This window comes from Triturus cristatus, chromosome 3_2 (assembly GCF_964204655.1).
Source record: "Triturus cristatus chromosome 3_2, aTriCri1.1, whole genome shotgun sequence".
In the NCBI taxonomy this organism is placed as follows: Eukaryota; Metazoa; Chordata; class Amphibia; order Caudata; family Salamandridae; genus Triturus; species Triturus cristatus.
In genome coordinates, this window is record NC_140584.1 from 301,073,199 (window position 1) to 301,217,377 (window position 144,179).

Here is a 144,179-nt window from a genome sequence, read left to right on the forward strand (position 1 = left end):
AAATGATACCAATTAGGGACTGGGTATTTGGTGATTGGCATGACTCCTCCTGGAGGCTGGAATTGGGTGCTCATGAAAACAGAGGAACTCTGGGCCTGTTATTTGGGTGGGCAGTCTGCTAGTTCACTGCCACAATTACACAGCCTCCACTTTTGTGTTGGCAAGCGGCCATGATCCATATTAAGTAGCTAGGTAAACTTACGGCACTAAATTGAAACAAATGACTCAGCTGCCCGGGTTCCGCACATGGGATCTAATTGGCATCTCCAGACTGCAGCACTACCAGAATAATTCCACTCAAGGCAAAACTCATGCTTGGTACTATAGGCTGTTGGGACATTTCAAGGCTTTATAGATCCCTCCTCCTCAACACAACTGATCCATTGCGGTGTGTGAGAGCGAGAAGTTTGAGAGATAAATTACGAGGAGTGGTTGGAAGCCAAAATGGCAGCCCAGGTACTGACCATACCCTCCAATTTAAGACTGGTCCATTTTAATTTGATTTTTATTAACAGTTTGATGTCATGCCAAACAAGGCAAGCCAAACAGTTCATATACACGCATAACACAGCATATACATAACACTTAAAAAGAAGCTCTAGTCATCATAAAACATATACATTTACACTAAAGGGATCTACTGCTAGCGAATCCTACCCACCCCCATGAAAAATATTTGAAATCAACAAGTACTAGTTTTTACCGGCTATCTGATCAATATTTAAAAACACTAACATCTCTCCTACTTCCTGTCCAAGCTAGAACACTCTCTCTATCTTAGACCCATTTTCGTAAAAGATATTTCATTAATCATATTTCTAAACAAGGTAAACATTGTCATTGTACAAAATGTAATTCACTAGGGAGCACAATTGAGCGGTAGTATTACAACACTGCAGTTATTTGTATACACATAACAATTAACACTGTGCAAGGTACAAGTTCTTTTGCACAAAATGAAGCGACGGTAATGCAAAATACAATTATAATTATACCGTTTTTTTATACCATACGTGAATGGACAAAGTGGACATTGAGGTGGTACGTACAGAGTAAACAATCATCATTGTGCACACTGCAATTTCATTTGTACAAAATAGAGCAACAGGAGTGCAGAATACAGTTATAATTATACTAAGTTCTATTGGGCAAGGTAGGCATTAACTTTGTACAAAATACCCTCTTTTATTAGGGATAGAACTGTAACAGGACGACATACAATACTTGCATTTGTGCAAAAGAGCAATTAAAACTCTTGGACCTAAGTGCACCCCTTCCATATCACTAATGCGGCAGACCACTCTGATCAATTAACTGTTAGTCAACAACAGTCAAGAATTTCCCTACCGAATAACACAAGAATATATCACATCTTAAAATGAATGTCATTAAATCATTTGTACAGCGGACCTGTGTCCTTCGGAAAGCCGGGAGCAGCAATTTTCTTCTTTTAGCTTCTAAACATGAGCAGTGTAGGTGCAGAGAGGTTAATGGTGCATGTTGGCAAAAGGGATACTTTACTATATTTGACCCTGTCTGTCTTACCAGCTTCCAGCGTATAAAGGCTGGAACCTGCCCCAGCCTCACCTTTAAAGCCCACCTCCTTACACAAGCACTTTTTATAACCCGCAGGTGAGGCTGAATGTGCACCCCATATCTTGATTCCTGTAAATGATACAACATATCTCTTTTACACACATCTTTTAGGTCAGTCCTCCTAGAGCCCTCTTTTACTAAAAGCTTTAGTGTTTGCTTCTGCTGTGCTACAGACAGCTCTTGATATTCAAACCCTACTGAAAGACTGGTCCAGATGTTTTACTTCCATAGAAGTTATTATAGCCCGGAGTGGATTTGGAGAATGGGTAGCGCCCCAAATGCAACATTTATGCACAGTAGCAACCCAGAAGAGACCTTCAACCATAGGATCTGGGCATTCCCTCTTATCATTAAATACTAGCAAACTGTACCTAAAACTTTAGCAGGTAAGCTCTTTACTCCCATTGACCTGGACCCCAAGGTGGCTTTACTGGGGATTATGGGGGGGTTGGATTGATTTTCACAGTCAGAGGGGGGGGTGACTGCGGAGGGCCACGCCTCCGGCTAGTCAGGTGACCGCAGCTCTCCACACCCGCCCTGTAATGGTGGACATCGTTCGAGTGCGTTAATGGCGTTTCTCCTTCTCCTGCTCCGGCGTCAGCTTCTTGTTCCTCAGTGCGGCGCCTCGGCGCCTTAGTGCCTCGGTGAGACCCGCGGAGTGTGGGGATGGTGAGGCGGGGCTGGTATGTCCGGGAGGAGCAAGGCGCTGCATCGGTAGAAAGTGAGTAACGGGAGTCTCTGGCAAATAGAGGCGTTTTTTGAAAAAAATGCTAGGGACTCGCTGCTTTCATTGCTAAAATCTCTACGGCCTTGAAGAGAAAGGAGAAAACAGAAAGGATTATTGTTACTTTTAAAATCAGCCCCTCTCCATCACATTAACTTTTTCAAGCCCAGTAGAAGAGAAGGTCTCGTGGATGGTATAGCAAGGGGGGAAAAAAGAGAAAGTTGGAGTAAGAGCTATTGAAAATAGCAGAAAAACTGTTCTTGTCGAATCTGTCCAAGCAGAGTCCAGTAAAGACAAAAAAGAGAAGAATGGGTAAACCTCTTAAAAATATCAGCGGGATGGCTAAAATTGACAACGTGGTCCGTCAAAAAATTAAAACTCGTCTGGCTCAGGTAAAGGAAGCAAAACAAGCTGCTCGCCTGGCCCGTAAAGGGGATGAGCTTGTGTCCACTCCGGTCTTAGACAGCACCTTTGAGAGCTCTGAAGAGGAGCTGGCCTTTTCAACGTCCTTAAAAACCAAGGAGCCTCATGTGGAAGACGATCCAGGGGTGGCTCGTGAACCCGATAGAGTGGACACAGATGGTCCCAACGATAAAATAAACTCTTCTAGACAGTTCCCGTTATTTTTTTAAAAAGCAACTCTACCACCTCTGGATTCCAGCTCTAGCCCACCTACAAGGATTATAACAGCTAAAGCGGGTAGAGGCCAGGCAATAGGACCACTCGAAAGTATGCCCCCAGGACAGGAGACACTTCCTCGGAATCACTCAACGGAAGGGGGCAAAAATCCGGAGTCGACCCAAGTTCAAGGCCAAGATCTAAATCAGAATATGAGCAGGGGCCATGAGATATTAATTCCGGTAGCTGCTGAGATACTGGATACAGGTTCATCAATCTCACTAGCCTTACTGTCTCATAATTCTATAGGGTCTGAAAGTCCACCTGAAGTACCAGCACAAGAGGAGATCATAACAGTAGTCACACCTATGATAGCGCTGCCGAGATTATTATACTTTTTCCGTACTCTACCGGTTTGGATCCCGATCACCTTTTTTAAGACGCTTCGGACTTTGCTGACAGGATTTATATGGGGAACTGGGAGGCGGCGGGTGGCCCTGTCCACTCTGATGAGGCAGAGGGAGGAGGGGGGACTGGCAGTCCCGGACTTCGAATGGTACTATCTGGCGGCGCAGCTGCAGTGGCTGACGCAGGCCGTGGCGCGTGAGTTTCGGGGCCCAGAGGGCCCGCGGGGTAGGGTCATTCCGCGGCATGTGCTGTCATTTATTGTGCTTCGGCAGAGCCTCCGGCTGGATCTGCTTACCCTCGAGGAGCGTACACTCCGCTTGTGCTGGATTCGGAGTCAGAAGCGAGTAGGCTTCGTAGCCCCGTATGCCCCGGAGATTCCACTGGGCATGTGTACGGCCCACCCTCATGGCGGGGATTGGTCGGCGTTGGCTGGTTGGGAAGAGCGGGGGGTCCACATGCTTGGGGATTTATACAGGGATGGCGTATTGTTGCCATTCCAGGAATTGCAAGGGGCGTATGATTTACCGAGGGGGGATTATCTTCTGCACACCGCCTTGGTGACGGCGATCCAGAAACAGTGGAAGATGGGGCTTTCGGAGCCCCCGGTTTCTTTGGGGTGTCAGTATGTCACTATGGCGGCGGGTACGTTCAAGGCTATCACTTGTCTATACAGGCGGCTGTCTACGGAGAAGTTGTCGCCTATGGATGCCCTGAGGGGTAAATGGGAAGGGGATCTGGGTAAGCCCATTCCTGAGACGACGTGGGCGCAGCTAGTGCGGGGGGCCTGGAAGGGCACGCGCAATGCCAGATTCCAACTGGTCCAATTTTAAACTCTACACAGGGCTTACTTAACTCCGGTCAAAATCCTGCAGTACTTCGGAGGCTCCCAATCGCTGTGTCCTCGGTTTGAGTGGAAGGCGCTGATTTTGGTCATATGTTTTGGTCTTGTGTGGGACTGGGCTCTTATTGGGCAGATGTGGTGGCGTGTCTGAATCAAGTGACGGAGCGAGAGCTGGAGGCGGAGATGGGGACTTGCCTGTTGTTGTGGTTTCCGCACAACCCCAATACCAAAATTACAAGCAAGTTTTACGATCTAGGATTGATAATGGCGAAGAGGGAGCTCACTATGCATTGGAAGGCTAGATCTGGGCCGAGCTTTCGGAGATGGAAGGCGAGCTTCTTGTCCTGGGTGGGAAGCGAAGGGACGCTGCGCCTGCAGTTGGCCAGACGCGCGTCTAATGATAAAGCACTGGAGGCGGCACGGGTGTGGGGAGCCCTGGTGGAAGGGCTTAGATCCTGGGAGGAGTTGAATGAGGAGGATAGGGATCCTGTGGACAGGGATAGGAGTGTGGAACCCGGGGTGGGGCCCTCTGAGACGCCTGGGGAGACCGCACTGAATAGGGCCACTTAGGTACACCTGTGGAGGACTCAGCGTTTGCATAATGTATTGGAAACTGCCGAATAGTCGTGGTTGGCGGCTGGGGTCTGGATGGGTGGTGGGGGGGGGGGGTCTCCGGTCTCTTGAGAACAGTGGACGTGCTCTTTCGATTGCCTTGGGCTCGGATTTCTCGGACCCCGGGTCCCTCCCAGCAGAAGTGAAGGAGGGGTTGACGCGGGCACACTGGCAGGGGGGGGTGGGGGTAGAGAGGGTGGAGGGTTGGGGCCTTAGGGAGGAAACGTGGGTAGTACGGATTTCTTCTGGCATGTACATTGAGGGATGAGTCTTTTATATGTTGTTGGTTTTGATGTGCTGACGGACAAATTTAATAAAAATATTTTTTTTTAAACTAAAAAAAACAGTAGTCACACCTCTCGAGCCCATTATTTCTCAGCTTAAGTCCATCATAAGCCCGGATAAAAGGGAGACAAGTGACGTAAAGCAACTTGACATTAAGGACCTTCTCAATCTCATTTTGGATGAAATTCGTGAGATGAAGAGGGCCCAGAAAATTGAAACTGCTACCTTGCATCAACGTTTAGGGAAAATTGAAGAGGTGATGCAGGGTTTCCCTATTAGACTCCAGGAGGCAGAAGCTAGAGTTTCGCTGTTGGAGGACCAGATATTTATTTTGACTAAAGATATGAAAGCAGCCATAATTAAAGAGAAACATCTAGAAAGCAAGATTGAGGATCTTGAAAGTCATTCCCGGAGGTCCAATTTGCGGATAGTCGGAGTTCCCGAGGGAATTGAAAAGTCCCAACCACTGCAATGGGTGGACTCCTTTATCAAACAGACTGTTCTTCCTGAGTTCGAAGGAGACCTCACAATTACAAGGGCACACCGTGTACCAGCACAACCCTTCCCGAACTTCTCAATTCCACGAACAATTTTGGTAAATTTTACGGACTTCCGAATCAAAGAAAGAATAATTTCAAGAGCAATTCAGCAGAGGCAGTTTTCAGTGAACGCAACCACTAAATGTCGTATCTATTCTGACATGAGTGCCTCTGCTTCCCGCAAAAGAAAAGAATTCGTTAAACTCTTGCAACTCTTTAAAATTTATGGTGCCCAAGCATCTATTGCCCAGCAGTCCAAACTTAAAGTTCTCGTCAAGGGCAAGTTTTTTTTGTTTTCAGACCCGGATGAAGCCCAGGCATTATTAAAGGAAATTTCAAAGGGGGACTAAGTCTAATAGGAGTTTTCATGTAAAAACTTTGGGCTAGTTTGATCTTTACAAATAATTCTCAACCTTCAGGTTCTTAGTTAATTCACTTATGCAGGGGTGGGGTGGGGCTGCGGGCCACGAAGGGTGTAAGGTCAAGACACCCTAGGGTGTTGTAGGGTGGGTAGTAATGTGGTTAGCGCGGCTGGTAAGGGATACTCCACATTCTAGGGAGGGGGTCCACGTTCTGAGGGGTTGGAGGGGTTGGGGGGGCGAGGGTTCACGCATGGTAAAGGGGGGAAAAACAGAGCAAGTGCAAAAGGTTTTTTGAATAAGGTTACTATAAGAATATATATTAAAAGGCAAGGCAAAAAATGGATCACAAATAGATGGATAGATGGATGGGGAATTGAATAGATGCAAGATTCTATCAGCCAATGTAAATGGCATATTGAATAAAAAGAAATATGGTGCTTTAATTAGATGGCTAACTTCGTTAAACCCTCAAATACTTTTCCTCCAAGAAACTCATCTTAAGTCTAACTCCCCCAAGTTATTTATACCCAGAATTTTCTCGAAAGTATTTTTTGCATCTTCGGGTTCAGCTACGAGGGGTGTTGCAATTTATCTTTCAAATAAGCTTCCTTGGGAGGTTGTAGAAGTTCATAGGGATCTGCAGGGGAGATGGATATGGGTAGCAGCAAAGCTATATGGGAAAAGGCTTAATTTAATCAACTATTATGGCCCGATAATAGATGAAGAGGCTCCGTTAATCCAAATATATACCTTATTATCTGGCGCCTCGGGGCAGATGATACTTGGTGGAGATTTTAATTTTATATTGGATCCGAGAAAAGACACGACAAATAAACAGAGGAGACAATTAAAACCGAATACTAAAAAAGCTCTGGAAACTATTATTAAGGGATTCCAATTGGTAGATGGTTGGAGGAAAAGGAATGCGGAGAAGGAATTTTTTACTTTTTATTCACATCGCTTTCAAACCGCATCCAGAATCGACTTCTTCCTTAGCTCCAGGTCCCTTCAGATTTTAGAAGTAGGTATAGGATGCAACCCCTTTTCAGATCATGCCTATATTAATCTTGAGATTAAAATCAAGGGAGAGAATAAGGAACGGCCCAGGTGGCAGCTAGATCGTCTCCTACTGCAAAATGAGGAATGGGTAAAGGATTTTAGGGTCTGGATTGGGGAATACTTCCGGATTAACGAAAATACCGCTACCCCCTTTTCTGTCTGGGGAGGGTTTAAAACGACAGCTCAGGTTTTAATAATAGCTTTTACTACTGCTCAGCATAAGGTTCGAAGGAACAAGATAGCTCAATTACAGATAGAACTGGATCAGGAGTATGCCCTCCAACTTCAGTCTCTACCAAATAAATATGATCAGGCAAAAACGGCTTTGAAAGGTCTTTTTATCGTTGAAGAGGTATGTAATTCTCAATTATTTCAACAGAGGGTCTACGAGGAGAGTCAATTAATTGGCAAACTCCTGGCAAATTCCACGAGGAAGAAACAGGAATCTGCCTCAATAATAAAAATATCGGATCCCTCTACTGGATTAGAAGTAGTTGATAGCAGCAATATTTCCCAACTCTTTTTGGATCATTATGCCCGGTTATACTCCACTGAATATGTAATACAGGAAAACTCGATCAAAGAGTATTTTTCAACTTTGAATCTCCCTCAACTATCTTCGGAGCGGGCCCATAATTTAGAAAGAGAAGTTGAGGCAGGGGAAATTTTAGCGGCTATTAAATCAACTGCGGGTGCTAAAGCTTGTGGGCAAGATGGCTTCCCAATTGAGTTTTTTAAAGTTTTTTCAAGGGAATTACTTGTTCCTTTGAGAAATCTGTTTAACTTTATTAGAGAAGGGGGCCAAGTCCCGGGCGATTTTAAAGAGGCGATTATTGTTTCATTCGTTAAAAAAGATAAGAATCCCGATGATATGAATTCGTATCGGCCCATAAGTCTTTTAAATTCTGATTATAAACTATTAATGAAGGTTTGGGCTGAGCGTTTGTTACCTGTTGCTCAGGAAGTAATTCATAGGGATCAAACTGGTTTTATTGCGGGTAGATCAATGGCAGCCATTACCCAATTTTTAATACAGGGTTTAGATTATATCAATACAAATCGTATCCCTGCAAGCATTGTAATGGTCGATGCAGAAAAAGCATTCGACCTTGTAAATTGGAAAACTTTATTCATTACTTTGGCTCAATTTTGTTTCCCTTTAAATGTAGTAAGGATGTTAAACAATATTTATCAGGACGCTACAGCCAAGCTCGTAATAAATGCCAGCTGCGCAGGAATAATAAAAATTAGGCGCGGAACGAGACAAGGCTGTCCGCTTTCTCCTTTACTTTTTACCTTTTTTATTGAACCCTTGGTTTTAAAAATTCGAAATAATGCCGCTATCCATCCCCCAATTTCTGATATGCCTAAACTTAAATTATTTGTCGACGACATTATTTTATACTTGGCCCCAAATAGGATTAATTTCGAGGAGGTTTTGGGAGAATTTTCTCCGTTTGAAAGAATAGGCGGTTATAAAATTAACGCAAATAAAACAGAAGTTCTTGCCATGAACGCTGATATCGATGCATTTCCCTGCTCTTTGAAATTACAAGCGTTAAGAACTGACCCTATAAGATACCTTGGGATATATGTTTCCTCACAGTTTTCTCAACTATTTGAGTTAAATTATTTAAGAATGAAGACTAAAATAAGTAAATTATTGGAGCAATGGCCATTGCTCCCATTATCAATAGTAGGGCGAGTATCATTAATTAAAATGTCTATATTACCCCTATTGATTTTTTTATTTTCCAATGTTCCAATTAAAATTAATCAGGTATTTTTTAGAGAAATGGATACGCTTTTTAGACAATTTATTTGGGAGAAGAAAGCCCCCAGAGTTAAATTGAATACTTTACAATTGTCTATAGATTCGGGGGGGCTTGCGCTCCCACATATAAGATTATACTATGAAGCTGCCCTTCTTGATTTAGTATCCGGGCTGTTAGGATCTAGCTCTTGTAGAGATACTTTTTTTATCGATAGAATACTGCTAGAAATTGGTTCGTCCACTCCAGTGTTTTTAAAAACTGCTAAACTTCCTAAGAAAACTCGACATAAAACTTTAAAAGACTTCCTTTTTAGACTTCAAGCTGTCTCTAAGGAAATGAATCTGACGGGCTTTCAGTATCTGCACATAAGAGAATGTGCCAGCCTCGGTTTTCAGATACAAGCGAGCCATATCAATGTCTGGGAGAATTCTGGGTTAACCGAATTGAGACATTTCATAGTACAGAATAGTCTGATTTCCTGGCAGGAAATATTGGCCAGGATAGGGACCCATCGGAAACCGGCCTTTTTCGAATATCTGCGGTTAGTCTCCTGGTTTAGAAGCACCGGTGGTATAATTGAATCCCCTAATCATTTGGCAGTGGCCAAATTACGAGGAATAGGCAACTGGTTTAAGTTGCTACATAAAACGAAATATCCTTTGGTGATTCAGAATCATTTGGAAAAAATAAAACGGGAGACTGACTGCAGATTATCCGAAAGGGAGTGGGAGTGGATCAGCCACTTAGGAGGAAGAGCACTGCGTGCTGCCAATTATAAGAGGATGGCCTTTTTATCAAGGTGGCTGGCTTATCTAACACCTTCTACTCTAAGTAAAAGGTTTCCAGAGGTGGAAGATAAGTGCTTTCGGTGTTATAAACCTGGGCAAGGTGGCTGGCACCATATTTTTTTTGTAGGTCCCGGTCTCAGGTCTTTCTGGGAAGCCGTTTTTTCAGATATGGAGCGCACAATCGGAAATAGAATCCCGGTTGAAGCTGAGGCTGTCCTATTTGGCTATTCTAAGGGAGGGATACAACAGTCTACACCAGAAAGAGTTTTTATATTTATTGCAAGTGCGGTTGCACGCTCATTAATCTTGCAAAATTGGAGATCTACAGAAGCCCCCTCGCATCTGAAATGGATTAACAAAATGAAAAGGGTAAAAAAATTTGAGGAGGCCTACGCTAGGAGGGTAGGAGCTGTAAAAAAGTTTGAGCGAAACTGGAAGTTTTTTGAAGTGTTGGAGAAGACTCAATAGTAAATGAAATATTGGAAGTAATATACCTAGAAGTCTTCTCCCTACATGGTCTCTGTATGGAAGTGAACCTCCTTTCTGATTGATTTTTGTCAAGAATGCACTAGCACTTTATAGACATTACATTTCAAATACTGGAAGTGGTGAATTGTTTCGAAGTATGTTTTTTATCGATGTTTGTATGCTAATGAATTCCCTTTGTCTCAACATTACTGTGATTATTTAAGCCTTGCATTTGCACTTTAGTGGTTTTGAGTACTTGTATTTGTTTAGATTTTTGATCTTAAAATATGTGGTCAAGGCTGTTTTGCACATGGCACATTGCACTTTTGATTAGTGCTTTTTTTCTTCTTATACTATTGCACTTTAATGCCATAATATCTATGATATGATTGTAAAATGTATTCTGTAATGTATTTCGAACCTCTTGTTCTGCTCAATAAAAAAAAAATAATAATAAAAAAAAGATTTTCACAGTCGGAGGTTGCTAGCCGGTACAGAAGATTTATGGTGTCCAAGAGAGCCATTGACCAATATTGGAGAAACACAGCACCCCCACTATTGAAAGTGTGAGCCCGAGGCATAAACTATTGTAATGTGACAGTAAAGGAAATCTATAAGTGGAGTGTGTAAGAAATCAAACATCAGAGGATAAAAGGCCTGTGGATTTCTCTACATCCAATTATTGATGAGTGAGCTGCTCCTTTTTACTTTCTTCATAAGTGTTTTTATATTGTTATTTGTGCAAACGTTGATACTATTGTAATTGCATTTCTATAGCGCTTACTATCTCTGATGAGGCGTTGAAGCGCATTTTCGGTTAGTAGCACGCTACTCCAGAACCTTAAAGGATTAGTGGTGAATTAGTATAGAGAAATATGAATTTAATTTGAGTGGTGGACATGTTAGTCTGTGATTTAGATTGAAAAGGATAGTGGAGGGATAGACTGTACAATATTTCTTTCTGCTTTACCCAGTACCATTGTTTGGTTGTATTGTGGTTTTATGTTGTCTACCACATTAATAAACATATGTGTAAAACAATAGCTTACCTGGTCTTTAGTTCTTGCCAGTGTATTGTCCTCTTTCTCCCCGTAGAAGTTTAGCCTCATCAGGATGTAAGGCCAAACCTCTCCCTGTGGTCCCACTCCTTTCACGCCATCTTTTAGCCTGACAAATGACCTCTGCTGTCCAGGTGGCATTTCAAGTCCCCAAGTGAAGCAAATCTGGGGTAACACCCCGAATCTGCTCCTCCATTGTTGTTGAAATGCACATGGTGACTAGAAGTAAGAGAGCAGCAAGCCTTGTGCCAGGGAGCATACCTCCCCACTCATTTCGTTTTCCAAATAAATATACTTGATGCCTCGATGCTACTGCCCCATCTGCCTTCTGGGGTGGGGGGCAGAGAGGCTGTGGAAATTTGCAGGGGTGGGGGCATTAGCATGCCCATCTCAAGGAGCACCCGCCCCTAAATAAAATAAGAAAAATAATCCTTGGCATCTAGTGGGATTTCTCCCCCTCTGAGGGCAGATCTGGGGTTTTTGCCCCCATCTGCCTCCCAGGAGGGTCAGAAAGACTGTGGAATATTGCGGGGGTGGGGGCATTGGCATGCCCATCTTGGGCAGCCCCCACCCCTAAATGAGATATAAAAAATAATCCCTGGCATCTACTGGGCGTTCTGCCCCGGGGGGGGGGGGCAGAAAGACTGATTTCCCCCAATTTATTTTGGCTGGAGCAAAGGCCTTTGCCCAAGGGGCCACTCCCCCCTCCCTGGTGTCCTGTGGGGGGATCCCTGCTTGGGGGATCTCCCTCCTGGGTTGATCCCCAAGCAGGTTTTCTCCCATTTCTAATGATACCTCTTCCTTCTTTCTACGTGCTTGGGGGCCTGAGATAGCCCCCTGAGCACGTCGAAAGTGAAACTGAAATGAGCCTGATCGGCTCAGTTTCAGTTTTGGCTTCTCTGCAATGACGTCAGCACGACGTGCGCGCTAATCGTCATTGCAGAGAAACCAGAGATACAGCCTCGGTAGCTGGGGAAGCCCTTCCCCAGTTCCCGAGGCTGGTGGGGGGGAAAGGAAATCCCTCTTGTGCCCGCATCAGAGGGTTTCCAGTGCTATGGCTTCAGACGCGCTGGAGCTGTCCGACGCACATGGTCAGTTTAGCATCCAACTGCTCCCGCGCGTCCGACGCACAGAAAGGGTTAAACTATTGTCTAGTGGACGTGTTAGGTACCTGATCCGTGTGTTCGGGTGTTCTGCTGCAGAGCAGTTCCTTCTCTCTGCATCTCAAGACATATCTCTTTAGTTTTGCTGTGTTGCATCTTCTTAAGCTTGGCCTTCTAGCCTCTTTAAGTATGACCATTGATGTCTTTGGAAGAGCCAGATATCCAAACTCTATGTTCACCGGACCAGGGCTGCTAGACTACGGCTATTCGGCGCTGGATGGTGAGCCTTGCCTCCCTGAATGGAGAGCAGGTCGTGAGTCACTGGCAATCTGTTTATTTTCTGCTGCGCCATTTCCTCATGGAAATGAAACTCAGCACAAGAGGGAAGTAGTTTTTTCAAGACACTACCCAACCTTATACACACTTAGGTAGGATTTGACCAGCAATTTAACCTGGATTCAGTATAGCTTATCCTTGTGCACAGACTAAAAACCATTATTCCACTCTTAATTAGTACTCACACCTAGGATTTCAAGGAATTTCAAGGGATTCATAGACTTTGTAGGAGAGTAGGATCTGCACTTATGTTGCCCCCACTTTTTTTCTGATGTATACACTGGTTTCTGACTATAGTCTGGCTGGCTCCCCAGTCTCACTGATCTCTCTAAAACAACTTGGTATGCATATTAGATGCACTAGTGATTGGATACGGTGGTACCTTATGAGCCCCTAGTATATAGTACCTTAGGTACCTAGGTCATTGGTACTTCACAGGCCTACCAGGGGCTGCAGCATGTATTATGCCAGCCCTGGGAAGCATTCACAATCTGACACCACAGGCCTGCTACTGCAGCCTGTGTGAGGTAGTGTTAGCACTCCTCACTGAGGTATAGGTTCCTATATCTCACCATACACACACATATAAACCTATCAGTCACCCCTCTAGCAGGCCCTAACAATCCTGAGGGCAGGGTGCTTGGTTTACTATGTGAGGGGGTGCTTCTGCCTGAGCAGGACCCCTCTGCAGCTGGCAGAGTCTATTCTCTGCTGCTGTTTGTGGATGCGGTTAAACCATATACTCTTAATTGCATTATAACCTTGCTGTAAATGCTAACTTTGGAATGACTGCATCAAAACATGTCGTGTTTGGTGTCAAACAACTTGGAATCATACCCCCACACCAGTACCTGGTGTGGGAGTATGATCCCACCCTTCTAGAGGGGACGACATGTACCCACTGTACTAAACGGTAGAAATCTTCTAGAGCCCTGGCATCACAAAATGGATGCCACCAGCACAGACACCGGGCTGCCCTCCTGCTGCTGACCGAAACTCGCAGTGGAGGAAGCCCAACAAAGGGTATCCTGTCACAGGGAGGTGTTACCACCTCCCAGACAGGATTTAGTGTATTGGAGCTGGGTGGGTGCACTCCTAGAGTGCTTTGAAGTCCTGCACTGGGGGAGCAGTAGGCTCCTCTGTGCATATGCCAGCTCAAACCGGTTCAGGGGCTACCTGCCCCTGCTCTGGCGCGAAACTTGACAAAGGGAAGTGGGTGTAACCACCCACTACCCTGACCCTCCTAGAGGAGTGGTCATAGAGCTAGTCCCTCCCCTATCTTCACTATAAGATACAAAGCATTGCCAATGCAATTCAGATTACACCTGGACGACGCTCTACAAAGAAGAATCCTGGCCCTTCGACGTTCCACTATCTCTGGAAGACTGAAGAATCTCCCTTGGAGTCAAGGAGTGACTCCCCTGCCTGGCAGGCACCAGTAACTTTGATCAACGGCTGCAAACTTCACCGCTCCCGCCGGAGTCCGAAGTCCCTGTGTCCCCTGAAGCAGATTTCCTGACCTCTCGGCAGCCATTTTGAGTCCCCAGCGAAGCTGTGGCATCTGGACCCCATGAGTGACGAGGAACAGCAATACCAGGGAACCGTGCACTGATTTCGAGTGCAAACCCTAAACAACCTTCTGCAAACTTGTGCTTTGGACCATCTGTAGTCCAAGGCCCTAGCAGGTCTGGTACCAAAAATCAGCGGCCTACGCCGTCCCGAGTGACCGTGGGCTCCTGTGGAACTTTTCCTGCAAAGGCGTCTTCGCGGTTGCTTGCCCGTTGGCTAGCGACTCACCCGAAGACTTTCTCATTGACTTCAAGGGCTGTCCTGGTTGCTCCGGGCCTGCCCTCACTTACCCTCGCTGGGTAAGTCCATCAGACCTTGCTGGTCTGCATCATCTTCAATCTTCACTCCACATGAGACTTGCAGTTGCCAAGGTTTGTTGGCTCCAATCCGGTTGCCGACACCGTCATCAGCTGCAGACTTCACAGGACCCTCCGAATCCAGCTGCTGGTCATCGTCGATCTCTCCTGGACCTCGTGAGCGAAGACACAAATCGCCATCGACGACCTGAAGCGACGCGACATCAGTGGTCATCCATCCTGCTGGCCACCGGTCACTGGCAAGTGACTTTGAACTCTGTCCCCTCAATTTTCAGGTCCTCTTCAACTTCAATCCATCTTCGGATTCCAGCGGACACCTCTCCAGACGTCACAAGCAGCAAGTCTTCAGTGATCTCCATTGAAAACAGCATTGCGACCCGACACCAAAAGACACCTTTGCACCCAGCTTCCGTGGGTGAGGTAACTCGTGCACTCCGGTGCCCAAGTGTGTGTTGGCCCTCGAAATACTTACCCTGTAAGTGGCTTGCTTGTTGACTTCTCCGAAGTGCCCTAAAACTTTACATTACAAACCGCGACTTGTGCCATTGAAACCAATAGGAAACCCGCGGCTGTGTTTAGACACTGCACGCGTCTCCCGTGGGCTGATTACTTACCTGCTAACACTGCAGAAGTGAAGCCCCAGCGATTCCCAAGGCCCTAGGCCTTTTCATTTTGCAAGTCGAGTTTGTTAAACCGTTTTCTTAGTATATGGTCTGGTACGCCCCTAGGGCTACAGCCATATTTGTGCTTAATTTATTGAGAAGTGTTGACATTTGAATGTGTATCTGGGTTCAAATCTCATAAAGAGATTAGTAGAGTGTATCTGAGAATAAATACATATATATTTGATATATATACCCGTGTGGTGTCCTTTTCATTTGGTAATTCAAGAGATTATAAGGTAAAACAAGCTGCTTTACATTCCTCAGAGACTTAGCCTGAAGGCTGCTCTCCACAGCTACCACTAGGATAGCTTTCTTTAAAAGGTTGTCTTAAACCTATCTACCATAAGAGGAGAATTGGACTGGTGCAAGATGGCCACTATAACTAGTGACCAGCATATGCCAGGCCAACTTCTCACAGACTTTAAAAACATTGGCGCCACCTTTAAACTTTCATTATACCTTGCTGCATCATCATCATCGATATTTAATAATCAATATTCAATATTCAATACTTTACTGTTTAAGTTAATAAGAACCATAACAATATCATGATAGAAAAGAGGTTCGACAATTTAACAAACATTTTAAATGTTTAAAAGACATGTAACAATTGTTTTCTAAAAGCAAAGAACAGAATCCTTATCATATAAACGATTTAAAAACGAAGCATGATTCTGTATCATAAAAAATTGTCGACAGAATTGGTATTTCATCAAATGTTAGCATTAAAAGCCTTTATATAGCGGTTTAGAATTTAAGTAGGGTTGGCTGGACATTACTAGACTGGCAGTATTTGTTTCCTTCGGCCATTTGATCTTTTCATAAAGTAATAAAAATGTCATCAGCTTACAGGTCAATTGAGGGTCTGTTGCACCAAGTCCTTTGATGATGGCCGATCTGCAAGTTCGAATACTGCTATTGTTAAAAGCTTTTTTTAGTAGCAAGACTCGGATAGATTTTAAGAAGGGGCAGACACTGATGAGGTGAATGAAAGTTTGCCATTCTGCACCACATAAGCTACATATTTTGGAGCCTTTATACTTCCATGTCGGTTGATCAGCCAAACTCGATAATAACCCAAATCTAATCGCCATTAGCTTTTGTTTCAGATGAGATGAATATGTTGTACTTAGGTATTCCGCCAGCTGTATTTATGTATAGGATTGAAGAACCATCCAAGCATGGGACCATTTGGCTAATGTGCGTTTATCTTCTAATAATGAGTGAAGCTTGGCCGCTTTGTTTGTCACTCTGCGAAAGACTTGGAAGGAGGGGTTCTGAGCCCAGAGTTCTTTTGTATTGGTTTCCTTCAGTGCAGTTTTCAGGAATTTGCCGTAACTTGAACTTGGATCTTCTTCCTGGGCTCGCCACAGGGCATCATGTAAAATATTGGATCGGTTCTGACAAAGTTTGTACCAGGTTTTATTTGCGGCATATTTTCTCCCTGTCTCCTGTTTGATAAGACCGAATTCCAATCGGACCTGAGCCGGGGATGAGGTAGACTAAAGACTTTTTTATACGTCTTAGTTTGCAGCGAGTCTAGAAGTTTTGCATCCTTGCCATTTAACGCTATGCTCGCTTAAGTTACTGTTGGTAATAGTTTTGCGGCCATCACTGCTATTAGCGGCCTAAAAGATGGCCAATATAATTTTTTTGCAAGAGCACAGAATGCATAAATAAGGCCATTTCCTTTTTTTCCAGGTATTGTTTTTGAAATTGGAAATTCAGTCGATTGTCTATGTATACCCCCAGGTATTTATAAGTACTAACTATTCCTAGGCTTGTTTCTCCCAGCTTGAGTGGATATTGATGTTGCGGGCGATTCGAAATTGACATAGTTTTTGTTTATCTGAAGTTGATTTCCAGAGCGTTAGCCTTGGCGAACATTAATAGTTCATTAAGTGCTCTTTGTAGGCCAACTCTGGTTAAGCTAAGCAGGACTATGTCATCTGCATACGAGAGATGCGTTATGGGAAGTGTACCCAGGCGCGGAGGATGTGAATTGACCTGGTCCAATCGTGGTGAGAGATCCGCCATAGATAGATTAAATACATGGCGGGCTAATACGCAGCCTTGTTTTAATCGAATCTCTGTTTGTATTTTGCTGGACAATTTTGTACCGTTTGCTATTTTCACACGGACCCACGTGCACGTGTACAATTGTATTATGGGTCATAGTATTGTTTCCGGGAGACCCAATTTATGTAATTTACTCCATAACAGACCACAATTTACACAGTCGAACGCAGCTTTAAAATCTATAAAACATAGTTGTAGTTTTATTTGAAGGCGTTTGCACTTATCCACTATTGTGGCCAGGCCTAAAATCGCATAATTGATTTTGGGCGCTTGAATTTAATAGTTTGTTGGTGAAGATGGGCCACTTCACTGCTAAAATGCTACCTGGAGTGATCTTTGTTTCTCATGTTTTTTTTGCTATCATTGTTAGTTCTGGAAGTGTTTCTGCTGACCATCGAATATGTTTCAGATTAGTTGTAATCAGATGGCCCGTCTCAATGGGGGCTGGCCGATGATTTGGGAAGCTTGTTTCCAATTCAAGTACCTGATATAAATGGTCACTTCGGGTTGAGTACTTGATAATGTATTTCCCCACAAGGGCCAGCAATGGAAGCATTAAGATTGTATAGTTTAATATTGACTGGGTATGTGCACCCTAGTAAGTCCATCGCGGAGGCATTTCCTCTTTTGCTCTGCCATATAATACTCGCAAGCCAAGGTGTTCCAAGGGTAAAACCAGCTTTTGCCCATTCAAATCATGTTGTTTTGCTGTCGTGGATGATTGTGGAGGAACTGACCAGAGCTCATTAGCTGCTGCTAATTGCTCATCTTCATCCGGTATATAAATTAAGTACGAGTTAAAATCGCAAGTTATTATTATCTCCTCAGCTGGATTCTCAAATCTGATTGAAGTGATTATCGACAGCAGTTTTTCACACTGACTCTTTTTTTCTCGCATTCAGGTGCAAGTAGACATTAATTAGTATGACTGTTGTTGTCGGGTACTTGAACCATCGGTCCATTTTGATTACTGTGGATCTGATGTCATCCTAGGTAGCTGTTGAGTTTTAATGTTTAGTGCCGTTGATATATATACTGTGAGGCCACCCTTTGGTCTTCCATATTTGTGTGTTCTTGTTGCCGTTACATGATGGTGTGTGTAAATCGCCCCTTCCTTGCGCTCCGTCAGCCAAGTCTCTAGGAGTGCGATAATCTCATAGCTCTCCCAGTGTGTCGGAATAGTGTTGTCTTGTATTTCTCTTTTTGCACCAGCAATATTTCAGGATAAGAGCTTTAAGCAATTATTATTGGTGCTTCTTCTCTGTGTAGCAAGTCATTCTGTTTTCGGACCATTTAGAGCTGAGGCCATCCAGTTCTGATTATTGGTATCTTGCTGTGACATTTGTCTGTTCCTTATTTTTTCGGCATTATGTAATACTGAGTACACTGGGATGTTGTGTTCGTCTATACTAGGTCTACTAGGTGCCTCTAGTAAAGGTGAAGGATAACGTGGCTTCAATGGTCTTGCCATTGTAATACCCGAACCTTCGAACTGTTTTCTGGCATTCATGATTGAAGACACTATTTCATCGTTTTTCCCGGTCCAGAGGGTTTTTTCCGTCTGGCTATTTTCTTCTTGGGGAATGAATTTGATTGACAACAGATCTGTGGTGGTAAGATGCTTTAGAGTAGGAATTTCGTGATGCTTTAGAGTAGGAATATTTAATAATCATCAACAGACCATAATATGCCACATACTGTGCATGACACAAAACCGAAAACATAATTCCATAACTCAAGACAGATGCAATTACCAAAATACACAAACACCTTGTTTTATCACAGCTGCTAGGTTAACCACAATACCACAAAGTCACAGCGCAAGACATACCACCCTATTAATACTCACCAATCTAAAGTTCTGAACTGCACCACCAGATCATCTTCAACCACTGCTTCACTATGTAGGACTCTCCAACTTGAGGCAGGGGTGTGGAATTTTCCAAATAATCTAGTTGTCCAAGGGACAAAATGCCACTGAGATCTACATGTCCTGTAAAATCCACTTGTCCCACCTACCCCCGTTCCACATCAAACCTAAGGGCTCCGGCTGACAGAGAAACATTAATATATTTTTGCTTTATTAAAATCAGTAAACCATTGAATGCTGTGCAATATTAATGCTAAAGGAAAACTTGTCAAGCGATATTATCGCGTCCCTGCCCCCCTGCGCCCCCTCCCCTTAACCCTGACGGCAATTCTTTTATTTCTATTCCCCTTTTTTTCCATTTTTTTTGCTGTGTATTTATTCCCACAAAATGCGTACATTTCAAACCATGCGTAATGTACTAATTTACCGTCACCCTTGGCTGTGTATTTATTCCGACAAAATACGTACATTTCAAACCACACGTAATGTACTAATTTACTGTCACCCTTGTAAAAACGTATGGGTGGGATATAAAAGGTGTCAGCCAGCGTCCCTCCTGCCATTTCCCCCTCACTTTTGCAGCTGGCCAGACGTGAGCCCTACGTTCCTTGCGAATTGGTAAGTTGTATCGAAAAAGAAACAGCAAAGTTGGGAGCTTCCTTTAATAATAAGAATCGTTTTTTCGCCAAATGTACCCTCTTTGCAACATTAATCAATTGTGTAATGTATATTTGTCGGTGTGTTTACGCAGTTATGGGCTGAAAGTTAATAGCTCACTATTCAATATTAGGACTTTAAGTTATAAATTGCAAGTCACCAACGGATGCCTCTTTTGAAAGCATTAATCTGCAGATCTGTTCCCATCCTATGCACTCTGTAATCGACTTCGTACATGTTCTTTCCAGCAGGCATATTAACCCTCTGCACTAACTTCACCGAGGTCACAACCTCAACTATACAAAACCCGGATCTTTTCGCCAAATGTACCCTCTTTGCAACATTAATCAATTTTGTAATGTATATTTGTCGGTGTGTTTATGCAGTTCTGGGCAGAAAGTTAATAGTTCACTATTCTATATTAGGGCTTTAAGTTATAAATTGCAAGTCACCAACCGATGTCTCTTTTGAAAGCATAATCTGCAGATCTGTTTCCATCCTATGCACTCTGTAATCGACTTCGTACATGTTCTTTGCAGCAGGCATATTAACCCTCTGCACTAACTTCACCGAGGTCACAACCTCAACTATACAAAACACGGATCTCTTTCCAGGATGGTAATTCATCACACAAGTTTCCTACACATTTCTGTGAGGCCTGGTAATTGCCGGCGGAAAGAAATGCTGCAGCAGGTGCTTCAAAAGCTTTTAGTGCTGGCTGCGCCGTGTGCGACAATGTTTTTTTGCCCATAAGCCAAAGGAGTGAAAGTGTAGGAGTCACATGTCACCCATACTGGTAGGGAGTAGTTTAAGAGTGCTTGGTGTGGAGAAGCACAAACGCAGAGTCGAAAAAGAAACAGCAAAGTTGGGAGCTTCCTTTAATAATAAGAATCGTCTTTTCGCCAAATGTACCCTCTTTGCAACATTAATCAATTTTGTAATGTATATTTGTCGGTGTGTTTATGCAGTTCTGGGCTGAAAGTTAATAGTTCACTATCCTATATTAGGACTTTAAGTTATAAATTGCAAGTCACCAACGGATGTCTCTTTTGAAAGCATTAATCTGCAGATCTGTTTCCATCTGCGGTATGAAGGCTCCGGACCCGCGATGTTAGACCCGCGTTGCGATGGCAGCGCGTGAATCTCAATTCGTTGTAATGGGTGTTTCCCCCATGAAGCGGTGGTAGTGCAGCGCGCCTGCTTTCGATACGCTTTTTTGACGTCCTCATCTGAGGCGCCGAGGCGGGCCAGGCCTAGGCTTTTGTACTAATTAATCTACCCACGCACGGTTGCTAAAAATATAAATAAAAGAAAATCGCAGCACCTCCGTCACAATATCACACAATTCAAGCGGGCAAAACTGCTTATTTTACCTGAATGCTTATTGCAAGCCTCGTGGCGGCCACGGACTACTGCTTGCAGAGGCTGAGTGACGTTTCACTCCCCCAGCCAATCACTGGCTAGAGCCCAGTCATGGGCTGCTAGCCAATCAGATGCCGCCAAAGGCTCTCTGCAAGCTTGGGACTGGCTGTGAGCCCCAGAGTGCCCACAGCCTGTTGTTTTAACGTGATTAAAACGTGATTAATGTCTACATGTCCGTCGGACATAAATAGACAATAAATCTTCTTGCCCGTCAATATAAACAACATGGTTCGGGCATCGGGCGATATGATTCCCCCACCCCTGCAGTTCAACTGGGTATCTTGTAAGATATACATAGTAAAGCATATGACCCTTATTAACAACCACTTAATCATGTATGTTAATGAGGGTTAGCTGGGGGTAGTAGCTGCTAGTCCTGGTTTATCCTTCTTAGCCTTAACACTAGCCTTGCAACTGGTGGCATCATAAGTCATGAAGGACCAACAGGAACAGGAGTAAAAAAGGGTCCCAAAGACATGGTACATTTCTGCATTAGTCACTTACTGCCCTCCACCTATTCTCTGGACAGCAAGCTGGCGCTGCAGAGGGACTACGGGTAGCTCAAAGGGTCAACCCTCCCAAGATGTGAGGGGTCAAAGGTTGTGGGACGTCACTTCAATATCCCAACCATTTTAATTGAATAGCGTCCAGGTATTGTATTTGTTCTGCTTACCAGAACTGGAGCAAAACCTTGCTGTGTGGCAGGCACTGGGGACTGACAGGCAACAGTTGCTCTGATCTAGTGGTCGAAGTGGGCGGGATGTGAGGGGCCGACAGGCCCATACTGATCTAACTTAATAAAACAGTTTATTTACTTTTTGTGAAAAGAGAACCGTCCTGGGTTAGTTAATTCCAAGATTTTAAATAGTTCTGCTGAAATGTGAGGCAGGGAGTTTCCTGGGCTGTGAAACCAAGGGAGGGGTAGGCTCCTAAACAAGCCTTCTTGCAAGGGTGTCTGCTGACCAATAGAAATGTACATGTGCACAACTGGTTAATCTGCAAGTGTGAAGGGTGCTTGTTGGACTTGGCCCTTTTTACAGGGTCATCCCTGAACTTTTTGCCTTCCTTCTGTATTTTCTCTGACCAGTTTTTGTTGGTTTTATGACTCTGGGCACTTTACCACGGCTGATCAGTGCTAAAGTGCATATGCTCTCCCTATTATAAATTGATGTATGGATTAGTGACTCCATGATTGGCTGGTTTGGTTTACTTGTCAGACCCTAGTACAGTGCAACCCGCGTGCCCAGGGCCAAATGCTGCTGGTGGGCTTGCAGCACTTGTTGTGCCACCCACAGAAGCAGCCTGTAAAGTGTGTCTCAGGCCTGCCATTATAGAGCCTGTGTGTAGCCTGGTACTGCCACGTTGATTGGCAAGTGCACCCACTTCCCAGTCCCTAAACCTTCCCTTTTCTTCATATTAGTCACCCCTCTGGTAGGCCCAAGGGCAGGGTGAATTGCAGGTAAAAGGTAGGACATGCCCATGAATTACAGCCATTTTCATTTTTCACTATTGCAAGGCTACCTGTTCCCCATAGGCCAGAATGGGCAGTTTGATTATAACTAGGGCTCCCGGTTTTCCGTTTAAACGGATTTTTACATATAAATACAGACGGAAAACAAGTTTTCCTTTGTCTGTATTTAAATGTAAAAACTGGAAAATACTAGCACATTTTGCAGCGCTTCTGTGCTCCAGCAGAGTTGCCTCGCCACGCTCAGTAAGTGCCTGCACAATGGGGGGGTTGTGGCAGGAGATCAGCGCCCTGATCTCCTGGATGATCTGTGGCTGCTAGCGCCAGGAGGCCTGCATTGTTCTCAGCGCCCCACCTGTGCGAAGTGAATCACTCTCACACACAGCGCATTCAGCCCCCTCCCTTGGCTCGGGCTGAGCTCTCACTCTCGCAGACACTCCTGGGGTGGACAGGGGGTAGTAGGCAGCCTGAAGAGAAGAAACCGGATCCTGCGCTGGCAGGCAGGGCTCTGTCAGACACACACACAGGGAAGAGGGTGTAAGTGAGACTCAGAAACAGAGTCTTTGCAGCGTTTGTGACCTGACAGCATTGCCCATAGCCATGCTGTCTCTTCCTTCTTGCCTGGACAAGACAAGGACAGTGTCCAATTCTGCTGCCCCTCATCTTTATTCCTCTTCCTCCCTCTCTTTGTCGTGCTCCTCCTCACTTTTAGAAAACCGTGACTGTTCTTTCCTCTCCTTTCCGTCATTCGTTCCCCAGTGAAATGGATCCAAAAAAAGAGGACACGTCTTACAAAAGTCTTTCCCTGACATGTTTCTATTCCAAAACGCGGCCTCAGGAGGAGAAAAAAGGTTTTAAAATACGAACAATAAACACATAACTAAATAAAACAAGACAGAGTCATCGCAAAGTGGCCAGACTGGTGTTATTCACACCCAAACACATTAGCACCACCTTACAGAGTTTGCCAGTCTAGCGCTACTTTTCTTTTCATGTCCTTAGCTTTCTGAATAATGAGTGTAAAAGCTTTAAGTTGTATTCCCTATGAGTGTTTGATTTTTCCAGAATGTTGTTACTTTTTTCAGCTAGCAAATTACTCTGGTCTAGTGCATAGTTTGAATAGAGTTGCTTCTAGGTGTTTATAGCAGGGCACAATTGGGTTGTAGCTGAAGGGAGTGTGAGTTTATCTCAGTGGGACAGTATTGTGTTCAGTGGGGGAGAGGATACAGCACTCTCTGCAGATGACAGAAACTGCTGGGCTCTGAGACAAATGGCTTGTGATAGCACTTTAAGCGTATTTGGGACATTCTGCGAATGGCAAATTTTTCAGATGTATTGTGTATGTATTGTGAATACAGAATGTATTGTGTTGACCAAGAACAACCAAATGTATGTGTGCATTGTCAATTTAAATAAATGTGGAAAAATACTAGCTGCAGTGTTGCCTTCTGCTTGTGGCAAAAATAAATGTGGATAAATACAGAAAAAATGCCCAAAAAATAAATATGGATAAATACAGACGGAAATGGCAAAAAAATAAATACCATAAAACCGGGAGCCCTAATTATAACATCTTATAATCCTAACTGACCCAGGGAACATGGTAGAAATTCGAGTTTAGTATGCCTGAACTCTGGATGATAAAATACATCTAGTGAAGTTGGTTTTAACATTCTGTGTTTGAAAATACCACTTTTAGAAAGTAGGCATTTTCTTGCCTAACTATCCAAGCCTGCCTCTGCTAGCTTGTGTATTCCATATCTGGAGTTTGAGTGACAGGGGCTGGGGGATTCCAGGAGACAGGGTGAGTCAGCACAAGGCTGAACAGAGAGATCTACATGGAGGATGGTGGGAGGAGTTCCACCTGGTTCTGAATAGGGCTGTGCCTTCCCTTCACAATGCTGGCTCCACCTCCTGTGGTGCGTATGATGTCCCTGGCCCACACTGTCAAAGGAAAGAAGGAGTCATGTAAACAAAGTGCTCCAGGACTGACCAGAACTGGTTTGGACTAGGCAGAGGCCTCTCTGCCTTCAGAGAACAAAGAGAATATGAGTATAAAAGGGGGGACCCAGACCCCAGAACTTTAGATCACTTTTGGGAAACAAGAAGAACCTTTGCTGAGGAGAGGAACCAGAGAGAGAGACTGCAAGAAGAGACTATTCCTGTGCTGTGTGCTGTTTGGGGGATTGGCCTGCAGTGGTTGCCTGACTGCCAAAGAAAGGAGAAAGGAACTTTGTGCTACTTTCATCAACTTGTAAAGGATCTCCAAGGGCTTGAAGATTGAGCTTGCCTCCTGCTGAAGTCTCAGCGACAACAGACTTCACCAACCGGCTCCCCTGCATTCCCTTTCCGGGAATTGTAGTGCCTGCTGTTGAGCTGGGCCTTCTGAGAGACTGCGTGTCGCAGGAAGCGCGACTCAAGACGGAGAAGCATGTCGCCGCCGCAGCAGTTGTTGTCGCATCGCCGAGAAAGCGTGCCGCCGCTGTCGTCATCGCATCGCCGAAGCGCCTCTGTAGGAGAGTAGGATCTGCTTCACATGGGTACCCTCACTTTTTGCTGGTGTTTCACTGTTTTTCGACCTTAGTCTGGCTGTAGCCCTGCTAATCAGGACCCCAGCCTAGCTGCTTCCTCTCTAAAATGGTTTCCATGTACATTAGGCACATCTCTAATTGTATTCTGGAGTGCCTTATAAGCCCCTAGTATATGGTATACTATGTACCCAGGGCATAGGTACCTCAGAGGCCTACCAGGGGCTGCAGCATGTATTATGCCACCCCTGGGAAGCACTCCAAAATGACACCACAGGTCTGCTACTGCAGCCTGGGTAAGGTGGTGCATGCGCCCCTTACTGTGGTATAGGCTACCTATATCACTACCATTGCACACACATATAAGTCACTCCTATGGCAGGCCTTAACAATCCTGAAGGCAGAGTGCTTGGTTTTTATGTGAGAGGGTGCCCCTGCATGAGCAGAGCCCCTCTGCAGCGTTCGGAGTACCTCCTCTGATGCTGTTTGTGGTGCAGCCTGACCATATACTCTTAAGTGCATTATAACCTCGCAGTAAATGCTAACTTTAGACTGGCTGCACGGAAACATGTCGCGTTTGGTGTCAAACCCTTTGGAATACTACCCCTCCCCGCCAGTTCTGGCGGCAGGGGTAGCATTCCACCCTTCTAGAGGGAGAGACATGTACCCACTGGTCTAACCGGTAAAGACTTTCTAGAGCCCTGGCATCACATAATGGATGCCACTGCCACAGACACGGGTCTGGCCTCCTGCTGCTGACCGAAACGCCGGCAGGGGAGGCCCAGACAATAGGTTTCCTGCACTGGGGGCACACTTGGTGTCCCTGTGCATAATCCTGTTCAAACCGGTTGCAGGGGCTACCTGCCTCTGCTCTGGCACGAAACTGGACAAAGGAAATGGGTGTAACCACCTCTCTTTCCAAACCCCCCATAGGTGGGTCCCCAGAGTATGTCCAACCCCCTATCTTAGTATAAGTATAGGAACCCAGTCCTTGAGACTTCAGATTACCCTGGACGAAACTCTGCAACATATATCCGGGACCTTCGACTTTCTATTTCAACTAGAAGATGGAAGAAATATCCCTTGGGGTCATGGAGTGACTCCCCTGCTTGGCAGGCACCAAAGAAGCAACTGTCCGGTCTGCAACTCTGAAGCTCCCGCCAGACGCCAAAGTCTTTTCATCACCAGAGGTGGATTTCTACACTTCCCCGAGACTACCCTGAGTCCACAGTAAAGCTGAGGCCCGTGGCTATCGTGGGTGACGTGGTACCGCGACCCCTGGACACCGTAAACTTTTGCCGGTACATCATCTTCCTGGTCTTCCTCGAAGTTGTGCTTTGGGCTCCGAGTAGCCCCAGCCTTGGGCACCTACTGCACTGAAGATCTCTGGCCTCCACTCCACGAGTGACTCGTGGGCCAGTTTCCAGTGCAACTGCTCAAGTTTCCTTCGCGATCACAAGCCCGTTGGCTAGTGGGTCCCAACAAAGGCAACTCCTTTTCTGATTGGGCTTTCCTGGTTGCTACAGACGTGCCCTGACTTACCCTCGCTGGGTGAGTCCCCCAGACCTTGCTGGTCTGCACCTACGTCTTTCTTCTATTTCCACTTGACTTGCCGTTGCCAAGGCTTGTTAGGTCCATTCTGGTCGCCGACACTGCAGGACTCGACAGACTTTGTGGGACAGCTCAAATCCAGCTCCTGGTTGTCGTCGACGCCTCCTGGACCTCGTGGCTGAAGAATCAAGACACCCATCAACTCACCTGAAGCACCCGACATCTGTGGGCATTGGACTATCGTGCCCCTGGTAAGTGACCCAGACTCTGTCCCCTCTGCTTTCAGGTTCCTCCCATCCTCGATCCAGGCTTGGATCTCTTCGGACACTTCTCCTCTTCACGGCAGCAGCACTTCTTTGCCAGCTTCCATTGAAAACAACGCCGTGTCTAGTTCAGTCGCGGTTCTTATACCACTTTATTGGTATATGGTTTGGTACGCCCCTAGGGCCCAAACGTGTATTTGTGCTTTTACTGTTGAATACTGTCTTGTAACTTAAGTACTTCGAACTCCAGCCTCATAAAGAGACTAGAGGGGTGTGTTTTATCTTAAATACATATATTTTGAATATTTACCTGGTGTGGTTGTCCTTTCATTTGGTCATTCAAGAGATAATAGACTGGTAAAACAAGCTGCTTTACATTCCTTCAAGACTTAGCCTGAAGGCTGCTCTCCATAGCTACCACTAGGATAGCTTTCAATAAAGGTTGTCTTTAACCTATCACCATAAGGGGTTGTTTGGACTGGTACAAGGTGCCCACTTTAACTAGTGGACAGCATATACCAGGCCAACTTCTCACAGCCTCGCATCACTGGAGAAAAGTGTCATCGTCGCAGCAGACACCGTCGCATCCCCGGAGAAGCATGTCGCTGCCGCAGCATCGCTGAGGAAGCGTGCCTCTGCTGCCGCTGTCACATCGCATCACCAAGGCGCCCCACATCATTGGAGAAGAGTGCCGCCGTCGCATCCCCAGAGAAGCGAGTCACAGGGCCTGTCGCGGCGCAAGAAGATTCACCGAGTCGCCGCACGGCCGGCGGGCATGCACGCATCAACCCTTCACTACATGTCGCAACATCAATAAGACGCCATTTTGTTTCATTGCACCGGATCTTCATCGCATCATGGCGTTGCTAGTCGCATCGCCACAGAAGCGCAGTAAGAAACCAATGCATCACCTCCCCACGCGGAGAAGAACCGACGCATCACCTCCCCTCTGGTAAGGAACCGACGCATCACCATCCCCTACGCAGCAGTAGGGAACCAACGCATCACCTCCCCCGGAGTAAGGAACCGACGCATCCCTGTTCTTGCGTGTAAGGAACCGACACATCACCTTCCCTGCAACTCTTTTGTTTGTATAGCGTTACGCATCCAAAGGTACATTGAATATAAATGTTGCTTTTACCATCTAAAGAGAACTAAGTTGTTTCTACCATTTTTTAGTACAGTATTGTGGATTTTTGTCATTTGTGGTCTTGTGATAAGTCTATATAAATAATACTTATTTTTATACTACAACGTGTGGTGTCCCTTTGTAGTGTTGTCACTATATTACTGTATGTGTTCACAAATGCTTTACACCCTGCCTCTGAGAATAAGTCTGTCTGCTCGTGCCAAGCTAAGGGGGTGAGCAGGGGTTATTTTAGAAGTGTACCCCCTTACCCTGACTAGGCGCAAGGGTCCCTATTTGGTCAAAGGTACGTACCTCTGCCAACTAGAGACCCCCAAATCTAACAGTGCTTAAAAGCTAGTATTGGTTTTAATTGATGGAATCGCTTGAAGCTTTCTGATGGCACAGTTTTTTTCTTTTAGAGCTATAATGCAAGTGAGTTTCCAACTGAGCTGTGAAGTGTGCGCTTTTTCAGTGAACAGTTATTTAAAAGTGCTCTAAGGCTATTTAGGACATTCCGCCCCCAGAGGGCAGAGTGTTCTAATTTGTAAAACAACGGCTCACGAAGCCCGAGGGGGACTAAAATTCCCTCAACTCCATGAGGTCTTTAGTTAGCAGCAGCTGGGAACAAACATTGGAAAGTTGGAGCTGCGGGCTTCTACCTCTACTTCTAGAAGCCCAGAGCACTTCATTGTTTTCAATGGAGCTCCCAACATTCCAATGTTCTAATAAAGTTTTATTAATATAGACAACCCAAAGCACTGCGTTACATTTGAAATCCTGACAATGTTTCTACCAGCCATGCACTCTTAACACATAATTCCTACTGGTAAAATCGATATATAACTTGTATACCTTGTAACCCTCATTGCCTTTTGTAACCCATGCTGTACATTGATTTACACACTTGTGTGATTTATTGTTAATGTATAATGTGCGTGATGTAAAACATTCTGACACCCTATAATGAGATGTGTAGCTCTAAAAAAGAATAACATTTATCAAAACTTGTTTTACGGAACTTGGTTACTCTTCTTTGTTTGAGCACCCAGATTCAATTGGTAAAGGGGACCTACAGAGGGTTTTGGAGAGCTTCCGAAAACACAAAGAATTGTCTAGGGAATTATCTGAAGTAGCCAAACTCACTGTCAGGGATTATTGCCTCATACAAGTACCTCCCTATGTTGTCCCGTATCTTTTATACGTAAATAATGTGCACAAAAGGAATTTGTTGACTAGATTCAGGCTGGGGTCTTTTCGCTGGTTGATATGTTTCCCCCTGGGCCAGTATTCATCTGAATCTATTACCCTTTGTCCTTGAGATGAACATTCGAGTCAAACCATTTTACATTTTATATTGTATTTTTTTGTCAGTTTTATCTTCCATCTGCCAGGACATTTTTAATACCTCTTTTGTGCAGACACACATTTTCCAAGTGCAAAGCGGCTTTGTATTTTCTACAGCAACTTAATGACCGCGATGTCTGTTTTGCCGTTGGGAGTTTCTTGAAGTGTATCTTAGCAAAGAGAAGGAGTATGCTGTTTTAATATCAATGCATTTTACCACCTTTTATATGTATTGTATTTGTATTGCTGCTAAAATGTTTACCTTTGCTGCTAACTCCCCTATAGGATTGATTTTATTATTTATGTATTATTGGATAATATTTGTTGCTATTCATGGTTTCAGTTGTTTTGCACTATTGCATAATATTTGCTGCTATTTTTGAACTCAATCGTTTTGCACTGTCACAAATGAGTTTGCATTTGTTGAGATGTGTCTGATTTTAAATGATGTTTGTTAATATGTGTATCTTTTATGACCTTTCATCGGAAGGACGGATAAAGAAAGAATTGATTGATTGAATAACATTATAAAAATAGTGGTATTTAAATTGCTATTTGTGTAAATACTCATACAGGGACTGAACAAAGGGAAAAAACTTGCCTCCAGATCGTAGTTTCTTTTAGGTACATGTAAAGCGAGAAGTTGTGTGCCTGTTTGCCCTCCACTGTATAGGCGTCTAGGTATTATTAGGCCCCAGATCGCCCCCAGCCAGGTTGCTATTGGAACAAAAGAGGGTCTGACGGCCCCTTAAAACTGGGCAGTTGTTAATGGCCCAGCTAAAATCTCCGAAAAGAAAGCCCCTTCACCATATGCACTTTGCTGCTCAGAAGGGAAAGCAGACATCCTGCAGTCGCACCTGAATGTGTCCCAGAGTCAGCATGTTACACCAGGAGACCTTCAGCATTTTTCCCTGAGCCCCAACTTTGTTGCAGGGAGTACGGCGTCCACCCTGTCAAAATAGTGGTATAGAGGGAAAAAAGTTACTGAATATTTTGAATTTTTGCGCCACGTCCACACACCCCCCCCCCCCCCCTGTTGCGTACAGCACCACAGTTTCCATGATTTTTGTAATGCACTTCGACCACTGCTCCGACCTTGGTTGTGGCTCTCCTGGTCTGCCAGAGAACCTCAAGGTTGGACAATCACACACTGGCACAATCTTCAAGTATGAAGAGAGTAGATCTGGCTCGCTGATTTAACTTTTCCTTCAAACAGTAAGCAGGGATATAGAGTGATGGACAAACCACGCACTGCCAGTAGCATAACAAGGTAGTTGTAGTGTTGCCTGAGCCGGGCCCGACCATTGTTATGGGGGTCCCAGGCGAGGTGTTGATAACCTCCCCCTGAGCGTGTACACTGTGGGCGCGCCCTACGTCCAGACGGAAGGCACGCTCGTGATCCAATAAAAAGCCCAGAGCGCTGGGCGTGGGCAGGCATCACGCTGGCCACTACAGTACTACACGTGTGTTCTAAAGTTATTCCTAGGCCCGCGGCCTGAACACCACACTGGCGACGAAGGTGGTCTCGCCACCCCATCGCGTGCATCGCTACATCACGCTCTTGCCCAAGGAGCGGATCGACGCAGCCCCTGCAGCCTCCCTCCTACTTGAGCCCGTGTCCCTGCTTCTGGCGCGCTGCGTCAGCGCGTGTGGCCCCAGCTGCCCCTGGGCCGTGGACACCCTGCCCAGACTCTCTGCCTGCCTTCCCCCGTCTGGCCGAGCTCGCTGCAGCCCCCGGCCCCAGCGACTGCCTCCTACCTGCCCCGGAAGCCTTCTGCCTTGGCGGAGCCTGCTCCCACGGAGCAACGCGACCGGCCTGCCATCCCTCACGCTTCTCGCGTGCAACGAGTCACCGGACCTGCCGTTTCTCACGCATCTCGCGTGAGGTACCGATTCGTCCATTTGGAGGCCCCTGGTCGCTCCTCCTGCGCTCCCAGGCGCCCCTGGTCGTCGAGGCAGCCCTGTCAGCCTGCGTACAACGCCTGGACGGCTGGTGTACTTCCCCCGAGGTGTGCAGGTGAGGCCCCTGCTGCCCGCGCCCCTTCCCCACGGCCATGGCCAACGTGCCCCTCCTGGAGCCGTTCGCAGTCACCGGCACTCCCCCGTCGCAAGCCGCACGGTGGAAGAAGTGGGTGGAACGACTGGAGAACTACTTCGTGGCGGCGGAAGTTGCGGCTGAGCGGCGGCGTGCTATGCTGTTACACCTAGGAGGAGAAGCGATTCACGACATATCGAAAGACGTAACCGAGGCTGGCCCGCCCAGAACATATGCCACGTTGCGCGACGCTATCACGGCGTATTTTGAACCTTTCGCTAGCGCGGACTATGAATGATTCCTGCTCCGCCAAGCTCGCCAGCTCCCAGATGAGTCGGTAGACGTCTTTTACGCAAGATTGAAGAAGCTAGCCAGCACGTGCACTCTTCCCGATGTTGATGACGAGATCCGCGCCCAATTCATCCAAGGCTGCGCGTCTTCGAAGCTGCGAGAGAGGGTATTGGAGGCGGACAACATGCCCATGCACGACATCCTTGTACTAGGGCGATCAAAGGAGCTATCCAAGGCCAGAGCTGCGCACATGGAGCCAAAGGCAGCGGTCGCAATCAAGACAGAGCCGGTGTGCGCACTCAAGACTAATGCCACCGAGAACCGCACGAAACAACCCAGGTGAAGAAACCCAAGACCGGCTCAGCCCTCCCCCGGCCGCGCCTGCGCGTGGTGCGGAGGCGCGACGCCCCACTGAGGAGCATGCCCGCCACAAGGCAAGATCTGCAGCGCATGTGGAAAAGCCAACCATTTCGCAAGTGTATGTCTGTCGGCACCGAAAAAGAATCAGAGTGGCCCACCCAGAAGTATAAGACAGCTAGAGCCACTGCCCAGCACCTCTACCAGCAGTGACATGGACGGCGATGAAGCGGACGCGGCCTCCGTCCATGTCGTGCGCAGAACCCATGTGCACAGTCAACGTGCAGGACCAAGCAGTAGCGGCCTTGATCGACACAGGCGCGTCAATCAACCTGATGGCCGCCAGCGTGTACCGGACACTAGATAATGCACCAGCACTCCATCCCACGAGGGTGCAAGTATACGCGTACGGCACCAGTCGCCCGCTACGCCTGTGTGGGATGTTCCGGACGGACCTGTCCCACGACGCCACTCGCCTGCAAACGAAGATCTATGTGTCGCAAGAAGTATCAGGTTTCCTGCTGGGTTGCAGAACAACCCAAGACCTTGGGCTGATCCACTTTGCACTCACAGTCCAAGCCCGCAGCCTTGACCATCTAGTACTAAAGCACACGCCAATATTTGAAGGGATCAGCTGTTTGAAGGGACCCGCCATCCACCTCCACATAGACAAATCGGTAGCCCCAGTGGCCCTCTGGCACCGACGCATTACGTTCCACCTACGACCCAAGGTTGAAGCGGAACTGCGAGTACTCGAGAGGGCTGGAATCATCGAAAGGGTAAGCGGGCCCACTCCATGGGTGTCGCCCATCGTGGTAGCCAAGAAGCCGAAGCAGCCAGACGCCGTGCGGATCTGCGTAGACATGCGCATCCCCAACCTCGCTATCAAGCGTGAGCACCACCTGACACCAACCATAGATGATATAGTTGGAGAGTTGTCTGGTTCAAGGTGGTTCTCGAAGATGGACCTGAGGTCTGGATACCACCAAATTCCCCTACACCCGAATTTGCGCCCGATTACCACTTTCTCCACCCACGCTGGACTCTGGCGGTACACCCGGCTCAACTTTGGGATATCGAGTGCAGGGGAGGTGTTTCAAAATATCATCCAGGACGTTCTGCAAGGACTAGACGGCATCTTAAACGTCAGTGACGACATTTTGGTCCACGCCCCAACCTTGGACGAGCATATCCGATGCCTCCAGGCAGTGTTTACCCGGCTTCAAGAGCGAGGGTTGACCCTCCACAGAGAAGAGTGCGATTTCCTACGTAGGGACATTAGCTTCTTTGGCTACAGGTTCTCCGACCAAGGAATAGGCCCGGACCCAGAAAAAGTCAAAGACATCCACGCAGCCCCCGCCCCTACGTCGGTGACAGCAGTCCGCAGCTTTCTAGGGATGGTCACCTACTGCGGGAGGTTCATCAAGGACCTGTCCGACCTCACCGGCCCCCTCCGCAACCTCACAAAAGCCTCTGCCACCTGGGAGTGGGGTCCGGAACAGCAAAAGTCGTTCCAGAAGACCAAGGCGGCGCTCTCAGCCAACACGACCCTAGCCTACTTCAATCCCCGGAACGAATCACAACTCGTGGTGGACGCCAGCCCGACAGGTCTAGGGGCCGTGCTGACCCAGCGACAAGCATGCGGAGAATGGGCCCCCATCACATATGCTAGCAGGACCCTCACCCCAACGGAACAGCAGTACTCGCAGATTGAAAGGGAGGCCATCGCCATCCTGTGGGGGTGCCGGCACTTCAACATCTACCTGTATGGGCACCCTTTTGTGGTAATCACAGATCACAAACCCCTCGTCCCGCTGTTCCAAGGCTCCTCCTCACGGCCTCCTCCTCGGATTGAAAAATGGGTGCTCCAGCTCCAGGAATTCCAGCTCACCGTGGAGTATCGACCAGGCACCCGAAATCCAGCCGACTTCTTATCGAGACACGCCCGCCCGGCCACTGACTCGGAAACTGCAGAAGCCGTGGCCACGGAGGAGTATGTCAGGATGATCGTAGAAAGGTCAAGGCCTCTGCCAATCTCCCTGGCGGACGTGGCGCAAGCCACCAAAGACGACGACTGCCTACAGATCGCCATCCAGGCCGTCACATCGGGCAACTGGAAGCCACTCCAAAGCCAGTCATCCTTCCGCACGCCTGGTGCCCAAGCAACGCTGAAGGCGCTTCACCAAGTCCGGAACGAACTGTCCGTGTCCCCGGAAGGATGCCTCCTGAGAGGCCCCCGCCTGGTGCTACCTGGCTGTCTCACCCAACAGGCAGCCCTCCTGGCGCATACCAAGGCATTGTAAAGTCAAAAAACCGCCTTCGGAGCAAACTCTGGTTCCCAGGCCTTGATAAAGTAGTGGAAACAATCGTCCAACAATGTCCTGTGTGTTTGGCGACCAGCTTACCCAACCCTCCGGCGCCAGTGATCACCGAGGAAGGACCGACGTCTCCATGGGTGCGAGCCAGTGCAGATTTTGGCAGTCTCCCCGGGGGAAAATACATGTTGGTTGTGATGGATGATTTCTCCCGGTACCCCGAGATAGAGATCCTCTCCTCGACTGCCGCATCCGAGGTAATCCCCAAGCTGGAAAAGATAATTGCCACCCATGGCCTCATTGGGGAACTGAGCCCGGACAATGGTCCACCCTTCAATGGCGCCGAGCTAGCTGAGTACCTGCAATCCCACCATGTCAAACACCGACGCATAACCCCGAGGTGGCCTCAAGCTAACGGGGAAGTCGAGAGGCTAATGAGGACTCTGAACAAGACTATTCAGATCGCACTAGCGGATGGACAGGGCCTGGAGCTAGCCATCTATCAATTCCTACGCGAATACAGATTGACGCCCCACTGCACCACAGGAATTCCTCCAAGCCGCCTCTGTTTTGGCAGGGCAGTCACGGACACTATCCCACACCACCCCATGTGGGCGTCGTCACCAAACCCGCCTAACCGATCCATGGAACAGAGAACAAAGACCAATCGCGAAGCGTCCCAGAAGAGAAGGGCCGCCGACAGCCCTATCAAAATTGGGGACAGGGTGCTAGTGAAAGACCACCATCCAGGTGGAAGGTTCCGCCTGCCATTCGAGTTAGACCCTTGGACTGTCACAAACATCAACGGTACACTGATCACGGCGGTCAGGGACGGCGAAGAGGTCACAAGAAATGTATCATTCTTTAAGAGGGTCCCACAGGGAGTCGAGGAAGAGCTTTCCGAGCCAGAAGACTACCGCCCAGCATCATCCCCAGGTCCTCGAGAAGCCGCAGAGGAAAAAACTCCACGCAGAACAGAAAATACCGGGAACGACTCGGCCACGCAAGCCCACGGAGATTCGGTGTCACAAGAGACACAGAGTCGCCCAGACGTGGTTGAGACAGACTGTTCGGAGGACATGTTCCAAACCCCCCCAGATGGGCGCAGCCAGAGCAAGTACCATCTACGCCCACATCCGCAGCCATCCCAGAGGTACCGAGACTTTGTGGCCCGCTGTCGACTGCTGGAGTGAGAGTGGGCTGTACCTCCGCCAATACCAAGTAAGACTGTTCTTTTGTTTTGTTCATGAAACTCACAGAGACTGGGTTTGAGACTTTAAGATTTTTGGCGTTATGCTTGATGGTTGTTGGGTTTTTACATTTCCAGGTAAAGGAGGAATGTAGTGTTGCCTGAGCCGGGCCCGACCATTGTTATGGGGGTCCCAGGTGAGGTGTTGATAACCTCCCCTGAGCGTGTACACTGTGGGCGCGCCCTACGTCCAGACGGAAGGCACGCTCGTGATCCAATAAAAAGCCCAGAGCGCTGAGCGTGGGCAAGCATCACGCTGGCCACTACAGTACTACACGTGTGTTCTAAAGTTATTCCTAGGCCTGCGGCCTGAACACCACAGTAGTGAAATAGAACCTGAAGAGTCCTGCTGTTAGCCATGGGCCCTGGTACCACTGCACCTCTTGCACTACTATTGATAGCAGTACTTTAATGGAACATAAATGTTATGAGCAATCCCAGGATAACTACGGAAACAGAATAGAAAGTGTGACGTATGAGCCCCAGCTAAAGCTAAGACCCCCTCCTCGCACAGGCGCGCAACACCTATTGGACTCAAAGGGCTTCAGCCCCCCCCCCCCCCCCCCACCCCTCCGGCGTCGTGTGTGGCAGCCCGGGATGAGACAGCTTCCCGGGCACCACACAGCCGCACCCGAGCACTCCACAGGTCTTTAAAAGACCATTTGCATGTTAATGAGGCCTTGCTATTGTTTCACCCTTTCTAAGAGCCCGCTCCACTCTGCCTATTGCTTAAAGAGTTAGCCCCCCCCCCACCCCCGAAATGTTTTCTTAGCCCCCTCCCCGAAATTTGGCTCTAGTTGCGCCTCTATCCTCGCACTCCCAACACCTCACCCCTCAACGCACAGGAACACACGCATAATATGAGGATGGAACATACCAACACAACAATAAACGCCATACACACCAAAGTGGTTCGAACTGTCTGCGATGAACATTAATACCTTTAGAACCAACAATTAACAAGTGATTCCCTAACAGCCAGAAGTCCACAACAGACCAGTGAAACGAAAATGCGCAGCGGAGAAACGAAATTTAGTATTACTCGGGTGCGGTCGATAAATAAGGGAATCATGTGTGTGTTGCCGGCCTCTGCAGTCACATGGCTGGGGAGAGTGACGAGTAGTCTCCTTAAAAAGACATCCACTCTCTCGCAACATCCACTGCTTTGTCGGCCAGCTCTGAACGGATCTACTCCCTCTACCGAGGTAAGTCGTGCCTCCTGCCACAAGACATCCACTTCAGCACTCTTGCCTGTCAACAACGTCCCCTGGCTGTCCCGCCTAGAGTCAGGCTACGGCTACGTCTGCTAGCGGGAACTGCACATTTACATATAGGTCGTTTCTGAGGAAGGTGTAGGAGCGCCAGGAATGCCGCTGCCCGCGTCCCAAGCAGTGGGACATCAGCAGGGCAGCATTCTAGTGGCCGCCCGTCGGAGCCTTCCCCCCCTTTGCTGCCTCGCGCGCGAGGCCTACGCCCACTTGGGTAAAACCCCTATCGCGTGGAGCTGGGGGCGGGCTGGGGGGGGCGAAGGGGCGCGGCTTACTCCCTACTTAGTGGGCTCTCTCGCCCAGTTCCTCCTCTGTCTCCTGCGCGCAGCACCCAGCCTGGACACGCGTTCTCGCCGTTAGCCTTCCACCGAGCAGGTCGCTGCCCGATCGTCTCGCCGTCGCAAGTTGTCCGTCGTGCGCCCAGCTTTCAGCACTCCTGCTCGGTGAGTTTGCCGGTACCTTCCTCTCGCCCCGGCCCTGTCCCTGGGCATTTCCAGGCGACGGGGCCCTGTGGTCGGAATACCACGGGCGGGGGGGGACCGTGCTCGGAGCTAGGCTCAAGGCGTCGGCCTTACTTTTTCGTGTGTGGTGGGGGCGCTAGTGTTTCGCCCCCCACCACACACATGCGAGAGTCGGCTTGTTTGCTGTGGGACTGAGGCCCCGGGGTTCGATTCCGTCAGTATCTTCGCCTCGGAGCGGGGGACTAGGGTGCGAGAGTCGGCATTGTCTGGGGGACCAGGGTGCGAGAGTCGGCTTGGTTTGCTGTGGGGCGGAGGCCCCGGGGTTCTATTTCGTCAGTATCCTTGGAGCGGGGGACCAGGGTGCGAGAGTCGAAATTGTTGAAGCTAGCGTAGCCCCCTGGGAATGCTGACCGCCACCCCACCCCCCCCCGTTCCCGGCAGCTGGTGCCTCCGCCGTTTTTAGCATCGACTCCTTACCTCTCACGATGCTGGTGATACTATCAGGTGGGTGGGGGGGCGAGTAGGTCACCGCTCTCCCTGCGTGCACCTGGTCTGCTAGTTCCGGCATGGCGACCTCGATGGGGGTGGGCGAAGTGCGGCACAGAGTCCGAATCATGCGGAAGGCCCCACACGATGGCGGGTGCCCGCCTCCCCGCGTGGCGCTGTCGTGTGAGTTAGTTTCTCCCGCTGCACCCTCGGGCTATCGCCAGCGCTGCTCGGACCGTTCGCTCTGTATGGCGCCGTGTAACCTGGAGTCGGATGGGCGCTTCGCCCTGTTCGTGCGCGGGGCTGTGCTCGGTGGAGGCTCCATCGGTGGCTGGCGGATCCGTTTGTCGTGGTCGTTTCCCGGAACAGAGCCGGTAATTGTGTGCCAGGGGACCGGGTTGTGTCGGCTATGTATTGTGAATTTGCGGGTCGAGGATGTTAATTTTATTTGTGTAAGTACGGTTGTACATCACGGCGGGGAGGGTCTGTCGTCTGGAGCTGCGTTGTAGCACGTCTGACACCTATCGGGTACTCCGTGGGCCGTCGGGGCGCGTGTCTTACATTTATTTGGGTAAAATCGCTGGGTGTTCAGGGAGCGCCCCCCCCCCCCCCTTTTTACTCCTGCGCGACCAATAGGTGTCCCGTAAAGTGTGGGATAAACTGGCATCCGCTGTATTTCACGCGCAGCAAGGTAAATCAAGCACCCTCGTGTGGCACGGCCACTGCTCCGCTTTTGCCCGGGCACTTCCGTCTAACTTTTAAGAGAAGGACAGCCTGGACGTCCGTCTTAATTATGAACCGTTTTCTATGTCGAGAGCCAGGGTGGCATGATGGTTCGGGGCTGAGGCTCGGGCTCTTCGGATTTTGCTTGGCAAGATCGTCATCAATAATTATGCACAATTTAAACATGGTAATTTCTAGCGCAACAAGGCCGTAGCTTTTCTCTACGAGAGGCCTTCGAAGTGTAAGGTTAATTTCGCGAAGGGTGGAGCCCGGTTCTCGAGATCCCCATTTGAGCCGCGCTTGCCTCTGCAATAAGGGGAGGGCAGCGAGCTGTGCCTGGTTGCGGGGGGGGCATTGTTCATGCGGCGGTCGAGTTCGGCGGGATAGGGTTGCAGGTGATTCGGCAGCGTCCGGGCTGATCTGGCGAGGGTGGGACACGTGGAGTGGCACCATGATTTATTATGCAGTCCTGCACTGGTGAAAATGTGCTGGAATGTTGGCCAAAGCAACGACGGGCTGCTTGGAAAGTTGATGCATGGCGGACACTAGGGATAATGAGCGGTAAGGGTATGTTGTGGACAGTTTCCCCGCATTGCGGATTTGAACAGCCGTCAGGGCCAGGTAATGAGCACGGCATCCTGGAGGTATCGGATGGCCATCGCTTGCGAGCAGTCTTATCTGGTGGCGGGAACAGCGATACCCACTTGGGTCCAGATCGGGTCAGGCATTCAACGGAGTAGAGCGGGCCATTCGCGCCTAGGGTTACGTCCGTCGCTGGCAATTTGGGTGTGGTGCAGTTTGCTCGGGGCAACGGACAGCGGACAAGCCCGCAGCTGTGATCATTGTTTCGCGCATGAGGTTTCGGATAGATCTCCCGTCTTCTCCTTTTCTTTCAGCGTGTGCACAGCAGGCCTGGTGCGCATAGTCCGTGTTTCGCTGCGGTGGGGGAAGCAGCCTCCTCTGTTGCACTGCAGGCCCTCTGCTTTTGCGGTGTTTCGCGCTACCGTGTCCTGGTAAATTATACGTTCGGTCGCCGTGGAAGCTGAGCGGGGGAGGGACTGGATAACACTTGGATGGGGGGCCAGAATGGGATATGTTGGATGCTGGTGTCGTTGCTATGAGTTAGGCCCCTCTTAGGCGGGCAAATAAATGTTTTATAGCAGGCAGTTCCTACCCACAGAAGAATCAGTCTAACACAGGACAATCCCCTCCTGCTGTACATCCAGGAGGAACGTACAAGGGGATAGCTAAATCACAGAATTTACATATGTAATTCTAGCCGATTACTAAATGCACAAGGAATGCCATGATAAATTCTAAACAGATAGCGGAGGAATTGCATACAAGTGGGGCAAACTTGGACTTTAACACATATAAAATTGTGGTATACAATATTGTTGTGTATAATGCTGTACTGCAATATACAATAACTGTACACCAGTGGTGGATAGTACCGTTAATTCTCAATGACGGCAACGTTGCAGCCATGCCAGACCTGGGCAAGCACAATCTATCCTCTATCGTGCTTCGCCCCCCATAATGTACACCTACAATGTTAGTACCTCCATCGTACATTTGATTGATTAGATCCATTTCCACAACAACCTGACCATGGCACTTTCGGCAAACGTTTATTAAGCTTTTAAGCACCTGCTTCAGCGTTTCTTTCACCCGGCAATTGTCAGGCCTCACATAATGTCAAGATAACTCCGGCGGTGAATTATCTCTCTGGAGAGAGATCAGCATTTTGGATAGTTGAGGTTTGGACTTAGGTGAAGTTAGTGCAGAGGGTTAATATGCCTGCTGCAAAGAACGTGTGCCAAGTAGATTACAGAGTGCATAGGATGCAAACAGATCAGCCGGTTACTGCTTTCAAAAGGGACATCCTTTGGTTACTTGCAATTTATAACTTAAAGTCCTAATATAGGATAGTGAGCTATCAACTTTCATCCTAGAAATGCATACACAATGCAAAGGATACATTATTAGAACACCGATCAGTGTTGCAAAACATCCTACGACACACCTACTATATCACTTTGTTGCATTATTTTCCAGGGTGATTCACATGCCTGTAGTTGCTCTAATGCTTTTAAAAGGGAGAAGATACGGCCTATCGGATTGAGCTACGCCGCGCAGAAGGGGACACTATTTACATAGGATGGAGTCTCAATAGCATAGCTTGGAGCAGGAAGGAGTCTCAGTAACATACCTTGGTATAAACTACGCTCATCCTCGCCAGGCGAAGACTTCGCATCGGAATGTTGTCAGTTTTTGGCCCCAGGGCAAGATTGCTAGGCATGGTAATAAAGACACTTGTCGCTCTGCTCCGGACGTATCCTTGTTGCATTACAATCGGTTTTTCTCATTGGGGAATGGCATTCCATAATTGGTTTCAATTTCGTTACAGTATCACATGTCCGTTTGATAGTTGATTGGCTCATTAGATTCCGATACACCCTGCTAAAAAATCCTTTATACAGAGTAGTGTTTAATCTTCAGCTAGTGACTGCAAGTGGGGCATACCGGAATACCCTTCTGGAGACATGACTATAAAGCAAGCAGGAACAATGTAGGTGCCGCTGGCAAATCAGTCCTGTGCGGCGTTTCGGCCAGGCGGCTTTCACCGTAGGCTAGTCCAGAGCTTTGCAATTCAGTCCGTCCTGCAGCCATAACGTTCTCACCTCATACGCCTTCCGGCAAGCTGTGAGGTGCCGACTGGGAGCGGTATGCCAGGTTCGAGTGCGCCGCCCGTTTGCGACACTGTTCAGGACTAGCTTTCAAGGTTTTGCAGCGCGGTGGGTGCTCTGGGCGAACCGGTTGATATGCCTGGCGAGCATTCAGTTTGATCCTAACTACAAAACGTAATAGGCAGAGGAAATAAAGCAATAACGATTGGTCACTCTAGTTTATGCTTTCATGGGAGCAGGAGAAAAAAAAAAAAGAAAAAAAAAAAAAAAGGATATATTGTACTTTGGAGCGTTTAAGTAGTCCCTGCTACTTTCAATAAAAGCATTAACTTGGTGGTGGAATGATCCACCGAGCAGCCAGTACCATGATGTGAGTAACGCTGCTCTGGGGGAACCAACATTTTATCCCATCCCGAACCTTGAAGCATTTGTAGCTATAGGGTTATAGGAAAAATGCCCTGTCAAGCCAGATATCAAAAGGGCAAGAACCAGGGGCGGTCAATGAACAGATTGACCTTGAGCGTATAGTATGAGCAATCAACCCGTAGTTATTCATAATTCCTTCCGTGTGAACCCCTCAACATATATTTTCTCGTGTTGGAAATGGGGGACATATTTACTTTCTAAATCCCAGACGGCCACAACTCCTACAACAAATGCCGCGTCTCAAATAAGTTCACTCACTCTAGATGTGTTTTAAACACAAGTGGCGCTAGGAAAACCCATAATATCTAATCACATATAAGCGTGTTTTTCATTATGTGGAAAGGCAATCGAACAACTCTGGTGTGATGCCTCTAGACAACTGTTGATTTGCATATGAAGAGAGAAGTCTCAGCGCCTTATCAATATGCAGTGATTCTGGAAAATCACTTAATCTCCCTGTGCCTAATAAGGAAAGTGTGTGTCCCTGGGGTGGCGTTAGTTGGTGTGCAGGTAAAGCGCGCAAACACTCGATACCTTGCTGGTCGTGCAGCACTACCATACATTTTAAAAGTTTACCTTGGAGGCTGTTTTCATTCCTGAAAGCCGTGAACCAGATGCCCCTTCACTATTCACACCATCGCCCCCCAGCTTTCCTCCGATTCCTGTCTGCATGTTGAACATGCATGTCTTTGATATTGCGAACGTACCCCTTGCTTTACTAGGCGATGCGGTAGATTCCCGGTAGAATGCTGGATGGATAAGCTTCAGGGATAAGGCCATGACCTTTCTGGAAGGGGCATTCTCCTTCGACCTGGTCGAACTGGGAAAGGAAGGAAGGAGGGCTGGATAACTCTTTATTCTACCTGCGGTGGCACGTCTGGCCAGGAGTGATTGGCAAAGGTTTTGCCTTCAGCCAGCCTAGGTTAACACCCATCCCTACAAGCCAATTGTTCATTGTGGTATCGGGCCGCATTTACACAGCTCAGTATTTGGCCCCTGGGGCTGTCAGTGTCGCGAATTACTAAAATTCCCTGAACTGAAGGTTTGGCGGGGTTTTACACGAGCAGAAGTTTGGGAGTGCAAGCCTCCACCTAGGGGGTGGTTGGCTGAATCTGATGAACTACTTCAATCGGTTCACAGCACTGCACGTGGGAGAGTGGCAATGCCCTGTGCATACTTCAACCAGACACCGGGAATGGTATGCCCTCACCTACATGGGCGTAGCACCTTCTGAAATAAGCAGGACTGGAGATGTGCCGCTCTCCGCTGGCATTTGACAGGTTAATGGACAAGGCTAGCGGAAAAGCCAGATGTATTGTTATGAGTTAAGGTGGTCGTGACCGAGGCACTGGCAGGATAGAGACACTGCCAATTATGGGTTAGGAACGAAATTATAACTGGGGCTCACAACAAATTATTTGACAAGCAATGGGAAGTTTCCTTTCAAGCCATGATGTCGGTGCCTCGACTTACCTACAGCACTGCAACACCGGTGTAACAAGGACTGTAGGCAAAGATATTAACTCCTTTCAGCAGCAATAGAGTCCAAAGCTAGCTGCTATTCAACAAGCAAGGAATTGGATACGCTGTCCCAGTGGAGAGTAAGGAAAGAGTGGGATAACAGCGGGACTAGTATAAGACTCTATCGTCCAATTTAAGGTAACTTAATTTGCAAGTAGAGAGGCCAAAACCGGGAGATGTTGCTAAGATATGGGCCGGTTGTAGTAAACAATAGACTAATACGATGTGAAAGGGAGCAAAGTCAGGTAACAGTGATGTCAGCTTGTGTTTATAGAAGTAGGTGAAGGGGTTAACTCACACGTTACCTTCACCCTGCTTATGGTGCTGTAGCTGTTGGGAACACATCGCTTATAAGGCTAGTAACTCCACTCACGCCTCAGCTGAGCGGCATTGGGGCCTAGAGTCATTCGTGGTTAGTCTGCCCTGGGCTTCTGAGTAATGCAGGACCCATTATTTAGCCCACTAAAAGCTGGCTCGCAGGGGCGGGCACCCATAAACAGCGAAAGGAGGAAGGGGGGCTCTGGCAGCGACGGTAGCCTCCCCAGAGCTGTGGCGGAGTTACAGGGCGATCTGGATGCAGACTGGTACAGTAAGGGTACCTCTGCGACAGGCGGTACAGTAAGGGTACCCCTGTCCGGCACAGTAAGGGTGCCCGAGCCAAGGTCCAGGAGCCGAAGGGGGTTCTGGGAAGACCGCGACGGCGCCCCGTTAGTCCTTCGGGCGGTTGGGGGGCCTGACCAACCGGGGGTGGCCACAACACGCTCCGCCCCTGTCGGAAGGGGCGGGAGTAGGAGGCAGATCACGTGACCCAGTGGATGATCTGCAAATATTTATGTGCCACACTGCCGGGCATCGACCCACCGTGTGTGCTGGCTCACCAGGCGGGCGGGCAGCAAGGGGCTGCCTGCCCTGGATCGCCCGTAAGATAACCCAATTTTATTATCATACTGTGTTGTATGAAATAAACCTGCAGCAGTTCTTCACCCACAAATAAAGTGTCAGTGTAATCTTTGGGTGATGTCTGTGTATGCGTGTTGACTGAAGCGGATGACGGTGTGGTCACTATGCCGCTGCCCGCGTCCCAAGCAGTGGGACATCAGCAGGGCAGCATTCTAGTGGCCGCCCGTCGGAGCCTTCCCCCCCTTTGCTGCCTCGCGCGCGAGGCCTACGCCCACTTGGGTAAAACCCCTATCGCGTGGAGCTGGGGGCGGGCTGGGGGGCGGGGGCGCGGCTTACTCCCTACTTAGTGGGCTCTCTCGCCCAGTTCCTCCTCTGTCTCCTGCGCGCAGCACCCAGCCTGGACACGCGTTCTCCCACCCTTTCCTCTTACCCCGCGTGTCAGGCTCAGCGCGTTATTGGAATGTTTAATTTGTTCTTTTTTGCGTTGCAGGCGGAGTTACAGGGCGATCTGGATGCAGACTGGTACAGTAAGGGTACCTCTGCGACAGGCGGTACAGTAAGGGTACCCCTGTCCGGCACAGTAAGGGTGCCCGAGCCAAGGTCCAGGAGCCGAAGGGGGTTCTGGGAAGACCGCGACGGCGCCCCGTTAGTCCTTCGGGCGGTTGGGGGGCCTGACCAACCGGGGGTGGCCACAACACGCTCCGCCCCTGTCGGAAGGGGCGGGAGTAGGAGGCAGATCACGTGACCCAGTGGATGATCTGCAAATATTTATGTGCCACACTGCCGGGCATCGACCCACCGTGTGTGCTGGCTCACCAGGCGGGCGGGCAGCAAGGGGCTGCCTGCCCTGGATCGCCCGTAAGATAACCCAATTTTATTATCATACTGTGTTGTATGAAATAAACCTGCAGCAGTTCTTCACCCACAAATAAAGTGTCAGTGTAATCTTTGGGTGATGTCTGTGTATGCGTGTTGACTGAAGCGGATGACGGTGTGGTCACTAGTTTCGCGTGTCAGACTGGGAGTGGCCGCTAGTCTGCCAGGCGCTTACGCCTAACTCTCTCAGCTTCGGGAGGAGTCTCCAAGGAGAGTGAAAGCCAGTGATTTTGGGGGCGACCTATTGAAATGAATGCAGATGAAAAAAATGTGGAAGGTGAGCAATGGGGCACGTGTTTCTACTGAAGTCCACGGAAGACATTTTACTTGTTTGGTGTGTGAACATAAGTGAAAGATGGATAGCACCGTAGAGATGAGGATGGTTCCCAAGGTATGCAGTCTTTATTCAGGAGTCCGTGTTCCCTGACCCCAGTAAGAAGCTATCTCCAAACTACAGCACATATTCCCTTACCCAGCCATCCCATAAAGGGGGGACCGTAACACACCACTTGCTTCCTGTCCTTTTTTTTTTCCTTCTGCTGACGGCGATTACATCGGTGCTAGGACAGTATGCTCTTGTTTTTTAAAATGTATTTTCTGTGTCGTTTTCTGTGTGTTTAGGCTTGCTGTAGCAGCCTAACTTAATTGGTTCAGTCACGCCCTACTCGAGCCAGCTGGGCTCGTGTGCTTCGAGCCAGCTGGGCCCGTGTTCTGCTGTTGTCTTGATTTTGCTGCAGTTTTTACAACTTTTGTTCAGATTTAAGTGAACGTGATGCGCTCTTCGCTGACTTACTTACCTTAGCCCCCTATTCCAATATGGCCCCCGTGTTTACTTCAGTTGGTCTTGATCCGCTTCGATTCGAGGTATTTATTGCGGGCACTTCAGCTGATTACAGCGGCGTTACCGTGGAGTATCGGTGGTGGATTCATGCAGGGTTTTAATGGGATGAAAAAACTGGTTGGGGGGCCTCAAAGGGGCGTGGCCGATGTAAGTAGGGCGTGGTTTAAAGCAAGTTAGCATAGTTAGTGTGCCGCCTCACCTGTCATTTGCTGCTTCTGTCATTGCATCTATATATAATACAGCAAGTGACATTAAACCTACAGCAAGCCAGGACAAATGGCTTTGCCAATGGTTGTTAGTTGCACGAGAGAAATAAGCAACAACAATGGCTTCGTTATATATAATATGGAAATTTGAAAATGCTTCCGTTCTGAAATGATGACGCTGTAAAAGGATTATAATGAGTCACTTTGAAGTTAAATTAAAGACAGTGAAGGGTTGAACTGCTTTCGAGTTAAGATTTGTTTTTCACCCTGATGGTGAAGGCAAAAATGGAGAGCCTTATAGAGTCTTAGCACCTGCTTTTTAACACTGCCAGCCCACTTAATGTCCTGGTGTTCATGATTAGGGCTCCGGGTTTATGGTATTTATTTTTTGGACATTTACGTCTGTATTTATCTATATTTATTTTTTGCTAAAATTTTTTCTGTTTTAATACATATTAATTTTGGGTTTTGTGAAAAAATGAGGCTGAAATTAGTATATTTGCACATTCATTTTACCAATAAATATGCACTTGTGCTTGAATGCCTCCCAGGTTTCAAGGCTGTGAACACCCGCAGAAGATAAATCAATGCACTTATATAAAAATATTCAAATTTCAGCATCCACCTTGTTCATATCTACTAATGTTACAGCATCTTTTCTAAAATTCCTCTATTTTTTAATCCTCTAACCTATCAACACAGCTTTTGGCCTGGCAGTCATGGCAGAGAGTATTTAAAATTACCTAAAAAGCAAACCAATTTCCGTTTTTATCCACATTTAAAAATAAATACAGACAAGAAAATAAATCTTTTCTGTCTGTATTTGTCTGTAAAAATCAGTAAAAACGGAAAACAGGGAGCCCTATTCATGATATACCGCAAGCACAAAGAGACAATGGACAGAGCACTGAAACTTTTCAGACACTCGCCCCTAGTCACTAAACTTCAGACACTCGCCACTAGACACTATTCGTTCTGTGTTGAATCCATCATTGTTCTTTAGCTCCTTCGCCGCCCCAGTTCAGACCAAGCCATATGCAAATCAGTCTTGACCCTGTGCTTCATGGGAACAGTTCAGCCCGAATTGCCAAGAAAGGTCTTCCAAGGACCGGAAACAAGCATCCTGGGACCGTTTCGGGGTAACACCCCTCATCAGCCAGGCTAGCTTAAATCCAGTGGCAAAGTGAGCAAGGGAACCATGTCTAAGCATACCCTGCCAACTTAAAGCAGGGTATGTCCAGACATGGGTAGAGCCGTCATCCTATGCGGATTCAAAACACCCTCTCCTCTTTGGCTCTCCGTGGCACAAAGAGATGGGAACAATGCAAACTGGAAAAAGAACAATCAGAGGATGGGGAAAATTCTCATAGCTCAGCTGTTTTGCGTGAGCATTCTGCAACCTCGCGGTAATGCGGGGTTGCACCCGGAATGCATCCGCCTAACCCCTGATGAGTGACACTTGGAAGTACTGCAGGTACCTCTGAGACTGTCCCTTCTATGCAGTGGTCGAAGTGGGGGGGATCAGAGGGACACGACGTGCCCATGCTTTTTAGGTCGAGCCTGTGCAGCGCACATGCGCTGCTCTGGCGAGACTTTATCTAAACACTAAAAGGGCTTTGGAAAGCTCACCACACGCTCGTGCGTGTGGTTTGGTTTCGTGCAGGGGCTATTCGCCTTTGCGTGCGTCTTTCTGAGAAAGACAGCACGCAATTGGGCAAAGGCGGGTGCATGTCCCACCTTTGCTCCGCCCACGACCTATTGCTTTCGGTTACCCGCACAGGCCACATCTGATTTCAATTATCGTGCACAGATGCGTGCGCGATAATTGAAAGCAGATTGCTCGCTGTGGTGCACGCGCACCACTCCCGGGCTTGTTTTTTTTTTAGAAACTCCGAAATGTTGACATTTATTTTTGCGAATTTAAGAGTCTTTATCATATTGTTTCATGGCGTTTGTTGGCTGATTTACATGCTGTTTGTTTTTGCTGGCTCGGCTGTAAGATCCTGACTCAGCACTGACTTTCTCTTTGAAGCTACTGATTTACCACTTTTTCCTCATAAAGCATATTATCTGCAAACTTTCGTGTGCTGCAAAACTCTGACCCTGGGGAAGCCCCGGGGTGACCCTCTGATGTCACAGAGGACTGTTTAGGCATTAGGATGTGAGATTGGCTGGCAGCTGTGTGACATCACGGAAGGCGTGGCTGCAGTTGGAAACATGGCTCCTGTGGCAGGGGAAGCGATGGCTGACTGGGGGATAAAGAACATCGTCTGGCAGAGTAAGTGTGCTTTACTTAGGGGCATCACAAGCCGCAGGGGGTGCTGCCCGCCAGGGGAGCGCAACGAACAGTACCGTGAACCTGGAGAGCGTCATGCTCCAAGGCAGCGAGTAATGAAGCAACGGAAAACCCAACCACCTCATCTGTCTTTAGGGCGGAGGCTTCAGTGCCATGCAGATGCCCAGCGGTGTGTTGTGTTTTACATACTTCTGTCCCTGCTAGGCCACCGTTCTAGCATTGCATCCTTGTGTCCCTGCGCGGACACCGTACCGTCTGTTTTGTCACCAGCTGGTAACTGTCATCCCCTGACAGTTGACAGCTAATGACCGAGCAGCAGCTGCATACCTACGCTCCGATGTTCTCTAGGAGCCTGTGTTGGTGAAATAAAGAAAGAGCTGAATTTACACTTGACTACGTGTCCATGGAAGTTCCCGGGAGCACCCACCGAGGCCTGTGTGAGCGGGGGGTGTGGGTGAATGAAAGAGAGGAGGGGCGCACAAAGGAGGGGCAGGCATTAGCAGCTGCTCAGACACTTGTTGATATCCATTTCCTGCGCTCAGTATCACTTCTATAGTGGAGCCCAGGACTCCGGTCACAGGCTGACACCAAACACCATATATCAGGCTGCACTAGGGAAATGGAGCCAAAGGCTCGCGAAACGGCTGAAACATAACGGGGGTCTATGAGACATGGCCGCCTTCAGTCGTGCATCACAGGGAGGGGTCTGGAGACGCCTGTCAATAGATCACCTCTCACCGTAGGTTTACGTTAAAAGACCGCAGCCAAGGGTGCAGGGGGACGCTAGGGCTCTCCTATGGTACTGGGCTGCACTGTGTTGAGGCTGTAATAACGGGTTACGCGTTTTTTAAAAAATGACTAACTTATTTTGGCGCAAGAACGTTTTCAGAGTCAACACTCAGAATGGAAAATGTGTTGTGTGCAACAACTAATGTCATTTTGGGTGGCGGGGGAAGTACATTGCCAGGTGAGGCCAATTCATAACCTTAATAGAGTAGTGTGTTTGGTTCGCTACACGCTCTTTATGAAACCGTTGTAAAGCCACATGTATGAATGATTTAATTGTCTCTCCAGATGTAAACGCAAACACTCTAAAATAATCATGGTAGGTATTACATCGCAAAATGGGGCATTACAGTCACGGAACTACCAGATTCCAAATAACATAACTATGAGCAAACCATAACATGTAACTGAAATGTTTTAGGTCTAGGTCACAGAGGAGTTCCATAATTGTATAGAAGAACGAGGCCCAAGGCAGAGTTCCTTTATACGGTTATGCAACTGGTTATGCCACTCCGAGGTGACTTGCAATACGCTTATCATGTACGCCAGGTGGACTTTATCCCATATAATACATAACCACACCATTACCTTTTCCACAAACCACTTAAAACCTTGGTGTGTATCTATTTTATATAAAAGAGTGAGCATGTTTGCAAACATGAAGAATACAAATTAAACCTCTAGTGCAAAATTAAACGCATCAAAATCCTGTAAGATATTTGTTGCAAACAGATATTAGAAACAGTTCAGTACAAAACAGTTAAAAAAATAAATGCATATATTAGCTTGAGTAGCTCGGAATGTGTGGAAATGTGCAGAAAGATTTTAGCTTTTTCTCTCTCTAAGGAGAGCGAAAAATAAACATTCTTATTCCGGGTCTGGTGGTTCAGTGGACTAATGCGTCCACTGCAGGGGCCTGTGTTCTACCTTGTGGTCACGGGTTCAAATCCCAGCGGGTCCACTCAGCCTTTTATCCATGTTAGGTCGATTAAAATTAGTACCATTGAGTTGAGTAACAATAGACATCTGTTATTCAGCGCCAAGATGCCTACAGGAGAACGTGCGCTTTACAAATACACGTTATGTTATGCTTGTCATTGTAAGCTACTAACATTGAGCAGGAGGAAGAAAAGCAACATTCAGTTTTTATTGCTTTAAACAGCTGCTTCAATTGTGCTCTGTGATCTGACCTGCCTTTCGCCTGCACTGCTGGCTCCTGCAGCAGCCATTGTGATGTCAGAACTCAGCTATAATAAATAACATAAAAGTTGATTTCTGACAACTTTTAATTTTTTTAATAATCGGCAATTGAGTATGTCACTGGTTATAAGGTCCCAAAGGCGAGACCTTTGGCTATGCCAATGCTTGTCTTATTTTAGGAAAACAGTTCCTTTACTTGGTGTGAAAAAAATAACCGTCCCGGGACAGTTAATTCCTATGGTTGTAATGCTTCAGGTGAAGCGGACGGGAGAAAGTCTCTCTTGTGCTGTGACACAGAGGGAGGCACAGACAGGTAAACAAGCCCAGGGCGCCTGTTTCCCTGAAAGGAATGTAAATGTGCTCGACTGGTCAATCTGCAAATGTAAATGGTGCATGGAAGCCGGTATTGACTTTAATGGGTGGAGTCACTTGAAGCTTCCTGATGACACACATTTATTCTTTTTTGGAGGTGTCTGGAAGCTACCAGCTAAGTTGGGAACTTTGCTTTGAAAAGACCGTTGCAAAAAACTATTGCCCTACATACAGGCTGGGTATTACTAAAATCTATATTTTTGAAGCCCTCTTTATCTTAATCAGTTTTGCCAATATTGCAGCAGCATTTCTTATACTGTGTGTAATACACATTTAAAATAACTACTTCCATGTTGACAGTGCTTTCTGTCACAGACTAGGACCATGTAGCACTAAACATACAAAAGTCAATATTATCCACTGCACCAACCAGGATTAAATTCTGCGGCTCTCTGGTGCAGAACATTAACTAATAGAGGTTTCCTAATGTACAATAGTGCATTCCCCACTGATTAACATCACTTGCATTTAATTTTCAAATAAGCTCTGCGTTATATGTTATAACCTGAAGGTGAAAGACTGAAAAAAGTTACAGAATACTTAGTTTTTTTAGCTACGCCTTTGACCACGTCCCCATGCTCACTCACCTCACCCCCAATGCACAGAGCATCACATTTCCTATCCTTTTATCAATGCACTTCGACCACTGCTTCTATGGCAGATATGCGGGCCATGATTGATAAGGCAGTGGAGACCGTCCTGCAGAAGCATGAATGTCCTGTTCCTCTTAAAGTTCCTCCGTTGGCGGAACCAGTAATGGTGGATCCAGACAAGGAGAATGCGAGGAGGGTAGGAGAGGGAGTTTTCTCCATGGGTAAGAGCTGTCATCTCTGTTGGTCCATCTGAGACAGAATTTAGGTCTACCTGATCCTGCTCTAACTGGGGTTAGGGAGTAAGATTTATTTGCTCGTTATCAGAGGGCTGAGTCTATTCCATTCGTAAAGTACTTACTCATGAATGAAGGGAGGTTAACAAGAACACTTTCCTTGTTTATCTTCTAAAAAGTACCCTGTAGAGCACTTTGCCGAAGAGTTTCTGCCAGTGTTAAGGTTGATAACATCATGACTGGGCTTTCTTCTGGTAATGTTATTTCGGAGGATGCCTTGCCTGCAGATGCTGTAGACAAGAAGGTGGAGACTGCTTTGAAGCACTCGTATGCTGCTTCAAATGTTGGTATTCGAGTGAGCCTATGATAATTATGCAGTGCAATCATTGCTTAAGGATTTCCAATCCCTGGGTGATCTGATGAAGGGGGGTGAGGATCCTTCTGCTTTGTTGTGTATGATGGAACAAAAGGTTATATTTTTGTCGGAACAAAAGGTTATATTTTTGTCGGACCTGTCATTTGATAATGTGTGTCTCAGCAGCTGCGTCTGGGGCAGTAGTTGCGGCACAGCAAAATCTTTGGATGCGGACTTGGAAGGCTGATGGGGCCCAGAAGTCCACTTGAATGAAATTGCCTTTTGATGGTTCTAAGTTGTTTGTACATCAGTTGGAGGATCTGGTCAAAAAGACGGCTGAGAAGAAGAAATGTCTGGTTCCTGTTCGGTCTGCTTTCTGGGTTTGGGGGTTTGGTTACAAAAAGGCTTTTCCCTCTCCTGCTAAGGGGGCATATCAGCCCTATCGGCGTCGTGGCCGGAGCGCCCCAGTTGCAGTAAAAGCCCAGTTCCAGGCAGGAAGTGGTGCTTCCACCCTACAGCCTCCTCCTAAAGCATGCCTATCTAGATTCCCCTCCAGTGGGTGGTCGGCTCCTGTTTTTCAAGGACTTTTGGCAGAATTTGGTACCAGACCAGTGGGCGGTCAAGGTGGTTTTGGAGTGTTACCACCTAGAGTTTCACTCGTGCCTCCCAGTTTGTACAAGTCAACCCCTCTTCCAAGGGATCCTGTAAGGCGTCAGGCTTTGTTGGAAGGTGTGCAGACATTGGTGGAAAACTCTTTAGTGATTCCAGTTCCTGCACAAAAAAGAGAAGGGTTTTATTCCATTTGCTTTTTGGTACAGAAGCCATTAGGTGATTTTCATCCAGTATTGAATTTGAAAGCCCTAAATCAGTTGCTTATTTATCAAACTTTCAAAATGGTCACTCTGCAGCCCATCTTTCCTTTCTTGACCCAACGGGGTTTTCTGGCATCACTGGGTAGGATGGATGCCCATCTACATGTGCTGATTGTTCCCAATCACCATTGTTACCTTTAATTTGCTGTAAGCAGCAGACCTTTTTAGTTCAGTGTCCTTCCCTTTGGCCTTAATTCAGCACGAAGGGTATTCACCAAGTTGCTGGCATCTTTGGTGGGTATCTTACATGGTAGAGGCATTTACCTTTTCCCCTTACCTCCATTATTGGCTAATTTCCTCTTCTTGTTTTTCCAGGGCACTAGCTGGTGTCGAGGAGGTGTGCAATCAGAATCAGACTTTCAAGTTGCTGTTGAATTATGAAAAGTCACCGATTAATTCAGTATCTACGTGATCGGTTGGCCTTGACTTCAGCCCCACTAGGCTGTGGTTGAGGAATCAAGGAGAGATGGCATCCATCTTGTCCATAGTGCCTTGGAGATGGGTGTATTTGTATCCTCTGGTGCACCATCTCTTGGTACATTGTCTCCCTCAATCTCAGATGTATGATAGATTAATTCCTGTGATGGCGTAAATCTGACTATCTCTCCAGCGGTGGTTTCAAGCAGACTCACTAATAAAAGTGGCTGATTTGTATCCTCAGGACCCGGTGTTACTATCCACAGATGCCAACAAGTTGGGCTGGGGGGCTGTGTTGGGCACTGCTTTGACTCAGAGGAGATGGGGCCTGGAGGGGTTCCACAGGTCCTCCGACTGGCGGGAACTGGCAGCTGTTCAGAGAGCTTTGCTGTTTCCTTCCTTTCATCCAGGGTCAGGCTGTCTATGTCCAGGCAGACAATCAAGTGGTGAGGTCTAGTGGCGTAACTAAACTTGAGGGGGCCCCATGCAAGGTACATGGAGGGCCCCCCACTCTGGATTTAATCAGGAGCTCTAGGGCCAGAGAGCTGTGCTGAGGGGCCCCCTGCAGCTCGGCCCCACCTCCCCCCAAAGGGGCTGCGGGGACTTGTTACACCACTGACGAGGCTATACTTGAATCTACAGGAGGGACTGGCTCCTGCTCTGTTTCTTCTGGCACAGGACATTTCTTTGTGGTTAGAGATCAAGCTCCACTTCCTGAAGGCTATTTATCCTACGGGGAAGATAATAAGCCTGCGGACCAATTCAGCAGGAAGATTCCATCATAGGTTTCCTTCTGAGCCCTTCAGTTTTTGGGAGCGGAATCTCAGGTTTGGGGTTCCATGGTTGACATTTTGCGACAAAGGAGAATGCACGTCTGCCCCAGTTCTGTCCTCTGGTGCCCTCCACATTGGTGTGGGAGGAGGGGAATACTTTGTTGTTTAGGTAGCCAGCCAGTCTCCTGTATTATTTTCTGCCAATTCCTCTCCTTCCAGCAGTCCTGCGGAAATTCAGGATGGACCAGGCATTAGTAATTCTGGTAGCTCCGAATTGGGTGAGGAGGGCTTGGTTCTCTCCGATATCGCTTCTGATGGTCACTTTTGCCTGGGTGTTACCCCTTCATCGCCCTCCGTTGCCCCTTCCATTGCTCTCACCAGCAGCGCTCTGGCATCTGAACTTAGCAGCATAGTTGCTGAAAGGTTAGCTTTTCTTCAGCAGGGTTGGTTTAAGGATGTAGCAGATGCAATTCACTTGGCCCATTGTGCTGCTAAACAGAAGACTTATGCCCGGCTGTTAGACTTGCCATCTTTTGGCATGTTTCCCCTGAGTTTTTTGCTTTCTGACCTCCCGGTTCTGACTCTGTTTGTGCTGGCTTAGTGTTTCTGCGTACTTTTCTCACTGCTAATCAGTGGTAAAGTGCATGTGCTCCTGTGGTAAAATATGTTCTGGATTGGTGTTTCCATGATTGGCCTGTTTGAATTATGTGTCAATCCCTAGTAAAGTGCACTGCGTGTGCAAGGGCCTGTGAATCAAATGCCGTTGGTGGGCTGCAGCACGGGATTGTGCCACCCACACGAGGGTCCCGTAAAAGGTAACTCAGACCCGCTATTGCGGAGTCTGCGTGCATTTTGTAACTGCCATGTTGATTTGGCCAGTGCACACACTTGCCAGTCCCTCACCTTCCCTTTTCTTACATGTCAGCCACCCCTAAGGTAGGCCCAAGGTACCCCTGTGGGCCGGGTGCAGTGTATGTAAAAGGTAGGTCATGCCCTGGTGTGTGTGGCATGTCCTGATAGTGAACTACTGCCAATCTTGTTTTTCACTATTGCAAGGCTACCTGTTCCCCATAGGACAGAATGGGGAATTCGTTTATAACATCTTATAAACATAACTGGCCTGGGGAATTAGGTAGGAAAATAAAGTTTAGTATGCCTGAACTCAGAATCTAAAGATGCATCTTTTATTGAAGGTGATTTTTGCATTCTGTGTTTGAAAATACCACTTTTAGAAAGTAGGTATTTTCTTGCTCAGTCATCCCGTGTGCCTCTGCTGGAGTGTGGATTGCCTGTCTTGGTTTTGGATGATAGAAGGCTGGGGAGCAGGAGTGGCTCCAGATAGTCTAGGTGGGTCAGGAAAGGGCTGAACAGACCTGGTCTGCAATTGGGGAAGAGGGAGGAGATTTCCTTGCACCTCAAAGGGTCTGGTCTGCCTCTGACCAGGCTGGCTCCACCTCCTGCTAGGAAGTCACACCAGTGAAGGCAGAACTGGTTCTGGCTGGGCACAGACACTCTCTGCTTAAGTGATCAAAGGATTTTGGGATATAAATATTGGGTCCCAGACTCCTGATTTTTAGAACACTTTTGGATCAAGAAGACTGCCAAGAAGAAGAGCTGGAGAAGCTGTGAGGAGGAACTACCACTTTGCTGTATGCTTTGCTGTGTTGGCCTGCAGTGGCTTCTTCTGTCTTGGGCAGTGAAAGGACTGGACTGAACTTTCTGCAATCTACTTTTGGGAGTTTCTCCAAGGGATTGAGGTAGAGCTTGCCCCCTGTTCAAGAAGTCTCAGGAACAGCAAATACTTCAAGCTCTTCTGCCCTCAGCACTGGGGACTGTGTGTTAGGTGCTGCAACAGAGGAAAAAGTAACCTGACGCAGTCTACGATGCCGCTGCTGACTCCGTGTCCTGAAGGCACCACAGAGGGCACTGCCGCACCGCGACCCTGGTCTCACCGACGATGCCGGCTGACGCGCCACCGAGCCGCTGCTCTCACTGCGACCTGTGGGCTCCGCACTCTGCACTGCCTCGCTTTCGCGACGATGCCTTGGTATCCCTGACGACGCTCCACGTCGAAATCTACGCCTCTGCTTGCACCGTGGTTCGAGGGCACCGCTTGTAAAGGTACACGACGCACCGCCCTCATCCCGCACCATAGTCTTGGCCTGTCGGCTCCATCGACTCCAGTTCGTCAGCCGACGACAGCGCTTCAGCCACGACGCTGCCGCTGCTTGCACCGTGACTTGCCAGCACCGCCTTCACCTCGCACCGCGACCCTGGTGTCACCGATGACGCCATCTGACCCCCACCACCGAGCCGCTGTTGGCACCGCGACCTGAGGGCACCGCACCGCTGCACTTCGCACCGCGGCACCCGACGCCTGCCGACGCCAGTTCTCCTGACTTCAACAGAGGGGAGTTCGACCTGCAACGCGTGTGACTTCAAGGGCCCGACGACTCCTGCACCGACCTCCGGAACCGACGCCTGCGGACGCTGTGCTTTCGGAAGCTCAACGAGAAGTCTCCGACACCCTGCATTTCTAAAAGGTACTGTTTGCGGGTCTTCCCGACACCGTAGCTGGCCCGTGACGCCGTGGTCAGCCAGAACTGTTTGGATTTGTTTGCTTACGACGCCGTGATAGCCCCGGACGGAGCTATCGACATCAAGGAACTATTTTTCAAGCATATTTTGAAAATTGAAGATTTTTAAGTACTGTATTGTGGATTTTTATCATATTTGGTCTTGCCTTAACTATATAAAAATATTGGATATTTTTCTAAACTGGTGTGGTGTCCTTTTGTAGTGCTTACACTGTGTTACTGTTGGTTATGTGCAAATGCTTTACACACTGCCTTTAAGATAAGCCTGACTGCTCATGCCAAGCTACCAAGGGGGTGAGCAGGGGTTATTTTAGGAGTGCAACTCCCTTATCCTGACTAGAGTGGTGGTTTCTGCCCAACTTTAGCACATGCCCGAGCCGAACAAAAATTCAATTTCTAACACCGGCACTTGAGTAATTTCGAGAAGTGGTGCATGGCACATGATTTTGAGCCTCTTCATGGTGGTCCCATGAGGATTCTTGATTCCTTGTCTGAAGGTTTTGTGCTGGGCCTTGTGGTGTCTGGCATCAGATCCCAGTGGGCTACTATCCAGGCGGCTAGGAGGACATGGGTGGCTGGGCTAGTTCCTTTTCCTTCTAAGCTGTTGGGTAGTTTTGTTCTACAGCACCCTCCTATTTGGTCTCCTGTCCCTCCTCAGGATTTACCGTTGGTCCTTAAGGCTCCCACATCTCTGCCTTTTGAACCTTTGCAGTCTGTGGACTTGAAGTTTCTCACTGAGTAGGTGTTTTTTTTCTTGAGGCTTTTGTTCAGGCAGGAGGGTTTCTGAGATTGGTGCATTGTTGTGAGTGGCTCAATTTCTTAGGTTTTAGAAGGATACAGTGATTCTACGGCCTAGTTCTGATTTCCTCCCTAAGGTGTGTCTAGTTTTCCCACTGATTCAGATATTGTCCTTCCTATGTTTTTCCCTTCACCTTTCTTGGCTGAGGAGGTGAATTTGCACACTTCTACATAGAGCTTTGTCTATTTACCTTGAACAAACTTCTCCCTTACAGAAGGTTGATGCTGTGTCTCGTTTGGATTATCCAATAAGGGTTCCCGGCCTTCCATCTCTTCCATTTCTAGGTGGATTAAGACTGTGATTGTAAAGGCTTATGAGGTTACTCCGCTTTACGTTCCTCCCTTGGTTCAGGGTCGGTCTACTTGAGGTGTGTCTTCTGTTTGGGCCTCTTTTGGAGATGCTACTACCTTTGTTTGTGCTGCAGATACTTGGAGTTATCCACATAGTTTCTGTTGGAAAGTGGATTATTAGTAGGGGCAAATATATATCTGCCACGGGCAATAAGGCCACTAACACAGTATATGGCTCAGAATAGGTCTTAGAAAACTATTCCTATGCTCAACCCTTGGTAGCTTGGCTGCGAGCAGGCAGGCTTAACTTCAAAGACAGATATGTAAAGCATTTAAAAACACCAATCCACTGCTGATCTCCCTAATGGGTAGAGCGACATTATTTAAGAAGATGGCTATGCTCCGGTTGCTCTATGTCCTACAAAATACCCCGTACACAATCCCGTATTCCTTCTTCAAAAATGTAGAGGAGGAACAACGTATGCTCCTTTGGGAAGGAGGTAGACTTCGAATAGCACTGTGCAAATTACAGCGCGGAGTATACGACGGTGGCCTAGCAGTCCTGGATATCCGGAGTTTATCACCTAGCCTTCCAACTGATAAATATTAACGGGTGAGGTCTTTGAGCCTCAGATGGAACCAGCATACAGAATTTATAGGCACGCAATGGGAAGTGGCGGACACTTAGCAGCCCTCTATCGCAAACAACTAGGAAATTAACTGCAACCACTCACCCATGAGGACATTAGAGCTTGGCAAACCACGAACAGACTACTGGGGTGGGAGTCGAGGCTAAGCCAACGGACGCCACTCTGGGAAAGCGATGGGCTGAGAGATGTAGGGCATCTGCAGGGGTTCCGTAAATGGAGCCTGCTAGGCCTAGACACCCTGGGGGATGTGTGGTGGGGTGGGAAAATGCTAACCTTCACAGAACTTAAACATGAATATCAACTGGCTGACTATGAACAATTCCACTATATACAGCTGAGACATGCCATACACCGCCACATATCGGAAGGGGAATCCGTCCCGGAGTAATCTCCCCTTGATGACCGCCTTCTACTTGATCCTATGATAGACAAGGCAACATCTCTAACGTATAAAAAAATTATGAATAATCTTCTAGACCCCCTTGCCTCCCTAAGGGTGGACTGGGAGACTGATCTGGGACTGATAGAGGATGATGATTGGCAGGAAGCAATCCAGAGCCCAAGGGAAATAGCCATTAGGGCACGACTCCGGGTGGTCCAACTGAGAGTACTCCATAGGTCATACACCACCCGGACGCTGCATCTTAAACTAGGCTGGGCAGACTCGGAACTTTGCATTAGGGGCTGTGGTGAGGCAAGTACAGTCTTTCATTTAATCTGGTAATGCCCTGCAATACAACGATACTGGACTCAAATCACCCGAGTGATGTCTGAAGTCCTTGGAACACAAATTCCCCTTGACGCTCGCTGGCACTTTCTGGGCATCGCAGGCGAAACCTGCTGGCTGCCTCATGTAAAAACTTGGCTGGCTTTAGCGTCAGGTGGGGTCTTGGCCATTATTTTTGAGGATTCCTTTAACTGTATACTTGAGCCCTAGTCATCCAGTCTTCTGGGAATGCGAAATGGCGTCTTTTAAAGTGAAAATCAATGCAAGTTATACTTTTACAGGACTCTTGATTTTCATTCTCCAGGCTTCCTCACTAGCTTCTTATCATCTTGAAATCCCCGTTTAGGACCTTTTCTAGCTCATTCTAATTTCACTGTCCTTGAGGACTTTAACTTTCATTTAGAGGACTCAGCCATTTTCTCAGAGTTTATGGTCAATCTGGGTTTCTCTCTGTTCACTCTACTACTCTCATGGCAGGATATATTCTTGATGAAATTTATCAACTTTGATGGAATTAGAATTAGGGATATAATACTTCTCAACTGGTCTGATCACCTGGCGGTGACCTTTTACGGTTACCCCACTTTACTCAGTTGGCACCTCTCGCTTGCCAGGTTTGCCCCAGCCTATCTGAAATTGGGATAGGATCTCTTGCAATGACATGCAGCTTCCTTTTAACAACTATTTACTCTTGTCTGTGCATTTTCTCGGGCCTCCCTGCGGAAGACTTTTCAAGCTGGTCCTCTATGGCCATAAAGACTACTGCCCCACCCGTAGTATGGAGGTTATCTAGAAGTAAACCATTTGCTCCCTGGTTTTCAGAGCAGCTTAGAGAACTTAGGCGGTTATGCTGCAGATACAAGCGCAAATGGCACTTAAATCTGAACCCTGAGGAGAAGAGTAAGCATAAAGTGTTATTATTGATCTATAAGCGTTCCATCTTCAAAGACAAATCAGTTTTCTTCACAGAAAAGTGTCTGCAAAAAATGCCTCCAATTAGCAATTCTACTCTGCCCCCCATGCAGTTCTCTAACACATCTCACGTTTTCTGTGATAAATTTGCCAACTTCTTCCGAAACAAGATTTTAAACATTTGTTTGGAGTATGACTTCTCCAGTGTTCAGGAGTTCTTGTCCATGATCTCCTATCCATCCTCTCTGAAGCACTTATCGGTGCTATCTTCCCTTGGTCCTGTCACAGTACCACATGTTATAGAACTTCTGATGGGTGTTAAATCTGACTATCCTCATGATCCCTGCCCCTTCCCCCCCTGCCCACCCCCCCAAAAAAATATTCTACAACTGTCCCCAGATATAGTTGCAGAACATTTGTCTATGACCTTTAACAAGATTTTGGAGGCTGGCATATTTCCCAGCCCCTGGAAAGAAGCTATTGTCATCTCTGTGATGAAGAAACCTAACCTTGACACTGGGGATTTTAGAAAATTTCGTCCAATCTCATTACTGCCTGCCCCTGCCAAAATATTGGAGAAGCATATACATCAGAAATTGATTAAATGTATTGATTCTTATGATCTTCTCGATCCATCTCTCTGGGTTCAGGAGTGGCCCTAGCACAGAGATCGCGTTCGTGATGGCGGCAGTCTGTATCAGAGGTCAGGTTCATCAGAGCGGAGGCGCAATTTTGGTCATGCTGGACTTGTCTGCAGCATTCAATAATGTCTCTCCTAAGCAGATCTATCATCTACAGCACCTGGGTGTCGAAGGCAAGACACCCAACCTTCCACAGTCCTTCCTTGTGGATAGGGTGTAAGTTGGACAGTTTAGGGCTAAGGCTTTAGGTCTTCTGTGTGGCGTCCCACTGGGCTCCTCACTTAGCCCCACCTTCTTTAACCTCAAAGTTTCACCGCTGACCACTGTGATCCATTCCTTTGGTTTTCAGGTTTTGTCCTATGCTGACGACACCCAAATCATTGTGTCAGTAACAGACTGTGTGCTTTTGGTGGCAGATAAATTCGAGAACTGTATAGCAGGAATTAGTAAATGGATACAATACAATTCTCTGAAATCAAATGCTGATAAAACCGAGGTGTTGATTTTTGGAGTACAGCCGTCCATCTGGTCGGAACTCTGGTGGCCGAAATCATGTGGTCCTTTACGGACCCGGTCAAGTCGGCCAACTCTGACCTTCAATCTGCAGGTTAATCATACCACCAGCATTTGCTTTTACATAATCAGATCTCTGAAAAGTCTTCCCTTTTATTCTGCCAGAGATTCGCAAATCAGAGGCTTTGGTTTGGGTCTCCTCCCATCTGGATTATTGTAATGCTCTCTATCTGAATATCAGTAATTCCTCTCTTAACAAGCTCCAAGACATTCAAAACGTGGTGGCGAGTCATGCCCTAAGCATCTTACTGTGGCTGATGGTCTTTGGGCCCTTCACTGGTTTCAAGTCAGGAAGCGAGTGATATTCAAAGTGCTATGCATGGCCTTCTCAGGACTGCACCAAGTGGGTCCGTGGCTTTTTCGGCCAACTCTTCAGCACTATGGGCCATATGTAGGTAGCCCAATACCGGTCGGTAACGGACGATTTTCGGTAAATATACCGTTACCGACCGGTATTTAGGCTTTTGCTATGTAGGGGGATCATCTCTGTATTCGGTAATTTACCGAATCGGTAATTTTACCGATTCGGTAAATACCGAATACAGAAATGAGATGTAGGGGGAGTGTGTGGTGGGTGTGGAGATTCGTTATTTACCACCAACTAAAAGTTGGTGGTAAATGACGAATAGGTGTAAAAATGCATTTTTGTGCACTGTGAAGTGTGCAATGTGGCAGACATACATGCCCCTAGGGCATGTATGTGCGCCACATGTGCACACATGGACGAATCAGGGGTGCAACAGGGTGTCAATGTGACACCCTGCCACCCATGATGATGCCTCCCCCCATTACCGAATCGGTATTTACCGATTCGGTAATGGTAACTGGCTTCCCATTGATTCCTATGGGCCTCCTGGCCCATAGGAATCAATGGGAAACAAGTTACCATTACCGAATCGGTAAATACCGATTCTAAAATACCGACACTTACCGGTTCGGTATTTAAGAATCGGTAAATGTAATTTACCTACATAAGGCCCTATGTGCCTAATAAACTGCTCCACCTGTAGAAGGAAGGTGGTTCCTAAGATTTGCAGAACCATGTGGGGCAGGAGCTCTTTCTCATATGCTGGGGCCAAACTGTGAAACGCCTTACTTCTGCATGTCACAGGATCCGAAAAGATCTCTGTTTTTCCTAAACATCTGAAAACCTGGCTTTTCCCATCTTAGCCCACGGTGCAGTGCAGACTGTTGAACTTTTTTTCCTCGTTTAGTGCTCATGTATTATGTGGCTTTAGCGCCTTGACACGTTAGAGTATATTTGCACTTTAGAAATGTTCTTTTAATTTCAAAACAGGGTTGAAGAAACGCACACTACCTCCTCTTCGACCTTCCCACTTTAAAACAAGAACAATACATGAATCCATCATCCTCGAAAGCACCGTAAAAAACCTGGAACTCCCTTCCTCCAACCCTCTGTATAACCACATGCTGTCCTCCTTTTAAAAAGAACTTAAGACATCTTTGAAAGGCGCTTGGGCTAAATCTAGGATCACCCACACACTCTTGAATGTCTGTTCTTTCACTTTTCCTGTACTGTATCTCAAAAATATTCTTGCGAAGAGTGTTGGAAACTGCACTCTTGAATAGCGCTATGATGCCAGTGGGCCATGTCCGCACTATAAAAAAAATCAAAACATAATTAATTCTGCAAGTTTATCAGCTGACCTGTGGTCTAGCTCTGGAATGTAAATTTGCATGTGCTCAGCCTAAGTGGACCACGCTGAACGGCAGACAGAAACGTGCAGTGCCGTGTAGTTTTGAGGTACTGGGCCCTGTGCCATAGAGTCATCTTAGACCCCCAGCTGAGATGGGACAATAGACGCTACTTCCGGTCCGAGGAGACTGAGCAGGACGTGGGAGGAGCAGAAGGGCATTCTACTGAACAGTGGTGTAGAAGCAGCATGGTGTGAGATTAGCATACCCGGAAATAGAGGAACAAATTACCAAGGAGGATTCTGCTTATAACAAGCATTTACAATGCAATCGGTCTCGCAGTGACATTGTTTAAAGCTTTTAGCATTGTAAATGATATTGTTCTTTATATTGTTTTTTTTTTCCTAAACAGTTTATATTATCAATTATGCACCATTAGACTGGAGATGACACCCCACAGTCTGCCAGAATACCCCTGTCCTCCCTGTGATGCAGGCTGCATTGTGGCGCTTTAGGTAAAACACACTTCTAAAAACATGATATCACCGCACAGCTTTAAGTGGGCCAGGTCCTGCCGGTGCTCACCACCGGCAGTTGTTAAAAGCAGGAGCCGAGACGGGTCCCTATCGGGCTCTCCATTTTCGTCCTCCTTCTGAGAATAGAAAAAAAATCTTAACTCTGCAGCAGTTCACTATTTCCGATGTAAGTGGTTTTTTTTTTTGTGTTTTTTTTTTCCGTTTTGTATTGCTAAACTGGAGCTGCTTTATATAAGCACCGACATCTTCATTTAATTTTTTGTAGGCACGGAGGATTAAGTAATTTGCCCAGAAACTTCATTTAATTTTTGGTAGGTACGGAGGATTAAGTGATTTGCCCAGAAATAAAGCCCACGCTAAAACTGAAACCTGCTTCTTGAGTTCCAAATTTGGCAGCTGTAGCCATTACGCCACAAGCTCGGGGTGGGGTCCTTTTATTGAAAACCGAAATATGAGCCACACAACACGTTTTTAGAAAGCCCCTGTGCACAAGCATGCCTGGGTTTATGCCACCTGCAATACAGGACACAAGCTGGCTGTTTTAATTTTTCCAACGGTTTTTGTGTGCTAACTGCTCTGGGCTGAGACGATTCTGTGTTATAGTTGCTGTTTGTTTTGCTCTCCAGCCCACAAAGCTTTTGGGCCTCGGATCCGATACGGTTATACTCTTATTTGAGCGTTTTTAAACGTGTTGGGCATATTCCTGAAGTACAGCCAGTCATTAAGCAGGGCCGTTAAGTTGAAATTAGCATTTATGGCAAAAATTCCCCAATGCACAGCCCCACAGTCTGCCGGAATACCCCTGTCCTCCCCGTGATGCAGGCTGCATTGTGGTGCTTTAGGTAAAACACACCTTTAAAAACAGCATATCACGCAGGGTTTTAAATGGGCCTGGTCGTGCCGGTGCTCACCACCGGCAGTTGTTAAAAGCAGGAGCCGAGACAGGTCCGTATCGGGCTCTCTATTTTCGTCCTCAGTCTGAGAATAGCAAAAAAATCTGAACTCTGCAGCAGTTCACTATTTTTGATATAACTTATATTTGTTTTGCAGTTCTGTATTGCTAAAGTCAACAACGACATCTTCATTTAATTTTTGGTAGACACAGAGGATTAAGTGATTTGCCCAGTAACTTAATTTTATTTTTGGTAGGCACGGACGAGTTATACTTTTATTTGAGCGTTTTTAGACGTGTTGGGCAATGCATATTCCTGAAGTACAGCCAGTCAATAAGCAAGGCCGCTAAAGTTAAAACTATCATTCATGGCAACGTGATTACCTGAGCTGATGCACATCTAGCGCCTCGTTCGTGCAGCCCACAGAACTACGCTATTGTGCGCTCTTGTCTGTGTGATATCACGTTCTTAATGCCCCATATGTAGCCAGGTCTGGTAGTTCATTGGCTGAATGCAGCCACTTCCGGAAAATGTTAGACCTCGCCGTCTCAGGTTCTAATCACGGCAGGTTCAATCTGCCGTTCACCCTTCTGAGGGTGATAAGACGTGTACCACAGTGTTGGGTAACAATACCTACCTTCTAACCCATAGGTCTTCAAACTGTGGGGTGCGCCCCCCAGGGGGGGGTGCAGCATCCCCTCAGGGGGGACGCGCACTCCACCCTACCTCTTCACCTTTCATTGTTGATTCCAGGCGCGCAACGCCTATTAGGCTGAAAGTGCTTCAGCCCCCGCCGTTGTGTGTCTCAGCCGGGCTGCTGCTACAGCTCCAGCTCCAGCTGCTGTGTGCATGTTCGCATATTTCAGGAGTCTCCTATGGGATACTCAAGGTGTGAGGAGAAGCGATTCAACACCTCGGTAGGAAGCACTATATAACTGCAGTTACAACATTACAATACAAATTAAAGAATTTTAAGCTGTCAAAAAACACTTGGTGCACCGAGTTGCCAACTGTGGCGGAAAAACTAATCTTTGCTGCCCTCTTGCAGGAGTTCAAGGGGGTAGAGGTGTGCACCATCAACCCCTGCATGACACCTGGACTAGGTTGGGGAACAAATGGAGGCAGCTTGAGAGCCAGCATATTAGTTTCTCTGTAGAGGTCAGCGTTAAATAAAACCACAGAAACTGACCATGCTTATTTTCTAGCTTCAGGGACTACCCAAATGCCTAAAGAAAAGAGGTACACAGGTGCGCAAAGAATGGGAATTCTGGGAATGTTGGTTTTAACGGAATTCCCACCAGCCATCCGGTTTTTAGACCTTCTGCAAATGCGCAGTATGCCGACACTGAGCAGCATGATGTTCTCATGCAGACCTGGGTTCTCACTCGGAAGTTCACACTGGCAGAGAACGACTACAGAAACATTTGCTGTTTGTGAAAAATGCCTTTGTTTCAGAAGCAGGTGGAGTGCACAAACACAACATCCTTTGGTTTACACGTACATCCTAAACTGACGTAACTACATCCTAACATGGTCAAACTAGCCCATCTCTTCTCCCCTGATACACCACTCACCAGAGGCACAACTACAGCCACATTTTGGGGGGGGGGGGGTAATTCTTCCACCAATAGGCAGAGTGGAGATGCAGGGGCTCTTAGAAGGGGTGAAAAAACAACAAAGCCTCATTAATAAGCAGATGGTCTCTTAAAGACCTGTGAAGTACTCGGGTGAGGCTGTGTGTGCGCCTGGGAAGCTGTCTCAACCTGGGCTGACACACACGACGACGGGGGTGGGGGCTGAAGCCAATGGGCGTTGCGCGCCTGCCACTCTCACCCATGAGGTTCTAAAATCCGTCTTTAAACATCAACTTAAACAATATGTCTACCCTTTAGGCTGCTGTTTATTTCCTCAGTCTTGAATTCCTTCCAAATTCCTGTCCAGCCAGCCCACGCTAGGCCCACACTGGGCCAACGCTGCATCCTCTTGCTTTTTGTTAGGGTCTCTCCCTCACTTTTCTGTTTCTAACCGGCTCCCCCCCTCGCTCAGTCTGGGCCCTCTCTTCCCATTTGCCTCTTGTGACAAAACTTAATATGGCAATAACCCCCTGCCCAACCAATTTGTAACATAGCCGACACTGTGCCAGAGTGGGAATTTGTCTTGGCTCCTCCGAGGGATTGTGATCATCCCTCTGTGTAGGCAAGAGGGCTTTGCTCTGCTGAGGGACTGTGATACTCTATCTGTGCATATGTGTGCTTCACACACATCCACAGATGTGCATGTGTGAGGGCTCAAAGACACAGACACCTGTGTCTTTGAGCCCTCACATCTCTGTGCTGAAAAGGCCATTCCTTCCCCCTCCAAAAGGGACCTGCCTTAAATGAGAACAACTCCAGACATGTTTGCTGTTTCTAAAACAAGCATTAGCAAAGCGAATAGGTCTCAGCAATCAGTGGTAATACATTTGTGTATATCAATAAAAACAGCCCCTGAGCCATACACAAATGCACTTACATTGCCATCGTCTGTAGCTACCTGATTGCAGAGACCTATTGACTTTGCCAATGCTTGTTCTGATATCTTGTCTTGGGCAAGGATGTGGGACAATAGCCGAACTGATGACTGTGGAGCTGGGGAACTAGGTTCAATTCTTGGTGTCTGCTCAACATACTGTGATTCTGGGAATATCACATTATCACCCTGTGCTTACAAAAAATGTATGTGTGCTTGTGTAATGTGAATGATGCTCCTGTAAAGCGCTCCAATATCTTTGTTCGCGCTATATAAAACTGCAAAAAATATATTACAAAATTTTGTGAGCACTCCAGTTTCCAGGTACTACTCAAAACTGGAAGTGGAGCTCTTTATGTCATATTATTTGCCCTTACCACCTGGGCTCTGCAGGAGGGAATGGTCATCAATGATGCAGAGAACCAGCTTCCAGAACTTTTTTGTCAGGTGGTGGTGGTGGGGGGGGCTCGACGTGTAAAAAGGTTTAGATGGGGCGGCTCAGCTGACAAAAGTTTGAAGACTTCTGTTCTAACCTATTGATAGCGCCAAGAGGCCTGCTTCCACAAATATGCACGTTATTCCGGAGCTGATGCACATCTAGCGGCTCGTGCAGCCCACAGAGCTACGCTATTGTGCGCTCTCGTTGAGTGTGTGTTACATCACGTTCTAAATGCCCCATATGGAGCCAGGTCTGGTAGTTCATTGGCTGAATGCAGCCACTTCCGGAAAATGTGTTAGACCTCGCCGTCTCAGGTTCGAATCCCGGCAGGTTCAATCAGCCGTCCATCCTTCTCATGGTGATAAGATGCGTACCACTGTGTTGGGTAACAATAAATACATTCTAGCCTATCGATAGCGCCAAGAGGCCTGCTTCCACAAATATGCACGTTATTACCCAAGCTGATGCACATCTAGCGCCTCGTGCATCCCATAGAGCTATTATCACCCAATTAGGCATCCTTATTTGGGGCCACTAGCCAGTGATTTACAACAGCCTCGTCGGCAGCTAAACGGAAAACTCAAGGAGATATTAACAAGTAGTAATTCGTATGCTCGAATCACTGCTATGTAGAGAAGTAAAATGGCACCTCAGCAGGTGCGCAACCCAATGAGCCATCTTATCAGCAATATATGCATTCCAGTGTTTACGGACTGCCTATATTAGTGACGGAACAGTATAGTATATTCAGCAGACAGGCGCCCTACTCATTAAACCATCACGCAGTATGCATCTTTATCCTCCACGCCACCGCTGTGTAGAAAGGAGTAACATTACCCCATTCATGCTTTTAGTGCATTGATAGATTGTGTGCAGTGGAGGGGTCCTGCGAGCATTGTGGGAGCGAAGAGAGCTGAGTTACTCCCCGGTTACCTCCTCCCATATAAAGGAGCCAATGCGGTCTCTGCTCCTTGTCCCAGAATTATAAACCAGCTGTTGCCGGTGCGCCCCACAAAGCACTTGAGGAAGGGGGAGGAACAGCAGAGAGAGTGGTGTGGGGGTGGAGGAGGGAGGGAAGGGAGGGAAAGAGAAGACGCGCATGACTGCCTGGTAAGTTGATGCCTTGGTTAACTCTGCCTGAACCTTAGTTTAGCACACCTCTTCAGATAACAGAACAACCATAAAACTGAGATGCCTTAGACTCGGTGTCCCAAGGGCGTGTACAAAAAAGCCACAGGGCGGTAACCAAAAACCCTGCAGAGCAATGAGAACGCAGGGTTTTAAATAAATATTGACATTGCCCAATAGAAAGCATGGGCTGGATTACAAGTCCCTCTCCTAAAATACTTATACCCCAATATATCTCGTTATGCGAGCAGCGCATGCGCGCTGCAACGCTAGGCGAGACCTAAAAGGTAGACTAGCGCTGGACCTGTGTCCGTGTCGTTTGTTCCAATGCCCCTAGGAAGTCTGCAAAAGACAATCCAGGCGTCTGGTCGATACGAGGAGATTATGAATCCCAGTCAGGATACAAACTCCGCATAAGCAGACCAGAGACATTACCCCCTCAGGAGAATGGACCCAAGACCAGATCATCTGGGAGTAGTTTTGACTTTGCCACAAAACCGTTAAAAGCGTTATGTCAAAGTTAATACGGAAGACTTGAAGTCCATAATCCTTGAGGCCTTAAACACGATAGATCCCATATTACTGTTTTTAGGAGCAAATTTCCATATGGTTCCAAAACAGGATTGCAGTGGGGGAGTGCAAGTCGGAGGTAGTTGGTTCTGCGATTTGCAGCAGGTGAAAACTGGAGCAAACTACAGAAGCACATATTGTACAAACACTGTTTTACCCGTATTGGTATGAGGAAAAACATTCACTGTTATTCTCCGTACCAAGGTGGACAAAATGCGATCGGGCACAAATTGTGCGCTCGCCTAGCTGCAAACCTTGACTATTCTCAAATTAGCGGGTGTGTGCAGTTCCCCCCCCCCCCCCGCCCCCCCCCCCCACCCCCCCCCAGAATTTAGCAGGTTTTTTAACAGGCCAGTTGTGATGAAGCCCTGATTGGACTGTGATGATTAAGGTGCAGTTTTCAGTCATTATCAAGTCTTTTCTGTGTTTCATTTTTAGCGTCCAAGGAGAAGGCGGAAAGCAGCTGGTCTTGGTCTTGGTCTTCGCTTGCCTACGTCGCTGCGGGTGCAGGTAAGGTATTACTCCTATTCTCTTTCTACAAGCGTCCTGTCATGGTGTTGTAGGCCAACACTGCATAATGGAGGCACCAAGGGGCATCAGGTTGGTGGTTTATGTAGCATTTTAATATTCATATGGTCATCTACATTTTGAGTGGCAAAGGCGCTCCTTTTATTCACATAAACCTGGCCAAATATACGGGTGCAAGGCCCAAGAAGGAGTCAGATAACCAGAGCGAGAGACCAGTGGGCTAAAGTGGGCCAGTAAGAGCTTAAAGGGGACTCATTTGTAAGGAAGACTCCGCTACTGAAGGACGAGATGGTAAAGCCTTCTGCAGTGGTTTAAATGAGACAACCATACCTAGGAGCAGCAGAAGACCAGGAAGCTCGAAGTCCACAAAGCGCCATGTTCTCTTTTTGCAAGTAGTGAGTCTGGCACCAGGAGATCACAGATGACAAGGAGAAACATTCAAATGGTGGAACGTCAAGACCACGAACACAGGGCGGGACATCTTCTGTATATTTTGCCAAAGCTTTATCCTTAGAACAAAGAGGTTATGTATAATTGCTCCTTCTCTATTAAAACACAAATTCCCTCTATGGGAATATGAATGATAGGCTACTTTGGCATAGCTCTTTGTAAAGGGGAGTTATGTTGGTGCTCGTGTAACATTGGCCTCTGTCTCTTCTTCTGCACAGGGATTGGTGCTGTCGCTGTCCCTGCTGCATTGACTGCAGCTGGATTCACAGCAGCTGGCCATGTCTGAACTGGGGTGGCAGAGTGGGCTAAAGAACGGTGATGGATCAAACCCGGATCTGTTGACTGGGTGTGAGTGTTTGATTGGTTCTGATGCTCAGTCCATCACCACCCCCTTTTGTACCGCTTTGTTCGCCATAAGTTGGCAGGGTATGCTCAGACGTGAGTCCCTTGCTCACTTTGCCACTGGATTCAAGCAAGCCTGGCTGAAGACGGCTGAAATGCCAGAAACCGGTCCTAGGAAGCTTGTTTCCGGTCCAGGGAAGGCATGGCTTGGCAGTTCGGGCTGGACTGTTCCCATGAGGCACAGGGTCAGACTGATTTGCATATGGCCATGTCTGAACTGGGGTGGCAGAGTGGGCTAAAGAACGGTGATGGATCAAACCCGGATCTGTTGACTGGGTGTGAGTGTTTGATTGGTTCTGATGCTCAGTCCATCACCACCCCCTTTTGTACCGCTTTGTTCGCCATAAGTTGGCAGGGTATGCTCAGACGTGAGTCCCTTGCTCACTTTGCCACTGGATTCAAGCAAGCCTGGCTGAAGACGGCTGAAATGCCAGAAACCGGTCCTAGGAAGCTTGTTTCCGGTCCAGGGAAGGCATGGCTTGGCAGTTCGGGCTGGACTGTTCCCATGAGGCACAGGGTCAGACTGATTTGCATATGGCCATGTCTGAACTGGGGTGGCAGAGTGGGCTAAAGAACGGTGATGGATCAAACCCGGATCTGTTGACTGGGTGTGAGTGTTTGATTGGTTCTGATGCTCAGTCCATCACCACCCCCTTTTGTACCGCTTTGTTCGCCATAAGTTGGCAGGGTATGCTCAGACGTGAGTCCCTTGCTCACTTTGCCACTGGATTCAAGCAAGCCTGGCTGAAGACGGCTGAAATGCCAGAAACCGGTCCTAGGAAGCTTGTTTCCGGTCCAGGGAAGGCATGGCTTGGCAGTTCGGGCTGGACTGTTCCCATGAGGCACAGGGTCAGACTGATTTGCATATGGCCATGTCTGAACTGGGGTGGCAGAGTGGGCTAAAGAACGGTGATGGATCAAACCCGGATCTGTTGACTGGGTGTGAGTGTTTGATTGGTTCTGATGCTCAGTCCATCACCACCCCCTTTTGTACCGCTTTGTTCGCCATAAGTTGGCAGGGTATGCTCAGACGTGAGTCCCTTGCTCACTTTGCCACTGGATTCAAGCAAGCCTGGCTGAAGACGGCTGAAATGCCAGAAACCGGTCCTAGGAAGCTTGTTTCCGGTCCAGGGAAGGCATGGCTTGGCAGTTCGGGCTGGACTGTTCCCATGAGGCACAGGGTCAGACTGATTTGCATATGGCCATGTCTGAACTGGGGTGGCAGAGTGGGCTAAAGAACGGTGATGGATCAAACCCGGATCTGTTGACTGGGTGTGAGTGTTTGATTGGTTCTGATGCTCAGTCCATCACCACCCCCTTTTGTACCGCTTTGTTCGCCATAAGTTGGCAGGGTATGCTCAGACGTGAGTCCCTTGCTCACTTTGCCACTGGATTCAAGCAAGCCTGGCTGAAGACGGCTGAAATGCCAGAAACCGGTCCTAGGAAGCTTGTTTCCGGTCCAGGGAAGGCATGGCTTGGCAGTTCGGGCTGGACTGTTCCCATGAGGCACAGGGTCAGACTGATTTGCATATGGCCATGTCTGAACTGGGGTGGCAGAGTGGGCTAAAGAACGGTGATGGATCAAACCCGGATCTGTTGACTGGGTGTGAGTGTTTGATTGGTTCTGATGCTCAGTCCATCACCACCCCCTTTTGTACCGCTTTGTTCGCCATAAGTTGGCAGGGTATGCTCAGACGTGAGTCCCTTGCTCACTTTGCCACTGGATTCAAGCAAGCCTGGCTGAAGACGGCTGAAATGCCAGAAACCGGTCCTAGGAAGCTTGTTTCCGGTCCAGGGAAGGCATGGCTTGGCAGTTCGGGCTGGACTGTTCCCATGAGGCACAGGGTCAGACTGATTTGCATATGGCCATGTCTGAACTGGGGTGGCAGAGTGGGCTAAAGAACGGTGATGGATCAAACCCGGATCTGTTGACTGGGTGTGAGTGTTTGATTGGTTCTGATGCTCAGTCCATCACCACCCCCTTTTGTACCGCTTTGTTCGCCATAAGTTGGCAGGGTATGCTCAGACGTGAGTCCCTTGCTCACTTTGCCACTGGATTCAAGCAAGCCTGGCTGAAGACGGCTGAAATGCCAGAAACCGGTCCTAGGAAGCTTGTTTCCGGTCCAGGGAAGGCATGGCTTGGCAGTTCGGGCTGGACTGTTCCCATGAGGCACAGGGTCAGACTGATTTGCATATGGCCATGTCTGAACTGGGGTGGCAGAGTGGGCTAAAGAACGGTGATGGATCAAACCCGGATCTGTTGACTGGGTGTGAGTGTTTGATTGGTTCTGATGCTCAGTCCATCACCACCCCCTTTTGTACCGCTTTGTTCGCCATAAGTTGGCAGGGTATGCTCAGACGTGAGTCCCTTGCTCACTTTGCCACTGGATTCAAGCAAGCCTGGCTGAAGACGGCTGAAATGCCAGAAACCGGTCCTAGGAAGCTTGTTTCCGGTCCAGGGAAGGCATGGCTTGGCAGTTCGGGCTGGACTGTTCCCATGAGGCACAGGGTCAGACTGATTTGCATATGGCCATGTCTGAACTGGGGTGGCAGAGTGGGCTAAAGAACGGTGATGGATCAAACCCGGATCTGTTGACTGGGTGTGAGTGTTTGATTGGTTCTGATGCTCAGTCCATCACCACCCCCTTTTGTACCGCTTTGTTCGCCATAAGTTGGCAGGGTATGCTCAGACGTGAGTCCCTTGCTCACTTTGCCACTGGATTCAAGCAAGCCTGGCTGAAGACGGCTGAAATGCCAGAAACCGGTCCTAGGAAGCTTGTTTCCGGTCCAGGGAAGGCATGGCTTGGCAGTTCGGGCTGGACTGTTCCCATGAGGCACAGGGTCAGACTGATTTGCATATGGCCATGTCTGAACTGGGGTGGCAGAGTGGGCTAAAGAACGGTGATGGATCAAACCCGGATCTGTTGACTGGGTGTGAGTGTTTGATTGGTTCTGATGCTCAGTCCATCACCACCCCCTTTTGTACCGCTTTGTTCGCCATAAGTTGGCAGGGTATGCTCAGACGTGAGTCCCTTGCTCACTTTGCCACTGGATTCAAGCAAGCCTGGCTGAAGACGGCTGAAATGCCAGAAACCGGTCCTAGGAAGCTTGTTTCCGGTCCAGGGAAGGCATGGCTTGGCAGTTCGGGCTGGACTGTTCCCATGAGGCACAGGGTCAGACTGATTTGCATATGGCCATGTCTGAACTGGGGTGGCAGAGTGGGCTAAAGAACGGTGATGGATCAAACCCGGATCTGTTGACTGGGTGTGAGTGTTTGATTGGTTCTGATGCTCAGTCCATCACCACCCCCTTTTGTACCGCTTTGTTCGCCATAAGTTGGCAGGGTATGCTCAGACGTGAGTCCCTTGCTCACTTTGCCACTGGATTCAAGCAAGCCTGGCTGAAGACGGCTGAAATGCCAGAAACCGGTCCTAGGAAGCTTGTTTCCGGTCCAGGGAAGGCATGGCTTGGCAGTTCGGGCTGGACTGTTCCCATGAGGCACAGGGTCAGACTGATTTGCATATGGCCATGTCTGAACTGGGGTGGCAGAGTGGGCTAAAGAACGGTGATGGATCAAACCCGGATCTGTTGACTGGGTGTGAGTGTTTGATTGGTTCTGATGCTCAGTCCATCACCACCCCCTTTTGTACCGCTTTGTTCGCCATAAGTTGGCAGGGTATGCTCAGACGTGAGTCCCTTGCTCACTTTGCCACTGGATTCAAGCAAGCCTGGCTGAAGACGGCTGAAATGCCAGAAACCGGTCCTAGGAAGCTTGTTTCCGGTCCAGGGAAGGCATGGCTTGGCAGTTCGGGCTGGACTGTTCCCATGAGGCACAGGGTCAGACTGATTTGCATATGGCCATGTCTGAACTGGGGTGGCAGAGTGGGCTAAAGAACGGTGATGGATCAAACCCGGATCTGTTGACTGGGTGTGAGTGTTTGATTGGTTCTGATGCTCAGTCCATCACCACCCCCTTTTGTACCGGTATTACAGCTGGGTCCTTGGGAGCTGCATTGATGAAGTCGACAGCCATCGCCTATGGTGGTGGAGTGCCGGCTGGATCAGTGGTCGCCATCCTGCAGAGCGTGGGTAAGAGAAGCACGACGTGAACTGGTGGGAAACTGTGGTTATCACAAACTGGCCTAAGCATTGAAAACACCACTATCTATAAAAAAAAAAAGCCCCACTGTGCAGAGATGTTTTAAGGCATGGGCAAAGTGGACTCTAGCCCAGGGCCTCAGCCTTTCAGAAGGCCCCTGAACGATTACAGTCAACAGGGTATGCAGTTCCTAGTTCTGTGAAGCATGTATGCTGCATCTTTATGCTTTCCAAGTCCCTCTCTTTTGACACATATAGGCCCCGATAGAGCCAGCTTTGTTCTGCAGAGTCTTACCCTGATGAACTTGAATAATTAGTAAACAGATTGTTTAAAATATCGTAATTTATCTTTAATGCAGGTGATGTGCGAGTGTCTATTATAGAAATTTTGCAGAGGAATGTTGTGTTTATGTTACATGCAACATCCATAAAAGTTTCTTTTAGATCAAAACAGGACCTCCCATATGAGAAATGGGAGGGGGTCACAGAGATTATTTGCAGTAATATTAGTGAGCTGCTGCTGTGTTACAATATTGAAAACGCACATCACTATCCCTAGATATTAAATGTAAACACATTTAGAATTTGGGCAAGTTTGCCTGTGCACTGTTAGTGACCCGGCCAAAGAGGGCATGAAAAAGCAGAAATTGAATCCTAAATTCAAAACTGTTCCAAACAGTGGCCCCCAAAATCCTGTGTGGCACTCTTAGTGGTCTGATGGAACTCAAGGTAGGATATTTTAACAGTCCGTCGATAGGTATTAGGGCAAAAAGAATAATTCAATCTGGAAAATGTGTTATGAATTTGGCAAAAGTGCAGAGAATTACTTGAAATTACTAAAAGTAGCTTGAATTCTCCAGTTCTATGACAGAGTGCTGGTGGCGATTAGCTGGTGGTTCTGAATGTGCAGACATTGGGTAATGTGCCTGGAGCAGGCGAGAAAGGACATTCTTAAGACCTGAGACAGTTCCAAGCCTTCCTCTGAAATCAGTGGCAGCGAGACCCTATTATTGGTGTTTAGTGTTGTGTACTCATTTCAAGGGTGAGCTGTAGGGTATGCAGAGTTTCGTGTTGGAACACTTGTTGTCTTTCGAATGTTTGGTAGGTTGCTGGTGGTTAGGATGTGGCCGGCCTGGGAACCACACCGGCTGTAGCTGCTATGCTTCAATAAAGGTGATAATTCTTGTTTCTTGTCCTGCGGTGGTAGAACATGTGTCTTCTTCTCTGAAAGGCTGTTACCCAGGGTTTTTATCTGAATGTTGAATCTAACCCTGTATTTAGCTAATTCTAATTTACACATGGTGTTCAGTCATGGGAGGGTGGAGGGCAGTGGTTGTGGGGCGCCAGGCAGCGTGGCCCCTGCAGTCCCTCAGCAGTCCATGGCTCCATCTCCTGGTAGGGAACATGTGGGTCCATTCTTCTAGGTTAGAGCGGCTGATACTGATTGAAGCAGCAGATGTGTAGTTTACTGTGGGGCTTTGGTCTCTTAGTCTTTTTCGTAGACCAAAATGGGGACAGTTTCTGGAATGAATTAATTGAATCATTTTTAAGTGAGGTGTTCATGTCAGCTGCTCGATAGCTTCTTTAGGCATTTATATATGCAGAACGTTTTTTATTAGCGGAACCACCCTCCTTTCACCCTTTTCTCGCTGCCCCTGTGTGTTTTTGGTGGACACACATCACTTGAAAAAAATCCTATGTGCTTCTCAGATGTCCCTGAAGCCCTCTATTCAGCTATCAGAGGGAGTGAAGAGCTGCTACAAACTACAAGAAGAGAGAGGAGCTTAGTCTGAGGAGCGGTGATTCTGTCTGCACCACCAGGCTACCTTTTGTTGTCTTTGGGGGCTCCCCTTTCCTCTTCCAAAAGCTTTTGGCCATTTCAGCACTATGGACACTCCAAGCTATTCATGGTGCTCATCTTTCGTAGCATAACACTGACCACTCTCTAGAATGGAGACTTCTACAGTGCATTCTTATAATTTCTGCATATTAACACTAATATAATAGTATTATTTGGTTTCAAACTAAAAGCTGCCCCTGAGAGGCAAAGTAGCCTTGAAAGCCCAACATTCTCCAGTGCACTGCATCCTCGCAGGGAGTACGCGCAGCTGCATCTTTTGAATGGGCTAATAGATGCCTAAACCTTCAAGGATACTGGAAAGTACCTCACACAGTTGTTCGTGTTGTGGCACCAGACTGCAATGGCAGACCTGAGGCATGTTTAAAGTGCTACTTAAATGGGGGACACAATCAGTGCTGCAGTTTCACTCGTAGCTTTCAATTTACAGGCCCTTCCCGTTCTCTCCCGATCTATCGGAACAATTTTTTTTTTTTTTTTTTTTTTTTTTCTTTTTAAATAAATCAAATTTACAGATTTGCAACTAAGGTCTATGTGCTAGCACACTGTTTTCTTCTTCAAAACAGTAATCTTCATGAGTGTATGGTTGTTGGTTTGAGTAAAGAAGGAAGGTGAAATAGTTGTCAAGTTATTCCCAAAGGACAATCCTTTGTGTTTTTATGTTCTGTATTCCACCTATTGAATGAAAGGTCAAGCTTTGGCAAACAAAGGCGTTTATGGTGCTCTGGGAAGGGCCGTCTGCTGCACTCATTCAGCTGGCATCTAAGGCAGAATGTGTGTTTAGCATGATACATCCCCGAAGGCCCATAAATCCATTCCCTGAGCTACTGCAGATGACAAAATATCTGGATCCTGTGGAAAGTAAATTAGGCACAGACAAGCATTTCCCTATACTTTCTACCATTCCTTGAACTTTTTAAATTCTGTTCAGATTTTCCTAAGTGCAAAGCTTTTGTAAAATAGACCATGTCCTTTATAAAGGCTGAAAACATTGAATTCAGAGACCAGTTTGAGAAACCACAAGGTATGTGTCTTGCTTTTCTGCCAGTATTTTGAAATGTTTTTGCTTTTACTTTGTTAAACAATATTTTACTAACATTAGCAAAGCCAATAGATCGTAACTTACATTATAAAGATGAGACCTATTGGTTTTGCCAATTCTTGTTCTAGTTGAACTTGATTTGGGTGAACCCTGTACAAATATGTACGTTCTGTGACAAACAGTTGCTTTCACACCAGTGCCGTTCGCTCCCCTACCCTTTGTGGTAGTGCATGTTAGTTCGGCTCACTATGACGTCACGGCTTTTGCCAGCGCGAGTCACTTCTTTCCCTCCAGTTCCCCTTTGTGCTTCATACTGTGATGGGAGAATCCATTTTGTTTCAGGTGCAACAACTGGAGGAGCCTACGTCAGTGCTGCTGTTGGTGGGGCGGCTGGATATGTGTATAAAAAGGCCACCGGCAAGTCTGACAAGGAGGACAAAAAGTAAGACACGCATCTTCATCTTCGCAAGGTAATTGTGCAATGGGACAAGCCGTGTGGGAATCCGAAGCATGCCAGTGGGCTGTGTAGCTTTGCATCGTTTACTCTTGCACTCCAGTCAGTTGTAATCAGAACCTGTGAGATCTTTCTCAAGTGTACATTCTGTATAACGTTCTACAAGGCTTTAAGTGGGATGAAAAAACTGGGGGTCTCTCAAAGGGGTGCGGCCGATGTAAGTAAGGGCGAGGCTTAAAACCACGTAAGCTAAAAAATCTCTGCTTAGTGTAGTGTGTTGACCGACTGATATTTCAATGTTTGTCATTGCATCCAGAGATATGATACAACAAGTAACTTTATACCTACAACAAGCCAGGACTATTGGCTTTGTCAATGGTTGTTAGTTGCATAAGATGGATCAGCAGCAACTATGGCTTTATTGTATATAACATTTAAAATGCTTTAGTTCTCAAATGATGAGACTAAAAAAACTAAAACGAGTCTCTTTGAAGTTGCATCAAAGGCTTTGAACAGTGGTTCTACTGCAGAGTTGAGCTTATTTTTTCACCCTGAGGGTGAGGGCAAAAATGGAGAGCTCTATAGAGACCTGTCTCAGCGCCTGCTTTTTAGAACTGTCGGTGCTGAGCACCAGCAGGACCTGGTCCACTTAAAGCCCTGATGTTCTAAATTACTTGCAAATACCTTCCTGCACTCATACCCCACTAGTTACTCACCACCCAGGAGCACAGTCTGTGGCATCAGCTTTAAAGCCAATGGTTTTAGAAATTCAGACCTGAAGAAAGTCTAAAGACCTGGACAGAAGCTGAAGATGCCCAGTGGCGTTCTTTGTAGTCTGTGATGGTGGAAGCTCAAGGATTGGTGGCTTTCCAAAAGCTCACCACCAACCACTTCAAAGTCCTAGTGAGGATCAGCTAAAGCTTCCTGTCGAATGACATGTAGAGGCTGGTCAGGTGAATGCTGCGACTTGGTCACAATGCGGATTTAGGTATGAGGAAGGTTATTGACCTGTGCATGCTGTGGTTGGCTCCTTAGGTGTCAGTGTTACGCACCGCTTAATAGGGGTGGGATAACTGGAGGTTTCCATGGCGACCAGTGATTTGATGCTGGTGTTCAGTAGGGCATTTTGAAGCGAAGTGTCTGCTGGAAAGAAAGATGACAGGACAGCTGGTGCTTTAGTCATGGGAAAGCCATTCCGGGGAATGTTCATGGTAGCGAGGGGACAGGAGCGAGGAAGTTGTCTTCAAAGGCATGGCATCTTCCAGCCAGTAATAATTCAGTTTCTCTGGTAGCATAAGGGCCACGAGGGAAGCCTCTAAGACTGGGATAGCTTATATCACGACTGTCAGTAGATCTCCGTAACCTCGCAGGTGAAGAAGGTGGCAGGACCACGTTTCCAGTAGGCCTACTAAATGAGTCGTATATGTCTCAAGAAGGTCGGTTTTAGAGGTTCTGGGTGGCATGAGCCTCTATCTCTTTGAAAATAATTTTTTGATTTGCCCTCTTCGAACCGTACCACGTTTCCCTCTATATCTACCTACAATAAAGCAGCTTGCACATAGAATGTTAGTATGTGCTTATTTGGAAATGACGGAAGCACGTTCTGCACTGCCCAAAAATATCTAGGTAAAACCAAGGCCTGTATGGATTGGAGGTCACAGGACACTGTATGCACCACACTCCTCCTCTTGTCCCTCAGAGTGACAAGGAACAGAACCCTGTCACGTGGACCTCCCAGGAGAGCCATGTGGTTAGGAAGGACCACAGGCATTAACGTCATATTCATTTTTAGGTCGAGCCAGGGCAGCGCATGTGCTGTTCTGCCAGGCATGTTGTATTGAGGTATGGCATAGAAGCTCCGCCCATTTCCTTCTCATCTTTTCAATTGTCTCCGGTTATTGTCCTTTTGAAATCTTTGCTTTTCATTCGTGAATAGGCTTAGTACTCCCTCCCTTGTACCGCCTTGTCTGCATTTGTAACCTTCCATAACAACTGGACTTTTTACTTGTGTTGTTACACGGTCTGCTTTATCTAGTCGGTTACTATGAAAAACTGTTGGTCCTAAACCTATTGTGTAGGAACGCAAAGTCAAACAAAACTTTTTAGTGAGTGCTGGCCAAATAATCAACAGCTGGTAATCAATACAGTATAGATCACAAATTAATCGATGGTTAGTACCCTGAAAAGGAAAAGGAGGAAAAACACCCACATTTGGTTTTTCAAATTGTATTCACTTTAAAATTTTCAAAACAATGCGAAAAGTCGGTAAATACATTACCACATAAGTTTAAGGATTGAGTAGATTGCTCAAAAGAAAAGGGTGTAAGGAGAAGAAAGTGCTCGTGCTTGAAATAGAAAAGGGGAAGATTACAGGCTGTAGAGAGTCAAAGTAAAATCCGTTTGAAGTCGATACTGGTTATTTAATGCAACAAAAACCAGTATAATGAGACCTTTCTATAATATAATTCATACATCAAATCAATCATCGATTTTTAGGTGCATAAATGCAACATCTAGTAAGAGGGCTGGATGATCGGGTGTGGTACAGGCCCTTGCTAGGGGGTATGGGTCGACTTTTCGACCCGACTTGTGTGTAGTGGGTAATTTAAAACCTCTGCTTGCGGGTCTTCATCAGGACAGAAGAGAATGGTGAGGCAACCTATTCCTGCTGCCAAGGATGGGCAAGCCAGGTCACTATTCCCAAGTGTAAATAGTCCGCAAAATGCGGAGTGTAAATAGTAACTATTTGGATGAGATGTCAAATGCGGAGTTAAAAGAAACTCCATTTTGTTTTGTCAACACGGGTAATGTACACACAAGACTAATTCCCATTAGAAGTTGAATTAATCCATTTTCCTGTTTTAGTCTGACAGCTGCTCCGTCGGCTCCAAAAGTCTATTCCATCTAGTCGGTAAACACTATTTTCTTTAATGATCTTCCCAATTCCACCCACGACGTCGCAGCACAACACCACCTTTTATATTGTTATTAGTCATGTACTTTTTAATTTCCAGCGTGGTCCACTTTAACTATAGCGGGCGCGCTTATTTAATTTACGGCGCGGTCTGCTTTCACTTTAGCGGATGCGCTTATTTGTTTAATTTACAGTGTGTCCGCTTTCAATTTAGTGGCTGCGCTGCAAAACTTTTTTAAAATTTATTTTTACGCTTTATGTAAAAGATCCCCATACACACTTTCACTTTAATGTTGGCCGCGCCCCTTTCTTTAGACGCTGCTCACTGTAACCTGAATATTGCGATCAGCGTCTAAAGGGGTGCAGCCACCATTAAAGAGATCTCGCATTTGCATGAATTTGAGCTATTCGCATTAGAAATGACCATGCCTTTTATATATGTGTTGCTTTGAAAAACGCATAAATTAAAGGCTTAATTATTTACAAAGCCACTAACTTAAAATCTCGCAATTGCGAGACCTATTGCAGTGAAAATACTTGTTTTGGTAGGAAAGAGATGTGCTTACATCTATCGCTGTGTGCATATTATTATTAAACTGGGACCACTTGAGGTCGCTGTTGCACTTTATAAAGCTTCAACGTAAGTATTCAAAGCGTTAGTCAAATATTGAATTTGTATTTTTAACTATCAATGCTTTTTAGAAGGAAGGGCTATTTGAACCTACAGTATACACATATTGTTCACTTGTTAAAGACATATCCACACTGTTTTATTTAAACTGACTGAGTATTTTTGGTAGTATTACCAAACATTTAGCTAGTGTTCATCAATCTACTTTATTCTTGTTTCAAAAACCATCACAGTAATACAAAGGTAAAACACAAATGCATAAGTCACGTCATTAACACAGTGTACAAAACTTTTTCCACAAAAATTGTCTATTAAAATCACATAATTAAAACAGTGCATAAAACGTTTTACATAAGATTATATAATAAAATAACATCAGGCAGTGTTAATCAAGATGGAGTGTACTCTCGAATAGTCATGGACATGCGTCGAGTCTCCGTATCCGTGGCGAAAATGCCCATGGACATACTACATAACATTACATGTGTATTTGTAAAGCGCACGTTCACCCAGAGGTATCTTGGCGCTGAATAACAGATGTTCATTGTTACCCAACTTAATGGTACTCATTTTATCAACCTCAGATGGATGAAAGGCTGAGTGGACCCGCCGGGATTTGAACTTGTGACCATGAGATCGAACACAGGCGCCTGTAGTGGATGCATTAGTCCACTGAGCCTGCAATTGACAATGTTAATATCAGTGTAATATACAGTATCTTTATAAATGATCAGTATACATTGGCTGTTTTTGCTCTTAATGTACTATATACTGAATGATTGTCCTCACTGACTCCCATCTTTTCTAGGTTGGTTGAGCAATCACATGACAAACTCTGGAGTCCCAAACCAAGACTCTGACAGAACAAACGTCACAGCAGGAAGCAGCTGGACGGTTGTCACTGAAGCAAGGACCTCAGTTACTTCATAGCCTTGGAATTTGATAACACAGGGTCTAATTTGGAAGAATAAAAACCATTGAAATGTGTCCATCATAAACACAATATTGTTAAGTAAATTCCGCTTGTACATTCTCTGAATGTTTCCCTTCCTGTGGCCATCTGAAGATTTTTCATTAACACAGACTTGAAATCAGGTCTATAGCTTTTAGGTGAAGTTTGTCTTTACTTTATTTAATTGAAAATTCCACATAAATATCAAATTATTACAAACATCAATAAACTCCATGTTTTCTGTTACGGAGGAATCAGAGGTACAAAAACAACCACCACAGAATCCTTCATTGTTATGTTATATTGATTTGTATCGCGGACTAGTAACCCAAGAGGGTATCCAGGTGCTTGGGCAGGTGTGTGTGGTTCACAAGGTGTTTATAGGAAGAGCCAGGTCTTCAGTTTCTTGCGGAACTCAAGAAGTGAAGAAGAGGCTCTGATGTGTTGAGGTAGGTCGTTCCATGTCTTGGGTGCTATGTAGGAGAATGAGCAGTCTACGGTTTTGCTATTGCAGATGCAGGGAATTTGTGCGAGTGAGGCAATGCATAGGTGTGTCCGGTGGGTTGGTGAAATTATAAGGGGATGTTCATGGATTCTGCTCCTGTTTTGTGTAGGGCTTTGTATGTGTGCATGAGAAGTTTGAATTGGCTGCGCTTGGGTATGGGGAGCCAGTGAAGCTTCTTGCGGTGTGATGTGGTTGTGGCATGGGAGGTAGAGTATGAGTCTTGCGTGGTGTTTTGGATGGTCTGGAGTCTGTGTAGGAGTTGTTTGGAGATTCCAGCGTATAGAGTATTGCTGTAGTCAAGCCTGCTGGTGATGAGTGCTGGTGATGAGTGCTTGCTTGACAGTCCGTCTAGTTTTCTGAGGCAACCATTTGAAGACCTTCTGCAGCATGATTAAAATGTGAAAGCAGGAGGTGCACACTGCATTGACTTGGGCTGTCATGTTATGCTTGACATCTAGGATGATCTCTAGATTTCTTGCATGGTCTGTGGGTGTTGGTCCTCGAACCCAAAAAACATTATGAAATGTCAGGTCATCTGCCAGTGGAGACCACCATTACTACAAATACATTTTGTATAGTACATTTTACAACAGGCCATTTTTTACGAGATCCCCGATATTTTACGATCCCTGCACACACTCCTATTTTCACAGATATTTCGATTTATATGTGCAAAGTTTACCACACCAAATAATTGCTGGGTGCGGTAAAGTCTGCATCTCACAGGTATTTGTTGGCAGATCAAACCTGGCATAATTTAACCTGTGGAAGAGGCCCTATAAATACCCAAACATTTGGATTTGGTGCTTTAAACATCAAAATCTGCATGTTCTGCCCCTTTTTAGAGCAAATCTCGGAATAGGGGCTATTTATCTTGCTTGCTAAATCTTAAACCCTTGCAGTGTCAAATTGTATTGGGTGCGAGAAATATAGCATACTCTTGCGAGGCAGTTCTCTTTTACTCTAGCCTTCCCTCTTCCTTCTCACATTATTATCAATTGAGACCATCCTTTCCTGGTATGGAAAAATATGCCTTTTATGATCCCCACATAATGGTGTTCAGATCTAGCCCCTCCAACTCATCAACTGTGTCCCACATCCTCTTTCAGAAAACCTGTAGACTTCGCCGCAAAGAGAAAAATAACCTTCCTTCCCTCTACATCTACCACACAAATGGGACTCATCTTAAAGGTTTGTGTTTGGTATTTTAAGCACTGTGCACTCAGTTAACCTTACAAGTCATAGGCTCACACATATTGCTTGATTGCATATACCCATGTTTCCCTTCATGCTATATTACCAACACACAATGTCATACAGAGGCAATCTGGTTCATTATTTCCCCTAACAAATAGAACTCCATTTGTGATTAGGCCAGAATGACCCACTCTGCTTCTGCAAGTATGTGTGATCAGTGCTTGTCTTAGCATCTCTTCACTGTTAGTACATCTTATCTCCTCTCTAAAACTACACTCTAGCCTTTGCTGGATATGAGCACATCAAACATCTTCAAGTTCCTCAGTTCTCCACGCACATGCTATGCCCCTGCAGTCAGTTCATCTCTGAATGTTGATCATAGAAGGGATTGCAGTGTGCATTTATTTTGTGTCCATATACTCTCTTGTGAGCATTATGGCCCTAGTTGTTTAAAGCTGAAATCATCCCTGCGCCACATACAGTCAATGCATGGACAACATTTCATTCATCACTATCGTGTCGATACTTTTAACCACAGATTCTGCACATTTAAAATATCCCCAGATTCCAGACTGGATCTGGAGAATCTTTCACCAGTGCTCCTGTGCGCCGATAGAAGGTGCTGCGTGGCTCTATGGTGACTCTGTGCTGCCCCGGAAGTGGCAGAGCAGTGCTGTACATAAGCACCACCCATGCATTCTAACATCACCCTTTGACATGGATCCAGAGCAATTCTCCCTAATTTGTCAGTTTTTCCAACAACTTCAAAACTTTGTGCAGTGTGCTGGCGAATGTTGTCTCCACCTAAAATGACAGGATTCCCACCACGGCTGTCATGATGAAGATCGTGGTGTCTTGATGGCTTCTGAGACCGAACTGATCCCGCAGTGCGTAAAGCATGCTTCAGGTTCCCCAGGCTATCGTCTACCTCGTAGCAAGCAGCCGTGTTTAGAGGCCATGATGAGCATCTTTGCTGTGATTCCAATTCCCTCTGGCGTGCCTTCGAGCCGAAGGGATCTCCAGCCAGATGCTGCTAAGTATGTGGCCTGAGTTCGTCCAGACTACATTGGCAAAGCTAATGGCAGCAATGCTGTGTTCAGTACACCTACCTGGTTGCGATCAACTGGATTTTAGGGAGATGTGTAACCTTCCTTAATGGATGTGCCCTTTGAAGGCTCCAGGCTCTTTGGAGAAAAGGCTGATTTGGCGCTAGAATTATTCAAAGATAGGCATGCCAGAGCACGATCCTTGGTGCTATTGATGCTAGCCAAGCAATTTCCCCACCAATACACGATATTTAGAGACTATTCCGGGAGATTTTCTTACAGACGGCACCAGCCCTCTCAACCTGCATTGCAGAAACCAGCCCAGTTCTTCCTGGCCATGAATGTGGCTCCAATAAAAATCGTACCATCCATTAGGGATAGCAGTCCTCAAGTACTTTCTTCCATTCCGCAATGTATACAAAGCTGATTTAGTTTGCCCTCTCAGATAGATACGTGGCCCGTTGAAGGCAGAATATGACATTTCCTACCTGGCTAGAGATGCATCACCTCCGACAGATGGGTCTTACAGATTGTTTAAAGGGGCTTTGCCCTGCCCTTCACTTCCCCCATACCCCAACAACTTTTAAAAGAGCACTCCACAATTCTACTTGAAGTAAACTTTTTGTTTTGTAAAGGTGCCATGGAACGGGTGCAGACTTGGAGAGGATGACAATGCTACTCACTTTACTTCCACATTTCTATGAACCTCAGGCCTATTTTTGACCTCTGACCACTGCTCCCTGAACACCTTTCTGCAGAAGAAAAGGTTCAAAATATTCACTCTGGCTTGGATTCTGTCAGCTCTACAACTATGAGACTAGCTGGCATCCTTGGACTTGGAAGACACTTATTTCCTTATACCCATCCTTCAGTCTCACAGGCATTACATTGCAGGTCCGGGTGGGCCAGGAACTCTTTCAATTTACCTTCCTTTCCTTTGGCCTTAACTTTGTCACTCCAGTGTTCACTAAAGTGATGGCAGTGGTCACAGCCCACATTTGGCTGTCTGGGATACACGTATTCCTGTACATCGACAATTGAATATTAGAGGCTGGCTCTCCGCAGTCAGTCTTAGATCACCTTTGGAGGCAGCCACACTCTTGACATAGTTGGGCTTCACCATAATCTAGTTGAAATCCCACCTGAGGTCCACACAAACACTTCTATTTATTGGGGAACTTCTGAACACAATATCGTTCAGAACCTTTCCTTCACCACAGCGAGTCCAGGACATTCAGGATATGATTCTGATGTTTCAGGACCTGTCCTCGATCTCAGTGAGGATGGTTCTCTGGCCTCTTGGTCTCCTGCTCTTGTGCATCCTTCTCATCCTGAAAGTCAGGTGGCACATAAGGGCTCCGCAGTGGAACCTCAGATCCTTTTTGACCAAGCATCCGGGATGCCTCTCCATCCAGATATCACAGGAGATATCTCAGATTCTTAAATGTTGGCTCCCCACCCAAAGTTCACTGTGCTGATAGACTCGTCACTGCTGTGTTGGAGGGTGGGGGGTGGCATTTGGGAGAGTGGAAGATCCGAGACCTCGTGCCGCTGGAAGAGAGTTGGATCCATAACCGTCTTCTCGAGCTTCAGGCTATTCCTCTGGCCCTGAAAGCCTTTTACCATCCATCAAAAGGAGACTGGTGCAGGTACTCGCAGACAACCTGGCCGCCATGTGGTGCTGCAACATGCAGGGCAAGGTGGGGTCCTGGATCCTGTATCAGATGGCACTATGCTTTTGGAGGTGTCTGGACCCAAACAACATCTTTCTAATTACCAAACATATGATGGAATCTGAGTGCTAGAGCGAAAAAACTAAGCAGGTGTCGGCTGGTGGATTAGTTGTTATGTTTTCAACCTGAGGTGACAAAGGGAGAAGGAAGTGCCCTGGCTAGACTTATTTGCCACAGTTGAGAATGTGTAGTGTCAACAACTCTGCCAGCTGGAGTTTCCTCCAAGGCACTTGTTACTCCTGTAGGCATTTCCACTGCTGCCTCTACTACCCTGAATTCTGAGGAAGATCAAGACAGACTGGGCCCTAGTCATTCTTATCGCCCTCATGGGCACAGTGAAAGGTAATTTGTCAGCCCGTTTGGCTTTTCACTGTTTACCTGACTAACCACTTTATTTAAGTCACCAGTTCTGATGCATTTTATGAAATGTTTGACTCTCATGTTTCCCCTCAAACAATTAGCAATGTCCCAATGCCATCTGAACTTGGTCTTGATGTTTCTCATGTGCACGTCCTTTGAGCCTATGCATAACAAATCTTTAAGGCTATTAACACAAAAGACCACCTTCCTCATTGCCATTATGTCAGCATGCTGAGGGGGTGAACTGCAGACACTTTTGGTCCAGCCCGAAAACACCACCTTCTTTCCCGGCAAACTGAAACTGATGATTAGGGCGGTCTTCCTACCGAAGGTCATAATTCCCTTCCATTTTGGCCATTCGAATTCTCTGCCGGGTTTTATTTGCTCTGCCTCACCGCTCTAAGGAGAAGGAAATACTTAACCAGCGTAAGCCTACGAGGGCTCTGAGCTTTCACAATGACCACACAAAAGAATATTGTGTGAAGGATCACCTCTTTGTCTGTGCAAAGAAAGGTAAGGTGGTGCAGAAGAGAATCCTGTCAAGGCATCTAGTCCTTTGTATTAAAAGGTGCTATCCAGTGGCCAAGAAGCCACCCACCGAAGGACTGCGTGCTCATTCCAGCAGGACCTAGATCCCTCCATCAGTTTTTTTTTGGCAAGAGATGTTTCTGTTCTAGACATCTGCTAGGCTACGACATGGGTATTGATGTATAGTTTACAAAACACTACTGCCTTGAAGGACTAGTTCAGTGGCAAGGTCATTTTGCCTGCTCTGTTCTGCAGGACGTTTTGGTCTGAGCCTGCTTCCCGGGCGCTCTACTTCTGGGAGCTACTCCTATGGTATTTATTCTAAAGGCAAGAAATCTGTGGTTTGAAGCATCCATCAGAAGAAGTTACAGACCTTTGGTAACACTCGTTCTGGTGGATATTTGATCAAACCACAGAATCACACCTCCTCGTTCTGTGGAGTGGCCTCTTTACCATTTAAAAGGGTCCCAAGTTAGGAATCAGAATACTGCCTCAGACAATATGTTCTACCCTGCACGTCTGTGGGCTCGGGCAGAGAAAGATGCTAGAAACTGACATCAGCACTCACAGGTGGTACATATATACAGCTCTGATCTGTCACTTATGGGGTGGCACCGAGTCACCACAGATCCACGCAGCACCATCTACCCGCATGTGGGAGCACCTTTGAAGAATGAATTATTCACCAAATCTGTTATATTCTGAAACAATGAAAACATCTGAAAACAAAGAATGTTGACTATTTCAGTCATGCTATGAAATTTTAACAATCCGGCATGGTGACAAAAAAATTAGAATATAGGTAATAATAAAGACTACCCGCTGCTGAGTGCAATATCTGTTATTACAGGCCCTCTACATGAATTATACACCTAATCTGCAAGCGAGGACTGACTGACCTAGCTTAACATAACCCATACCTCTCAGACGTTTAACACGTGAGTGACTTTGTCCCTGGTCTAAAGGTTGTTTTCTGTCTCTAACGAGCAACTGATTCCGCAAGGACTCCACTGACCCTTCCGAGATTCTGGCATCAGACTGACTTTCATCATTCACACCCTTCCAGCCTTTTACAGGACTATCTGGCATGTGAATGATCCTAGCTGGTCTTCTGTAAAATCCAGTCCCCTTCAGTTGCCGGGTGGCTATTGGATGGAACCCTGTAGCCTCCTCCCCCTTGGGGTCTTTGGATTATAAATTGACCGTTCCTTCTGCTGTGCAGAATCGCCATTTATCACACTTTAGGGCGCTTGCGTATCGTATATAATGCTATTTACCACATCTATTGCATTCATACGAACCCTTCATCTCCTAAATAAAGGGGCAGTGTATAATGCCTCAGACAATGGTCATGTCAGCACCTTTCCATAAGGGATCAGACGCATTGGACCTTCAGATTTTCTCAAAAGAGTCTCCCTAAGTTCTTTTAGCACACACAACATATAATGCTTAGTGAGAGAGTGCAGGAGGATCTGAGAGTTACTCTGAGCAATAGAAAGGAAGAAGGGACAATGGGACCAGCAGCCCCTGCATGAACAAAACAAGACTGACTGCTCATGTTTGCCTGGAGATTCATCTTGGGGCTTCATGGCCTCTCCCTAGGAACCCGTGAAAGCCCTTACCTATGGCCTGAGGGCTGCCCTGAATGCTGAGCTTGAGTCAGCAATGTAACAAAGAGCACGTGGCCTTGGATCCATTTCTTCCTCCTCTTCAGGCATAGGTTGTGATGAAGAGTATTTACATTGAACAGCAACATTTATCAGTACCAATAAAGTTAGCAAGCGCATGCAAGATCCAAGCAACTCCAGTTCTGATATTTCTAATCTTTGCGACTCAGAACTGGTAAACCTAAGAGTGAAAGGTCTGTGGTGAACTAATTTATTTCAAAATGTGCTATCCTTTGACTTAGATCCGACAGTGTACATGGATATTTATTCTCTTTATAAATGGAGCTGTGTGCTAAATGTAAATAAATGTAGCTCCTCACATGACAGTCCCAGGCAGGAAAGATCAGTGACCGTCTCCATGCCTTTCATCACAGTGAATTATCGCTCTTGTGATGGGCCGGCCATGGATCAAGGGTTCCTTACAGCAGAGCGGGGTGAGATCCCCTGGGAAACCTTGCTGTTCCCTCACCTCTGCAGCGAATTCAGCAGGGTTGGAGCTCTGCCAGTTTGTGAACTCTAAATCACCCCCTGAGTTGGATTATCAGAGAGGAGGGAGCCATAAAAAAGAGACCCTACACTGGATTCTGAAGGCATAAGAACTGACATTATACATCCTGAGAGGAAGGGCTTTATTTTATTCATATTGCTGATTGGCACACACCATCGCCTGTATCCCGGTGATTGACGAGGAGCAAAGAAAATTTAAAGAAAAATCATCAAAAATTAAAAAGTCACCCAACCCCCAGTCCCTCTTCATAGTCCAACTGTCCTGTTTCAGGACCACGCTTAGAATAGAGCAGGGATCCCCATCCAGGAGCCCATGTTGTGATGAAGGTGAAGAGGTCTTCCTTCCTTTCTTCCTCGAGTATGTTCTGAGGGCAGCAGTCATTTTTGTTGTATTCTGCAGCACTTTTGTAAACCCTGGACGAGTGCGTTCTCTATAGTCCTTTGACGAGTAGGTCAGGAAGAGAGACCAGTCTGTTTCACGGGATTTAACCTCATCTTCAGGTGCCAATGTAATTTTCGCCATAGGCAGGATTTACGTTAGCAATCCAATCCCTCCAAGAGGGCTTACGTGGTTCCCCCCCAAGACAGGAGTATGGGTTGGACAGCAGCAACCAGTGCCATCACTATCTGTGTTCCTTTTTGTGGTTTTCAACAGTTTAACATGGAAGCCCCTGAAGCCTTACTGCTGGATCTCATGGGTTGTGGAATTTAAACATGTCGGCAATTGAAGAACTTGAGCAATCGTGGGCAGTGCCCAATGTAAGAACCCGCACACCAATTGTTCTACATCCTCTACAATTATGGCAGACATTTCTTGCTATTTTATTTTCAGAATCAAGACACAAATATGTGCTCCCACTGTACAGGTCATCTCTTCCCTTTGCACTGCATATTGCAATGCAGGATGTGTTGCTTGCCTGTTCCCAGTCTTTATCTGTTAGTTCTCTTCCTAGGTCAACCTCACAGTATCTTGGGCCTGGGATTTTCACTAAGGGGCTTCTAGTATTGTCATCTCGTAGATCATGTGCTCGGGTGTTTACAGGGTCTTTCCTCCACCCTTAAGACCATTTTTCATTGTTGTAAGTTCATATGTACCTTCCTCCATATTCAAAATGGAAAAAGCAAACTGCAATGGATTGTTTAATTACACGGCATGAAGCAGCACACAGAAAAGTGACAAAATGGCATTTTAGGATTGTTTATGTGCAGGAAGGGAGACTTTCCTACACATAAACAATCCTCCCCTGCATGCAGACACCCTTGCACTATGGCGCTACACTGCTAAGTGTAGCACCAGTGCAGGGGGAAACGCAAGGCTGCACTATTTCCTTGTAAATATGGTGCAGCCTTGCATTTCAGAAGTGGCGGAGTGAGGCGTTAAGCCATGACAGCTAACGCCTTACTCTGCCACTTCACTTGTACATATCCCACTTAGTGTGTGCACATCACTCCTCCCCCTGTGCCACCCGCCCCGCCCTAACCCAGCCCTGTAGCAAATAAAAAAAGAAAATGATTATAACGAGGTTACTATTAATTTTTTTTTCCTGCTGTGAGAGCATTGGGGCAACGCTCTTTCACCTTAGTGGAGGAGCCGCCCTGCTATTGAGAACCCCAAGCTCTGTTACAAGCGTAGATCATCAGGTAGCTAGAGCTAATACACAGCTTCTTCACAAGTTTATAATAGGTGCAGGCGCACAAGTCCATTGTTACAATGCAATCTGTTTGAGTTTGGAAAGAATTTCCTTCCAGAAGGGTTGGATGGATGGGCAATTCCACCAGATATGGCGAAAGTCACCCTGGAGCCCACATCCCCTCCAACATCTGTCTGAAGTGCTTGGAAAAAGGGTGTGTAGCTTCTGGGGGTACAGATACCAATCGAACATGATTGTATAATGGGCCTCCCATAAGAAAACCGATTGGTTGTATTTAGCAATGTCTTTATATAAGGATCTCCACTGTTTCGCCGCTATGAAAGTACAAACCAGAGCGTTCCAAAACACTCTATGTCGCGGGGGCTGAGAGGGCCCCGCCATGAGAAGAGAATAGAAGAACCAGATGCATCCCTTAGTCGTAGTGCCAGTCTGTACAAATCTCTTTATTGGGAGCAGGTGCCCAGTTACGGCCGGCCGCATCTGGGGTTGTTGTACCCAGTGTTTTAACTGGAAATAGTGGTATTCCTCAGTGGGTGGAATTTTGAAGAGTGCAGCACAATCTGCGATGGTACGCAGTTCTCCTCAGAGAAAGATGTCAGACACCATGAGGCAACCACCCTCCCTCCATTTTTCAAAGGGGCCCTCCTGTAGTGCTGGAGAAAAAGCGGCATTGAAGCGGATGGAGGTGTGTGGGGACTGGAAATATCTTGGTGACCGTGTCGCAAACTTTAAGAGTGGTGGCAGTGGGGGTGCTAAGATAAGTATTATATGGCCTGTCTTGTTCTGATTTCCACGGTAGATCCCAGATGGTTTTCCCTGCTATTTGCCTATCCATATGGCGCCACTGTTTATCTGATGCGTTAAGGGACCATTCCGCCAGATCCCGGAGTTGTGTGGCTCTGTAATATAAAAGGAAGTGGGAAAGGGAGAGCCCCCCCACCTCTAAGCGTGACCTGGACAAGAGTCGCTGGGATAAGCAGGCCCTATACTCCTGCCAGATGAATTTTGTGATCATCCTCTTTAGCTCTGCCAACAGTTCTCTGTCCACCGTGATTGGGAGACCCTGAAATAAATAGAGAAGCCAAGGAGGATCATACATCTTGATCACATATATTCGGCCTATCCAGGTTATATATGTGGAGCCCCATTTTTTTAAGTCGGATTTGAATTGCTGCAGCAAGGGGGGGAAATTAGCTTTATAGAGGTATGTTAATTTGGGGGTGATTTTAATGCCCAATAAGTGATTTCTTTATGAACACAGCAGAAAGGCGAAGCCTCCGTGAAGGTCGCTCTCATCTCAAGGGGCATCGTCAAATTAAGTAAGAAAGATTTAGAAAGGTACACTTTAAAACCCACTACTTTTTCAAAATGATTAAGTTCGGCCTGTATAGCCGGCAGGGTAGTAGAAGGGTCAGTGACAGGTAGCAGGACAACGTCCGCAAAGAGCGAGATTTTGTGCTTGTCGGGCCAGAATTTGATTCAGTGAATTTCAGTTGGCTCTTAGCCGCTCTGCGAGTCGCTCAATACAGAGGGCGAAGAGCATCGGTGACAAGGCGCAACCTGCCTTGTGCCCCTTGATAGTTTGAAAAAGTTTGAGGCTTCTCCATTGACCAGACCTCAGGACTTGGGGAGTGATAGTTTGCCTTCACCATGCCCATGAACGCCTCTGCGCATGGTGTGCATTAAGAAGGGCCAGTCAACCCGGTCGAAGGCCTTCTCTGCGTCCAAAGAAAGCAGGGCTGCCGGGATGTGTTTCTTCTGTACTTTGTCTATTAGATGCAGTATCCTGCGCAGGTTGTCAGGGGTCTGCCGTCCCTTGATGAATCCTGACGGGTCTGGGCGAATCAATATAGGTAAAATGTTTTCCAACCTGCTGGCTAAAATCTTAGAGTATAGTTTGGCATCCAAATTTAATAGCGCCTGTAAGAGGCGCACAGTTGGGGATTTTCCCCTGCTTTTTGGAATTACAGTAATTAACACTTCCCCCTTGGATGGGGATACTTGCTGGGAAGTTGCTATTTAATTAAAAAGTGCCGTCAGATGGGAAGTGAGTTCAGCCGCGAATGTTCGGTAGAACTGGGCGTTAAACCCGTCGGGGCCTGGGCCCTTCTGGAGTTTAAGGGCGTCTTATCGCCTTTTGGACCTCTTTGCTTGAATAGGTCAGCTAAGCGCCTCATTAGAGACGGGGGTGACCTGTGGGAGCTCCGCAGAGTCTAGATAGTGAGATTGATCTTGGTCTATTTTGGGGTCCGCTGTATAAAGGGAGCTATAAAAGTCACGAAAGGCACCTGCTTTTCCCCCTTCACTATGGTACGTAGTGCCAGAGTCCTCAATTATTTATTTAATGTATTCTTTTTCCTGTTTTGCTCTGAGCTGATGGGCCAGCAGGGGGCCTACTTTGTTGCTCCCATTGTACCATCGAGCCTAGAGCCGTAGAATAGTTTTTTCCGCTGTTTGTGTATAGTGCCTGGAGCTTCCCTTTTAGGGTGGTGACTTTCCACAGGGTTAGTACAGATGGGCATCTTTATGTGTTTTTTCCATGTACCCCAACTCCCCCTCAAGAGACAGCCGCTCTACTGCCTGTTGCTTCTTTAAAGTGGTTGCCCCTTATAACTGCCTTGAAGACATCCTAGTTAATCAAAGGGGAGGTGTCCTTGGGGTCATTGTTAGCGAAGAAATCTTTAGTTAACTTCCTCAAGTCGTTGCAGAGTAGTCTAACCCTGCTAAGAACATTGGGGAAGTACCACCTTGAATGATTTGAGTGCAAAGTTGGCCGATTTATCAGGATTTCCAGTGGGGCGTGATCTGAGATACAGATCAGGTGCATGCGCACACTTATGATCATCTGACGGAGCGCTTGGCTAATGGAGATGTTAATCCTTGAGTATGATCTGTGGGAGTGGGAAAAGGAGTAATCCCACATGGTGGGATTAAGAGCCCTCCAGGAATCTAGCAGTCGCAGTCGTTGTAACGCAGTTTTAAGGGTCTTGCCAAAGACTCCTGCCGCTGCTTTGTGTGGGTGTGTAGTGTCTACAGTTGGGTCCCATATGAGATTGAAATCCCCCATTAAGATTATGTCCCCGGATGCATAGCTTTCATGGTAGATAGAAATGTGAGGAGAAACTCCGATTGTCTGGAGTTGGGCACATATAGCATAGCGATAGTGAAGGGGCGCCCCATCAAGACCCCCCTGACCATAAGAAATCTCCCAGATTTATCTGATTTGTTGTTGTGGGGTTGGAAGGGAGTCGACGCATGGAAAAGGAGAGCCGCCCTATTCTGTTCGGTAGTGGCGGAGGACCTGGAAATTAATGGGTAAGATTTGTGTTTCAAACGGAGATCCTCGTCTCTCCTCGGGTGAGTCTCTTGTAAGGCTGCAATGCGAACATGATGATCTCCTAAGAATTTCCAGAGGCGTTGACGCTTGTTAGGGGAGTTGAGACTACTTACATTCCATAACATACAGTTAACAGACATTTCTAGAGTCGTGGGGAAAGACTTTTCCGGGTCGCACCTCCATTAAACCCCCCCAGCACCCCTGCTCCCCACCCCCCCTCTTATCTGGTCACTCAAACCACATAGTAGGGTCCATGGTAAAAACAGTACAACAACTCTAAAACAGTGACTTTGAGATGTCCAAGATGACGGAAATCCCTCACTCTTGGTGACTCCAGAGGAGAGTCCACGTCCGCTCCCGGAACCCCACATGAATACCTTTCTGGACACAGGTGGAGGACGTCATCCAGCGATAGTATGAGCAGGAAGGAACACAGGGCTACACAACACAGGGATCCCTTCATCATCGATGGCCATAAACCTGGGTTCAGTGCCCAGGGAGGCCTCACTATACTGTTGGATCAATCGGAAGGTGACAGCACTAAGTCTCTAGCCTAGCAGACAGAGTGAGATTCAAAGGGAGAGAGTCGAGGACATAGATCTCCTGCAGCTCTCAATGCTTCATTGTCTTCGTGCCCCTCTTGGGCGTCTGCCAGGGGCTCGGTGAGCGCCGACCCACTGCCCGCTCTGTACGTTCCCCTTTCGAAGTCGCTACTTGCTGCAATGAATCTGAATTGAGACCAAGCAGGGCCGCTGCCCCATCTACCTTTGTAAAGTGGTGTGGTTTGTCGCCTAGTGAGAAGGCACTGCCAAACGGGTAGGTCCATCTGTATTTGATTTGTCTTTCCTTCAATACCATAGTAATTGGGCGAAATTGTTGCCTGTGTGCCAACGTGGCTTGGGCCACATCTTGGAAAAGGGAGCATGTTGTGTCCTGAAAGGTGACCATTTCGCTGTTTCTGGCTTTACAGAGGACGCATTCCTTAGTTTTAAAAGAGCTAAATTTAGCCAGGATGTCTCTAGGGCATTGGTAATCTCCTTGATGCTGTGGGCCCACCCTGTGGACACGCTCCAGCCGCACCTCCATCCCGTCATCTCCTAGTAAACTGGCAAAGAGTCCCACCATGAAAGCTTCCAGGTCTGCCCCTCGCTTCCCTACTCCAGACCGCTCACTCGTATGTTATCTCTGCAAGAGCGGTTTTCCAAATCTTCGCACCTGAGCAACACAGCGTGTAGTTGGGAGTTTAAGTTGGCTCCACTTTCTTCCAGCGGCCTTATATGCCTTTCAAGATCTTGGCATTTTGATTCCAGGTCTACAGTGCGGGTTCCCACGGAGTCCACATCCACCTGGAGCGCCACCAGCTTCGATCCCACCTGCACCCGAAATGCGTCGAACGAGGCGCTGATGTCTGCTTTAATGTTTTCTCTGAGTTCCTTCTCAGTGTAGCCAGAAGGTTTTCTCGGGTGAGCGCCATCCTGCCTGCCGTTTGACTCTCTTTCTTTCTCCATTCGGTACTCAGTTGGGGCGAAGTAGCTGGAGACTCTGTTGGTTTGAGTCTTTTTTGGTAGCATATGGGCGAGGGCCGCGGTCAGAGCAACGCAGCCTCCAGCCGGAGTAGGAGCCTGGCTAGGGTGTTATAATCTGGGGAAGAATGGGCCACTAACGCTCGGTCAGGGGGACTTGCCTCAGAGGAATCGTAGACCAGAGTTGCACCAGCGCCCCTCAGTGTGCCACCCAGGCGCTACTGGCTTATGGTGATGACAGCGTGTCTTTCAAATGTTCACCTCCTTTGGGCCCATGTCCCTCGTGGTTGTCAGCTCTCTGGATTCACCTATGGTCCCGGGTCTCTTGTGTCTTGACAGGACCGTTGGGTGCCATCCCAGGGCCAGGCAGCATCTGATGTAACCAGTGGGGTTCCCCCCAGGCTCCTGTCTGTAGGCCCAGAGATGAGACCGTGGAAAGTGCCCAGGGAGCCCCACACCCTTGCAGCTCACTGGGAGTACTCCCACCTGGGTTCTTGCTTCCTCATTGCGCCTACTGTCCCCTCGGTCGCAGGAGCCTGGCTAGGGTGGTGTAGGCTGGGGCAGGAGTGGTCTCACACATTCGGTCAGGGAGCCTTGCTTCGGAGGGGTCGCAGATCCGTATGACGCCAACGCCTCCCCGCATGTTGCTCCTTCGCTCTTTGCTTGTGATAATGGCAAAGGATCTTTCATGCTATCACCTTCCTCTGGGCCTGCGTCCCTCATGCCAGGTAGCTCTCTCTATGGAGTCAGTCACGGGTTAGGACTCCTCGTGTTCCTTCGGGCCGACTGGGCACTATCTTAGGGCCAGGCAGAGACTGATCCAACCAAAGGGACCCCCCTCCAAGGCCTCTGTCCCCGGGCCCAGAGATTAATCTGTATCGAGTGCCCAAGGAGGCCCACAGATCACAAGGCGCGCTCCCACCTGGGTCCCTGTTGTCGTGGTGAGCCCTCCGTCCTCTCAGCCGCGCCGATCTCGGGAGCCCCGCCGGCCGCTCACAGCCTTGGTGGTGCCCTTTAAAGACTCCTCTTCGGTCATTCGTTCCCGGGGGATGGGGGGGCAGCACAGTCTGGCAGCACAGTCCCGCAGGCACAACGCTGAGCACTCAGCTGCCCCTGCGATTCGGGAGAGTCAGCTTGGACGTGCCAGTCCCCGTTAGTCGGGCACCGCCGCCATCTTGGGTGCACCGGTGCTCCTCGGACGCCACCAAAAAGCCTTTATTCCACCTACATTTGGGAGCGCAAAAGGTGTCCTCTATTCACGGCGCACCCCTCAGCAGAGTTGCGGGTGAAATTCGTGGCATTGGGCGAGCCGCAGCACCCGTAATCGCAGGGTCCCGAGCAGAGCCGATCCGGATTACATCTGCGCGGCCATGATAGTCAGCCATGCCTCTATTATTTTTTTTTAATGATTGTTTATGTGCAGGAAGGTGTCCCTTCCTGCACAAAAACAATCAATGGCCTTTTGCTGTTTTTATGTGTGCTGCACAACGCAGCACACATGGAAACAGCAAAAACTAGGAGAAATTAAAAATTTCTCCTTGTTATACCAATTTTGGTGCTGCCCCATATTTATGCCACCCGTGTAAATATGGGCAGCATCAAAATCAATGGGTGTTGCGGTAGAACGCCCACCACAACACCCATTACCTGCCCCTTTCACACTTGACATTTTCTACTATATGAAGGACCTTCTTAATATTATCTTCACATTGGTGGTCTAAGATGAAGGAGCATTGATCAGTGGTTACCATCCCTGGCATTAACGGTCCAAAACGAGCCTCCAGAATCACTGCGAGATTGTTAGCATCCGGGTTAAAAAGGGAGATTGGTCTATATGTCCTTGCCTTGTTTAGGGATCACTGATATTGCGGCATTAAGCATTGAATGACTAGGTCCGATTTGCCAAAGAGGTTAAAAAGTCTTGTGAGGATCAGTGCCAGTGGCCGACAGAAGGTTTTATGAATTGAGGCTTAAAGCCATCTGACCCAGAATTTCCTAGTTTTAATCTGTGCTTGTCATCAATGACCACTTATGAGTCTCTGGGGTCATCTACGATCACGTCCTAATGCATTATTTTCTGGCCTTGCTAGCCGGGAGCATTTGGTTCCTCCTTTATAGCTGCAGGTAGAAGGCTTTCTATTTTGATCACAGCAATCAACTCCATGCTCACCCCCATTGCATAAAGGATATCAGTTGCAGCTAATTGCTCTGGTAATCAGCCAAGCTGTTCATCCTGATCAAAGCCATCATCTGCCACATCTCCATGAGCTGAGCTGCGGAGCTCCCTTTCCTACCTTATTGTCTCTGTTTTGGCCTGTGCAATGTATTTAGAAGGGTATCATCCTCTTCTTCTCCAGTGTGTTGTCTGCCAAGTTGTTTGTTTCTCCCTTCCATCTGATTATCTTCTTGATCTTGGTCACTGTCAGCCAAGTGTAGGCCCAGGATCTTTCGTGCCACTTCCAGGGAGCTTGCTGACTGATGCACTCCTTCCCACTTGAAAAACAGGTGAAATTGGTGGCCCCATTGATAGTAAATGAAAACAACAAGAGAGAGAGGGTTGAGTCACACTCTTACTCCCCCTATGCTAAAACTTTAAACAACAAAAGAGTGTGTACAGAGAAAGCAGAAAAATACCAGTAGTAAAATTATGCATACATACTCATATATACATACACATACGAAAATATATGCACATATACATGCATATGTAAATTACGAAGTGCTGCCGAAAGATCAATCAGATATATGCGTAGAACCCTCACTCACCGACCTAGTCGGTGACATGCTTCATCATAGGGTTCCACCAGGGGTGCCAAATGCACCTCTGGTGTGCTTCGACGCTTTCGTTACAGCAGAGCGCAGATATCAGACAGACGGAATTCTCGTGTGTGATAAGTGAAAAAAATGTGAAGTTAAAAATGCCCAAAATTCGCCAAAAGACAATTTTAATGATGACTAATGAGGCACTGGTTAAAAACAGTGTAGGATGACTTGTACTGATAATTATTGGTCAGATACATCCTATTAAGTATATATGTAATTGGTCGACATGTTTCAGCTTATCATTGTTAATCACAAAGCTTTCTTCAGGACCTCGTAGAAAATACAAAATGACACCGTGGCGGTATAAGCTCTCTAAGGCTTACCCTGACCTAAGGTTCAAAGAACCGGATACACTCACGGTTCCGTGCGAGCCCTCGAAAAATCCACAAAGGCCTCAGGATATCTGAAAGAAAACATAATGAACTCTAAAGTACTTCTATTGTTTTCATTTCCAAATCACAGCTTCATCTAGCGGCTTTCATACTTTTTTGAGTGAAAAGATCAACAGCACATACACATCTGGGGCCTCATGTAGGTAGCCAAATACCGGTCGGTAACGGCCGATTTTCGGTAAATATGCCGTTACCGACCGGTATTCAGACAAGTGAGATGTAGGAGTCCAAAATCGACTTTTCGGTAAATATGAGGCGGTAAATACCGAATCATATTTACCGAATTCTAAAATACCGAATCAGAGTTACCGAATACATACTTAACGAATCGGTAAATATGAAGTGGTAAATACGAAGTGGTAAAAATGATAATGACATGTAGGAGCACTCGGTAATTAAGAAATCCAAGAAAATCGGTAAATAAGAGTCGGTAATTAACACGGATTGAAAGCAGGTGGTAACCATCAACAGTGCATATTAGCAATCCCAAAATGCAACAGCGTGGACAACATGGCCGCTATGTATGTCATTGCAAGGCGCCTACGTCTACAGGCAGCAGGACTGAGGGTTTGGCGACGGGAGGAACGCATCTACAGACAGCGCATCACACTATTCCACCTGACTGATGCAGAGATACATGAGAGGTACAGGCTACACCCCGAAACCATCATGGACTTAATCAGGGACCTTCACCCACTCCTGGACCAGCCAATAAGAAGGGCGCACGCCATACCCCCACATGTGCAGGTGCTCTGCAGCCTACATCTGCTGGCATCCGGCAGTTATCAGGTGGTGATAGCTGCAGTGGGTGGTGTATCCCAGAGTTGCCTGTCACGTTTCTTCAGGAAGTTCCTGGATGCCATGATGCAGAGAATGCACCACTACATCAGCTTCCCCAACACACAGGCTGCACTGCAGAAAACTAAAACAGACTTTTATCACATGGCACAGTTCCCCCATGTCATCGGCTGTATTGATGGTACACACATCCCAATCTGTCCACCAGCTGACACAGAGCACATCTACAGGAACAGGAAGTCCACCCACTCCATCAATGTGCAGGTGATCTGTGATGCAGGGAACATCATCACAGATATTGTTGCAAAGTTTCCTGGGAGCACCCACGACTCGTACATCTTCCAGAATAGTGGGATCTACACACGACTGAGTGCCGGAGAATTTGGAGAGGGATACCTGCTAGGTGAGTAACAGTGACGCCCCTTGCAACCTGCAAATCATAGTGTAAAGAGGCATGTGACTGATGTTTCCCTTCAACTCATATAGGCGACAGTGCATATGCATGCCGGTCATTCATCCTCACTCCCTACCTATACCCAGCAACCCAGAGTGAGAGACGATACAACGTGGCACACAAAACAACACGCAATGTGGTGGAGCGCACGTTTGGACTACTGAAGAGCAGGTTCCGCTGCCTCCACAAGAGCGGAGGCGCACGCCAGTACACACCCATCACCTGCTGCAAGATTATTGCCACTTGTGCAATGCTGCACAACCTTGCCACGAAAAAAGGTACAGATGTGGAACTAACATATTTTGAGGACAACGAGGATGAGTCAGGCCAGCCACAGGGCAACGCAGCTAGAGTGCCAACTGCAATCGATGGGAGAGAGAGACGGGCAGAGATCACATGCAACTATTTCTGAGTAAGTAAGGGGACACAGCCAGTTGTGATTATTCATGACGTGGTTTTAATGTGGCACCACGCCATGAACACATGAACAAGCCAATCTGGCAATATAACATCTATACAAGGAGTATGTCCAGGGTTACGTCACCCATTGGGAAGTGGCTAAGCAGGGCCACATCAATGTTTGCGCATACGCGCTGCAGTGGTGGATGGCATGGCCTGTGCATCCTCACTAGAGCCAACCCCAAGCCGCCTGCTGCTCCGGCGTGCTTCTGGGATGGGGGGTGTGATGCTGCTCCTGCTGCTGGTGTCGATGCTCTCCGCAGCATCCCCTGCAGCAGTTGTCGACGCCTGACTAGTCAATAGCACCCCTAGTGCACTTGTCACCTGCACCATCCCCCGAGACAGGTCGCTGCAGCAGTGTGTTAGGCCCTCCTGCATCGTCACAGAGCGCCGGCACAGTAGAGAAGTCGCAGTTGCCAGACGGTTGAGTGCCCTGTTGGTAGTGTCCCTTCTCTGCCGTTCCCGGCGCCGTGCCTCGATGTCAGCATCCAATTTGCTGCACAACTGCTGGACTGACTGGGACATGTCCCGAATGCCCGCAGCCATGCCGCTGATGTTAGTGTCCATGTTGAGTAATGTAGTTTTCATCACCCGCATGTGCCTCTGGACTGTCATGACTGCCTTTGTTTGCAGGCGCTGTTGCTTCAACATTTGGCCCTCGAGACCCAAGAAGACACCATGGCCGTCAATGGGTGCTGGTGGACTCTGGACACGCGACCTGCGGCGCCCTCTTGCTCCCGTCTGTGCTGCCTGTGAGGTGTGGGGCACAGTGGCATGGCTCCCTTCCTGGGGCCTGGAGAGTTCTTCAGGGCCCATGCTGTCGTCTGACGAGGTGTCTAAGGCTCGTAGCCTGGCTGCTGGACGCCTCCTCATTCCCACACCTGCAAGCGGAGATGTGGCCGGTGATTCGAACATGAGTGGCGATGCTGGCTCTGGGTGAGGTGATGCTGGCTCTGGGTGAGGTGATGCTGGCTCTGGGTGAGGTGATGCTGGCTCTGGCTGCGGCGAGGCTGCCTGTGTTGGTGGTGCGGCTGCCAGTGGGCCTGCTCCCTGGTCTGAACTTGTGCTGGCTAGAGGTGATATTTGTGGCCGGTGTGCCGTCTCTCCTGCAGCATGCCCTGTCCTGCATGATGTCACATCTGTGGACAGAAATACAACATTGGCTCAGTGTCCCCGAAGGGCTGCATTGAAAGCGTCACAATACATAATTTCACATTCCAAAATGTCCTCTGTCTCCTTGTGCCTCGAGTGCGTGACATGCCTTGTTGCCCTGTAACATTTACGTCATGGTTGGTGTTTCCCTGACTACATCTCCCGGAATGCATTGCCTGTCTGCACTGACACGTGTGGACTGCAGTGTGATTCTCGTTTCACATTGGGGGATGTGGGATAGGGATAGGGGGTGCTACATTGCTGTGCTTTCGTCTTACCTTGTTGTGTGGCGGCTCTGGCAGAGCTGTCGGCGTCCCCAAGACCCACGACGCTCTCTTGCTCGATTGTGGCCCCCACCAGCTCCTCCAGTTCGGTGAGGGCAGGTGCCCTGTTGGTTCCACCTCCAGTCTGGCTGGCCTCCTTCTGGATGTCGCCCATCTTCCTCTTGGTTACAATCCTCAGGTCATACCAGCGCTTCTTTAGGACCTCTATGTCCCTGTGGGTCACTCCCACGGCATTCACATGGGCCTGGATGGCCAGCCATATGTTGCGCTTTTCAGCCTCAGGCACTTGCAGGGATTGCCTTCCAAACAGCTTCTGGTGCTGCTTCACCACCTCCTCCACCAGCACCTGGAGTTCCTTGGGGCTAAATTTCAGCTTCCTCCTCCTTTCCCCTCCGTCTCTCTGTGTTCTCTGGCTGGACATGATGTTCGTTTTCCCGCTCGCACAGGCACCGGCTCCCTGCCTCTCCTCTGCACTCCAAGCCTCTCCAGGGTCGGCTAATTATGTACACCTGCCTGGGTGTGGCCACTTCCTGGTTGGGTGGGCTGTGGTTGCACGGGATTAGCTGTTTCGTCAAGTCATGTGATTTTACTTAACGGTTCCGTAGATACCGATTCGGTATTTTCCGAATCGGTAAATACCACCTCGGTATTTTCCGATTCGGTAAATACCACCTCGGTATTTTCCGATTCGGTAAATACCACCTCGGTATTTACCGATTCGGTGAATTCCGATTCGTGATTACCGAATGTTACCGAATCGGTAACTGTTACCGAATTTTTACCTACATATAACTTACCGATTCTAATTTACCGATTCGGTACGGCTCGGTATTTAAGAAACGGTAAAATTTATTTACCTACATGAGGCCCCTGGTATACTAACGTTAGAGAGTTAATTTTGTTCATTGACAACATCCCTTCGTAACCAGTGCTTATAGAATCGTGAAGGAATTCAAAACTTTTATGAAGAAACCTTCAAATCCATTATGCATAAAATGAGTGAATCTCCTCAATTATGCCCATTATCAGATGAGATAGACCTCGTAGTTCACTATACGGTAGTTGTAAAAACGCTTAAACTAAGGCACATAAGGTAAAAGGAGAATATATACACAAGGCTTACGTGTTAAAATGAAAAGGTTTGCTCGTAATTTACATATGCATGTATATGTGCATATATTTTCGTATATGTATGTGTATATGTGTATGTATGCATAATTTTACTACTGGTATTTTTCTGCTTTCTCTCTACACACTCTTTTGTTGTTTAAAGTTCTAGCATAGGGGGAGTGTGACTCAACCCTCTCTCTCTTGTTGTTTTCATTTATGATCCAGGCAGCGTGCAGCTGTGAGAGTTTGTCACTGATTTCAGTGAGTTTTGACTAAGATTTTAAACTGAGGCACTAAAATGGAGAACACAGGGCTGTCTTACACTAATGCAGAGGTTGACGCATTATTAGCTGATTCCTCTCTTTTTTCGGACCCTTCAATAGCGCAGGCAATCTCTCAGACTACGGAATGGGAAAATTTAACAGAACAAAAACGAAGTCGCATTCATACCATCCTTCATGGGACTTTATTGACTGAATATCTACGCAATAATATAGCCCCTAAGGGCCTTTTGGTTACAAATGCACCTCGCATTTTCCTGGAAGACCCTGTATTTAGGAAGGATTGGGCCCAGATCGCGTGGCATTGTACCCGTGACTGGCTTGTCCTAATCATTAAAACTGCCTTAAGACTTTCTGAGGCCTTGATGGTAGAAATCCAACTGACAGAAACGCATTTTAGAACGACTCTAACTGGTTATAAGAAGAAACTTGATGAGCTTAACACAGAAATCACTGAATATAAAGATACACTAACTCAATCTAAAGCTCAGAAATTCCAGAAAGATCTGAAACGTTTCTCTTTTACCAAGATTTATCCGTATGCCCACCCTGATTACATTCCTCCTACAAAAAACGAGGATCAAATTGACATGGCAGATGACAATGATTCTTTTTCAAGTGGCTCCAGTAATGAGAGCACAAAATTTAAACAACGAGGGAGAGGCAGGAACAGACCTTATCAGTATCAACCTAATTGGCAACCTTCCCCCCAATCAAGGGGGTTTGAGTTATCATAACCAGTTCCTACCTCCCCAATTCCCTTTTATGGGTTGGAATCCCGGCTACATGCAACCACCTCCTTTTGTACAGAATTCCTTTCGCCCTCCTTTTTTAGACAGAGGTCAGCGAGGACGAGGGAGAAGGAGAGGAAACAATCAGGTACATTGGGACCAGGAGGAGGGGATAGGCAACCACACACGCAGCAAGGCCGGGACCAGCAACCAAAGAGTCTAGTGACTAATCTATCCTCAGTTATCCTTACTCAGACTGAAAGTGAGGTACTAGAGAGAGGATTGGGTTTCGTCCCTACTGCACGACTGGATCGTTTCCGGTTACATTGCGAACTTTCAGAATTTTTTAGAAAACTAAAACTGAAGTTCTTTTTTGAGAAACATCAGTCTGACATCACTGTAGATCATCCCAGTGACACTGGTTTACGTCTAAAATCGACTTTTACTCCTCCCCCTCATCTGATTCCAGCAGAAATAACTGCTTTTGAGCAAGCGGCTTTCAATGATGTGGAGTCATTCCAGGATCAGGGAACCTTTAAGAACATGAGCTCAGTGGAGTTCCAGGCCCTACAGTCCTTACAATCCAACTCCTCAATTGTGATAAAACCAGCTGACAAGGGGGGTGGTATTGTGATTCAGAACGTCAATGATTACGATCAGGAATGTAGACGCCTTTTGGACAACCCTAAAAATTATCTTGTGTTACCTAGTGACCCTTCCCCACATTTAAAGGCTGTTATACACAACCTTGTTGAACATGCAGAGTCCAGTGGGTTTATTACCAAACATGAGGCAGATTTCCTTACAAAAGGGGCAGAGAAAATTCCATACTTTTATACTCTGCCAAAAACTCACAAAAACAAGCTACCACCTCCAGGTCGACCGATAGTATCGGGCATAGGGTCCTTGCTAGAACCCCTTTCAATCTATTGTGATTTCTTTTTAAAACCAATCATCCAGAACACCTCGACTTATTTAAAAGATACGAAAAGCTTTTTGGCATCTTTACAAGATCTGAGGGTAAATAATGATATTACCATCCTCGTATCATTGGACATTGAGAGTCTATATATGAACATTCCCCAGGACGATACCATTAAGGTCATTGGGGAAGCTTTGGACTCGGTTCCTTGGACTTTCCAAACATCAAAACAATTCATTATTGACTGTGCAACTTTGGCACTCAAGAAGAATTTTTTGAATACCAGGGCACACTATATCTCCAGTCCACAGGCACTTCGATGGGCAGCACTTTTGCGCCGAGTGTGGCTTGGATGTATGTCTATGATTTCGAATGTAAACACATTCTGAGTGCGTCTAACCCCTTCTCCTCCTATCTTTCATTTTGGAAGAGGTATATAGACGACGTTTTTATCATTTGGCAAGGCCCTGAGGACATTCTTCTTGAATTTTTTCTATGGATCAACACCTGTGATCCTAATTTGCTCTTTACTCACTCTCACAGTAAGGATGAGATGGTCTTTCTGGATGTGGTGGTCACTAAGACAGAAGGCAATTTACTGACTAGAACTCATTACAAGCCCACTGCAAAAAACAACCTTTTGACCTTCTCCAGTTTCCACCCACGACCCCTTAAAGAAAATTTGCCCTATGGGCAATATTTACGCATTCGTCATAATTGTAGTAAGGTGGAGGACTACCGAGCACAGTCAAAAGAGCTGACACAGAAACTACGAGAGAGAGGTTATCCTGACAGGATCCTTTCTAATAGTTGCAAGAGGGCTAGGAACCAACCTCGAGACATGCTCCTGCAAGACCTACCTAAACAGGCAACTACCATTCTATTGACATGTGTGACGACCTATAATGTTGCATCAAATGCAATTTCAAAATCCATCAAAAAACACTGGAGGATACTAGAGAGTAATAACATCAAATGGGAGAGACCCCTGTTCTCGTATAAAAAGGCCAGAAGCATAAAAGATTCTTTGGTTCACACTAGACCTAGAAATCTGAGGAGTCCCACTGTATCCTCTGTTCTTAGTACATGGGGTCTACCACCAGTTCTGGGGCATTTCCCCTGTGGTCCGTGTAGTGTCTGTTACTTGACCTCAGCCACTAAGACACTGAGTCTGGAAAGTGGTAAGATATGGACACAACGCGAACACACAAATTGCAATACCACTGACGTGGTCTATCTAATCTCCTGCCCCTGTAAGCTTAATTATGTGGGGATGACTACCAGGAAGGTCAAACAACGGATTGGGGAGCATCGTAGCAACATCCGCTGTAAGAAAAACACTACTAAATTGACTGAGCATTTTGTACGTCTGAACCACACTGTGGATGATCTACATTGGACCATAATAGAACAAGTTAAAATAGGGGCCAATTCATCGAAATTACTGTTCGAAAAAGAACAGCAATGGATTTACCGCATGTCCACACATCTAGTGGGGTTAAATGACAATATCCCGTGGGGATCGGTCATGAGACGCAGTAATTGATGCCTACAGCAATACTCTATTGTATTTTCTGACTTTTATCTTAAGGTCTATTGGACTGTTTACCATCTAAATAACGAGGGTTGTTTGTTATACCTTTATTAGGGCTGACTTTCTACCATCCATACTTAACCTGTGAACTGTCTAACTTTGCATTTAATGTGGTTGATATGCTATCTCTCTTGTTCTCTCAGGTTCCCACACAAATAACGAAGGTTTTTTGTTGCACCGTTATTTGGGATGACTTACTATTATTAAGACTCAACCTGTGAACTATTTAATTTTGCATCGAACTCAGTTGATATGCCATCTTTGGTTTCTCAGGCCCTCTACTTTTCCGACTCTGATTGTTGTCTGCGCATGGGTCGCGATTCACATAAAGTTATGTGTGTTTTTTAAATTTTTTCTTTGCACTTAGAGGAGTTTACGTTCTAGCCCTCTAGCAAACTAAGCGGTGTTGTCCCTCTTCTCTGCCGATGCAGACGTCTTCCACGCTGGTCACGTGATATGCTGACTGGTTTGAGGAAGTTGAGTGACAGTATTATCGTCACTTCTCAATGCTATTTAAACTCGGCTTTTTCTATCGTCCGGTGACTCCGGGCTCGGTGGTATTAATTAGGTTGATCTACCTGGCAGAGGACTTGGATGAAGTGAGTACCTTGTTTCACTTGCAATATATAGAAGCACGCCGGGTTTTTGATATCACGGGGATAGCAATGTTATGTGTTTTCCCTGTGTTCTTCTTTCCCGACTCCAGCTGTTCTGTAGTCCCGCCACCCACCTTCTTGCCTAAGGAGCAAACCTTTTCATTTTAACACGTAAGCCTTGTGTATATATTCTCCATTTACCTTATGTGCCTTAGTTTAAGCGTTTTTACAACTACCGTATAGTGAACTACGAGGTCTATCTCATCTGATAATGGGCATAATTGAGGAGATTCACTCATTTTATGCATAATGGATTTGAAGGTTTCTTCATAAAAGTTTTTTGAATTCCTTCACGATTCTATAAGCACTGGTTACCAAGGGATGTTGTCAATGTACAAAATTAACTCTCTGACGTTAGTATACCAGATGTCCATGTGCTGTTGATCTTTTCACTCAAAAAAGTATGAAAGCCGCTAGATGAAGCTGTGCTTTGGAAATGAAAACAATAGACGTACTTTAGAGTTCATTATGTTTGCTTTCAAATATCCTGAGGCCTTTGTGGATTTTTCGAGGGATCGCACGGAACCGTGAGTGTATCCGGTTCTTTGAACCTTAGGTCAGGGTAAGCCTTAGAGAGCTTATACCGCCACGGTGTCATTTTGTATTTTCTACGAGGTCCTGAAGAAAGCTTTGTGATTAACAATGATAAGCTGAAACATGTCGACCAATTACATATATACTTAATAGGATGTATCTGACCAATAATTATCAGTACAAGTCATCCTACACTGTTTTTAACCAGTGCCTGATTCGTCATCATTAAAATTGTCTTTCGGCGAATTTTGGGCATTTTTAACTTCACATTTTTTTCACTTATCACACACGAGAATTCAGTCTGTCTGATATCTGCGCTCCGCTGTAACGAAAGCGTCGAAGCACACCAGAGGTGCATTTGGCACCCCTGGTGGAACCCTATGATGAAGCATGTCACCGACTAGGTCGGTGAGTGAGGGTTCTACGCATATATCTGATTGATCTTTCGGCAGCACTTCGTAATTTACATATGCATGTATATGTGCATATATTTTCGTATGTGTATGTATATATGTGTATGTATGCATAATTTTACTACTGGTATTTTTCTGCTTTCTCTGTACACACTCTTTTGTTGTTTAGAGGCCCCATTGATAGCACACGACATTCTCAGAGAAAGTCAATTATACGTTTAAAGTCTCTTCTTCTCAAAGTAGACTCCACCAAGTTGTGATATAATTGCACTGTAACCTTCAAATCATAACTGAAATTATTACATACCAGTAGCAGTTTTGCATCTTGAAGGGTTTTCTGGATTCACATGCTGTGCATCTATTCCACCATCCAGTGGTCGGGTTCAGAGTCATCTCTTGTACTTCTTCTCTTTGACTATTTTTTTTTTTTTAGTGAAGGCGTTATCGACCACCATTTGGTGGTAAGTCCATCCCTTATTTGACGTTCAGATGGTGCCCCCAAAGTTCCTGTGTGTGGTTGCCTTCTTTATATTATTTTTTTCTCCTGGCATCTGCTCTTTTTGGAATCTTCCTTGCTTTGAAATGTTGCTCACCTCGCCTGTTTGCTTTACCCCATTTTCAGGGAGGCAGGTGGGTTGCATTTGAAACCAGAAAACTCTTCAGACTGCAAAACTTCTCCAACTTGTATGTAATAATTTCACTTTGCAGCATGAATTATTTTCTGAATTCACATTGTGCATACGATTACACAACAGTGTTTGTTTTTATAGGAAGGATGAGTTGGCAAACAGGTGTGGTAGCACTCTCTGTCCCACCTGTGCTTCCTGGTTTATCTGGGTGTCCACACACTAGTGTTTCATAAAGGTGTGTGGAGATGACCAAGTTGCTGCCATGCAGATGTCACCAATGAATACTTTTGCTAGGATCCCTAGGGTTTTGCCCTTTTTTCTGTTTGAATGTGCCCTGAGGCATGTGGGTAAACGTTTTTCCTGCCATTGTGTTGCATGTTTGGATAGTTTCCATTATCCACTGTGCAAATGTTCCTTTGGTTACAGGTGTATTTCTGCTTGCCCTGGAAAGGAGATGAGTAGATGATTCCCTTGCCGAATTACTTTTGTCTCTTGTAGGTAGTGCATGAGTACTCTTCGCATGTTCAAGGTGTGTAGTGCCCTTTCAGCCTATGACTTTGGATTCGGAAAGAAGGCCAGTATTTGGATACTTTGGTTAACGTGGAATTATGAAACCACCTTTGGCAGGAACGGGGTTTGATCATAGGATGACCTTGTCCTTGTGGTTTTGAAGGTATGCTTTCTGGGACGTGAGCGCAATTAGCTCACTAACTCAATGGAGTAATGTTATTGCTATTAGGGACACTGGCTTTGGGGTTAAAAACTTCAAATATGTCTTGTGCATTTGTTTGAATGCTTCTGTCATCAGTTGTGTGAGTGCTGTGTTCAGATTTAGGTTGGCATTAGTGCTGCCCTTGGTGGCACCACTAATTTTGATCCTTCTAGGAATCTTTTTACTACCGGGTGTGAGAGGAGACTGTTCCCTGTTGTTCCTCTGGTGTATGCGACTATGGCGGCCAGGTGACCCTTTAGTGATGCGTAGGTGAAGCCGCTGTCTAGTAGGTGAAAAAGGTATGTTAGCAGTGTACCATGTTCTGTCCTTGTTTCTAGTATTTTGTGGTCCCTGCACCAGTAGATGCCAGTAATCCACTTGGCAGTGTAACACATCCTAAGGCTTGGATTTGCAGCCTCTTTCAGGATTTTCATTGTCCTGGGGGACAGGTGTAAAGGTCCAAACTCTAGGTATTCAGGAGACACACTACTAGCTTGACTGTGTCTGGTTCTGGGTTTTGCATAGTTAACAAGTCCTGATTGGTATAATTTGTGTATAGTAGGTCCCAATAACAAGTCTGTCTGGCCCACTACATGACAGTGAGTATGAGTGACATCCCTGGCTGTTTGGCCTTGTCCAGTATGCTTGGGTTCAGGGGTATTGGTGGAAAGGCGTATGCAAAGCTAACTGAACAGTCTATCGACGGAGCATTCCTGTTGGACTGGTGGTAAGTGGATCTGGATGCAAAGTCTTCGCATTTTGTGTTTTCTGGATTGCCGTGTAGGTTTATACTTGGTGTGCCCCAGCGTGAACACGCTGACCAGTAACTCATGCTTTATCTTCCATTCGTGGGATTCATTTTCTTGTATGCTCAATTTCTCTGCCTCTGTGTTATGTTTCCATCGGGAGCTGTATTGTTATTAGGGTTGTGTTTCATCTGATCACCCAGTTCTATATCTTCTGAGCTTGTTTCGACAGTGGAAACAACTTTGTTCCTCCATGCTTGTTGATGTATAACATCATTGCATTGTTGTCTGTTTGGATAAGCACTGTCTGACCCTTCACATGTGCCTAGAATGCTTTCAGCACTAGGAAGACTACCTTTAGTTCCAGGTAGTTTATGTACTTCATGGCGTCTGTAGGATTCCAGAGTCCTCTGACCTTTAGATTGTCCATGTGTGCTCCCCACCCCTTGTGGTAGGTTGTCATGGTCACAATGGGCACTGGTAATTTGAAAGATCTCCCTATCCTCTCATATGTCGGATTCCACCATTGTATTTCCTTTTGAACCCTTGCTGTGACAACCACTACATCTTTCCCGTGGCTTGTGACCATCCATTGCAGAGCCGTGCCTCTAGGTCACAAATGTGGTCTACCATGCGGTATGAGGGGGATGCATGATGCCGTTCTGTCCATCAATTTCATGACAGTCCTCGCTGTCAGAGACTGCCCCTTCTGGTAGAGGCAAGTTTGCTCTTCTATTGCTGTCGCTCTCCTGGGGGGACTGGATATGCACATGCTGTTCTCGAGTCCAATGATGCCCCCAGGGTCTTTTTCACCTGCTCTGGGAGTGGTGATGATTGCCCCTGATGGAGCAGGGTTTTGCGAAAAATAAAAACCTGCTCAAATTAACACCCCCGTAATATTTACTAACAGTGTGCAGTGGTAATTAACATACAAAAACATATAAATACGTGGGAAACCGCCTTGTGCATGCGTGCACTAATGTGAACTAATGCATAAAAGAACTAGGCTGCATTTCGCATCTTGCATCTTACTTTAAAAAAATTAATAAATAATGCTGCTTTTGCTTAAAGCTTTGCTAAGAAAAATATATTAACATGGGATAGTGCAAACGTGGTTGGTAAACAGTGAAAAGTGAATTTCATGTAATTAATAAATGCCTGTGTTTTGTTCGCCATAATGAAATGAACGGGCCTGAAATTCTTAATGTTGACATGATAGTTGGGCTGGAGAGAAAAAACATGAAATAATGAAGAAAATAGTCAGAAAAGTCTGAGCACGGCAGAAGAGGTGCATAGGTCCAAGGTTGATCAGCTGAGAAAGGCATTGTTTGCCTGCCAAGAAACGAGATTGGGCATGGGACCCAAAGTCAGCGTATATACTTCTTTCGCGGACACAGCGGAATGGGACTCATGAGAACTATTAACATTTTTATATATAATATGAACAAATGTATTTGCATTCACCACCGTAGCTGGCCTGTCCTGGAAGGTCATCTGGAGAAAGAGAGATAGATGGGACATTGTCGCTGTCTGTCGGTTTGCAGAGAGGCCTAGTTGTTCCAGTATCCTGAAACCTTTGTTCCCTGACTCTATTCTAGGGGACCCCCACTACCTCCTTGGCCAGGGTGGTGGTATTTCTTTGGGTTAGTGTATCTTCATGATTCATACTTTGCATAATCTTGCAAATGATTGTTTGGCTCTGAAACTTATGTCTCTCCATCTATCCCCTCCTTCATATGCATCACGTCCATTGATGAGTTTTCCTGATGTTTATTCTCTCCCTCTTGGTGAAATTTTCTTTGTTTGCTTTGTAACCTGTATGCGATGAGCATTAACTTTACACATTATTTTGAAGATAAACTTTATTAATCTTATTGAGAGTCTGTGATTATTTAGCTAACTGGATAGATAGATAGTTCTATTATTACCATCAACTTCTCAACTAATGGTCCATCGACCAGATGAAAGAGTTGATATGCAGGTTCAAGTTATGTATTTAGAAGTGTCCGATATGAGCGTGTATAAAGAAAACAACTAAACATCATCATTAAAACTTGACCCCCAGCGCATCAGGGATTTGTGTGAATGTGTATGGGCCAATTATATGTGATGTTCTTGAGTACTGATTCCTGATTAGGTGTCGCGCTGGATCACCCCCAGGGTCTTTTTCACCTGCTCTGGGAGTGGTGATGATTTCACCTGGTTTATGGTGAACCTAAGGCATTGTACCATGGTGATGAGTCTTGCATCTCTTTGTCTGGGAAAGGCAATCTAAAAAAAAATGCCACTATTGTCCAGCTGTGGGTAGACATGCATACCCTGCCTTCTCAAGTGTCCTGCTACGTCCGATTGGCATTTTCTAAACAACCTTGGTGTGGATTTTATGCCAAAGGGTAGCACTCTGAACTGGCAGTGTACCTTGTCTAGGACGAATCTTAGGAAATTCTTGTGCCTTTGGTTCATTGGTATGTGTAGTTAGCAGTCTTTTAGGTTTTAGGGTGGCCATATAATATCTCTTCCTTAGGAGTGGGATTATTTCTTGAAGCATTGTCATTTTGAAGTGTTGAGTTTGTATCAACTTGTTTAGGTATCTTTGGCCTAGAATCGGTCTGAGTGTCAAGTCTTGGTACTAGAAAGTACACTGAGTAGATGTTGATGCCTACCTCGTTTGGAGGGACTCTCTATGGCTTGTTTTTTGATGAGTTCCTTCACCTCTTTTCACAACTGTGCGAGTTCTTATTCCCTTAAGGTTCTTATATTCAGAGGAAAATGAGGCAGTGGTCTGGAGAGTTCTATGCTGTAACCATGTCATATTATGGTTAAGATCCTACTGTCAGAGGTCACTGACCACCACTTCCGGAGGAATCCTCCTATTTCCCCTTATTGGTGTCATGTGGTGTTGTTTTATGCTGGTAGAGTCACTTGCTTGGTCCTCTTCTTCTAGATTTCCCATTAAATGGCTGTCTCGCTGGGTGTTGCTACTATTGTGGAGTGGGCTGGTGTGTGGCTTATTGGCTGAAGCCTTGCTGTTGGTGTTGTTGTGGGGCTGGTGAGAACCCTGCCCTGTCTGTTGGTCTCCTGTTGGAGGTTTCCCCTCTCCTGAAGGATCCTCTGAATTGTAAGGCCCCCATGGCCTTGGCTGTCTCGTTATCCTTCTTTATTTGTTGGAATACTCCATCTACAGCAGTGACAAAAAGCGTTTCAACTGTGTAAAACTTGTTTATAACGGATGCTTGCACTACAGCCTTGAATCTGGAGACTTGTATCTACAAAGGGTGGTGTGCATGCACATGTGCCTTCTGTTGATATCCACCGCATCCAGTGCTGTTTTGAGGCAGGAGTTGGCAATTTTCTTGCCCTCCTGGATCACTGCTGTTGCTCTCTTTCTGAATTCCTCGAGAATGTTCTGTAGAAGTCCTTCAGTTCCTCGCATTGCTGATGGTCGTACCTGTTGAGAAGTGCATTGGTAGTCACAATTCTCTATTGCATTACTGCTTCTCTCTCCATCTTTCTACCCACCACATCCATTCTTATGCTCTCCTTCTCTGGTGGTGGCCTGCTTGGCATGGGTGCCTTATTCCTGTTCCTGGCTGCCGCTATGATGGAGTCTGTCGGCACCTTCCCCTTAATGTATTGGGGGACTTGAGTGGAATGCATTTTCTCCACTCGAGGTGTAACCACTGTGTCTGTGGCAGGTTCCTCAAAAGCTTCTGTACCCTGATCCAGTATGCTAGGAAGCATGGGTAGGTACAGGTTAATCTTCTGTGATGACATCTCCCATACATGTATGCAACCCTCTTTAATAGTCCATTATACATGGACAAGTTGTCTAGGGGTGAGGGACTCAATGGATAGCTGTCAACACCCTCCTTGTGGGATTCGGCGGCAAGATCCTGCTATTCATTGTCAAGCTGGCCCTGTCCTTCGTGGAGGGTTTGTTCTCCTTTTAGTCAAAGAGGTCTTCCTGTGGCTCTGGCATCGAGGGTGCCTAGATGTCCAGTATGTAGCCACCCAATTCCCTCGACTCCGAGGGTCTCATGGGTATGCATCACAACTTCAGAGACTCATCGAACCCCATCTTGCGCTGTAAGGGTGCCGCCATTTCGGCCTCGAGTTGGGGTCTTTTCCTCTCTACCTTGAGTGTGCATTCGGTAACTGTTATCGAGGAGGGTTTCTGTTGCATGTGGGCTGGTCATGTTCCATGGAATCTGGAGCACGATACGCGTGATTGAAGGAAGCTGGCTCTGTATATACTATACCAAAGTGAGGAATAGTGTGCACAGAGTCCAGTGGAACCATAAAGGTAAGCAGAGGTAAAGTTAGATAGCACCTCACTCTATTTGTGGTAATGTGGTCCAGCAGTAAGGCAGTATCAGAGGACAGTGTTAAGAATTTGTTCTACACACTCAGTCAGCAACTGAATTCACACACTCACTTCAGACCAATTGTTTTTGTATGAAAAATATTCTTTTAGTTATTTTATTTTCTAGAACCAAGCAAGCCTGGTACAGGTAAGCAATAAGTACTTTAGAGTAGTAATGCAATTGAAATACAGTTTGAATGACAATTGTATATGCACGTTGGTTTGATTTGCAGTATGTATGCAGAGAAATGCAATACTTAGTAAATGCAGTACATAGACTTCAGTAAAACAACAGGGATGTAACTTTTGAGATTACTAGGCTTACACAGAGTAGAATACCTAGATACTACTCTGATACATTTACCGAAAACAGGGAAGTAAAATCGTTTTTGTTAGAGTATACAATTTTAAAGAATTTCTTTAGTTTCTCAAACTTCACACTTAAAAACTTTTCACAGAAAAACAGTAATGTTATCCTAAGGAGGAAAATAGTGTTATCGGCTTTGAGGTAAGTATTTCGTATTGGGAGTTGAGGTTTTGGTTGTAGACTCCGGGGTCCACCAGGGTCAAGGATGCACTCTAGTTACACCCTCAGCGGCACTAGGGCGGCCAGGTGCAGAGTGCTGAGGCCCAATGTTATCCAATGGGGGATAGGGGGCCTCCGGTTGGTGGCTGCTGGCAAGCAGGCCACTTGGGTGTGGGAGCAAAGCTCCTGGACTTTAACTCAGGGCAAATGGGAAAACAAATTATTACCAAAGGTGCACCCTCAGCGGCAGTAGGGCTGCAGGGTGCACGGTGCTGTTTCGACATCGGACGCCCTGTTGTTTTCAATGGAGAACCTCTGGTTTGTAAACACACTGCAGGCTTGGGGACGAAGGTCTTTTGGGTGTGACCACCACTTTGAAAGGTAAGTTGGGAAGTTAGGGGTTGGTTAGGTACTGTCGGTTTGGGCACACAAGCCTGTTGGGCGTCTGGTACGGGGGTGCCTTTTGGGGTCAGATCTTCTTGCCAGCTCCTGGTCGCGGTTAGGGGGCCTTCTGGATTTAGACTGCAGGCGCCAGCTGGAGGCTTGAGGCAGGTCAGGGGTCGTCGAATCTCGGGTCAGGATCACCGGGGTGACCGTCTCTTGGTGTTTGACCACTCTAGCTTGGGCCGTGGACGGCGGGTGCAGAGTGGTGCAGATTTGCGGTTTCCGGCCAAGGCCAGAGGTTGCAGACGAACAAATACGGTGTTCACAGGAGACAAAGTCTTTGTGGATGAAAGAAGGCAGGCATGTCCTCCAGGGTTTTTTGAGGTTGCTAGCTGCAGGACACACTTGCAGGAGCAGGTTCGAGGGGAAGACAGGCCAGTAGGGCTGGGGGCCAAGTCAGTGGGTGTCTTCCTCATGTCAGCTGCTGCACGGATGTTCAGTCCTTCTTCTTCCTCTTGTAGTTTCTTCTTGTCTAAGGAAGCAAGGTTCAGGGGTGCCCCTAAATACTAGATTTAGGGCTGTTACAGGTAGGGTCCCTTCCCTGGGGTGGGTACACCCCCTATTATGCCACCCTCCAGTGGGAGGGGGGCATAAGCCTGTCCCTGGTTGGCTGAGTCCTCCATTTTCAAGATAGCGTGGACTGAGAGTTGTGCTTCACCTTGCCTCCCCCACCTGAGGGGTATAGTTGGCAGAGGTGGGCACACTTCTCTTCCTCACTTGTTTTTCCCGCCGGTTCTCCCACCCAAAGTGGGGGTCAGAACCAGTGGGGACCAGTTGCTGAGAGCAGCAAATGGCCTGGGGAACTTCAGAAAGGCAGCAAGCCTTTGAAGCTTCCCCTTCGTGAACCCTGCCTATCCTGGGGGAGGAGGCTTGGCACCTCGTCACAGGATGTGCATTGTTTCAGGCCCCAGAGAGCAGCGGGCTCTCGACCCAGGGGTCCAGAAACATGTCTGGTGGTGGCAGCTGAAAGCAGCCACTCAGCCTGAATACTAGTGGTAGGTTAGTTTTCAGGGGGCATCTCTAAGATGCCCTCTGTGTGCCTTTTTCCTTAAATCCCACACTGGCATCAGTGTGGGTTTAATGATCTGAGAAGTTTGATACCAAACTTCTCAGTTTTCAGCGTAGTCATTATGGTGCTGTGGAGTTTGTTATGACAAACTCCCAGCACCATATACTCTTAATGGCAGCACTTCACTTACAATGTCTAAGAATGGACTTAGACACTGTAGGGGTACAGGGCTCATGCAGCTGTACCCTCACCACTGGTATAGTGCACCCAGCTAGAGGCTGTGACTGACCTATACCAGGGTAGTGGGTTGAAGGCATGGCACACAGAGATGTGTGCCATGTTGACTCTTCACTATGTTCTGCACCAAAACACGCAGCCTGCAAAGGCAGTGTGTGAGTGTAATGGTACAGGACCTCTAAGGGTGGCACAATAAGTGTTGCAGCCCTTAGAGACCTTCTCTGGTCACAGTGCCCTGAGTACCTGTGGTACCATTTACCAGGGGCTGACCTGTGGCCAGAGATGCCAATTGGGTGTAGGATTCAATGCAGTTTTAGGGAAAGAACATAGGCCCTGGGTACCTGATTAGCAGGAGCCCAGGGCACACTCAGTCAAAGTACATCAGCAATTCAGAAAAAAGTGAGGGTAACCATGCAGAAAGAGGGCACTTTCTCACAGTGATTACCAGATTCCATGGGACAACAGTTGACCCGGGCTCTTCACGTCATATGACTTACATTCTTCATGGCAATAAAATATATATATATATATAACTTAACTTGCATGTCTGCATCATCTGTTGGGGAGAAAACGTAACACTGGCGACGAGCTGGAGTCCTGCTGTGCAGATCACGTTGTCGGATCTCAACGGTTTCGTCCATTTCGCTTTCCTTAGATTGTTCTGGCAAGATTACCCGGATCAGGTTGCCCGCATCATCATGGTTCACGGCGACGACATGAGGAAGTAAAATGTTCTCCTGGTTTTGTGACCCCACGTGAGTTATCCTTTACGCTTCACGCACATGCACATGTTGTGTCTAGAGCGCTAACTGCCAGCGAGAGGGAGAGCGCACAAACAGTTGGCTAAAGATTAGAGCGCTAACTGCCTGACGAGAGCTACATGAGGATTTAGAGATTTACTTCGCATCGTCAAGTGCATGGTATCTATCCCACTGCACAAAAAGCTTCACATTTGATCTCAGGTGCACATTTTCACGTTCAGTGTGCTATTTGCTGCGAAGTGCATTTACTCCACATCTAGTGTGCTAGTTGCCTATTATCATTAGTGTAATGGCAAGCCATATGCAAGCTGTATGCAATTCTGTTGCTGATCATTCTTAACATGACATTTTGCAGATCAATAAATTCGGTGATTTGCACACCAAGTTAGTTATTTTTCAAATATTATTTTTTCTCATAACGTTGGTGACATACATCTAGTAAACATGTTCCTGCCAATATGGGTGGAATTATTGCTCCTGCTCCATTCTTACCTACCCTAGGAGAACTTGCTTTGGAATGGAAACAATGGAAGCAACATTTTAAAGCATACATTGAAACGATTGGTGGTGATGATTTCACAGACAAACGTAAATTAGCTATTTTAAAACATTGTTTAGGGGCTGAGGGGAGGTGTATTTTAAGGCATTTACCTCCTATATATAAAAAAAAGTCAACAGGGTTGTTGCACGACACAGGTTTTTGAGTAGAGGTCAAATGCTTAATGAGTTTGTTAATACATTTGTGAGTGATTTAAGAATACTTGCAGCAAAATGTAACTATGCCTCATTTCATGATCTAATGTTACGAGATCAAATCGTCCATAACATAGCTGACACGAAATTGCAAGAAAAGTTATTAGCTGCAGAGGATTTAACTCTTGATAAAGCATTAGATATTGCACATCGGTTTGAAGACATGAAATTTGGTATGAAGGAACTATCAGACAAGAATATAGCTGAGATTCAAGTTATTAAGAAGAAGGGCAATTCTGATGAGAAAACAAGTAGCAAGACGAAGGTGATAGCTCAAAGCGTGGGGGGAACGGAATATGTTTGTTTCAAGTGTGGTATTCCTGGACACTTGGCTAGTGACAAAGGATGTCCAGCTATAGGACAGGTTTGTAGATATTGCAGAGTCAAAGATCACTATACTAGGATGTGTCGTAACAGGAACAAATATAGACATAGTATTAGTGGAGAAAATAGACAAAGAAAAAATTATATAAGAGAGGTCATGGATAATCCTGCATTTGACAATGCTGATGAATTTTTATTAAGCGTATTTGGAATAAATGAAACACACAAAGAGGCTCCTTTTTGCAATATTAAAATTAAAGGGAAGGAAATTAAAGTAATGGCGGATTCAGGAGCAAGACATACCATAATAGGTGATGAATGGTTAAAAGAATTGCCAAATGTGAACTTATCTCCACCTGATATCAAACTGGTGGGTTATGGTAATAAGCCAATTTATGTATTAGGATATTTTGAGTCAGATGTAAATTTTAAAGGTAAAACTATAGAAACAAAAATGTATGTGTCCAAAGAGGGATCTTGTTTACTAGGTTGGCCACAGCAGAAAGACCTAATGATCATATTGGACCCCAATCATCCTGATCAAGTGTTAGGCTACAATGATTTGGTGTGCCAGATTGATGAAAGCAAATCCACTGATTGGGAAAAGTTGTTTCCAAAGGTCTTTTTGTCTCAATTAGGAAGTCTTTAGGTATTGCCAATTCTTTCAATATAATCTTGTGCACAAATTTCTTAAGTGCACAAAGTCAGAAATATACCTTTAGCCATAAGGGACACATTAAAAGAGGAACTAAAGAAATTGTGTGACCCAAGGCGTTATTGAAGAAATAGTCTTCAGAGTGGTTATCACCAGTAGTAGTTGTACACAAGCCTAATGGTAAAGTCAGACTGTGTATTGACTTAAGAGACCTGAATGAATCGTGAATCGTCACACATTGCATAACATTCCCGATATGTTTGCCAAATTGAAGGGGGTAACTATATTTTCTACCTTTGATTTAGCTAGTGCATATAACCAAATTCTGTTACATGAAGAAAGCAAACCATACACATCCTTCATTACATAAGAAGGTGCATTTAGGTATAAGAGGATGCCCTTTGGTCTAATTTCAGCATCATCCGTTTTAAGGGTAATGCACCATCTTTTTTAAGATTTAAATAGCATAGTATACTTTCAAGACGACATTTTGGTCTTTGGTTGTACAAGTGAGGAACATACTGAAGTATTACATAAGGTGTTGAACATTTTTCAGGATAATGGGTTGACTCTTACAATTGGCAAGTGCAAATTTATTGTGAAATCAGTAGATTACTTGGGGCACAGTATTAGCAAGGATGGTGTGGCCCCCAAACATATTAATGAATAATCTAATAATAGAAGATGCTCCAGAGCTACAAAATAAAGATCAGCTCAGATCTTTTCTTGGGCTTGCGGAGTACTACGCAAAACTTGTTCCATTCTTTGCGGACAAAACAGTTAATATGAGGAATTTGTTAGTCATTGAAACAAGAAATTGCTTCAGCACCAGCATTGGTGACATTTGACACAATATGTGATTCTGTTATTATGTCGGATGCTAGTAATGTAGCTATTGGTGCAGTGTTGATACAATATCATGATGGTAAGCTACTTCTGTGGCTTTTACCTCAAGACCATTATGAGGGGCAGAAAGTAAATGCATCTTAGCAGATTGTTTGTCTAGATTGCCTGTTATGGGTGACGATGTACAAATTGATGATGATGACATGGTAAGAGTGGTATCTATTTGTGAGGTGTCCAAAGGATGCATTCAGGAGTCAATGGAAAGTAGCTTGTGACAATTACATTGTACAGGCGATAGATATTGATGTTCAACCTGGCCGAAAAAGAGAGATTTAGATGAATGATTGAAACCCTTTTTCTATGTATTTAATGAGTTATCTGTACATGGCGGTATCTCGTTACAAGGTGAGCAACTAGTTGTCTACAAAGAGGGGGAACCTAGGGCTTTTTAGGCAGGTCCAGCATACATGCCCTGATGGAGATCAATGCAAAAAGGGTAGGTAGTTCCTAAGTGAATAAAACAAGTTGTGTGAGAGAGCAGCCGCTCTTTCGGTATCTAGATAGAGGAGGGGAATTCCTCTATTCGAAATTAGGACCCTCACACACTCAGCCAGCTAGGTGTCATGCTTCATCATTGGGTCTGCTACTCGTCGGGTCAGCGCTGCAATACCCGACGGGCACCCATGAAGCGGTGATCTTTTAATTCCTGCCGTTAGGTGCAGTGCATGTGAGGGGCCTGTTTTAAACAGACAACAGGGGTGGGAGCACACCGTTTCACCTCTCAGGCAAGGTTCGCCCCTGACATTCTGGTAAATGCAGTCTCTAGTAGCTCACTTTGTTGAAATATTTTCGAGTGTTTCGCCAAAGTTGGCACAAATGGTGCTGATCTCTAGACACGTGTTTCTGGTTTGTTAACCGTCATCAGTAGAGATTACAGTCTTACAATTTGGGGTTTGCTGAGTAGGCTGCCAAACATCATATCAGGTCAGGTATCTCTCACTGGTGCACAGGTGCTTCATCCACTAGCTCGTCAGCTCCATGACGCACAGGAGTACTTTCAAACAGACAACAGGGGTGGGAACAAACCATTTCACCTCTCAGGCAAGGTTCGCCCCTGGCATTCTGGTAAATGCAGTCTCTAGTAGCTCGCTTTGTTGAAATATTTTTGAGTGTTTCGCCAAAGTTGGCGCAGATGGTGCTGATCTCTAGACACGTGTTTCTGGTTTGTTAACCGGCATCAGTAGAGATTACAGTCTTACAATTTGGGGTTTGCTGAGTAGGCTGCTGTTCTGCTTGGGTTGTCGGATCAGATAGAACCCGCTCAACAGAGCCTCTCTAACCCAGCCAGAACGTTACCCCCTCCCTAGGGCCTATTCACAATAAGTAACTATATATATATATATACCACCTAAGGACAGGGAATTCCTACTATATATACCAAGACCTCTTATAATACAAGTGGCGGCCTCGCGATCCCAGACGGACCCAGGACTTCCTACCCAGACGGCAGCCTTAGCCTCGCGGTCCCAGACGGACCCAGGGCTTCCTACCCAGACGGCAGCCTTAGCCTCGCGGTCCCAAACGAACCCAGGACTTCCTGCCCAGACGGCAGCCTTAGCCTCGCGGTCCCAAACGGACCCAGGACTTCCTACCCAGACGGCAGCCTTAGCCTCGCGGTCCCAAACGGACCCAGGACTTCCTACCCAGACGGCAGCCTTAGCCTCGCGGTCCCAAACGGACCCAGGACTTCCTGCCCAGACGGCAGCCTTAGCCTCGCGGTCCCAAACGGACCCAGGACTTCCTACCCAGACGGCAGCCTTAGCCTCGCGGTCCCAAACGGACCCAGGACTTCCTACCCAGACGGCAGCCTTAGCCTCGCGGTCCTAAATGGACCCAGGACTTCCTACCCAGACGGCAGCCTCAGCCTCGCGGTCCTAGATGGACCCAGGACTTCCTACCCAGACGGCAGCCTCAGCCTCAGCCTCGCGGTCCTAGATGGACCCAGGACTTCCTACCCAGACGGCAGCCTTAGCACGAGTTCATCCTATGATCACCATAACATACAACAAGGGAATCAGTGTTACTATTTATCATATCACACAAGAACTGCCAGTTTGAGCACAACCTGTTCTCTGGTTCGAGGGGCTCCTCTCTCCCTTATTCAGTTACCACTTACCTGATCAGGGTTAACATCTGTTCATGTCAAGTCACAGCTGACTAGAAGAATAGGCTACCCTCTTATACAAGAACACGCAGCACATGTTGATTCACTACAAACTGACTTTATTATATATCATATACGCAAGCACATAACATTACTGTGTAACACATAACCTGTAAAGAAAAGTGAAAGATTAGGTTGTACACTCTAATAAGAAAGGGGTTGACATCACCTTAGTCGTGTGTAGCCTGCACTCAATGGTCATCTAGGTTCCCTTCTCGTCTGTGCCTCGGCTCGCCTGGAGATCACACCTCCGTAGCTCCCTTCTCCGAGTCACTGGGACCTCTTCCTCATCGGCTACTCTCTCCTCTCTGGCAATTCTGCTAGAAGAGTATCTGTCTCTTGGTCTTTCTCCGCCCTCAAGTTTGTCATCTGTCTTCCCTGGAATAAGTAGTAGCTTTTCTGCTAACGGCTAGGTGCCGCCTATGGATTGAAAGAATAAGTGCCAGTATCTGCCTCAGACTTTCACTAATATAGAGGTGCATTTTCTCATGGAAAATTCCAGCCCGTAACCTGCCGCCCACCAAATTCTTGTACCTCCCCGTGCCAAGGACACTTTCCCAGCCGGCCGGCCTGATGTAGTGTCTTCGGCATGAAGAAAAATACAATCCTTCGATAAGGGCCGGTCTGAACCGGTTCTCTCCAAGCGAATAACACCTCATAACTAAAACATCCCCTTTAACCTAGAAGCATCTCAAGCTGCTGGAGCAGAAAGAAAGATGGAGTCTCCCCCGTTTGAGGACTACCAGGCCTGAATTCAGCACGGCTCCATGAAATACCCTTACTACAGGGCAGGCTATCCCTAAGACTAACGAATCTATCACCTAGGATATGTGTGCAAGCCCTAATCTATGGGGAAGGACACAGGATCATGTCGAAGTGCCTAATAAATAGGCTCTATACACTACTCTAACCCTTAGACTTGGATGGAAAGAGACTGAAGTCACACTAGTTATTCTTTAACGCAAGAAAAGGCCGGAAAAATCGAGCAGTACAGCTGCCAAACATCATATCAGGTCAGGTACCTCTCACTGGCGCGCAGGTGCTTCATCCACGAGCTCGTCAGCTCCTTGACTCACGGGAGTACTTTCAAACAGACAACAGGGGTGGGAGCACACCGTTTCATCTCTCAGGCAAGGTTCGCCCATGGCATTCTGAGGGGCCTGTTTTATTCACTTAGGAACTGCATACCCTTTTTGCATTGAGCAACTAGTTGTGCCAGAAAGTTTAAGAGATTCGATTTTGGATATGGCCCATGAAGGACATCCCAGTATGAGCAGTATGAAAAGGAGAATTAGATCTGAATTTTGGTGACCAGCTATTGATAGGTGCATTGAAAGGAAAGTATCATCATGTGTGGAATGCGCCATTAGTGGCAAATCCCAAAAAACTGTGGTGTATCAAAAAGTATTAATGTCGCGTCCCATGAGTGTATGCGAAAGAGTGTCATTAGATAATGCAGGACCCATGTGCATTGGCAAATGTCAGATGTTTGCCTTTGTATTGATTGATCAATTATCTCAATGGCATTAAGTTAAATTAGTACCGCAGGTCACGTCTGGTATAATTATTTAATTTTTGTGTGAGATTTTTGAAAGATAAGGGTTTCCCCGATGTCTGGTGACAGACAATAGAGTTCAGCTTGTGTCAGAGGAAATTAGGACTTTTCTGGAGAATCATGGTATTGAGCATTTACACACATCCGTTTACTATCCACAAAATAATGGGATTGTGGATAGGTGGATTTGATTGTTGAAGGAGGGGTTACAACTTGCTGTGGTCAATGGTAAGAATTGTTATCAGGCTATTAAGGAATTATTATGGAGTTACAGGAATACTCCAAGAAGTGGTGAGGAGGCATTCCCTTTTGAAAAAATTAGAGGAGAGTGTTATGTAATATGAATTGGAAGTCGATGACCGTTTTGATAGACAAAGTTTAAGATGAAAACAGAGGAGTGTGTAGCCAAAGTCAACCGGCAAAGTTAAATCAAGGTGTGCATCAAAAAAAGTTGTTTCCCTTTAGCAAGGATGATTGGGTGCAGGTGAAAAAGGGAAGAATAGTGAGATCAGGAGAGTCTAAATATTCGGTACCAATGAAGGTTGTCAATGTAGGCAATCAGGTGGTTGAGTTATCTGATGGAAATGTGTGGAGTATGAGTAAAGTTATAAAAGTTCCGAGGTGGCAATGGCCAGGAGGTAAGGATAATTTGTCTGTTGATAAAAACTAGCATAGGGATGTGTGTACAGGGAAGTAATACTAATCGGAGGTGTGAAAGAAAAGGAAGCGAGAATGTTGAGGTGTGCAATAGAAAGAAACCTGGTTGGTGCAAGGATTACGTCATGGACTAAGACAATCGTGCAGATTGTATTCTCAGCACATCTGTAATTAGTTACAGCTTAGCATTAGTTGCTCATGTTAAGTTGTGCTAGTTTACTGTTATCTGGGATGCATATTCAGTCAAATTTATTCTCTTGTGTTCAGTATCTCTGTTTTGAATATTGATGTTATATGGTTATTACGAAGGGGAATGTGTTGCATCTGGGCTGGCCATGTGCCATTTAATATGGAGCACGGGACGTGTGGTGACCAGATTCCATGAGACGACATTTGACCCGGGCTCTTCGTGTCGTATGGACTTGCATTCTTCGTGGCAATAAAATATATATATATAACTTACCTTTTGTGTCCACATCATCTGTTGGAAAGAAAACATAAGTTTCCTCTTCGGGCAGCAGGTTCCTTGTCCTTTTCCTGGCGTTGAGGGTTGGTTTGAAGGCTTGCTTCATTGGTGCCCTTTGGTCAGGACCTGTGTAGCTCTTTGTATTTGTGGTGACCTTCGGTTGTCAAGTGTTTTGATGTCAATGTGGCTTTCGGGGCTTTAGGGTCCTTTTGTCACTTTCTGCTTCCTGGTCTTTTCATTGACCTTCGTTGCTTCAATCTCATCTGGAGAGTCTTTGATATGAATCCGGCACAGGCTTCAGTCTTCGGTGTTGTGATCCTTTGGGAGGCACAGGTTACAGACGGCATGTGGATCCTTATGCGCAACCTTGTAGTGGCAGTTTGAGCAGAATTTAAAGGGGGTGTTCTCCATATCCCTTAGTTGTCCCTCTCCTCTGCATTCTCTAGCCATGTGGTCCTAACCGATGGGGGTCCCATGTCGGTGACAAGAACACTCACTTCCACGGTCTTCAGCGTTTCTCATGGCCTCCGGTGATTTTCAGTCAACTCTTTCTCTCTCCTCTCTGCAAATCTTCCAACATTCTTCACAGCCCCTCCAGTGTGCTTTCAGATCCAAAGGCTGAAAAAGGAATCTGAAGATGGCAACCATGCACAGGAACTTCCGGGGTGCCATCTGAGGTCACACAGGGGGTGGACTTACCACTAAAGGGTGGTCGGAGACGCCCATACAAAAGAAAATAGAAAACATTAAGAAGAAAAAGAGAAGGATAACACACGATTCTGAACTCAACCACTAGCTGGCAGAATAGGAATCCAAAAAAGAATTCATGCTGCAAAACTTGTCTTTGGTTTTTGCCAGTGTTATTTTCTTCTCCTTCTCCTCGTAGAAGTTTACCCTCATCAAGATGTCAGGCCGAGCTTCTCCCTGTGGTCCCACCCCTTTTACTCCATCTTTTAGCTTAACAAATGACCGCTGCTGTCCTGGCAGACTTCAGGTCCCCATGAGGAGCAAATCAGGTGGCACACCCTCTGTCTGTTCCTCCATTGATATTGAAATGCACGTGCTGACTAGCGGGAAAAGAGGCAAACCTTGTACCAGGAAGCACGTTCAGTCCTCGGCATGAAGTCGATGAGCCTCTGACTCTCAGGCAAAGTGCATTTTAGGAGAGAGCCTGGCCAGAATTCTGTCAGGCACATTTTGTTGTCGTCACGCTACGCTTTGGATTTCAACGTGCCACTGTGACAATTATTGAACCATTTCTATATGCAAAGGGCTTTCTGGAGGCACTCTGTAATCTCATCTTTGCCCCCAGGCTAGAATTTCTACTCGGCCAAGTTATATTCTGCTTTAGTTCCATAGATACAGAGGAGCAAGCCTTTATTTTGGTTGTTTGTTCACTACGCACATTTCTCATCTTAGGTTGAGTTTCCTAATGACTTAGTCAGGCTACCTCTTCTGCAAACCTTTGCATCAAGATTTTGCATTCCACAAATAAAACATCTTGTTATTTTGCACAGTATGTTCAGCCATGAGGCAGTTTAACTCTGAAGTAGGCACAGGCTCTTGACACTTCGTCCAATGCCACTCCAAGTGCAACGATCTATTGTAATAACACAATTGGTCCCTGCTTGATCGAGACACCTGTAATTGCCAACTCAATGTGAATACCTTGGCATGGGGAAGCCCATGTGGCCTCCACAGCTTAAGCATGCCCGCCAGTGACATCCCCAGTTCCTTCAGTAAGACTGCTGCTTCCTGCATATTTTCAACCTTGGATGAACGGTCCCTGTATCTTTTTCTATGGGTTGACTAACATGCAGGTATCCAAATGGTTACTTAACTGTAGAAGCAGTTTTGCAGCTTGATGAATTTTCTAGATTCACATGTTGTGCATTATTACTCCATCTAGCAGTTTTGTCCAGAATACATTCGTAGTTCTCTATTTTTCTCATTTTGCTGGGCATTGTCGTTTCCCATTTGATGAGAGACATGCCCTGGAAGCCCCTGTGAGTGGCTGCCATCATCAGACCATTCGTTTCCCCTTGGCGACTTGTTTTTCCCTTTATCTACTTCCTGATGTTTTTGGAATATATATTTTAGCTCCCTTAGTTTGCTTCTGCTGCACCTCATTTCGCGGGGAGGTGAGTGGGTTGCATGTGAATTCAGAAAATGATTCAAGCTGAAACATTATTCCTACAAGTAAGTTAACATTTTGTTTTCCAGCGTAAATCTTTTATTGAGTCACATGCTGTGTATTGGTTTTGTAGAGGTATCTTTGTGTACTTTTGGAGGTAGGATTGAGCTTGAACTTGCAAATACATGATTCAGTTCTCTTTGTCCCACCTGTGACTCCTTGTTCACTTTGATGTCCAAATGGTAGTATTTTGTGAATATATTTAAGGATGACCTCGTGGCTGCAATGCCATATGTATATGTTGTTTATCAGGATGTTTTTCAAAAAAGCTATTGTGATTCCTTTCTTCCTTGTGGAATGTGCTAGAGGCCTGGTCACTAGCTGCAAGCCCACTTGTTTGTGGCATATCTGAATTGTTTCCAATATCCAACGCACAATGGTGTCTTCTGTTACTGGGAAGTTCTGTTTGCATTTACGAAAGATATAAAGCATTAGATTTCCTTTCTTGACCTTCTCTGGCTTTATAAGTAGTACATGATTGCCCCAAGCACATTCAAGTATTCAGGGCCCTTTCTGCTTGCATTTTTGGTTGCTGGAAAATCCCTGGCTGCTGAATGGTTTGATGAACGTGAAACTCTTATATGACCTTTGGTAAGAAGGGTGGGATGGTTTGCATTACCACCCTGTCCTTGTGTATTTGTAGGTAAGGCTCCCTGGTGGTTAGCGCATGTAGGGGCATATTCTCAAGGAGTCATTGCCGAGTTATCGGCACTTTATCGCAGCCAAAGTTTCGATACATTTATCACCCCATTCACAAGCCGATGCTAACAGCCCATACCACCAGTTTACCTGCAATAGCAGCCGCAAAACAAATCGCCACAGATGACCCCGGCAACTATCGCTAATGAGATGCAGAGTAGGCGTTCCCGTGCAAAAAGCCGCGTCAACCCCACACCGCAACATTCTCAACGACAAGCCAGATCGGCGATAAGTCCACAAAACATGCGATATGGCGCGTTAGCAGCAGGAAATTAACACCTGCTCTGACCTGGTGCAAAGTCGGACGATGGCCTGCACCAGAAAAGGAAGCCCAGCCCAGACCCACACCTAAAGAACAACAGATGCCATGGAGCCACTGAACATGCGCGCCGGACACCCAAGAGGGCCACAACACCCACCGCCACCACACCCCACCCCGGCCCCACCCCAGGCACCCCCCACATCCCCCGGATCAAGACACTGCACATCAACGGCACGAAAACATGAACAAAAGCACCGGCCTGATGTCACACAATTGCAACAATCAACATACATGTGAGCACTGAAATCCTGATTCATACATTCACCATTGAAAGACCAAACAAAATGTCACATTTTAATTTGTCAGCAAACAACTATTTTGAAGAGTCATGGCGGGACATCCCTGGACAATCTGTGACTCACAGCCTGCAAGACAATATCCCAGATAACAAGGTGTATCAGGCACTCATCAAAGGACAGGGAGAGAGAGAAAGAGAGAGGCAGAACAAGGAGCGCAAGGCCAATCGGGCCCTTGGCTCATGCAAACATGCCAACAGCTGCGTGTGTCTCGAAATCTGTGCACCCCAAATCACAGGCCTGGCATCAAAGTTAGGGCGAAGTCCACATCACATTTAAGAAATGCAAGCAGTAGTCAGACTAAAATCAGGAATGAAAGCTCCTTTGTCTCAACACACAAGGCTGAAGGCCAACCGAACCCCCGACCTTGGTCCTGAATGCGGCTGGCACACCCTGCGTGAGATACCATACCAGCCTCCGATGACTCCCACACCACGAACTGCGCTAATGAAACATCAACGTGCCCACACCCACGTCCCTGCATGACCTACACCTGCAAGGGATGCCCTTGACACATTGGCTAAAAACTACCCATACGTCCAAACGTTGCACACACATACGACTCATTGCCCAGAGCTGTGGCTTATTGTCCACCAAACTTCCGCCGGTCTGAGGAGTCCCAGTGCCACGAGACCAACAAACGCAATGGCAGGCATTCCCGGGCACATGCACAACCCCTGTCATGTGGGACTGTACCGTGCATGAATGCTGCATCTGTTGGGATCTCTGCCAATGGCAGTGTTGCGAATCAGTTTCCGTCTGAGTTTCCGTCTTGCCTCCGTCACCTGCGTCTAGCCCTGGTTTCACTGTCGATCGTACACATTCAAGTGGTCCATGGAGGTCTGCCTATCCAACGCAACGGTAGCTGAATTGGATTATGACCTGACAGTGCGCCCCCTGTTAGCCCACGAACAGGAGTGTCACCGGGATAGCCGTCCATGGGATGCACTGATCTTTGGCGCATGTGCTGGCAGTTGCGCATGGGAGATTGCACAACTCCTCGTGTGCAGTGACCACATCAAGGCGCTCCCCTATTGGGCTGTGTTGCGGATTGGGGAAACGGCATGGACTGAGCACATCTGCCCGGACCAGTTAATGGATTGGCTCACCCTGGTGTTCCTTGATCCCGACAACGACGTACTATTGAAAAACATTGCACATGAAGCTGCGCTGGCATTCATGGACGAGTAACTACGTTCCTGCAGCCACATTGGATTGTCACCCACAGCACAGGTCCTAACACCTTGTTGCATCGTGGGGAATGCTCACATATCCCACCACAACAGAGGACATGTCTGCCTTCTTCTGGACTCTGAATGCATGTGGGTGGAACTACGTGCACGTACACACACCTGTGCAAGGTGATGCAGTTCCATGGTCGGATCAGCACAGCGTCGTTTGGCAATGTTACCAATTCGGACACACTGCTGGGGGCAATGTAGCACGACATGTGACCTTGTCGGACACTTTCACCTGATCGATGTCAGCAGAGCAGACAGTCGGCACAGTCCGGTGGCAGAGCACTATGCAGACCCCACATGGGGCAATGGGCAGACGCCAAACAACACATGGCTCGTCCAGCAAGGCAAGGTGGGCTGAGACCGTTGCCATCCGTAATGATTGGTGTTCACTTCTGCCTCCCCATTTCCTGTACCTCGACATATTCCCATGCTGCATGTAAGTGTCTTAAGCATGTCCCTGCATGTTGTGGCCGTTGCCTTGTCCGTACTGACACGCACATGCCAATAACGTCTACGCAACTCCACTGGTGTCTAACTGTGATGAGTGTTGATTAGATTGACCACTCGTGTGCCACAATGAGCATCGTCCCTACACAGGGAGGGACTGACTGATGCATGTACAATGGGGGTGGGTCCCTTTTGACAGCTCCATCCCTGTGAGCCAGACATTGTTTTGGGATAGTTACTGGCAGACCCATGCACTTACGTGTCTTCAACAATGTGAGTATGGTGTCCAACCTCTATGTGGAGCAATGTCATAAATCATAACAGAATGTGTTCACACAGATGTGTGTGATTAGGTATGCGACGTGAAGTTCTGTTGTCACATGTGATGTAAGACACTACTTCTGGCCTGCTACCGATTTGGTCATTCCTACACACAGCCCTATTCAATACATGGACGTGTGCCTACGTTGGGGGGTTGTGAGATTGTTGTTAATGTGCAATGGGGACACAGCTAGTACTCACCTTCACAGTCATCCAATTGGCTATGTGTCTCAGGGATAAGCATGTGCATTGATGTCATTCACCAGGGTGTACCTTCATGTGCAATCATTGTCCCTACATCCAGCCATACTTTCATACGTAAGTGGATAAAGTCATGACACATCTGTGTGATTTCGAAAGTTTTTTTCACATTCTGGTGAATGACTGAGCTGGTGCTGTACATGGACATCCAAGCCCACCTAACATGGAAGCCCAGCGGTGAGCCAACCACAACCAGAGTCCTTTGGGGATTGAAAAGGGATTTGGAAGAGAGAGAGTGCAGTCTGCAGCAGGATTGCTGTGTAATTGTCAAGCAGTGAAGATGTGGCAGTCCATGTCGGGGTCCGGGTGGATGTCGCAGAGTAATCTGGGGGACAGTGGAAGGTGTTGTCCCAGGGCATGATGCATAGGGCAGAACCAGGAAGGGACAGGCCATCTGGCGGTGATGGATGCTACTACCTCCTTCCTCACACAGTAATTACCATCCACATCTTACTCCTCTGATACTTATTCTGTGTCCGGTGTGTGTGGCGGTGTAATGGCTGCATCACTGTGTGCCACTGACACATCAGGGTGCGAAGGTGATGGGGCTGCATCACTGTGTGCCACTGACACATCAGGGGTCGGAGATGTGTGTGTCAAACTTCCCGCTGAAGTTATCTGGGACTGGCTCAGTGGCAGCAATGGCAAGATGATGAACTGCAGGGCATGGAAGATCCCAGCTACATCTCGCTGGTGTTCAGCCGTGGCAGTCATACTTCCAGCCTGCATCTGCTCCATGGTCTCCATTGTCATCCGCATCTGTGCCAACTCTGTGCGGTCATCGCTGGTGCCTACCTGACTAGACAGTTCTTGTATCCGAGTAATGGCCCCAGCGAGGTCAGCCAAGGATTGTCGGTGAGCATGGTGTGGACAGGGGGTGTCCATTAGGGACTATACGTGGTGCCTGATGGGACTCAGACACCCACGTTTGGCATAGAGTTTGGCTGCCACGATCTCGAAACCCACCCGCAGCTGATCAGCCAACTCCACCTGGCCAACTCAACACATCATGTTGAAATTCCATGTATTGTTCGTGGGGGTCTTGGGTGACAGCTGTGGTGGTGTGTGTTTCCTGCTGTGTGGTCTGTGCAGGTGGTGGGGTCACCTCGAGGCAGCTGGCCTGCCCTGCTCCTGGGGGTGGGGTGCGGAGGCTGTCCGTTATCCGTTGGAGGGTGTCTTGACATATGTGCAGGTTGTCCTCTTCATCATCACTGATGGGATTTGTGGTCTGCTCTGCAGTAAGTGTTGATTGTCCCTCTGCAATGTTAAGGGGAGATGCAGGTTAACAGAGTATCCCATGTTAGTTGACGCCTTGCAGATGTTTACATACAGACTGCATGACACTGCACATCGTGACTGTTTTGGTGGAGCTGGCTATTTGATGGCAGACAGTGGGATTTTCGACCACATGACGGATGTGTGGTAGAACCCGTACATTATCATCACACAGTCAGGCAATGCCAAATGTGAGTGGACCGTTACTACGCACAAGCAGAACCTGTTGTGTCCTCTGTCCTGTGGTGTAGGTGTTGCACTTCGTACCACATTGCCGTCATTGCTGATGTTCTGTGATTGCTATGTGTGTGCGCTGCATTGTGGGGAGTTGCCCCTGCAGCTGATTCTGTGTACCCTTATCCCTTTGAGGCGGTGTGCCTTTGAATTGTGTGCTTTTCGGGGGCTGAAATGTTTGCGACTTGGGTTATATGTGCTGTTGGACAGATTTTGTGGCCTTGTGCATTGTTCGTCTGCTGCCTGTATTGGACGGCATGGGTTGTGGGTGCACGTGGATATGTCAGTGTGTCCTTTACGGATGTGATCCGCACTGAGCCACCTCCATTTCGATTCGTGCACCATGTCATGTATTTTGGCTGCTGCCATCCTATCTGTCATGCAGTGTCACTTGCATAGTCAGTGTGGCTCACACAGCCGCTGCTTTTCTGGATTCATCACATGTGCATGGCTCGGTTGTGTCGTTGGTGATTTGGAGGGAGTCCATATGTGCACCTGGTGGACAGGGGCCTAATTGGTGTTTGTATGTGTGCTGCAGTGTTGAAAGTGTATCAGGGACATGTTCCACAGCCATTGTGCATGTGCAGTGTGATACACATGATTGTGCATGTGTGCCATTGTACCCATCTCCCCCCCGTCCCCAAGTCCCTGGTGGTTACTCACCCTGTTGCTGTTGGGTCAGGTCATTTCGAGCTGTGTCCAGGCCCCCAACTCCTGCCACCGTTTCCTCACTGATGACTGTGGCCACCATTTCCTCCAGCTCATCCAGCTCCTCCTGTGGCGCTGGACTCCCACCTCCAGTCGCCCTTGCTGCCTTCCTGTTGGCGATGAGTTTCTCCTTGGTTTGGCTGTGCACTTCATGCCAACGCCTCTTTACCTCCTCCATTGACCTCCTTGACACTCCGACTGCATAGACGTTGGTGACGATGGACTGCCATATTTCCGTTTGGGTTGCCAGTGCCGCAGTGGAGGTGATGAACAGTTGTTGATGGTATTCTATCACCTCCGTGACAATGATCCGGTCTTCCTGAGGACTGAACCTCGTCTTCCTCTTCTCCTTGCCCTTCCCCGAACACGGGGTTCCATGCTGGTCCTCCGTGGGGCTTGTGGAGTTCGGCTTGTCCTCTGCACTCGGTCCGGGTGCATCCATGGTGCTGCGCAGTTTGAATTGGTTTTGTTATTTTATTTATTTTTTGCTTTTATAGTGCATTTTCCCGCATGACGCGTGGGAATTGCAGGCCTGTCGCTGGTTTTCGCTGATTTCGGTATCGCGCTTTGGGCCATCACAATTTTTTGGGCGTACGTGTTTCCCATTTTTTGTTTGTCGCATTGTTTTTTACGCGATCAATTTGTGTGATATCATGCCGCCAGGTTGGGAATTGGACGTTGAGACGGTGTTATTTTCTCACGATGGACTGCGATATGCAAAGTTGCGTTAAGCTAAATTTGCGATGGTTATCACACGTTCTTGAGAATATGCCCCATAGTTTGCTTATCCTGCATAGAGACGCGATGACAATTAAAAAGGCAGTCTTTAAGGTTAAGCGTACTAAGGGTTCCATCATTAGCTTTATTAGTATCAGACTGAGGTTCCACATGAGTGTTGGTGCTGATCTGTATAGAGTTATTTTCTTTTCTCCCTCTAGAAATCACTTAGTCACTGCTGTAGGGAAAAAGCTTCTCCATACGTTTTTGCATGCAAAAAGCTACTGCTGCCAAGTGGACTTTTAAAAATTTTAACTATTGTCTAGTAGATGTGTTAAGTACCTGATCACTGGCATTTTGTGTTCTGCTACAGAACAGTTCCTTTTCTTTGCACAACAGAACATATCTCCCATTTTGCCATGTAGCATTTTCTTGTGCTTGGCCTTCTAAAGCCTCTTTTAAAAGGTTTATTGATCTGTTTGGAAGATCTAGGTGTCCACAATCTTAAGTGCTCAGGAGCCAGGCAACAAACCTCAGGCTGTTTGGCTTTTGATGGTGAACCCTGTCTCTGCATGGAGAACAGATTGTGAATCGCTGGCTATCTTTTTATGTTTCATTTATATAAGATCTGAAATCCAAATTTGCATTGTGGGGCAGTCACAATCAGCATAATTTTGTGATTGTTTGCACTTGTTTATCACTAGAGGTATGAAGGAACTGATGAAAAAGCATACGCAAATTTCCTTAACTAGTCTATCGTCAGGACATTCTCCTGGGCCAAGTAATGTGGGTACAGGGCCGGACTGACCATAGCGGGCACCGGGTGTTTCCCGGTGGGCTGCCAGGCTGGAGGCCGTTTTTCGGACTCTGGGGGGCCGTTTTTGTTACCGGGGGTCGGCAATATCGGCCCCTGTAACAAAATCGCCCGAAACCCGCCCTAGCAGACAGCTCGTCCGGCCAAGCAGTTTGCAGGGCCGATTTCTATTTCCAGTCTGGCCCTGTGTGGGTACCTGGACGCACAGCCTTAGCATTATGCATTTTCAGGTGATGCGAACAGGTCCACCTCTCTCCCACCTCATGTTGCAGTCATATTGTTAATTTCTTCATTCGTTTGTATTTTTTTAGGTTTTACACCTGGGAGAATTCTCAAAAGTTCTATTAGTCATGCTGGATGATTTGGAGTATCCATCAGTCTTATGTGACTTTCCTCTAATTCTGGGGGTAGCCCGCTATTCAGCCCCCACTAGTGTTATGTGGTGGGGCTGTTGATGTGCTGAGTCACTTGCTTTAAGTGCTTGGTCCTCTGGGGTCTGTCCCCTTCCTTTACCCCGAAATGGCAGGTACTGGGCTGAGAACCTGCCACTGCTGCAGTGCTGCTTGTTGTGCCCCTGCGTGCTGCTGCCTCATGGCCTTTGCGATTTTTAAAATCATTTTTTAGGTTTTGCTTGCACAGCACTTGCGCTGTGCTTGCAAAAGCTCTTATAATTAAAAAAAACAATCTTAAAAGGGGCTTACAGCCCACCCATTACTTACCATTCGTTGGCTTTGTGGTCATTTTAATTTTCTTCCTTCTAACTGGTGATGCAGTAAGATTTTGAAAATTATAATACATGACACATTTATACGTGGAGAACACGAAAACATTGACATTTTACATTACAAACGATAATTAGGGATACATGAAAGAGACTGGTGTAGTAGAAGCATTGCAAAATTGTGCTTTTAAAAGTGAGATGAAGAAAACACATGTAGAATCATATTAATACATATAAACAAAGTTGCACTAATGAAACTTATGCTTAATAATGGCAGTAGCGGCCCGTGTTTGGGACGAGTGGCGAGGCAGGCGGGCAAGGGGTGGGGGGGGGGGGGGCACAGTGGTCACAAACGGAGGGGGGACAATATACAGAATAACAATTTTTTTAAAACCTTACCTTCAGCCGGACGTTTTACGCTCCTCTGCTTCAGGCACAGGCTCCCAGAATGTCCTGCAGCCAATCCTGAAGCTGCTGTCGCGTGAGAGCAGCTTCAGGATTGGCCTGAGCGCTCTTGATTAGCACTTCAGGACAGACTGGGAGACGGTGCCTGCTTACTCCAAGCCCAGCAATGCAGCTGGGGTTGGGGAGAGGGTCACTGCGCATGATGGTTTTGCTGGCCTTAGGCGGCCGGCCAAACCATCAAGCGCAGTGAAGGGATTGCACTACCACTCCCCTCAGTGCCGTCACCCCCCCCCCCCCCCCCAGGCTCCGCGCCCAAGATGCGGCACGAAGGGAGGAATAAAACTAGTGTTGTTTTTTTTCCTTTCCTGCTGTTTTGGGGGGCTATGCTCCTCTGCCATAGCGGAGGAGCTGCCGCTGATTAACTATTGTTAATGTGCATCATTTAAAAAAATGTGATGCAAAAATGTGTTAAAAATGAAATATAATCTTGATATTTTACAGGTACTAGAAATGCAATAGCATATGAAAACATTCAAACGAGATTAGAATTTTGTATTTTGAAAAACGTGCATTTAAGAGAATAATATGAAAATTCTGTAAGGAGGTTATATTGACAGTAGGCAATTCATGTAATATACTTGTGAAAGTTCATACATTTTTATATGAATTGATTTAAATTCATTACAAGTATGGTAGAGTTAAAGTTTATTTCATTTAACCATGCAATGCTAACTTTAAGGCCTTTCTTTCCTAATCTTTCCTTCTTTCTAAATACTTTTTCACCGGTACTGACCTTTTCCCTAAATTTAATACAATGGACCATTCTTTACCATTCTTTACAAAAGTAATGTAACTTGTTTGTTCTGTGCACTACGGTTCCTGGACGCATTTTCCGAATCTTCACAATGAAATGTTCATGTGGGAATAGAATTTAACCATGAATTGTAACTTTGTATTTCTTTTTAGCAATGTTAGGCCTATATAGACTTTCTAAGTTTTGTTTCTCATGACAGGCATGGGAAACAAGCTCGATTTTTCAATCATTTTAGGTGACATAATGGGACTATAGCCATGTGATGTTTTTTTGTTGGTGGTGTGATTTTACGGAAACTAGGACTTTACCAAAGAACTTATAAAAGAAGAAACCCCAAAGGTGGGGCAACGCATTGCAGATGCAAATTTATTTTACATTTTGCACAGGGGCTATGCAGACTTCTTGCTTTTTGGAGCATGCTAAATTGCATTAGGCACTGAGACTGATTTGGATGCTATTCCATTTTTGAACTTTTACTAACTTTGGACCGCCTAGTCTATGCTACAGTCGGTGGCATATGAAATGTACATCTCCCAAACTTTTCTTAAGCATTTTGCTAATGGACTCGCCCTCAATGTACTCGAATTGAATTCTTCCATCCCTTAGAATTGAGCTGTTATCCTATGAACTAACCTGCCTATTTGATTCTGTAAATCTGTGGCTAAATTTGATTCAAACGCCTGCTTAAATGCTTGCGATTTTTTATTAAAGCTGTTGTATGTCTAACTGAGCTGGTGAAGCAATTGCTGATTATGATGAGCTTTGCATCCCCGATACAATAATTCAGAGTTTAAACTTGCGTGACTCTATTATTGAGTCTTGTCGATTCGTCTTTAGATTTTTATCGATGATTTAAATATACTGTAGAAATAATCAGCAAGCCCTGACAGAACAACAAGTGTTGCTTCTTTTATTTTGTGTTGCAACTGCAGAGTTATTAGTTTGTATAATTCTTATTCGTCTTAACTCCTTTAGGAGGTCGAGACTTACAGTAGCTATTCTTTATATCTGCAGCATGGTTTTGAGAGTGGTGTATCAAAATTTGATTTCAAATTGGTGAGTTGGCGGTCAATTAATGGTCCTCATTAGACAGCTAACAGTGAGTTTAGTCACCCTAATTTCCCCCCCTCCAATCGGTGGAGAAAGATTCATCAGAGGATCATTGCCTCTATGGTAAATGGAATTGAATTGATCATCAAATCGTAAAGAGCCCAGTACGGTTGGCGTATTAAATGAGTGTAGACCGAGCGGAATAATAATAATTATACGTATACTTCCGCTGGATTACTGGTCAGCAACATCAGAGTCGCGCATCAGGTTTCACTTCCTCTTTCTTCTGCTGTTCCCTGGAGCTCGGTCCAAGTACAGTATCCTTCCACTGGCCACATACTTCTCAAAGTATTTTTTTAAAATTTTAGTTCTGGCACTCCATAAGAGTGTCCATGTTTTTGGACAATCTGCCCTCTTCCCTCGCATTTCTTCCTCATGTTAGTTGGAACCAGAGCCCCTTCCCCCCCCACGTCGTTGCTCGCACCAGCCCCCCCGCCCACCCCCGCCCGCCCGCATGCTTGTCATTGTTTACTAGACTGAGTTACATTTCAAGGCTGTTGGTGTGGTTGGGAGGGATGGCAGTTGTGTATTGATGGAAACTGTTGGAAGGAAACTGTTAAGACTGTCGCCATCTGCTTTGCAAGGGTGGTATTTCTTAATTTAAGGCAGGTGTTTAACACTGTTTATCTTTGCGGTTTGGACATTGGCATCTCACGCTTTTTAATCAGCCTGTGGAGTGCGTTTCGTGAAGTGAGGAGTACTTAAACCAAACAAACCGATACACTTCGGACTGATTTTCATGAACAGTTCCCTGTAAACCGATTTGATACAAGAAAATAGCTCAAGTCTGCCCTCCGGTGGTTACATTTGATTGCAGCAACTTTGACAATTATTTAAGAAGTGGTTCTTCATTAGGTTTCACCTAGACAGCACTTGCAAAATCTCTTGTAATTAGGTTTTGCCTACACTGCGCTTGCGCTGTGCTCGCAAAATCTTTTGTAATTAAAACAAGCATTGACAAAGTCCATATGTTTTGCCTGTGTGAGACCAACTGGCGTTGTCAATGTTTTCTAAAGATGTTGCAAAGCAGTGCGGGCACAAAGTAAAGAAAAAATGCGCCATGACTCGGGAAAACCGCTGTGCAACATATTTAAAAAAAGAACCTTGACAATGTCAATAAGCAAAAACGAATGGCTCTGCCAATGCTTGGTGTTTATTTGCAGTGCTGAAAATGTGCTCTCCCTTATAGGGCTTTTTAACGATGTAGGCCTGCACCTCATGCTTGAAACTTGACACCCGCAGCCAGGTGTGTCTCCTCAGGGTAGTCCCCGTGACCAGTTGTTTACTTGCTGTATCTGCGGCGTCCAAAGCAGATTTCAGGCAGAAATTGCCAATTGTTTTCCCCTTTTCTGCGGGATGCCACCCTCTGCTGGTATGTATCCAGGAGGTACTTCATTGTATCCCCCACTTGCTCCCATTGTTGATAGACAAAGTGCTTTAGTGAGGCATTGGGAGTTCGCAATCCGACACTGTGTTGCTGCCCCTCTTTCAGTGTTTAGGACAACCATTTCTAACAACCTGCTTTCTTCCTTAGGGGGTGGCCCTTTCTAGCGTTGGCCACTATGATGGAATCTGCCGTTGTATTGCCCCTCATGTATAAGGGGTCCTTCAATGAATGTTCATATTTCTTTCTGCACCCTTGGAATCATCCATTTTCAGCCCGTCGGTACCTTGAATGCCTCCCTTCCTTGATCTAAAATGCACAGTAGCATAGTGGGGGGGCCCATACACAGACAAATGCACACTCACTTACTCCCATGCATTCACAAGCAGACACGTGCAGACACATGCACATACCCATTCAGAACACTCACTCACAAACACATTCATACATACATGCACGCACCAAATAGTCAATAAAAACACAATTACCTTCTGTAGCTCTTGGGATGGAAGCGTCGGGGGTGTTGGGACAGTTTGCCCCTACTTCGTAACAGAGTACGAAGGGGTCAGTGAGAGTTGCTGACCCCACCCCACTGTGATGAGGTGTCAGTGATTGACAGTCAGTCCAGAGCACTACAGGGCTTAAAATTGAAACGCCCAGGTATGAGGCTATCATTGAAGCCTCCCCTTGTCATAAGGTGCTGGGCTGGAGGACCTTTGCTCAGCCTGACAGACACTCTTTATGTTCTAAAGGGGAAGGTGTGGCACCTTTGCCTTTAAGAGGTGGGGGGGAGGGGCACTGCTGAAAGGGACATCTGCTCTGTGAGGGTAAGAGAGTCTCAAGAAGGAAGTAAAGGTGTGTCTTCCTCTTCCTAAAGCTGGACCCCATACTTGTCCACGGCTCTTGTATGCATTATACATTGCAATGCCATCCGGTGAGGAAGGCCTCGATGGCTAAGAGTCATTCCCTCATTGGTGAGTCAGCATTGAGGTCTTGCCACTGGTCACTGATGCTTTAGCCATCTTCTCTTGGAACATCTCATGGCCCTCAAGGTCTTCTTTGAATAATATCTCCTGCTCTTTCTCCTAAGGCGCGACATAGTGGGTGATTCAAGCTCATCCTGTGCATCCTCCTCCTGTGCATCCTCCTCCTGTGCATCCTCCTCCTGAGTCATCCTCCCCATTGGCATTGAAGAGATTCGAAATTTTCTGAGGGCTGAGGTGAAATTATTTTTCCTTTATTCTGTGCCACCTTTGGGTCCTCCACATTCTCCTTTTCCTCATTTGGCAGACCGAGGTCTCTCCGTGTCAAACTATCCTTCTTCTACACCTGCATTATAGCATAACCATAACTCTGCTTCTCTCTGGTTCTTAAGGTTTTTGGTTGGAACTCTGGATGCGCTTTCCTTGCTTGGGCAATGATGTTTCTCCGCTCAAATTTGCTAACCGGATTATTATCCATTTAGGTGAATTTATGGTGCCAAAATCTTAATGGCATATTTTCCATCTTCTTTGATGATTCCAGCCCCCTATCAATGCATTCTCTGACCATGTGGTTCGTCACCCTCATGGTCCATCTACTTTTATAGCGCTCTTCAGTGGTTTAAATTTTTTTCAGGTTCTTCCTCTACAGATGTTCTCTGCAGGCTGTCTTTTCCCAGGTTCGCTCAACAACCCATTTTTTTTTTCAGCATCCACAGACCTTCAACTATTGCTTCCAAACTCAACAGCAGAAAAAAGAATCTGAAGACGGCAACCATGCACAGTGGCTTCCGGCGAACATGTTTGACATCACAAGGAGACAGAGAGATCATCAAATGGTAACATATGACTCCCATAAACAAGAAAAGAAGACTTGAAAGGTATTCGGACCCAGAACTAGATAGCAGAAAAAATGCACAGGATGTTAATCCATAAAAGATTCAGGTTGCAAACTTAATCGCCACCAGCCTCTAGGAAAGTCCTCACAGGGGCAATGACCATCATCATGGCATCAGCCTCTGGTGGGTGGGGGTTATTGGTGAACTAAAAATGAAAAAGTACTTTTGTATTTACCTCATCCCTGTGAACAGCGCATTACTCAAATCTATGCACAATTTCTACAGAGAACAAACTATCGTTAAGGGTAAAAAATCTATTTAATTCCCTCGTTTTGGCAAAAACACTGAGGGCCTCATTTATAAGGCCCCTTGCGCCACTGGAGTGTCACTTTTTTGATGCTTCAGTGGCGCAGTGTGCTGGCCCATATTTACAAGGTCACGCAAAGCCACTCTGAGTGGGTTTTCATGGCCCTGTAAGGAATATGCTACTTACCAGTATGCATCTGTTCTTGGCATGTAGAGCTGCAGAGTCACACACTGAGGATAAGATCGCCATCTGGTGTTGGGCTCGGATGATTGCAGGTTGTTGTTGTCTTCGGAGAAGCCTTTGGTCACGAGGTTGGTGACTCCTCCCCTGGACAACAGTGCGCATGGGCATCCACTCCATCGGCAGATTGTTTTTCGCCATGTTGGGAAAAGATGGAGTATATAGAAAAGAAAGAAAGGATGTCCATGTGTAATGTCTAAGTAAGACGGATGCTGGAACAGATACAGGTCCCGGGGAGGCGGGCGGGCGTGTGTGACTCTGCAGCTCTACATGCCAAGAACAGATGCATACTGGTAAGTAGCATATTCCGTTCGAGGCATATGAGCTGCAGATCACACACTGAGGATAGATTATATAGCAGTGCTCCCTTTAGCGGTGGTCGCCTGTATCCGTTGCAGCAGTTTGAAATAAAGTTTTTAGGACAGCCTGGCCCACGGAGGCCTGTTGTTTGGCCTGTACGTCAACACAATAGTGTTTAGTGAAGGTATGCGTGGTAGACCATGTGGCTGCCTTGCAAATGTCTTCTAAGGGAATATTGCCTAAGAAGGCCATAGAAGCCCCTATTTTACGCGTGGAGTGCGCCCTAGGGGGAACTGTGAGTGTACGTTTAGCCTTGAGGTAGCATATTTGGATGCATTTAACTATCCACCTGGCTATTCCTGATTTGGAGATCGGGTTGCCTTTGTGTGGTGGCGCGAAAGCAACAAAGAGTTGTTTTGTCTTTCGAAAAGGTTTTGTTCTGTCGATGTAATAAAGCAAAGCTCTTTTAACATCTAAGGTATGTAGGGCCCTTTCAGCTACCGAGTCTGGATTTGGGAAAAAGACCGGTAGTTCTACTGATTGGTTAAGGTGGAAAGGGGAAATCACTTTTGGAAGAAATTTAGGGTTTGTCCTAAGAACCACTTTGTTACGGTGTAGTTGTAAGAAAGGTTCTTCAAGTGTAAGGGCTTGTATTTCACTTACTCTGCGCAGGGAAGTGATTGCGATAAGGAAGGCTACCTTCCATGTTAGGAATTGCAATTCACATTTGTGCATAGGTTCAAATGGGGGGCCCATGAGTCTTGTTAGAACCACATTGAGATTCCACACTGGGGCAGGTGGCAATCTTGGGGGAAGAATCCTTTTGAGACCTTCCATAAACGCTTTGATGGCTGGTACCTTAAAAAGGGACAGGTGTTGCCTATTTTGCAAGTAGGCTGCCAAGGCTGCTAGGTGTAGTCGTATAGAGGAATACGCTAGGTTGCATCTTTGCAAGTGTAGTAAATAGCAAATGATGTTTTGGATGGAAGCATCCAATGGGTGTATGTCATTATTAGCGCAGTAGATGGCAAATCGTTTCCATTTAGCGGCATAACACGCTCTAGTAGTAGGTCGTCTGGCTTCTTTTATGATATTCATACAGTCTGGAGGGAGATTGAGGTAACCGAACTCTAGGACCTCAGGAGCCAGATCGCTAGGTTCAGTGTTTGAGGATCTGGGTGTCTGATTTCTCCATGGTTCTGGGTTAATAGATCCGGGGAGAGGCGTAGCTTTTGATGTGGAACTAAAGATAGTTCCAGAAGTGTGGTGAACCACGGTTGACGTGCCCAAGTGGGAGCCACTAGTATTAGTGTTAGTGACTGTTGTTTCAGTTTGCGTACCACAAATGGAACTAGTGGGAGAGGCGGAAAGGCGTACGCAAATCTGCCTGACCAGTTCATCCATAGGGCATTGCCCTTCGACTGTGGGTGTGGAAACCTGGCGGCAAGGGTTGGGCATTTTGTGTTTTCGGCGGTGGCGAACAGGTCTATGTCTGGTTGTCCCCACTTTTGGAAGAAGGGGAGTAGAACTTTGGGGTGTAGTTCCCATTCGTGGATCTGTTGTGTGTGGCGACTTAGGAGGTCGGCCACTTGATTGTGGATCCCTGGGAGATGTTCTGCTAACAGGTAGATGTTTTGGGGAATTGCCCATCTCCAGATTTGCTGTGCCAGTTGGGACAGTTGGAGAGAGTGTGTCCCTCCCTGTTTCTGTATATAATACATTGTCGTCATGTTGTCTGTGCGTATGAGGACAGTTTTGTTC

General features: G+C 46.7%; 1 long non-coding RNA gene across 10 annotated transcripts; it reads left to right on the forward strand.

Moving 5' to 3' along the window:
• Window positions 1–36,865: 36,865 nt before the first annotated feature.
• LOC146857209 (uncharacterized) lies at window positions 36,866–82,453 on the forward strand. Of its 10 annotated transcripts, none has more exons than XR_014979868.1 (4): window positions 48,185–48,357; window positions 69,334–69,405; window positions 77,616–77,715; window positions 82,081–82,453. It is a non-coding gene; the product is annotated as an uncharacterized LOC146857209 (long non-coding RNA). The 10 variants fall into 10 exon arrangements; XR_014979870.1 differs by having other exon boundaries at window positions 48,200–48,357; window positions 77,616–77,743; XR_014979869.1 differs by lacking the exon at window positions 48,185–48,357 and adding an exon at window positions 48,661–48,812.
• Window positions 82,454–144,179: the final 61,726 nt, after the last annotated feature.